Source organism: Trifolium pratense, linkage group LG5 (assembly GCF_020283565.1).
Source record: "Trifolium pratense cultivar HEN17-A07 linkage group LG5, ARS_RC_1.1, whole genome shotgun sequence".
In the NCBI taxonomy this organism is placed as follows: domain Eukaryota; kingdom Viridiplantae; phylum Streptophyta; class Magnoliopsida; order Fabales; family Fabaceae; genus Trifolium; species Trifolium pratense.
Genome location: NC_060063.1, coordinates 56,444,908 through 56,563,680, shown reverse-complemented (window position 1 = coordinate 56,563,680; position 118,773 = coordinate 56,444,908). Strand labels below are relative to the sequence as shown.

General features: G+C 32.2%; 12 protein-coding genes, 2 non-coding genes and 4 pseudogenes across 15 annotated transcripts; 11 read left to right on the top strand and 7 right to left on the bottom strand.

The window, feature by feature from the left end:
* Positions 1-7,104: 7,104 nt before the first annotated feature.
* Positions 7,105-12,525, bottom strand: LOC123885366 (transcription factor bHLH19-like). Its single transcript, XM_045934641.1, has 4 exons — positions 12,407-12,525; positions 11,735-12,202; positions 9,254-9,643; positions 7,105-7,374 (listed from the first exon to the last, which is right to left on the bottom strand). Exons 1-4 carry the CDS (start codon positions 12,440-12,442, stop codon positions 7,279-7,281), a joined length of 990 nt encoding a protein of 329 aa, XP_045790597.1. The 5' UTR covers positions 12,443-12,525; the 3' UTR covers positions 7,105-7,278.
* Positions 12,526-18,698: 6,173 nt separating this feature from the next.
* Positions 18,699-28,891, bottom strand: LOC123886951 (annotated as a pseudogene).
* Positions 28,892-28,944: 53 nt separating this feature from the next.
* LOC123885593 (hydroquinone glucosyltransferase-like) lies at positions 28,945-30,668 on the bottom strand. The gene is made up of 2 exons (XM_045934875.1): positions 29,116-30,668; positions 28,945-29,031 (listed from the first exon to the last, which is right to left on the bottom strand). Exons 1-2 carry the CDS (start codon positions 30,520-30,522, stop codon positions 29,017-29,019), a joined length of 1,422 nt encoding a protein of 473 aa, XP_045790831.1. The 5' UTR covers positions 30,523-30,668; the 3' UTR covers positions 28,945-29,016.
* A 3,220-nt stretch (positions 30,669-33,888) lies between these two features.
* Positions 33,889-37,951, top strand: LOC123885596 (1-aminocyclopropane-1-carboxylate oxidase homolog 1-like). Its single transcript, XM_045934880.1, has 4 exons — positions 33,889-34,527; positions 35,576-35,900; positions 37,035-37,355; positions 37,763-37,951. The coding sequence occupies exons 1-3, from the start codon at positions 33,986-33,988 to the stop codon at positions 37,293-37,295; spliced, it is 1,128 nt and encodes a 375-aa protein (XP_045790836.1). The 5' UTR covers positions 33,889-33,985; the 3' UTR covers positions 37,296-37,355; positions 37,763-37,951.
* Positions 37,952-39,727: 1,776 nt separating this feature from the next.
* Positions 39,728-42,724, top strand: LOC123885597 (1-aminocyclopropane-1-carboxylate oxidase homolog 1-like). Its single transcript, XM_045934881.1, has 3 exons — positions 39,728-40,425; positions 41,026-41,347; positions 42,192-42,724. Exons 1-3 carry the CDS (start codon positions 39,884-39,886, stop codon positions 42,450-42,452), a joined length of 1,125 nt encoding a protein of 374 aa, XP_045790837.1. The 5' UTR covers positions 39,728-39,883; the 3' UTR covers positions 42,453-42,724.
* A 1,011-nt stretch (positions 42,725-43,735) lies between these two features.
* LOC123885595 (1-aminocyclopropane-1-carboxylate oxidase homolog 1-like) lies at positions 43,736-50,236 on the top strand. 2 transcript variants are annotated; one of them, XM_045934879.1, is made up of 3 exons: positions 43,736-44,433; positions 44,934-45,255; positions 48,277-50,236. In XM_045934879.1, the coding sequence occupies exons 1-3, from the start codon at positions 43,892-43,894 to the stop codon at positions 48,343-48,345; spliced, it is 933 nt and encodes a 310-aa protein (XP_045790835.1). In that variant the 5' UTR covers positions 43,736-43,891; the 3' UTR covers positions 48,346-50,236. The 2 variants fall into 2 exon arrangements, with proteins under 2 accessions (XP_045790835.1, XP_045790834.1); XM_045934878.1 differs by lacking the exon at positions 48,277-50,236 and adding an exon at positions 45,606-46,037.
* On the top strand, positions 46,134-48,116 carry LOC123884264 (annotated as a pseudogene).
* LOC123885594 (hydroquinone glucosyltransferase-like) lies at positions 48,352-50,181 on the bottom strand. The gene has a single exon (XM_045934876.1). The coding sequence runs from the start codon at positions 50,179-50,181 to the stop codon at positions 48,784-48,786; it is 1,398 nt and encodes a 465-aa protein (XP_045790832.1). The 3' UTR covers positions 48,352-48,783.
* A 5,554-nt stretch (positions 50,237-55,790) lies between the features above and the next one.
* Positions 55,791-58,304, top strand: LOC123885598 (1-aminocyclopropane-1-carboxylate oxidase homolog 3-like). The gene is made up of 3 exons (XM_045934882.1): positions 55,791-56,524; positions 57,166-57,487; positions 57,888-58,304. Exons 1-3 carry the CDS (start codon positions 56,004-56,006, stop codon positions 58,137-58,139), a joined length of 1,095 nt encoding a protein of 364 aa, XP_045790838.1. The 5' UTR covers positions 55,791-56,003; the 3' UTR covers positions 58,140-58,304.
* A 443-nt stretch (positions 58,305-58,747) lies between these two features.
* On the top strand, positions 58,748-61,480 carry LOC123885592 (annotated as a pseudogene).
* A 1-nt stretch (position 61,481) lies between these two features.
* On the top strand, positions 61,482-63,988 carry LOC123885590 (annotated as a pseudogene).
* Positions 63,989-67,516: 3,528 nt separating this feature from the next.
* On the bottom strand, positions 67,517-68,853 carry LOC123885239 (E3 ubiquitin-protein ligase ATL4-like). The gene has a single exon (XM_045934511.1). It carries the CDS (start codon positions 68,701-68,703, stop codon positions 67,747-67,749), a length of 957 nt encoding a protein of 318 aa, XP_045790467.1. The 5' UTR covers positions 68,704-68,853; the 3' UTR covers positions 67,517-67,746.
* A 6,897-nt stretch (positions 68,854-75,750) lies between these two features.
* Positions 75,751-75,821, top strand: TRNAG-GCC. The gene has a single exon. It is a non-coding gene; the product is annotated as a tRNA-Gly (tRNA).
* A 4-nt stretch (positions 75,822-75,825) lies between these two features.
* Positions 75,826-75,913, top strand: LOC123887847. The gene has a single exon (XR_006801837.1). It is a non-coding gene; the product is annotated as a small nucleolar RNA snoR114 (small nucleolar RNA).
* Positions 75,914-88,802: 12,889 nt separating this feature from the next.
* Positions 88,803-91,810, bottom strand: LOC123884935. Its single transcript, XM_045934162.1, has 2 exons — positions 91,604-91,810; positions 88,803-89,514 (listed from the first exon to the last, which is right to left on the bottom strand). Exons 1-2 carry the CDS (start codon positions 91,686-91,688, stop codon positions 88,928-88,930), a joined length of 672 nt encoding a protein of 223 aa, XP_045790118.1. The 5' UTR covers positions 91,689-91,810; the 3' UTR covers positions 88,803-88,927.
* Positions 91,811-94,964: 3,154 nt separating this feature from the next.
* On the top strand, positions 94,965-98,190 carry LOC123887178 (10 kDa chaperonin 1, chloroplastic-like). Its single transcript, XM_045936461.1, has 7 exons — positions 94,965-95,188; positions 95,289-95,347; positions 95,445-95,495; positions 96,342-96,407; positions 96,527-96,574; positions 97,638-97,667; positions 97,970-98,190. Exons 1-7 carry the CDS (start codon positions 95,107-95,109, stop codon positions 98,036-98,038), a joined length of 405 nt encoding a protein of 134 aa, XP_045792417.1. The 5' UTR covers positions 94,965-95,106; the 3' UTR covers positions 98,039-98,190.
* A 2,154-nt stretch (positions 98,191-100,344) lies between these two features.
* On the bottom strand, positions 100,345-104,249 carry LOC123885764 (protein TRIGALACTOSYLDIACYLGLYCEROL 4, chloroplastic-like). Its single transcript, XM_045935083.1, has 5 exons — positions 103,877-104,249; positions 101,955-102,204; positions 101,451-101,808; positions 100,906-101,219; positions 100,345-100,763 (listed from the first exon to the last, which is right to left on the bottom strand). Exons 1-5 carry the CDS (start codon positions 104,143-104,145, stop codon positions 100,566-100,568), a joined length of 1,389 nt encoding a protein of 462 aa, XP_045791039.1. The 5' UTR covers positions 104,146-104,249; the 3' UTR covers positions 100,345-100,565.
* Positions 104,250-106,321: 2,072 nt separating this feature from the next.
* On the top strand, positions 106,322-107,217 carry LOC123885173 (putative invertase inhibitor). The gene has a single exon (XM_045934437.1). The coding sequence runs from the start codon at positions 106,372-106,374 to the stop codon at positions 106,960-106,962; it is 591 nt and encodes a 196-aa protein (XP_045790393.1). The 5' UTR covers positions 106,322-106,371; the 3' UTR covers positions 106,963-107,217.
* The last annotated feature ends 11,556 nt before the right edge of the window (positions 107,218-118,773 follow it).

Genomic DNA, 118,773 nt, shown 5'->3' with positions numbered 1-118,773 from the left:
ATTTAATGGTCTATATTTTGACTTTGTATTTTAGATGTGTCTTGTAAAGTTAGTGTATGGACCAAGACCTACACTCACAATACTCGACCCAAACAAGATTGGAACACATCAACGGTCTATCTTTCCAAAGACCACAACAGACACGAACAAACAATGTTCTTAACATCTGTCGTCGGAATCAATACCTTCTAATGTCAATCAATGCATTAAAGACCCAAATTCACTCTCCCCATTAATGACAAGTTGACGACCTTGCGACCTTGCCCTCTCATCAATGACAACATCTCACCATCAGGCCTATATATACTCCTTCAATTGCTAAAAGTTTAGGGTTTTTGGACTCGGTACGAAACTAATTATCTTCTCTTTACTTAGTCTCGCTTATATATAACTCGTTTTTTTTTTCTTCCAAAAATATAATATACAAGAATCAAACTGAGATCAACATGACACATTCCACACACACAACCAAATATGAAACTTATTTGAGTAAATACTTTTAGTTTATTTTACAATGAAAATTAAAATAAGTTTATAATTATTCACTTTTTATAGTTAAACTTGCACGTATCTATAAAGAAATCAAAGAAAAACCATTAAAACACAAATTGTTTTTTTTTTCTTCTCTCTCCCTCCCTCTCTCAATCTCTTATACTCTTTCTTTTGTTGTTTTTTTATTCATTTTTTATATGGAAGGGAAATGATATATTTCACAAGCTTGTAATATGTTATGAATGAAAGTATGATTTTTTTTTTTTAATATTCCAGATTTATTTTAATTTATCTCTTCTACTTATCTATTATATATTGTGTTTAAATATACAGATTTGAAACAAAGTAACTGAATATCATTCTCTTTGTTATTTATTTAGTTCTTCTATCATTTGTTCCGTTGTGTATGGTGTATTGAACTAATTGAAGAATAATTTTTTTAGATCAATGAAGTTTTCGATATAACAACAAAGTTTGTTTTAATATAACTCGTAACAATCGACCTGTTTTACTTGTCACCCGTGCAACCTAACATCCGAATAAATCAAAGATGTAAACTATTGAAATTAAATGCAAATTAACTGATTGTAATTTTTATTATTATTTTGGTGATTTTAGCCCGATCATCAACCCTATTTTTTATGGCCATTGCGTATTTAAGGTGTGAATTGATTGGGCAAAAGAAAAAGAAAAAACTATTGTGTGGAAATTAATTTAATTAGAAGGATGTGGTCCAAATCTGTGTTGGAAAAGGCCAATCATCATATCTGACAAGATTTTGTTCTGTCAAAAAAAAATGTGACATGATTTTGTGGTTCTTTACTCTCACTTTCTTTTCATATAACCTGATGACAAATCGTCACACTCTCTAATCCAGGTCTATTTTAGCAACATTAGATGCATTTTAGTAGGTTTTTAGCAATAAATATAAGAGAAATCTAATCATGAGCTTGATTACTTGTTTTGCAAGAAAACAGGAAAAATTGCAGGAAATGGAGGATTTTCACTACGTTGGGGGCGTAGCCCATCATGCGCCGCGTGATGGAGCTCACAGAGAGCCAAGATTTTTACTCTGATCACGCGCGGCGTGATGCCTGACCACGCGCGGCGTGATGCCTTGTTCAAGAAGAAGATTGCTCTCTGACTTGATCACGCGCCGCGTGATACCGTTATCACGCGCGGCGTAGTTGATGGATCTGCAACCACGAGCGGCGTGATAGATCTGGCGCGCGGCGTGGTTGCATTCTGTATATATAGTTTCTGCATAATTCTGTTTTCCGGTTGGAAAATTCTGCAATTTTGATCTACATTCTGGGTTTGGAAACTTCAAGATTGAGATTCAAGACTCCAGAGGATAGCTCCAAGCACATCGATAGCATGGATTCACAAGCCATGACGTTGAAGCTCGGAAGCGAACAAAGGAAGATGAGGAGCTAAGCTTCTTTGGAGGTAGGATCTAGGATAGTCTAGGATGTAGATGAATCAGTTGTAATCTGCTATATGTGTAAGAATCTACTCTTTTCATAGTGTTGATTTAATGCAATTCGATGCTTAATGCTTTATAATCCTTCATTAGTGTTGTAATGATTTCGAGTTAAGTCACGTGCGAGAGTATTGATTTAATTTCTGAACTGAATTGCATTGAGCACTCGAGTGTCTCCAGTCGAGAGATTGAGGCATAGAGTGTAGCGAACGATTGACGCGCTTTCATATCATTCGTTGTAGGTAGCTTCCGCCCGAGAGATCGGGGGAGTATCGACAACGAATAGAGTGGATTTTGACAAGAGATTGCGATTCACTAATTTGTCGATCTAGTTGTGAACACTTGAGTAGATTCCTATGATATAGTAGATTGCATGTGGTTTAGCTATAGACTAGGTGATTCCGATGATTCTACCTCGCCTTTCCATTATATCAAAGCACGTTTTCTAACAATTCATCACTCAACATACCCCCAATTTATGTGTGTTTCTTGCATAATGTTTATGAGCACTTTTCGACTAGTTTAATCACACAATCCCTGTGGATCGATATTTTTATTACTACGTGGTAATTCGTGCACTTGCGAAATAATCCATCAAGTTTTTGGCGCCGTTGCCGGGGATTGTGATTGATTCGACGAAGCGATAGTGTTCATATTTTCTGTGTTTTCTTTATTTTTCCGTCGCACAAAAGAGTTTAATGGGAATGTAATGTCGATGTAAATTAGTTTTACACCGATATTCAATGAGAACTCATCCTATTGCCACAAAAGGCCACTTTTCTCACTGTAAAACTAGTAATGCATTTCCCCTTTTCTCACTGTAAAATTTGTAAACACTTTCAGTGCATTTCTACTTTTCTCAAAATAAAACAAAATTAACAATACCAATGAATTTTCCTTGTACTAAAGTGACGGAAAAAATGGAAGCTAGATGTATTTCCTTACTTATACAAACACAAAAAGAAAGAAAGATTTTTTTTTTTAATGTATATTTGCTTCAACGGTGACAAAAATTGGTTTTTAAAAAATTGATTACTGCTAAAGATGAGTTGAAGATAAAATGATTTATATTCGGAAACATTCATGTAAAACTGAGTTAAACAAAAACTGAGACTAAAAATCAATTATACAATTAAAAAGCTCCAAACTCTAACTTGTTAGTATCACTTTTGGAGTCAAAATCAATTCTACTCAAAAGCAACCAAACATGTCAAAAACCCCAAATTCTAACTTCAAGTTAGAATCACTTTTAGAGTCAAAATCAATTCTACTCGAGAACAACCAAACATGTTAAAAACCCCAAATTCTAACTTCAAGTTAGAATCACACTTCAGTCAAAAATCAATTATAGCAACGAAACATGTTAACAACCCCAAATTCTAGCTTCAATTAAAAATCACTTTTTTTTTGTTGTCAAAATCAATTCCACATCTCTAAAATCAATATAAAATAAAGAAAAATACAAATACATAAACAAACCCAACCGTTGAAATTTGAAGTTACTACCACCTTTAACTCTCCAAACCCTTTTCTTAGCTCCTGAGTTTCCAGAAAATGCTGCTATAGCTACTTATAACTACCACTCAACTTTTCCACAAAATTTTCCTCCATTTTCCCACACTTTCTCAGCATCATCCAAACAAAAAACCCTAAATCCAACACGCATTTTGCTTCTTTAAAAAAAAAAAAAAACCAAAAAAAATAAATAATTCACACTGAGTAAGTAGAAAAACAGAAACACAATACAGAAAAACCTAAATCACACACACACATTGTGATTTTCAAGTTCAAGCAAGCAAAAATGTGAAAATCAGAAAAAATTGAGAAATGTGAGAGTGTGAAGAAGATGAAGAATCTGATTTTTAAATTTTTTTTTTTACCTTTTTTGTGATGATGAAAAATGTTACTGTGATTGATTTGATAAGTGATTTATGAAGAAGCTTGCATTACACGCACGGACGCACCTTTCTATTTTCGTGATAATTTTCTAATTTTTTAATATTTAATTTATGAGTTTTTCATTTTGTTTTGTAGTGATTTTTAGTAAAAGGGTTTTCTCATGGTTAATTTATGATTTACGGTTACACTCATAGTCATAGCATGCCATAAAATTCGCATGGACATGGGCATGAAGAGCATGGCATGTTTGTGTTTGCGGTTACATGGAAATAAGAAAGGTGAATAAATGATTTTGAAATAGAAAATAAAATTAAAATAATAAATTGTACTTATGTTTGCAAAAAGAAAATAAAATTAAAATCAATTTAAAGGTGAACATGTATTAAGATTCAAGACATAAATGATTTTGACATGTTTTAAATTTATTTTTTTTAGAATAGAGCTGATGATCGAACTCAAAACCTTTTTTTATAATTGAGTTGAGGATCGAACTCAAGACATCTAGCTACTACCTAAATACTTAAGTAAAATTGATATTGTCTCATAAATTTATTCTAGTTTAAAGTTAAGGGTAATTCAGGTGTAAATTCGTGTTTTGGATCTTCCACAAGAGTATTGGAAGCCTCGTTTGTTGTTTGAGATAGCAAATGGCATACCTTTAATTATGTTGGACGACCCGACGAGGAAGGGAGCATTTAGAAATTATGCTAAGATTCTCGTTGATATTGATCTTTCGAAGAGAATTTTTTATGAAATTATGGTTGAAAGAGACGGTTACACGTTTTATGTGAGGTGCTTTATGAGCGTCTTCCTAAATATTGCACTCACTATTTTTCCATTGGACATTTGGTAGTGAATTACCGCAAATTGCAACCATCCAATTTAAAACGCATGGCCAAGATCATTTAGAGCAATTTTAAAACTTCTTTAATCTAAACCGTCAAATCTATCATCAACGACTAAGATTTAAAACCTTCGAAAAAATGTATGATTTTCTATCGTAATAAATTGCAATCCATATTAAAACTGTAAAAATATAAATAAATATTATACTACTAAAAAAGGAAAAAGCTTGCGCCTATTAGCTAAGCTAGGCCTATTAACACAGTAAGTACTAAGGTAGTAGTACTATTAAATGAGATACAGCACATAGTAACATAGATGCCTTTGACCGATGGAGATGATGCCTTTGACCGATAATTAATGAATCAATAAAATTCTTCACGAAAATATCAATCGTCAGTTAGTTCATGGTAATGCATTGAGTTTGGAAGATAAAATTACGGTTCGATTTTCTGCAATTACGATCGAGTAAACGATTTTATTTTTCTCACTCATCATATATGGAAATAGATTTCCCACCGTTACAGCTACACCATTTAATTTTAAACTAACGGCCAAGATCAATTTTATTTAATTTTTTATATGTAATCTTAACCATTTAATTATTTTTTTAACAAATCTTAACCATTTAATTTAGGCTAAATTGTACTTTTGGCCCCTTAAGTTTCAGAAAGTTGCGATTTTGGTCCCCTATATTTCAAAATAGCACTTTTGGCCCCCTAAGTTTCAGGAAGTTGCAATTTTGACCCCCTATGTTTCAAAATAGCACTTTTGGCCCCCTAAATTTCAAAAAGTTGCTATTTTGGCCTCCTATGTTTCAAAATAGCAATTTTGGCCCCCTATGTTTACCCCTTTTGCAAAATGAAAGTTCAAGACACTTTTCTAAATGGAAGTTCAAGACACTTTTCTAAATCAAAATGACATAACAAATCAAGTCATTACATAATTAAAAAGACATAACAAAAAGCACGAAGAGTTTTCAATTTCCATTGTTTCCTATTTTTGGATTTGGAATTAGTTTTTTTTTTACGTATAGTGAAAAATCCTTTGGAATAAACGTCACGAAGTATTTGGTTAATTCTTTAGGATTTGAGATTATATATGTGTGTTAGTGAAAGAATAAATTTTATTTTATTTTTTGAACGTAGTGAAAGAATAAATTTAAAGCATGTGACTTCTTCCTTTTATTTTTTTATTCTTTTAGTTTTTTTAATTATAAGATGACAAAAAAATGTTGACGTGGCAGCTGAGTCACTTAAGTGACTTGCCACATCAACTTTGACTCGATCAAAATTGACCTTTTGCAAAAGGGGTAAAGATAGGGGCCAAAAGTGCTATTTTGAAACATAGGTGGCCAAAATCGCAACTACTGAAACTTAGGGGGTCAAAATCGCAACTTTTTGAAACTTAGGGGGCTATAAGTGCTATTTTGAAACATAAGGGGCCAAAATTGCAAGTTTCTGAAACTTATGGGGCCAAAAGTTTTAATATCAATAATTGTGATTTTTTTTCTGTAGCAAATTGTGTGGTTTTGTACTTTCGTTACACTAAACTAGTCCTCAATATATGATAGAACACCACGTAAACTATTCCACTTTTTTTTCCTTTTCGCAATAGATGTAAACTACTCCACATAGCCAAACTAATGAAGAAATGATCAAAATGCATACCCGTTCATGGGTGCTTGCTAAATCGTGATGATCATTACGATCATATAGCTAGAGAAATATCTCCAAGATACCGTTATTTCTATCATAGATTATAGCTCCTTATATTAAATTAAGGAAAATGTTAACATACCCTTAAATTAAATACATAATAATTATTCATGCTCTCTTAAACAAAGAAAGCTCTCTTCTCTCTTAATTTAAGCCTACATGGTGTCGAAATCAGTGGTGCACTAGTCTTTCATGGCAGCACCATCTTTTTACCTAGCCGAGGTCGTTTAACCTCCGTTGGTGCCACCTTCTTAGCTCGTCTTAGATTTTGATGGGTGAGTTTACTCTCTTTTAACCCATATGGGTAGTTTTAAACCACCTTCCATGGTGATTGTTGGTGCACGACTTTAATCTTTGATTCGCCGTCATAGTGTCATCGTTCTCCAATTCAGTTCAGTCTATTATGATCAAAGTTTGATTGCTAGATCATAAATGATTTTAAATTTGTTGTAACTCTCTCACTAAATATGTGGTTGGTGCGTGGATTCGTTATCGTGTTGGCCGGGCCAAATCCTTCGCACGCTTAAGACTTGTACCTATAATCTTTTGACTATGGAGAATTTGTTCACAATAGGTAGAGCATATTTTTCAACATGACTTTCTACGGTGGAATATGAGCATGACATAAGTTCCACACAAAACATCACAAGATAACCATTATATGTGGAGCTTACCAAATCTTAATTAAGATCACACATTAATCACACCATAATCTTCATCTACCTCTATCTTTCAAAATAGATTTGTCCATTCCATTACAAACAAACAAATTAATACCAATCACACAGTTTCTACAAACTTCAAAGATAACATAACAATTAATTTGAAATTTTATTTGGCCCACTAAGAAATATTATTTTGTTTGTCACGTGACTCCAAGAGATATTGCCTCAAGTTTTTAACTAGATCATCCATGCTCATGCAGAAATCATCATCCATCTGCATGATTGTCACGTCAACATCATAAGAAACAAATATTTTTAATTTTTCTTTCAATAACCACGTGGTGAAACTGAAAGAAAGAAAGTTTTTTTTAATGGCAAAGGAAAGAAAATGTAACTTTTTAAATATCTTTCTTTCACTTTTAAATTGAGATAAATGAATAATAAACTGTGCCACTAATCCTTTACGTGCCTTACTATATTCATCTTTTTTGTCTATATTTATCATTTTTGTCTTTTGCACAATATACTAGTACAATCACGTTTAGGTTTATAAATGTAGTTTTAATTAATTTCTTATATTTGGTCTGTATTTTTACTATTTCGTCAAATAATGTTTTTATATAATTATTTAATATATAAGATAATTACACACATGAGCTAGCAAAAGATAATTTGTCAGTTTAGTCTTTCTATTAAATATTTTTCCAATTTTTTTAATAGACACTTTATTTTTTTATATTCATTGAATATTTAATGTTTTAATTATAATATAACCAAATATATTAATTATTGATCAATAAATCTAAAAAGATGAATAAAAAGGACAGAAAAAGAGTATTGATTTAAAACATGTTTACGTATATGGAAATAGATTTATTGCAGTAACGGCTAGTGACCGTCCGATTAAATATTAACAATTAAGATTGATATTGTGAAATATTATTAATTAAATTATACTAGATTAATCACGGTGATATGATTATGTTTCTACACTCGAGATTATTAACTGCGTGAAATAAGTACAACAAAGAATCTTAATGCCTTATATATAACTTGTTTGAAACAACTTTTAAGAGAACCTTATAACATCACTAATTTTGTAGTTCAAAAGTATGATGAAGAGACCAAAAGTTTCAGATTTTAAAATGGAATGAACCAAATATATAAAATGATAAAAATAGAGAAATAAAATTGCAATTAATAATGTTTATAAAAAATATTAAAATCATTTTTTAATTGTTATTTATATTTTTACTTGACTTGTAAATATGGTGTTGGTAATAGGTATAGCTAATAACATTAACGTGACTCTCCAAAAAAAAAATCATCAGTTCAATTTTTGGATCTCTATCACCTATTTGAGCGACAATATGCAATCTCGTTTAAAAAGAAGATAAGGATCTCGAGGCCCTCAAGAATAGTTCCACAATGAAAGTACCTATAAAGGGCCTAGTCAATTCATGTACCCTTCACATTTATTTGTGAATAAGCTTTTGCACACATGTTAAGAATAATATAATGTTCTCTTTCATAAAAATATAGATTTTTTTTTAATATACTACACATGATTGTAAAAAATAATTCAAAATTTTGAACTAAAAAAGGAAAAGAAATACCGACTGAAGAAAAAGAAATTAAAGACAAAAAAAATTATATTATATTTATACTTATAAGAACCAAAAATTTAAACTAAATAAAAAATCTAATGCAATGAATATTTTCTATAAAATATTGACTTTCAAAATTGTTTTTGAAATTAGAATGAGACAAAAATTCATTCTTTAGATTAATTAAATAATTGTTATATTCGATTTATATTTTACTTCTTCCGTGATAAAATATAACTAAAATTTTATTTTTCAAATTCATTCTTTAGATTAATTAAATAATTGTTATATTCGATTTATATTTTACTTCTTCCGTGATAAAATATAACTAAAATTTTATTTTTCAAATTCATTACATAATTGATGTATCTGATCAAAAGTATATAAACTAAATATACATCAATTATGTAATGTACTAAAAAGTAGAATTTTATTATTATGAAAAAAGTAAATCAAAAAATATATATATATATATCACATCAGTTGTTTAATGAATTAAAAAAAAAATTATAATAAACAACAAATAAAGTATTGTTTGATTATTACCTGAGCAACGATTGTAACTTTTAGAGTGGAAGTTCCAAATGGCAATACGCTACTACTAGCAAGTGATAGATGAAGATTTTGAAGCAATGCCATTAATTTTACCAAAATATCCTTTTGTTTCTCACAATGGATTTCAATGAGAATTTCCTTCTCTATCACTCTTGCTTCAACCTTAGGTAGTTCTTGCTTGGAATAATAATATCTATGCTCATCACTATTCTCTTCACAAGAATTTCCTTTTTCCTCTATTGTGCAACCTTGATATTTCTTGATGAGTATTATTGAATCATCATTTTTCCTTTTGTTTTGATGATCCTCTAATTCTTTTACTTTTTCTTGAAGTTGTTTTACATAATTGAATGCTTCCCCAAGTATGTAGACCTTATCTGTCTATACAAAGGAAAAAAAAACTGAATTATAAACTTACATAAAGAAGAAGTGAAGGAGAGAAATACTTTTTAATATCAATTTTTTCATATTAATTTTTTTTTTACTAATAATATTGAATTTTTTTGAAAGACTTTTTAATATTAAAATGTTACACATTTTTAAGCAAAAAAAAAAATGTTACGCATTTTTTAAAAAAACACCGGATAAAAAAGTTATTAGTAATTTCAATTTTAGACATGAGATAAAACAATAAAAAAAATTACAAGTTAATTTTGTAAAATTAAGTTAGTTAGTCTCATCTCTCAACCCAAATTCTAAGATATGTGATGCTAATTTTGTTCATCTATATAGAGCAAATTTTTCATGTACACAACCCGGAATCACTTTATATTTAGGGTGTACACAAAAATATTTTTTTTTTAAAGATAAATAATAATTTTGTTGGTACAATAAAGATAAAAAATTTAATCACTTCATATAGTATTAATTAATTTTTAAAGTAATGTACATACTCCTTCCGTGATAAGAAAATAAAAATTAAGTTCATTATATATATATATATATATATATATATAAACTTAAAAAGATAAATTTTGTTTATATTTTATACGGTATCGATGTCCAACATATTAAATTTGAGGTTGTGCCTAATATCTACACTCTAGTATGAATGAGTAATGAGTTAATTCATACATATGAATGATAATTATTGATAATAGTAATTTTTTATGATAATTATTTTATTTTATTTTTGAACATTATTTTATGATAACTATTGATAATTGATAATAATGTAAAGGAATGCACATGGGCAATTGACAATTTGGCAGAATAATGGTGGAGTGGAGAGGGCCGAAAGTACATATTTGTCGAACTTTTCAGATCATGTTGTTGTTTTTTGTGTGTGCATGAAAGCAAAACAAAACATTAGATTATGTGCATTAATGGGGAATGGATTCTCTCAAGTGTAAATTACACTTGAGAGAATAAAGTGTGATTTATTACCATTGATTAAGAGAGAGAAACATATAAAAATTTAGAGAAAATGAATTTAGATGATGTTAGATTACACTTTATTCTCTCAAGTGTATCACACTTGAGAGAATCCATTCCCGCATTAATGGTAAGGTTTTCACAGACAACATCAAATTTTGTAGAGTTGTTAAACGTCTCTGTCCTGAGCCCTGCGATTAATAATCTCACAAAAATTAATTTTTATAATTATTTGTTTGTGATTAATAAATTTATTTCATACTTTCACAATTTTAGATTTTAAAGTTCTTTCAATATCTTGTCTAAATAAAGTTTCTTCCTTTTAATTAATTTTATAAACTTTAATTTTATTTTCATCATGTTGGAACTTTCTTGCTACATAGGAATGTGAACGAGGGAGTTGAATTGAGAGTACTTTTCCACTCCATTTCCCTTCATCTTAGATGCTTCCTATCTCCATTCATACTTTCTTTTTTTAGAGAGTTTTTCCACCTTCATTACTTTTTTATCAAATTTTTATAAATTATATAGTAGTAAAAAAATGAAAGTATAATCATAAAATAAATAAATAAAATAAGGCATTCGATCATATAATACAAATAAAGATTGTTTTTATCAATTTTTTGAGACGGAGTAAGATCTCGTTTTCATCCCTGTCATACGCCAATCACCGCGACAATTCCCAAATCTCTTTCGGAGGAATTTTCTCCACTATCCCCATATAATAAATTTTCCGCATTTGAGGTTCAAATAACATTGCAGTCCCATTGAATCCTCGCTTACATAGTACAAATTGATATTCATTCATGTTAGAAAAATCTCTCTTTTTGTGTCCCAAATTATAATAGAAAAATATAAACATTTATTTTTTTCAAGAATTTTTTTTTGTTTATTCTCATAAAATTAAATGTAGTAGTTTTTCTTAATAAGCGTACTTGTGTTTTATTTTTTCCCTGAGTATATAAGAAAAGTTTATAAAACTAATTAAGAGGAAGAAAAAATACTAATAGATATTGAAATAACTTAAAAAATTATATAAGAAACAAACTTTTGAACATTTATTAATGATGTTGTTAGTTGTATAAGAAATTAACTAACCTTCTTCAATCCAGGTATGATGGCAGCAAGTGCTATGAACCTCTCACTAATAATTTTTCTCCTTTTTCTTTCAGCTATGATATGTTCTTGTATTTCAGAAGAGCTTCTATGATTCTTGGTTCTTTGTTTTACCTTTGGTAATTCACTCACATTGTTATCCATGATAGATAAAAATGTTGCACTATTAGGAGAAGGTTCCACAGTTGTGTTTTCAAAAGACAAAATGAATTGAGAAGGTTCTAATTGTTTTGAATTAGTAGCATCATAATATTCTTGAGAAATGCGAGAGTTGGAACTATTACTATTATTGAGCATTTTCTCATGAATTGTGGTGGTGACACAAACATTATCAACAATGGTTGAAAATTGAGAATTATTTGCATTCTCAAAAGGGAAAGTTGGTTCTTGAACATTCTCTATGAGAAACTTGTCATCATCCATAGAGAGAGATTTGTCACCACCCATTTCCTATAATTAAACACATGGGCAAAAAAATATTATATTCTATGTAGAAATCAATCATTATTATATCATTTCCTTCCAAAAAAAAAAAATTATATCATTTTTTTTTTGCTCATCAATCATTATATCATATATATTCATGCAATAAAACAACATTGTATATAGAATAATCAAACTATCAAACTATAATTAATATTAATGTTTCATTACCAAAGAAGAAATCCAATTTTCCCACAAATCTTCCATCCAAGAAAATTTTGAGAGCACTCGCTAAGAGGTTTTGTAACTTAGTTCTGCCCAATTCAAAGATGAGTGCTCTTAGCTTTAACTAGACCAATCACACATGAGAATTCCGGACATGAAACATCCACGTAAGCTAAATATGTAACTTCAATTTCCACCGTTAGATGGAGAATGCTCCAAATATTTGCATTGGGATTCATAGTTTCATACCCACCAAATATATATTCTTGTCTATTTATGTTGTTGGGTGAAAAATTATATTTTGTAACATGCATAGGATACGGTAGAGCTGTCAAAACGGGCGGCCGGCCAGACCGGTCGGGCTTCGGGTTTTGTCGGGTCGGGCTAAAAAGTTCGGATAAAAAACGGGCTACCAAAATTAGTGCCGAGTCCGGCACGGTACGGGTAGTCGGGCTTTCGGGCCGGCCCGGTTTATTTTTTTTAATTTTTTTTTACTTCTAGTGCTCAAACTCAACCATATAAATAGCATTAATAATTCTCGCGCGTCCTATTTTTTACTCATCCGCTATATGTGTATATATATAATAATAATAATAATAATAATAATTCTCCCGCGCCGTATTTTTACTCATCCCCTATCTACGAGTTTCTCGCGCACCCTATTATTACTCATCCACTACCTACGAGTTTCTCGCGCGTCATATTTTTACTCATCCGCTACCTACAACTTTCTCGCACGTCCTATTTTTACTCATCCGCTACGTACGAGTTTCTCGAGCGCCCTATTTTTCTTCATCCACTACGTACGAGTTTCTCGCGCGCCCTATTTTTACTCATCCACTACCAACGAGTTTCTCGCGCCCTATTTTTACGCATCCGCTACTTACGAGTTTCTCGTGCGTCATATTTTTACTCATCCGCTACCTACGACTTTCTCGCGCGCCCTATTTTTACTCATCCGCTACGTATGAGTTTCTCACGCGACCTATTTTTATTCATCCACTACGTACGAGTTTCTCGTGCGTCCTATTTTTACTCATCCGCTACATACGAGTTTCTTGGGTGCCCTATTTTTACTCATCTGCTACTTAAGTAGCGGACGGTGTTTTATAATTTATATTACAAAATAATTTCAAATCATCCCAAACAAATTATTTATATTTATATTTTATTTTATTTTTTTAATTTTTATTTTTCGGGCTTGCGGGCCGCCCGCGGCCCATTCGGGCTAGCCCATATTTTAATCGGGCTCTGTCGGGCCGGGCTAAAAAGTCCGGAAATAATTCGGGCTAGGATTTTCAAAGCCCGAGCCCGGGAAAAATCGGGCTTGGCGGGCCGGCCCATTCGAGCTAGCCCATTTTGACAGCTCTAGGATACGGGCTCACTCTAGTGAATGTTTTAAATATATGGATCTGGATTTTTCGCAGTAGAGAAATCATGCAATAGACGATTTTAGTGGCTGATTTGAGATTTGACGATTCAATTTACAAATTTAAAAGATTAAATTTAAACATTTTTGGGTGTTTTAGTATGATTAAACGATCGAAAGATGTAATATGCATGTGTGAAGCAGTTACTATAAAGACATGTTTCCTAAACATCTGTAGCGGAGGTTGGCATAAACGACCTTAAGGAAATGAATTGTGTGCAATCGTGCATTCATACTATTGTAGAATCAAGCCGTTCAATTTTAACTTAATGGTCTATATTTTGACTTTGTATTTTAGATATGTCTTGTAAAGTTAGTGTATGGACCAAGACCTACACTCACAATACTCGGGCCAAACAAGATTGGAACACATCGGTCGTCTATCTTTCCAAAGACCACAACAGACACAAACAGACAATGTTCGTAACATCTGTCGTCGAAATCAATACCTTCTAATGTCAATCAATGCATTAAAGACCCAAATTCACTCTCCCCATTAATGACGAGTTGACGACCCTGCAACCTTGCCCTCTCATCAATGACAACATCTCACCATCAGGCCTATATATACTCCTTCAATTGCTAAAAGTTTAGGGTTTTTGGACTCGGTTCGAAACTAATTATCTTCTCTTTACTTAATCTCGCTTAAATATAACTCGTTTTTTTTCTTCCAAAAATATAATATACAAGAATCAAATTGAGATCAACCTGACACATTTCACACACACAAGCAAATGAAACTTATTTGAGTAAATACTTTTAGTTTATTTTACAATGAAAATTAAAATAAGTTTATAATTATTCACTTTTTATAGTTAAACTTGCACGTATCTATAAAGAAATCAAAGAAAAACCATTAAAACACAAATTGTTTTTTTTCCCTTCTCTCTCCCTCCCTCTCTCAATCTCTTATACTCTTTCTTTTGTTGTTTTTTTATTCATTTTTTATATGGAAGGGAAATGATATATTTCACAAGCTTGTAATATGTTATGAATGAAGTGTGATTTTTTTTTTAATATTCCAGATTTATTTTAATTTATCTCTTCTACTTATCTATTATATATTGTGTTTAAATATACAGATTTGAAACAAAGTAACTGAATATCATTTTCTTTGTTATTTATTTAGTTCTTCTATCATTTGTTCCGTTGTGTATGGTGTATTGAACTAATTGAAGAATATTTTTTTTAGATCAATGAAGTTTTCGATGTAACAACAAAGTTTGTTTTAATATAACCCGTAACAATCGACTCATTTTACTTGTCACCCGTGCAACCTAACATCCGAATAAATCAAAGATGTAAACTATTGAAATTATATGAAAATTAACTGATTGCAATTTTTTTTTTATCATTTTGGTGATTTTAGCCCGATCATCAACCCTATTTTTTATGGCCATTGCGTATTTAAGGTGTGAATTGATTGAGCAAAAGAAAAAACTATTGTGTGGAAATTAATTTAATTAGAAGGATGTGGTCCAAATCTATGTGTTGGAAAAGGCCAATCATCATATCTGAGAAGATTTTGTTCTGTCAAAGAAAAATGTGACATGATTTTGTGGTCGGCGTCACTTACGGTCCATTTGATTGAGTTCATGCATTGAAATATGTAATTTTCTTTTCTTTCTCTTTCTTTCCGCTCAACCAAACGGAGCATGATTCCTTTTGGTAGGATGGAAAGAAAGTGAGAGAAAGAAAATTACGCAACCTAATGAATGAACTTGAACTAAAGTTAGTCTAAATTCATATATTGGTTGCATAATTTTCTTTGCTCTCACTTTCTTTTCATATAACCAAACAGACCTTAAAGTTTAGTAGAGCTGTTTTAAAATTACGAAGTTTAAACTTGCATTTTCTTAATACAATCTAGACCCTGACATTGTGGAAACATTAACAATCTAGCTTCACTTGTACATATGTGTCAAAAAAAAAAGAAGCTTCACTTGTACAAACTATTCATTTATTTTAAGAAAAATGCTAAATAATGTTTTGAAGCAATAATTAAGAATACTAAAAGTGAAATAATAATTTTGGAACATGTACCGTCAAAATGTTTAAAATATAAATAATGTTAAACTGTGACTGATAGCCAATAGTTTTATGCAGATTTTCAGTTTAGCCATGATTTGACTGTGGCTAATATTTTCGGAAATCATTTGCAAAGTGTTATGGTTTGTAAATTTGTATTTCAGTTTTCGAAATTTTTTTCTTAAGTGACCCGGAATGCAATTTTAGCTACCGGATTATTTTTGCTTACAAAAAAATATTGCTAAATTGAAAATAACCGTGGCTAAATTGAAAATATGCAGAAAACTTCTGGCTATCAGAAATGTTTTACCAAATATTACGGTTTGTAATTTTATCTACCGAAAACTTTTGCATACCAGAATATTGTTTGTGGAGGTTAAGTCAAACTTTAAAAGGATAAAATTGAAAATTATTTTTGTTTGTAGGGGTGAAGAAGTTATAAATGTAGGGTGGGAGATTTTTTTTCGGGGAAGTAGTCTTAGTCCCTCAATGTGCAATTCCCTGTCATTTTGGTCTCTCACTGAAGAAAAACTATTGAATAGTCCCTAAATCTGCATTCCGTTAGTCAGTTTGGTCCCTGCTGTTAAAATGTCATGTCAGCTTTTTTGTTGAGTTAACGACCAAACTTAACAGCACTGACTAAACTGACTAACAGAATGCAGATTCCAGGACTATACAATATTTTTTCCTCAAGGAGGGACCAAAATGACAGCGAATTGCACATTGAGGACTAAAATGACTATTTTTTTTTCTTTCCAGATTCAGTAGCATATTTGGGCCGTATTAGGCTTGGCCCAAAATGACCTCACTTAAACACTACGTTCCTTTCCGAAGTTGCTGCGGTGACTTTCGCGATGGTTCCACGGAATTTACGGTTGCGGAGGTTGACGGAAGCTTCCGGTTAATTCTCGGTGGCTACACTTGTTGAACTTCTCTTGAAGGTACAAACACTCTAGAGATGAATATTGTTTATAATATATAATTATATTATCAACATTGTTTAGGATCATAATTTGATTATTGCTAGCTAGCTACACATTACCATTCAAAGTCATAATCATCCCAAATTTATGACTGAAATATTGGTTTTTCAGTTATTTTTAGGAACATAGAATATAGAATGAAAAAGCTTCAAAGTTTGGATAAACAACTTATTTGCAGCTTATATCATGATAAGCACTTTCAGTTATTTTTAGGAACATAGAATATAGACTGAAAAAGCTTCAAAGTTTGGATAAACAACTTATTTGCAGCTTATATCATGATAAGCACTTATGTCTAAGATTAGATAAGCTATACTAAAGAACTTACAAAAATAAGTTGAATAAAACTTATGAAAATCATCATTAGTTGTTTTCATAAGTTCTCCCAAACAATCTCGCAAAACTTATGTCAGTAGATAAACTCAAATAAGCCAATCCAAACATGCTCCAAGTCCATGAAAATTATGAAATCTTTTGGACACTAAAATTTATATATGTAGGAATAGGGCAAACAGGATTAGCAAGCTCATCGATAGCAAGTAATAGTAATGCATTGTATATCCTCAAATTCAGCTTCCACTTATGTAACCATTAATTTGTTAGCTAGTAATTAAGAATTACTTGAGATTAACTTAAGTGTGTAGTATTTGGTTATGTGGTGACAAACGTTGATTTTGAATTATTTATTTTAGTTAAAAATGAGTTAATATAAAGTGGTTTATGTTTGGATACTATTTTGTGTCAAAAACAAAAATGTTAGGATACTATTTATAGTGGTTAAAATTCTTCAGTAATAGGTACACATATCCGTAAAATTGAGTTGAACAATAAATTTGAGTGTAAAAATCATATTTGGAGTCAAAGCTACAAATTCTAGCTTCAAGTTAGATTCAATTCTTGAGGCAAAATCAATTCTACGTAGAATCAATTCTAACCTTTATAATTAATTTTGGCACCTGCAAAATGGTACACTTAAACTTGTAAGAGCTTCTCTGTCCTTGACCTACCTGTTTAGTACAGATTCTGAATGATCATCATCCCATGTTGCACCACTTTAGAATTACACAAGAATTTAAAGAAACTTATCATCTTTATGGAAGAAAAATATACAAAAGATGAAGGTGTCAGAAGGAAGAAAAGAAAATAAGAAATCAAACCCTAGAGATTGTTAGATTTTTTCGCCAAACTCACAGCAATTCGAAACAATCGTACAAAGGACCGTTAAAATCTTTTTAGAGTCTTAGATTCTTAGAATACATCTCTAGCCAATGTATGGGAATTTAGTTTTTTCCAATAGATTCAAAAACACTGATAAACTTTCATTCAAAGGATAATGAAATGCATCACCTATATAGGCTATATCCAGTTTATCAACTTTAATTACTAACATAACATTCTGCCAATTTTTAATAGAGATGACAATATTGAGATGAAAAGTCCGATTAAAAAATAAAATTAGAAGCTTATCCAACTTTTCTGATTTGTCAACTGTAGTTTGCTTAAAGCTAAAGTTACAATTAGGCAGGGAATGGCATATAAAAACAAGTTTATCAGTATTTTAGAGCAACAACCAATGTTCAACTAAATAAAGATCATCTTAGGCATCAATAATGACAAAACACTTCACAACACAAAATACATAAAAATATGCAAAAATAAACGGAAACCACCACGTTGGTATGAAAAACCAGCAACGTCTGTACATAACAAAGACCACACCAACTCAACTGTCAAATAGAAAGTCTTATAAGCATGCTTCATAATATGAGCTTAATATTGAAAATTATAATTATTTTCTTATTCCAAAGAAGAAACAAACAGAAATACTAGAATATTTAAAAAGAAAAACTTTTGGCAAAAGCATTCCTTAAAGCTAGTTTTCATGCACCAAATTTCTCCATTTCAGTGCTAATTGAGAAAGAGTCTTTGTAGACGACCCATCTTCTTTGAGTGCACTATTAGCAGCTTCTTTCAATTCCTTCATATTATTGCGCAATTTCTCACCTTCTTCCCCTTCCACGAGACACTTGATCACATGGGAAATTTCCACCCTTCCCACAATGCCATTTTCATGGACTCTTGGCCTCAGTCCCACTTTAAGGCCCTCACTCAGCAAAACCGCGTTCATTCTTTGCTCAGCAAACAGAGGCCATGTGATTAATGGCACACCATGCATTACACTCTCAAGGACTGAATTCCAGCCACAGTGACTCAAGAACCCACCAATTGATCCGTGGCTAAGGATTTGAATCTGGGGTGCCCATGATGGAATAACCATCCCTTTCTCCTTGGTTCTCTCCAAAAAACCAGATGGTAAAAACTGCAAAGGGTCAAGATCATTTTGTGCTGAAAAATATGCTGTACTAGATGAACTACTACTCGGTGCTCGCACAACCCATAAGAATCTCTGATTACTCAATTCCAAACCCAAAGCCAACTCATCAATTTGTTCTTGTGAAAGTGTACCACCACTCCCAAAAGACACATACAAAACTGAACAAGGTTGCTGTTTGTCTAGCCATGACAGACACTCTAACCCGTTAGCATCATCACAAGAACTTGTTACAGTCTGGATGATGGGTCCAACAGGATACACAGAAGGCTTTCCCTTCCTACTTTCTTCCTCTGTTAGTGCTTTTATAGGACCCATTTCCATTTCTAAGAAGCTATTAACAAGAACACCATCAGCCAACAAACTAAAACTTTTACAAAGTTGAAGTAAGTGTTTGTAAGCTTGACTTGATCTATCTCCAGCTGCAGTAAAAAGATCCCTGCCATGCAGTGGTACGCAACCTGGTATTTTGATAGGTTCTGGTAGATCTATGTACTTACATGATGTTTCCTCGTCCAACTTAGGCAAGTAGAATTTCCAAGCCAGTGTATTAGCTGCTACAGGGTAGTATATATAGGATAACATGTTGAATTCCTTAGCAAAGTCTAGTGCTTCAACAGCAAACAAATCAACTACCAAGGCCACTAGGGGAGTTCTTGAAGCGAAGGACTTCAACGCCTGATGTAAATATGGGAGAGAATGAGTCACTGTGCGCTGAATTTTCATTTGTAATGAGAGTCCTTGTGGTAGGTCATTGGGTTGCACCGGTGGAAGAAAAGTGTGGTTGATATTTGATGGAAGAGTTTGAAGGATGGTTTTTGAGGAACTTGGGGGAGAACCAAGTGTGGGAATGATACATGTGACATGAATATATGGATGATGTTGAACAAGTAACTTGGAGAATTCAAGAATAGGGACTAAGTGGCTATATCCAACACCTGGAACAACTGCAATGTGAATTGTTTTCTCCATGGAAATTCGAGGCCAAGTTCATGCAACTCACCTATCCCAATTAGACTTTATATAGATTTTAAAGCAAATTTTGAAACAATATTTTTCTAATATTATTTGAAAGTTTAGTTTTATGATTTTCTGGTATATTCTAGTATATCTATATTTCACAACTTCAATTCATGTGCCATCTCCTAACCTAACACAGTATTGAAAATTTCAGTCTAACTAATCTAACAGACGTGAAGTAACATAAGTTGTTTGGTGATGCTCCTCTCATATAATATAAACCATTTTTAGCAAATATGGGAAGTAAGAAGGTTTTGTAAAATAAAATCCTCTTAAAAAAAGAAGGGAAAATAGAAAAGTAAGTTAGTTGTTTAACTTAATACGATAATAAAACTATCAAATCCCTCCACATATTTAGCAATGAAAAGCTCCTATGTCCTATTCAGAGAGTTGGTGACTAATGCAGGACAACAAAAATACATTAATAGTAATTAATTTCAAATCTCAATAACTAGATGCTTATTGTCATTTTGTTCTTCAAGTAATTGAATAGGATATAGGGGCTGTTTCATGGTTTCTAGTACACAAAATAAGAAATGAAACTATCACAATATCAAATAACAACCTCAAGTAAAGAGAAAAGGTAATTAAAGCAAAGAGAAGTCCAACTGCAAAGCTTGATATACATAAATATTATAAATAAATCTTTTTCTACTTCTAGTGACATATTTTGTCTATAAACAAAATTCATCATATCAAATTACTTCTAGAGACGGACCACAACAACAACCTGTACAACAAATGACCAATTATTTTCAGGTTTTCGACTTCTACATTATTACCGTTTGTTGTCCAGCTTCTACGTTCTCGAGTTTATACTTTTTCAATAATTCTACCTTTGTAATTTTTACTACTCTCGTTCTGCTATTATTGATATAACTTCTCATGTCTATCTTGATAGGTGTATTAGCAGGTTCTTAGTAGACATGGACATATAATCAAGACAATGGTCGGTAGCTATATCATTGTACAAGGGAGGGCTGATGACACCATGAATCTTGATGGAATAAAGGTATCACTCTTTTAGGGAGAATGCAGAATAAGAAAACTACTAGGAATTTCAATGAATTATAGAAAGAAATGGAAAAGTAGAGGAAAATTTCTGTGTATTTCATTCTTTAATTCATGACCAGCTTCCTACTTTTAAATGGTGCAACGGAATTTACAAGAAGTGAGTATACCGTGTCACCATATATTCTTGCATACCCATCACAATTCACACCCTCACTATTTATACTACTAAGGCATAACAAACTTGCCAACGAAGCAATTTTCCCCATTCTTTATTTACCTTACATTCTTACTGCATTCTTTATTTCAATATATATCCCCCAACCCTCACTCAGGTCTCTATCAATTACTTTCATTGATGTCGACTGAATTATTAGCAAAGTCTCTGCATATAATTAGTCTTGTAAGAAGATTTCTTATGGGCAATGTGAATGCATTTAAGATTAACAGTGGCACAACTAAAGAGGAAGAGCAACAGCATAGAAAGATATAGACTAAGGATTTTTAAGTTTTCCTACACCAAATTTCTCCACTTAAGTGCTAATTGAGAAATAGTCTTTGTAGAAGACCCATCTTCTTTGACTGCATTAGAAGCAACTTCTTTTAATTCCTTCATATTATTGCGCAATTTCTCACCTTCTTTTCCTTCCATGAGACACTTGATCACCTTAGCAACCTCTACCCTTTCCACAATGTCATTTTCATTAACTCTTGGCCTCAGTCCCACTTTTATGCCTTCACTCAGCAAAACCGCGTTCATATTCTGCTCAGCAAACAGGGGCCATGTGATTAGTGGTACACCATGTACCACACTCTCAAGGCTTGAATTCCAACCACAATGTGTCAAGAACCCACCAACTGAATTGTGACTAAGGATTTGAATCTGGGGCGCCCATGATGGAATGACCAAACCTTTGCCTCTGGTTCTCTCCAAAAACCCAGAAGGTAAAAATTGCAAAGGGTCAACATCATTTTGTGTTGAAAGATATGTAGCATTGGCTGAACTATTTGGTGCTCTTACAACCCATAAGAATTTATGATTACTCAACTCCAAACCAAAAGCCAGCTCAACAATTTGTTCCTGTGAAAGTGTACCCCCACTCCCAAAAGACACATACAAAACTGAACGAGATTGTTGTTTGTCCAACCATGACAGACACTCCAACCCATTAGCATCAACAGAACTTGTTACTGTTTGGATGATGGGTCCAACAGGATAAACAGAAGGGATACCCTTGACACTTCCTTCCTCATTTAGTGCTTTTATAGGACCACTTTCCATTTCTAAGAAGCTATTAACAATAATACCATCAGCAATACTTAAAGACTTGAGAAGTTGGAGGAATTGTTTGTACTCTTGATTTGATCTATCTTGAACATTGGTAAAGAGATCTCTCCCGTGGATTGGAACACAACCTGGTAATTTGATAGGCTTTGGTAGATCTTTGTACTCACATGATGTTTCCTCATCCAACTTAGGCATATAGAAGCAGAAAGAAATTGTAGTAGCTGATAAAGGGAAGTATATGTAGGACAACATGTTGAATTCCTTAGAAAATTCTAGTGCTTTAAGTGCTAAAGGATCAACCACCAAGGCCACAAGGGGAGTCCTTAAAGTTAAGGAGTTCAAGGCCTGATGTAAATATGGGAGAGAGTGAATCAGTGTGAGGTGAATGCTTTCCATGGGAGGAGTTCCTTGTGGTAGGTCATTGGGGTTCATAGGTGGAAGAAAAGTGTAGTTGATGTTTGATGGAAGAGTTTCAAGGATGGATTTTGAGGCACTTGAGGGAGAGCCAAGTGTTGGAATGAAGCATGTGACATTAAAGTCAGGATGGAGTTGAACAAGTTGCTTGGAAAACTGAAGAATAGGTACTAAATGGCTATACCCAACACCTGGAACAACTGCTATGTGAACTTTTTTATCCATGGAAATTTGTTGCTATGTTTCCAGCTTATGAAGCAAAGTATTTTTTGTGTGGCTTGTTAAAGGAAAATAAATATACGCATTTGATGATTGGGAACTTTTGATAACGATGAATAAGAGCCACACATGTTGGTATGATGGGGTAATAATTAATACAAAAGTAGTACAGTACCTCACAAATATTAAGAAAATAGAGTCCAATAATTATTAAGAATGGTTTCACAATATCTATTTATTCAACACCTTGTCACTGAACAAGATAGTAGTGGTCCAATACTTATTTAGAATGGTTTCACAATACCTTTCTTCCTGTAAGAAAAAGCCATTTTTACCGCAACTCGCGACTTACATTCAGTTAATTCATTTTTAAAATGTATTACTAATATCGACATGTTAATATCATGTTCGGTGTTTGTGTTTGTGTCCGTGCTTTGTTTTTATTAGAATTGTGGCTGTGGCTATCCTAATAAACAAGAATCACTGTTTGGTGTCAAGTTCGTATTAACTATTAAGTCATAATCAATTATTTTCAAAGTTCATTATTTTCTGCCCTCCTATTATTTAAAATACTACAACTTCAACCTGGTATTTAGTGTTTGCTTCGATTCTCTTTGAATTGTCTTGCCACTATTTTATTGTCGAGTTCCTAAACGTAATGGAATGTAATCATGGTTTTTATGTTTTTAGGAGTCATCTCTTCCTTTTTTTTCTCCCTTTTCATGCCCAAATATTTGTTTTTCATGTGCTTATGCGCCTCCAACAACCTTCGTGTTTCTGCCCACGCGCCACTGCCATCTGCCGAGTGTACGGACACATTCGGTGTCCGTTCGACGAGTTTTTCCGCCTCCTGACTCTGTTTACTGTCCCAATTTTGTACTTGTCACAAGTTTTCGAGCCCTTATACCTATGTTTTTGACGATGTTTACTCTGTTGTGATCGCCAATCTCCTCTTCATGTTTATCTTTTGGATCTTAATTTGTTACAAGTTTAAAGTTTAGTAAATTTATGCTTCAGAAGAAGTGCTAGAATATTACAAACTATCTTATAATATCCTTAAATCTTTGGTTTTATATTAGAGTATTTTAAGTTATTTTCTAGGATTAGTTCTTAGAGTATCTTAGACAGCTAGCAGCTTGTAATGACCATAGTTTAACTATCTAAAACAGCCAGAAACAAAATCAATATACAAGGTGAATAATGTACATAGAAATTTCGATCTGATGAATCATGACATTACAATATCCAATATCCAATATCCAATAAAATTAAAAAACATATGTCTTACAAAACTAGGAGTTTACGGTTTTTTTAGCCCTATAGTTTACAATTTAAATTCGTTTTAATTTTTTTTTTTGCATTTTTATTAGGTGTCCATTGTTAATATTCAAGCAGGACCTCCAAATAGTCAAAAAGTCGGGGCCGACCCTAAATGGCGCAACAGAATTTACAAGAAGTGAGTATACCATTTCACCATATATTCTATTGTTTACTAAAAATGATTATACAATTCAACAACCAAAATATCTCTTGGTAGTGTAATCTAAATCTGTTGAAAATGATTATCATCGGCTTTATAATGACTATGGTTATTGATGGGAACCTGAAATTTAGAAACATAATTTATAAAATAGAAATAGATCAAACAATGGAAATTAGAGAGATATACACTAAGGTTTTTTAAGGTTTCCTACACCAACTTTTTCCACTTGAGTGCTAATTGAGAAATAGTCTTTGTAGAAGATCCTTCTTCTTTGGTTGCATTAGAAGCAGCTTCTTTTAACTCCTTCATTTTTTTGCGCAAATTCTCGCCTTCTTCTCCTTCCATTAGACACTTGATCACCTTAGCAACCTCTACCCTTTCCACGATGTCATTTTCATTAACTCTTGGCCTCAATCCCACTTTCATGCCTTCACTTAAAAAAACCGCATTCATTTTCTGCTCAGAAAACAAGGGCCATGTGATTAGTGGTACACCATTCATCACACTCTCGAGGGTTGAATTCCAACCACAATGAGTCAAGAACCCACCAACTGAATTGTGACTAAGGATTTCAATCTGGGGTGCCCATGATGGAATGACCAAACCTTTCTCCTTGGTTCTCTCCAAAAACCCAGAAGGTAAAAATTGCAAAGGGTCAACATCATTTTGTGCCGAAAGATATGCAGCATCGACTGAACTACTTGGTGCTCTTACTACCCATAAGAACTTATGATTACTCAACTCCAAACCCAAAGCCAGCTCAACAATTTGTTCCTGTGAAAGTGTACCCCCACTCCCAAAAGACACATACAAAACTGAACAAGATTGTTGTTTGTCCAACCATGACAGACACTGCAACCCATTAGCATCAATAGAACTTGTTGCTGTCTGGATGATGGGTCCAACAGGATAAACAGAAGGGTTTCCCTCGACACTTCCTTCCTCATTAAGTGCTTTTATAGGACCACTTTCCATTTCTAAAAAGCTATTAACAAGAATACCATCAGCATTACTTAAAGGCTTAATAAGTTGGAGGAAATGTTTGTAATCTTGACTTGATCTATCTTGAACATGGGCAAAGAGATCCCTCCCATGGAGTGGTACACAACCTGGTAATTTGATAGGATTTGGTAGGTCTTTGTACTCACATGATGTTTCCTCATCCAACTTAGGCAAATAGAAGCACACAGACAGTGTAGTAGCTGATAAAGGGAAGTATATGTAGGACAACATGTTGAATTCCTTAGCAAAGTCTAGTGCTTTAATAGCAAAAGGATCAACCACCAAGGCCACGAGGGGAGTCCTTAAAGTTAAGGAGTTCAACGCCTGATGTAAATATGGGAGAGAGTGAATCATTGTGAGGTGAATGCTTTCCGTCGGAGTCCCTTGTGGTAGGTCATTGGGGTTGACAGGTGGAAGAAAAGTGTAGTTGATGTTTGATGGAAGAGTTTCAAGGACAGATTTTGAGGCATTTGAGGGAGACTCAATTGTGGGAATGAAACATGTGACATGAATGTCTGGATGGAGTTGAACTAGTTGCTTGGAAAACTGAAGAATTGGGACTAAATGGCTATACCCAACACTTGGAACAACTGCAATGTGAACTGTTTTCTCCATGGAAATTTGTTGCTATGTTTTCAGCTTATGAGGCCATGTATTTCTTGTGTGGCTTTTTAAAGGAAAATAAATAACAGAACTCACCTACCTACCTACTTAAAATTGCAATAATATGCATATGATGATTGGGATGTTTGAAAACGATGAATAAGAGCCACTCATGTTGGTATGGTGGGGGTGATAATACAAAAGTAGTATAGTACCTCGTACAAATATTACGAAAATAGTGCTCCAATAATTATTAAGAATGGTTTTACAATACCTTTCTTCCTATAGGAAAAAGCCATTTTTATCACGACTCGCCAATTACATTCAGTTAATTCATGGTCGGTGTTTGTGTCTGTGTCGTGCTTCATATATTTGTTCTTGATTAGAATTGAGTGTATCCTAATAAATATGAATTATTGTTTGGTATCATAATCAATAATTTTCAAAGTTTGTATTATTTTCTACCCTCCTTTTATCTAAAATTCTACAACTTCAACATGGTATTTAGCGTCTGCTTTGATTCTCTTTGAACTGTCTTGCCACTATTTCGCTGTCGAGTTCCTAAAAGAATGGGAATGTAATCATGGTTTTTATGTTTTCGGAGTGATCCCTTCTTCTTTTTTTCTCCCTTTTCAAGCCCAAATATTGTTTCGCATGCACTTATGCGCCTCCAACAACCGTCGTGTTTCTGTTAATGCGCCACTGCCATCTGCCGTGCGTACTACGGACACATTCGGTGTCACAAGTTTTCATTTTCGAGCCCTTATACGTATGTTTTTGACGATGTTTACTCTGTTGTGATCGCCAATCTCCTCTTCCTGTTTATCTTTTGGATCTTAATTTTTTACTGCCCCTTTTTTGTTTGAAGTTGCAACACTTTTAAGCTTTGATTTCAGCAGCTGGAGTGAGCACTGGTCTTTGCAGTTTGATTTTTTTCTTATTGTTAAGCATTGATACTTCTGCCTAGAATGGTGAAGCTTCTGTCTTGAATGGTGAAGGCTCATCTTTTACCTCGTGCTCTTGATGATTAGGCTTTGGTAGCTTTTGCTTTATGGTGGTTCATCATTTTTCATTGGTTTGGTTTGTCATCATTGGTTAATTGTGTTAAGAAACATGGCATCCATGGGAGAAGAGAGAAAATAGCTCAAAATGTATAATATTGATGAAGGAAAAATATTACAAAATGAGAAAAGTAAGTGTAAAAGATTACATCAAAGCCTGTATATAGGCATCAAGAAACTGCTAACTAATCCTCCTAATTACTAACTAACTATATCTTTAACACCCTCCCGCAAGCTAGAAGGTGTTCACAACACTTCTAGCTTGGGATAAGCAATACAAAAGTACATCAAATCAAAAGAAAATACAATGAGAGACGACTCAAATACATCTAGTTGTGCTTAACCATCATAAGGAAGAAAACACAACCCGTCAAAGCCAACTAAGGGCAAATGCTTAACCATCAAGTAGAAACCACAACTCCAGGCTAAACTACTCGTAGGAAGCAACAAATCAACGCTTAATCACCATAGGCAGAAACGGAATCATGAAATTCGCAAAACGGAATCAAAATTGAAATCAAGAAAACGGAATTCGCAAACGGAAGATGAGAAAAGTGATTTTCTCAGATGGAAAATTAACAGTACTAGAGAATTGAATTTCTCAGGAAAAATAGAAAAGAAAGAGCGATAGAAAATGAAAGTTGAGAAAAATAAATTTTCTCGAGAAAATGCAGCGGAAAATTTTCTTCAAGGTGGATACCAAATTTGCTCTGATACCATGTTAAGAAACATGGCATCCATGGGAGAAGAGAGAAAATAGCTCAAAATGTATAATATTGATGAAGGAAAAATATTACAAAATGAGAAAAGTAAGTGTAAAAGATTACATCAAAGCCTATATATAGGCATCAAGAAACTGCTAACTAATCCTCCTAATTACTAACTAACTATATCTTTAACAAATTGTTTTGGCCTTCTTTGTTGGATTGTCCAAAAGATATATGGTTCAATTTTTTAGTTTAATAATTATGTCAGGTATAATATTTTCTCTTTTAAAGGGTAACTAATGGCATCGGGCACAACTTGTGTTATGCAATTAGTATCGCATTTCACTACATTCTTCATCGATGCAAGAGCCTAAATATCCGTTGCCGAGAGTCATTCTATACTACGTGTCAGGACACAAGAAGCACGAAAAAGTTAAAACGGCTCAATATTTGTAACAAGTTTAAAGTTTAGTAAATTTTAGCTTCAGAGTGCTAGAATATTATAAAGAATAATGCTTATGTATACGAAAAAGTCAAAACAAGAAAGGCAAGAATCAATATCCACCGTTCATTTCAAACCATTACCCCCATGATTTCTGCCAAAAACAAATATTAACTACAAGTACTACTATTTAGCACATGGCCATAGTGCAATTCTTGTGTTTCGTTTGCCAACTGCTTCGTACCAAATAGCAGGACTCTATTATAAAATATCTTTAATGAGTGTTTTAAGTTACTTCCTAGAATTAGTTTATAATCTTAGAGTATCTTAGACAGCCAGAAGCTTGTAATGACCATAGTTTAACTATCTAAAACAGCCAGAAACAAAATCAATATACAAGGTGAATAATGTACATAGAATTTAGATCTGATAAATCATGACATAACAATATCCAATAAAATTAAGAAACATATATGTCTTTTTTTTGAAGAAAGAAACATATATGTCTTACTGAGAAAGAAGTATGCAATATCATGATGATCTCTTTCCAGATCAGAAAATCTCATCTAGTAAGGTTTTCTTGATGCCAATAATTCACACTATGCCTGACTGTTATTATAAAGCAGAAAATGTAAAGTAAAATAACAGAGAAGATCATGACCAAAAGATTCTATAAAGTTTGTTTTTTCATACCAAATTTCTCCATTTGAGTGCTAATTGAGAAAGAGTCTTTGTAGAAGAACCATCTTCTTTGTGTGCACTATTAGCAGCTTCTTTCAATTCCTTCATATTATTGCGCAATTTCCCACCTACTTCCCCTTCCATGAGACTCTTGATCAACTCAGCAATTTCTACCCTTTCCACAATACCATTTTCATGAAATCTTGGCCTCAATCCCACTTTTAGCCCCTCACTCAATAAAACCGCATTCGTTCTCTGCTCAGCAAACAGAGGCCATGTGATTAGTGGCACACCATGTGCCATACTCTCAAGCGTTGAATTCCAGCCACAATGAGTCAAGAATCCACCAACTGAACTATGACTTAGGATTTGAATCTGAGGTGCCCATGATGGAACAACCATCCCTTGTTCCTTTGTTCTCTCCAAGAACCCAGATGGTAAAAACTGCAAAGGATCAACACCAGACGCCGATAGATACGCAGCATTTGCTAAACTACTTGGTGCTCTTGCAACCCATAAGAACTTATGATTACTCAATTCCAAACCTAAAGCAAGCTCATCAATTTGTTCTTGTGAAAGTGTACCACCACTTCCAAAAGACACATACAAAACTGAACTAGGTTTTTGTTTATCCAACCATGACAAACACTCCAAACTATTAGCATCATCCTTAGATGCTTCTGTTCCCTTTTGGATAATAGGTCCAACAGCATACACAAGAGGGTTACCACTTCCTTCTTCAGCCAGTGCTTCTATAGAACCTTTTTCAATTTCTAAGAAACTATTAATAAGAATCCCATCAACAAGACGAAATCTTTTAATACGTTGAAGTAAATATTTGTAAGATTCACTTGATCTATTTTGAGCTTGGTCAACAAGATCTCTACCATGAATCGGTACACAACCCGGTATTTGCATAGGTTGATTAGGAAGATCTCTGTACTCACCTGAAGTTTCTTTATCATGTTTGAACATATAGAAGTATGTAGACAAAGTGGTGGCTGCAGAAGGGAAGTAAACATAGGACAACATGTTGAAATCTTTAGCTAAATCAAGTGCTGCAATTGCAAAAGAATCAACTATCAAGGCTACAAAGGGTGTCCTTAAAGTTAAGGATTTTAAGGCCTGATGTATAGATGGTAAGGAATGAGTGAGTGTGAGTTGTAGTTGAATTTCTAAAGGAACTCCTTGTGGTAAGTCTTTGGAATCCACTGGTGGAAGAAAAGTACAGTTGATGTTTGATGGAAGATTTTGAAGGATTGTTTTTGAATCAGATGAGAGAGAACCATGTGAGGGGATGAAGCATGTGATATGAATGTATGGATGATGGTGAACAAGTAGTTTGGAGAATTGAAGAATTGGAAATAAGTGGCTATAACCAACACCTGGAACAACTGCAATATGAATTGATTTCTCCATTCACCTGGAAATTTGTTGTCAAGTTTACAGCTTCTCAGGTGAAGTGTTTTTCTGATAAATAGAAGAGATAAGATAAATGGTTTTTTTTAGGTGGGTTGTGAAAAGAAAATTTATGATGTATTGGTTTTTTTTTTTGGGTGTTTTTATGATGTATTGGTCTCAAAAGGAACCTTCATTTTAGGGCGCTGGCTAGCATGGGAAAGGGTGGTAGGTCTCCCACCATGGGAAACTACCCTTTACCCTTAGATCATGAAGGTCTACCATAAACCATAATAAAGTGTCTATACCATATTTTATCCTCTTTCACCAAAATATTTTTTGTATCATTATCAAAATCATCTTTTAATTTATATATTATTATTAAATTAACTATATGTTATTATTGATTCAAAAAAACTATATGTTATTATTAAATTAATTTTTATATACCAAAATATATTTTAATGTAATATATATTTTACTTCAAAATTTACATGTGCAATAACAAAAGTGGTAAAAAAAACCTAAAAAAATCGAAATTAAAAATAGAGAAGGTTGAGAGATGAAACACAGATAAGAGGAAGTTTCATTGTATTAAATATTTCATTTTATTAATTTAATATCTCATTTTTATACTATTATTAAATTAATTTTTATTTACTGGAATTTTATTTTCAATTTATTTTCAATTTATTTTCATTGTAGTGGTAAAATTTTGCAAAGTCCAATGTACTCTTGTGTGTATTTACTGGGCTTTTTTTTTTTGTATTCATTTTCTCTCTTCTTTTATTTTACTCTAGGTCTGTTTTGCAAGACCAAAAATTTGATTTAGGATATGTTTAGAAAGACCAATAAATTAGGTTTTAGCTTAAAAATTATAGACTCATATAACTAAGAAAGAGCAGTGTGATGACGATAATTTGACCATGAGCTTATAGCTTATTTTTTAAACGTGATTTAAATTAGCTTATCAGCTTATAGCTTATCATTGTTCACTAGTAGAAAAATAACTTTTTTAGACGGAATTTCGGACAGATTTAGGACATTGTTTGGACAGATTTGGGACAGAATTTTATTTTCAGACGGATTTGGATTTCAGACAGACTGGACCCTGTCCAAAAAAGCCTCGTGGCTAATTTTTATTTCGTCCCAAAATCCGTCCGAAACTTTTTCAGACAAATTTCGGACTAATTAAAGACAGATTCAATACTATAAATAAATGTTTAAACAAATATAATGAATTTTAATTTTGTTTTGAACTGAATTTAAATAAATTTAATAATTAAATTTTATTTGAAATAAATTGTGCAATAAACATTTTGTTAACTAAAATGAATAAGTATAAAAAAGATATATTAAATTAATAAAATGAGATATTTAGTACAATGAGACTTCCTCTTATATGTGTTTCATCTCTCGACCTTCTCTATTTTTAAGTTCAATTTTTAGATTTTTTTTTCCACCTTTGTTATTGTACATGTAAACTTTGACGTAAAATATATATTACATTAAAATAAAATTCTAGCTTATAAAAATTAATTTAATATAATAACATATAATTAATTTAATAATAATATATAAATTAAAAGATGATTTTGGTAATGATAAAAAAATATTTTAGTGAAAGACGATATAATATGATGTGGACACTTTATTATGGTTTATGGTAGACCTTCATGATCTAAGGGTAAAGGGTAGTTTCCCATGGTGGGAGACCTACCACCCTTTCCCATGCTAGCTAGCGCCTCATTTTAGTGACATCAAAGCCTGACTTGAGGCGGCTATTACTACTGTCTTTACTCCTGTCTTTAATGGTTTGTTTGGATAAGAAAGGAAAATTTAAGGAAAGAAAGTGGTAGGAATGAAAGAAAGTGGAAAATGAAGGGAAAGTGAGATGATTTTGTAGTTGTTTGTTTGAATGAAAGTAAGAAGAAATTGAAAGGAAAGATAGATGTGTATTTAATAATTGACATTACTACCCCTATATAAAATAGAAATATTATTATTATATAGAAATAAAATTATTATAATATTCTGTGAATAACAAGTGACAAATCCTTTTCTAAAAGAAATGGAAATATTCAAATGAAAAAAAAAATGAGGCATGAGGAATTGAAGAGCATTTAATTAAAAAAAATGAAAAAGTACATGACGTGTAGTAAAAAACAGTCTTATAGGGGAGGGTGTTTTTGTCTTTACGCAAGTTACATATGCATTCTATGGTTTCCAGTCCACTCTAATTTGGACGGAAAGGTTTTAGGACGTGGGGTCCACCAAAAGAGCACTTTCTTTTCTTTCTGACAAAACAACCAAACAAGGGAAGCACGTTTTTCCATAAACTTTCTATCCTTCCTTCTATCCCTCCTCTCACTTTCCCTAGAAACAAACATAGTGTAAAAGGATTGTTAAAAAATACTATGCTAAATTACATTTTTGGCCCTCTAACTTTCACAAAATTGTATTGGATTCCTAACTTTCATAATAGTACTTTTGGCCCCATTGATTTTGACAAAGTCAATGTACACGTGGACAACGACTCACATGCCACGTCAGCATGTTATGTGAGTCACACTGTCCACATGTGGTGACTTGCTGATGTGGCATGTGAGTCACATTTCATGTGAGTTACATTTATGTTAAAAAAACATATCAACATATTAGGGAGTCGGACGCAAAAGTGAAATTTAGCCAAAATACTAATGATCAATTTTAATTAATTTTCAAATATTAATAGGTTTTTTGAATTGTATTTTCTAGTAATTTTTTTTTATAACAATTGTACTTTCTAATTAATATTGTTTATGTGAAATGGTTAAATGAATCAATTCACATATTACAAAGGGAAAAAAGTTACTTAATATTATCTTTTCCTTATCCATATAAGTCCCAAATTATTTTATTTTTGAGAGGTAGAGGAAGTCCCAATTTTTCAATGGATTGTCCCAATCATGAAATTACCACTTTAACTAATCAATTAACTTTTTGTCATTTGGAAGAATTGTTCTAGCTTAAAATTGAGTTGAATGCATCCATTTAAGGGTCTAATAATTTAGAGCAATGTCTAATGGGGTCGGTTTATCTTGTCCATTCACAAATTATCAAATTTGTTGTCCAGTGTAGGCCCGTTTAGATCGGCTTATTATTTAGTTTATGCGAAATAATTTATACAAATAAATACGCTTTTATATATCATTATAAGTTTTTAAAGTAGCTTACGAGAAAACAACTTATATACAATATTTATCGGTAAAAATTTATGAATTAATCTAAAAGTTAATTTATTTGCATAAATTATTTTCATAAACTCAAAAATAAATCAAATCTAAACGGATCCCATGTATCATTATGGTGATTGTTAAAAAAAAATCTATATTTTCGATTAGAATTGTCGGTGCTACTTACAATGCTCCCATTTGTGATGATGCAGATCCATAAAGTGATTTAAGCTTGAGAAACTGCATCCACAATATTGATAAGGAAACAAATGGAAATCTCTAAAAACAGTGAAATTTCAGTGACAACAAAACATGACTATGATAGAGCAAGTGAGCTCAAAGCATTTGATGAAACAAAAGATGGTGTTAAAGGACTTGTTGATGCTTCTGTCACAAAAATTCCTCGCATGTTCCATCATAAATTCGACAAGGATTCATCTTCAACTTCAAGCAGCATCACCAAACTTGATGTTCCTACTATTGACCTTGTTGATATTCATCAAGATCCAACAAGAAGGAAAATAGTTGTTGAGCAAATTAGAGAGGCATCTGAGAAATGGGGCTTCTTTCAAATTGTTAATCATGGAATTGAAGTGAGTGTTTTGGATGAGATGAAGAATGGAGTGATTAGATTCTATGAGCAAGATTCTGAAGTGAAAAGAGAACTATACTCTCGTGAACCTTTGAGGCCTTTGGTTTATAATAGCAACTTTGATCTTTATACTTCGGCAGCTGCTTGTTGGAGGGATACCTTTTCTTGTCTAATGGCTCCAAAATCTCCTAAACCAGAAGATTTGCCATCAGTATGCAGGTATATTATAGATATAATCTTTAATTTCACCACCAGTATCCTGCCCACTGGACCACCTAATTTGGTTCGGGAGTCAGTTCTGGCATCAAGTGATTTCAGTCCCCTTTCGGTCGTAGTTGCGGGGGGATCAAACTCTTTAACTCAATCTACTACTACAGTTCTCACTCATGGACATAAGTAAAAGCTACCAGTTCCTTACTCAAAGAACTCGTAACGCTACTCTTGAGTTCACAACCCTAAAAACCTTGGATTGGAGTAGAAACTTGATCCTACTAATTACGTAGAACCATGAACCATCAAGTGAGTTCGAGGTGGTTCATGCTTTTTATATAAGTCGTTGTACGCTAAGGCAAAGGTTGTAACCATACGTCATGCGTGCCGTAAGCGGGCTCTGGTGGGGGAACCCGTAAGAAGGGGGACAACCCCGAGCTTACGACACCAGCTTACCGATCCTACGTAGGATCTCTAACCTGACTTACGTTGCTAACAATAGCCTAGGATCAGGATGATGTAAAATCAAGGAATAGTAAAAACACACCGACTTTTAATAAAAGATATATTAAATCTAAGTTGTGTCACGTTCCTTAATATTTCCGTGAAGTATGGTTAAATGTGACTGATATATTCTCTCTATTGCAGCCGCAGAGACATTAAAAACTTTGGTGTTGCGATAAAGGTTGCAGTCACAGGGTTTATTTTTCATAAAAAAATGATTTGAATTTATTTGGTTATGTCTATTATGAATTTTGTACATGCAAGAGTTATATATTTTGGCCTTACATCTCTGACCAATTGTACTTAAATCTCTGACTACAGAGCGGGGCTGCGGTACCTTTCTATTAATCAAACTTAGAGTTTACAGAGTACAACTTGTGTTTAAATATTACGGTCTTGTTTACAAAATTACCCCTGAAATATGAGCCTTGCTCGAGCAACTTGCCAATTTATCAATAAACCTCGAGTCATATCTAACAATATCATATCTTTGTAACAGATTTTGATAATAGCTGAGATTAAACACTAAGATATTATGTGCATATGGTTGCAGAGATATACTGCTGGAATACACAAAACAAGTTATGAAACTGGGAAATGTATTGTTTGAGTTATTATCAGAAGTACTTGGATTGAATCCAAACTACTTAAATGACATGATGAGATGCGATGATGGACTTGCAATTGCTTGCCATTACTATCCTTCTTGTCCTGAACCAGAATTGACTTTAGGAGCAGCCAGACATAGCGATATTGACTTTATCACTGTGCTTCTGCAAGATCATATTGGTGGCCTCCAAGTTCTTCATGAAAATAATTGGGTTGATGTATCACCTCTTCCTGGTGCTCTTGTAATCAACATTGGCGATCTTTTACAGGTAATTTTTATTGAGATTTTTTTACACCGTCAGTTAATCACAATTCTATCATTTTTATGACTTTTAAGATTAATATGATCAAAATCAAATGTTTGTAGTAATCCAACAGTTATGATCAATTGACAATATAAAATTGTTAATGCATATGAACTAAGCTCATTTTCATCTTTTGCTTGTTTTTTGTTTGGATAATTTCTTGTGATTGTATAGCTTTTAAGAGAGTGAAAGATGCAATTTTTCTTTATTCATATTTCACAGTCTTGTTTCATCATGATTCATAATATTACTTTTTAAAACATGAGTTATTGTCCGGACTTTATTTACCTCGCCGCTGAACTCAAGATTATCATATTCATTCCCTTATGAACCGGAAGGTTAATTAACACCGGTTGTGAATAGAATTAAAAACTCGCACCAATAGTACTTTGATGTGTACGTGCAGCAAAGAGAGTAGCAACCGATAACCAAGTAATGCAATAATGATCACGAACAAAAATGAGAAACACAACCAAAGAGAAGAAAAACACACAATATTGTTTACCCATTTCAATCCAACAAAGGCCTACACATGGAGGAAAGAGCAGTCTTCCGTTCTACTAATCAATTGAGTTTTGTTACACAAAGATTCACAAAGGAGTTACAAGAATTAACCTTCAATCCTAGTTCTACCATTTTCTCAAATCTCCCAAAAGCATTCAACTTTTAACCCTAAAGGTTTCCTCTTTCGATCTATCTAAGATTGCTTTCTTTGTTTTTCACTCACTCAAACATTATGTTGTTTATATATCGGCATCAATCTACTTATAATATTGCAGTGCAAGACATAACTTTATGGACTACAGCTTGCCAAACAAGATTGTTAGTCTTGCGCATTAAGAAATATTCTTGTGGCCCATATATCTTGCCAACCAATATTGTTAATCTTACACTTCAAGAGATATCCTTATGGTCCACATGTCTTGCCAACCGAGATTACTAGTCTTGCACTTCAAGAAATATCCTTGTAACCCACATATTTTGCTAAACAAGTAGCTTAATAATTGAGTCATACACAACAATACCAATAAAAAAAAAAGGAATGAATATTTACTTTTTTTTGTTGATTAACTAAATTAACAAATTTGTTGAAAACAGCTTATAACAAATGACAAATTCAAGAGTGTTGAGCACAGAGTGGTGGCAAACCATGTAGGTCCTAGAGTATCAGTTGCAAGCTTTTTTAGAAGTTTTCAGCCATCAACAAGGCTTTATGGTCCTATAAAGGAATTAGTATCAGAAGATAATCCTCCAATGTACAAGGAAACTACAGTTCAGGATTATGTTGAATTCTCCATGGCAAGAGGCTTTGATGGAATAACTTCTTCTTTGCCATATTTCAAGATTGGAAATTTCTGATGCACACACAACAAATGTGGTTTAACATGTTTTACATTATAATTAAAAGAACTTTGTAAAATGAGTCAGGATCCGTTGACACCAACTAGTTTGACACCAAATGTTACACCTCTCAATAACGTTTTAACCGATATAAATTTTATAAAATCCACCGTTGGATTGAAAGTTTACATCATATAGATCATTTGTGTAAAATTTCAGACAAATCCAAAATCATTTGATATGCTATTGAGACACATAAAGATTAACGGCATTTAAAAAAATACAAAAACCGTTAATTTTGATGTATCTCAATAACATATCAAATGATTTTGGATTTATTTGAAATTTTACACAAATGATCTATATGATGTAAACTTTCAATCCAACGGTGGATTTTATAAAATTTATATCGGTTAAAACGTTATTGAGAGGTGTAACATTTGGTGTCAAACTAGTTGGTGTCAACGGATCCTGACTCTTGTAAAATTTACTTTGCTATATTTGGTACATGCACATGCGGCATCTTTTTTTTTATTGTTCCAAACTTGGCATACATTTAGATTCTATATTTGTGTGGATGTATTAGAGTCAGAATCACCAGGTGTCAAACTTTATATTGTGACACCAAATCTAGACCGTTATTTAAGTTTAATCCGATGGCTTAGATTTATTAACTTGAAACCTCACATAATAGTTCTCTACTTTCCCAGGGGTGCGCTCGCTCTCTTGTTAGCTGCCTGGTTTGTCGGTGCATTTATCATCGATTCATCGTCTAAAGACCAGTCTTGCATGAAAAATTTGATCCTTTTGTTCGTTTCCTCTCTATAAGTTTGTTAAATATTGTTTTTAGCCATATTGGATTTTCTCCCAAATTTTTTGCCCTAAAAAGTTCTATTGCTTTATGGTAGGCACACTGATAAATCAAAGATTGCTAAAATATGATAATATGAAACACCAAAAAACCATCTTTCATATTATTAAAACAAAGAATTAATTATATTGGAGGGAAAAAAAAGCTTTTTTCCACAAACTCCATGAAGAACATGTTTTCTTCTTTTTTTTTTTTTTTTTTGAAAACCCATGAAGAACATGTTGATAACACCCACGCCATTAAAATAAGTTAAGGACAAATTTTCAAAGTAAAATAAATTAAGAGGCAAGAGGTCGAAACAAGAGGACCAAACATTGTTCTCATCTGGGAGTAAAAACGAGGAGTAATTTTGTGAGTAATGATCAAGTGGGCATAATTGAAGAATAAACATGGACCATTAGATCAATTAAAATCGATGGATAAGATTTGGTGTCAAAATTAACTTTGACACATGGTGTCAACGGATCTGACACGATGTATTATTGGTCTCAAAAGGAACATTCATTATTATTATTATTATTATTATTATGTCAAAAAAAATTAATTATTACTTATGTGAAATGGTTAAATGAATTACTTCATGTATTACAAAAGGGAAAAAATATTGTTTAATCTTATCTTTTCCTTATCCATATGGAAGTCCCAATTTTAATTTATTTTTGAGAGGTGGAGGAAGTCCCAGTTTTTCAATGGATTGTCCCAATCATGAAATTATCTCTTTGACTAATCAATTAAACTTTTGTCATTTGGAAGAATTGTTCTAGCTTAAAATTGAGAAGAATGCATCCATTTAATTTAAGGGTCTAATGGGGTCGGTTAATTTTCTCAATACACAAATTGACAATTTGTTATCCACTATATACCACCTATTATGGTGGTTCATTTTTTTTTTGGATCAGTTCTAACATTAAGTGGTTCCGGTCCCCTCTCAAATGCCCTATTATGGTGGTCCATTTTTTTTGGTTTTCATCCTCTAGTTTCTAAGAAAAGGGGTCCTAGTAGTCTAGAGTTCGAGGTCTGACATTAAGTGGTTCCGGTCCCCTACCAAATGCTCTATTATGGTGGTCCATTTTAGCAACTACTCAATTATTGTGATTTTTTTTTCTACGAAATTACTAGACATGACACTAAAGACGATATTGACATGTTAACATGATGATTTCTCTCCCAACCCCCCTCAATTCTTTTCTACCCCCCAAAAATCCAAATTTGCCCCTTGCGGTTTGAAACATTTTTGCCAAAAAACTTCGGTTCGTATTCACCGAAGCCAAATATTAGACCATTTCGGTAACTGCAAACCGAACATTAGCGTTTTCGGTACACAAAAAACGAACGTCAGTTTGTTCGGTATCTGCGAACCGAAATGTCATAGATTTCGGTACGTTGGTCGTTGGAATTAGGTCATTTTCGGTAGAAGTTTACCGAAATAATTGTTTCGGTACCTGCGAACCGAAATGTCCCAGATTTCGGTAAGTGGTTACCGAAATTTATCAGAATGTCAGCTTATTTCGGTTTATATAAACCGCAGTACCCCCCAGGGGCAAAAACGGAAATTCAGGGGGTAGAAAAGAATTGAGGGGGGTTGGGAGAGAAACCATCTGTTAACATTAGTATGTACACTGTCACATCAGAAGTATCAGTGCTACATAGTTTCAATCTTCCCACTTGATGGATGCAGGTCTATAAAGAGATTTAAACTTGAAAAACTGTATCCACAACAGGGATAAGGAAAAAAATGGAAATCTCTAAAACCAATGAAATTTCAGTGACAACAAAACATGACTATGATAGAATAAGTGAGCTCAAAGCATTTGATGACACAAAAGATGGTGTTAAAGGACTTGTTGATGCTTCTGTCACAAAAATCCCTCGCATGTTCTATCATGAATTCAACAAGGATTCATCTTCAACTTCAAGCAACATCACCAAACTTGATGTTCCTACTATTGATCTTGTTGATATTCATCAAGATCCAACCACAAGGAAAATAGTTGTCGAGAAAATTAGAGAAGCATCTGAAAAATGGGGTTTCTTTCAAATTGTTAATCATGGAATTGAAGTGAGTGTTTTGGATGAGATGAAGAATGGAGTGATTAGATTCTTTGAGCAAGATTCTGAAGTGAAACGAGAACTATACTCGCGTGAACCTTCGAGGCCTTTCATTTATACTAGCAACTTTGATCTTTATAATTCACCAGCTGCAAATTGGAGGGATACCTTTTATTGTATTATGGCTCCAAAATCTCCTAAACCAGAAGATTTGCCATCAGTGTGCAGGTATATATGTTAGATATAATCTTTAATTTTAGTAGAATATAACTTGTTGAAGCATAGTGATTATAGGGCACCAGCACTAAAAAGTTTAAGATATATTAAATCTTTGTCGTGTCACGATCCTTAACATTGCCGCGAAGTATGGTTAAATGTTATTGATACTGCCCCAATCAAGGTCACAAAGACATTAAAAACTTCGGTATCACGGTTTAGATTGCAGTCGCAGAGTTTTTTTTTTTTTTTTTTTCAAAAAAAAAATTGATTTGGATTAGCCAATTGTATTTACGTCTCTTACTCCAAACTCCAAAGCGACAATATTACAACTTGTGTTCAAATACAACGATCTAATTTACAAAATTACCCTTGAACTACGAGCCTTGCTCAGCGACTTGTCAATTTTTCACTAAACCTAGGGTCATACTTAACAATATCATATCTTTGTAACAGATTTTGATAATAACTTAGATTAAACACCAAGTTTAGGGCCAAACCAATTGCAAACATGAAATTTTAAGGCCAAACGACGTTTGACTTTTGCAAACGCGCGTTTGAAGCGTTCTAAAACCTAACGAGTACTAAGATATTATGCCCATATGATTGCAGAGATATAATACTGGAATACACAAAACAAGTTATGAAACTGGGAAATGTGCTGTTTGAGTTATTATCAGAAGCACTTGGACTGAATCCAAACTATTTAAATGAAATGAGATGCAATGAGGGACATGCAATTGTTTGCAATTACTATCCTTCTTGTCCTGAACCAGAACTGACTTTGGGATTAACCAAACATACTGATGATGACTTTATCACTATGCTTCTACAAGATCATATTGGTGGCCTCCAAGTTCTTCATGAAAATAGTTGGGTTGATGTATCACCTGTTCCTGGTGCTCTAGTCATCAACATTGGTGATCTTCTACAGGTGATTTTTATCGAGATTAATTTTGATGCATTATCGGTATAAACTTTTTTTTTTTTACATTGTCAGTTAATCACAATCACCATTTTTATGACTTTTATGATTAGTTTCTTTAGAGAATGAAAGATGCAATTTTTCTTTATCATGTAATTAAAAAAAGGGTTTAAATTGTATGTTTGGTCATGTATGTTTATTTTAGATTTTTAAGTTTGTCATTTATTTTTAAAAAGTTTAATATTGGTCCCTTATATTATGGAGTTACAATAAGTTAGTCATTTTAGTCAAACTGGGGGGACGGCTTTGTTTGCCCCAGTTTGGCGAATCTCATCCCTGCACAATGACATTCTTTGTGTGTGCGCCCGTTTAATATTGGGACAAGCCAAAACCTTCATTATTAGTACGATAGGTTGCTTTCTTGTCTTGAGGACAACTTAAAATTTTTTAAACGTAGTGAATACGTACCGAAATAACTACTTAAAACTTTTTAATATCTTTTTTTTTTCCATCATATGTATCCGGCCTACTAGACTGACTTATCTGATTCGGGGGTCAGTTATGGCATCAAGTAGTTCTAGCCTCATCTCGATCGCAGTTGCGGGGATAGATCGAACTATGATCCTCCCTACCAAGTCCACCGCCACCAACTAAGTGATTAATATCTATACACTAAGAACATAACAAGTTTTACACATGCTTTTAATTATATATCCTGTCTTGTCACATCTTGGTTTATAAATTCCTTTTTAAAACATCAATATTTACTCCTTTTTTGTCTTTTTTTGTTGATTAACTAATTAACAAATTTTCTGTCAAAAAAAGAACTAATTAACCAATCTGTTGAAAACAGCTTATAACAAATGATAAATTCAAGAGTGTTGAGCACAGAGTGGTGGCAAACCATGTAGGTCCAAGAGTATCAGTTGCAAACTTTTATAGCACAAGTTATCAGCCATCAACAAGGCTTTATGGTCCTATAAAGGAATTACTATCAGAAGATAATCCTCCAAAATACAAGGAAACTACAGTTCAGAATTTTGTTGAATTCTCCATGGGAAAAGGCCTTGATGGAACTTCTGCTTTGCCATATTTCAAGATTGGAAGTTTCTGATGCACACACAACAACTGTGGTTTAACATGCTTACAATATACTTAAAAGAACTTTGTAAAATTTACTTCTTTTGTGTTAACTTCCTTAGCAAGCAAAAGAAGTAAATGTGTGTAGAGATAGAGACTATTACTCCTGTCTTTCCTATTTGTGAAAAAGTTGTTAAAAGATACCTATTTGTGAAAAAGTTGTTAAAAAAATACTCCCTACTTCAAGTAATGTAAATCAGATTAATTAATTATTCGATGAATCTGAAAAGTCTAGTTTTTTGCGTATATTTGAAACCAAGGAGAATAATGATCAATTTTAATTAATTTTTAAAGCAATATTAATTGATTTTTGAATTGTATTTTGGGAAATTCTATGGTACATCTATCAAATTTCAATGCACCGGTACAATAGATCACTAAAGTACTAGGTAAATGAATATTTTTTTGAAAGAAATCATTTTTCTATTATTTAAAATATTATAATAACTAAATATTATTTATCAAAATTGTAAAAAAAAAATTTATATTTTTTTTTAATTTGTTATCACTCATAATAGTTATTATTGAATTTTTTTATGAGAAAATGTAAAAAAGTTAGCATAATGCTAGTGTTTTGAAAAGTTATTATTGAACTCGTGTTTTTTCTTATGAAATTATCATTTATAAAATACAATCGACAGATAGTGTTTTGATTTATAAAATAATCGTTAATATAGTAATTATTTGATCTAATATACCAGTACATTGAAATTTGATAGATGTACCGTAGAAGCTCCCTTGTATTTTCTAACAATTTTTTTTATAACAATTGTACTTTCTAAATAATATTGCTTATGTGAAATGGTTAAATGAATCACTTCACTTATTGCAAACCAGAAGAGATATTATTTAATCTTATCTTTTCCTTATCCATATGGAAGTCCCAATTTTATTTTATTTTATTTTTGAGAGGTAGAGGAAGAAGTCCCAATTTTTCAATGGATTGTCCCAATCATGAAAATCGGTCCGTTTGTTTTGTTTTGTCAAATTTGTTGAACACTAGTATGTACCAATTATTATGGTGGTCCATTTTAGCCCTCGCTCAATTATTGTGATTTTGTATCTTCAAGATATCGACCGACTATGAATGTGAAGAATGATTGTTTTATAAGAGAAATGATTCGTATGTCGCGTCTCCCTCTTTTATGATCCTGAGAGCATTTGAGCCGATCTCGAACTTCTCCGGACTCCCCAACATACACTAAACACGATACTGATGTGTTAATATATACTAATAATAAGTTGTTTAAAATTGGTATAGTTGAAGGTAAATCACATGTGCTATGTCAGACACCAGACACGTTTTCAATCAGAAGTGTCGGTGCTACATAATACATATCACATAATGGATGCAGATCCACAAAGAGATTTAAACTTGAAAAACTGTATCCACAACAGTGATAAGGAAAAAAAATGGAAATCTCTAAAAACAATGAAACTTCAGTGACAACAAAACATGACTATGATAGAGCAAGTGAGCTCAAAGCATTTGATGAAACAAAAGATGGTGTTAAAGGACTTGTTGATGCTTCTGTCACAAAAATTCCTCGCATGTTCCATCATAAATTCGATAAGGATTCATCTTCAACTTCAAGCAACATCACCAAACTTGATGTTCCATCTGTTGATCTTGTTGATATTCATCAAGATCCAACAAGAAGGAAAATAGTTGTTGAGAAAATTAGAGAAGCATCTGAGAAATGGGGTTTCTTTCAAATTGTTAATCATGGAATTGAAGTGAGTGTTTTGGATGAGATGAAGAATGGAGTGATTAGATTCTTTGAGCAAGATTCTGAAGTGAAACGGGAACTATACTCGTGTGAACATTTGAGGCCTTTGGTTTATAATAGCAACTATGATCTTTATAGTTCACCTGCTGCTTGTTGGAGGGATACCTTTTATTGTTTTATGGCTCCGAAATTTCCAAAACCAGAAGATTTGCCATCAGTATGCAGGTATGTTAGATATAATCTTCAAGTTTAAGCTTAATGACTATAATAAATCTTTGTCGTGTCACAATCCTTAATATTGCTGTGAAGTATGGTTAAATATGATTGATATAGCCTAAATTGTAGTCGCAAAGACATTAAAAACTCCGAGCCCTATTCTGGTTACAGAGTGCGGGTAGCCGACAAGTAGGTTAGCAAACAGGTGAATCAATAGGCTTTGCTCCTGCTGGAGCTTCCAGGAGAGAAAGAGTACTGGCCTGAAAAATAATTGATTAGGATTAGTCTCCGACTATAGAGCGACGACAGTACATTTCTATTATTCAAGCTTAGAGTTTACAGACTACAACTTGTGTTCAAAATTACCCCTAAACAATGAGCTCCGCTCGAGCGACTTGTCAATTTATCACCAAACCTCGAGTCATACCTAATAACAATATCGTATCTTTATAACAGATTTTGATAACAGCTGAGATTAAACCTGAGATATTATGTGCATATGGTTGCAGAGATATAATGCTGGAATACACAAAACAAGTTATGAAACTGGGAAATGTATTATTTGAGTTATTATCAGAAGCACTTGGACTGAATCCAAACTATTTAGGTGAAATGAGATGCAATGAGGGACTTGCAATTGTTTGCCATTACTATCCTTCTTGTCCTGAACCAGAACTGACTTTGGGATTAACCAAACATACTGATAATGACTTTATCACTGTCCTTCTACAAGATCATATTGGTGGCCTCCAAGTTCTTCATGAAAATAGTTGGGTTGATGTATCACCTGTTCCTGGTGCTCTAGTCATCAACATTGGTGATCTTCTACAGGTAATTTTTATCGAGATTCGTTTTGATGGATCGTCTGTGTAAAACTTTTTACATTGTTAGTTAATCACAATTCATCATTTTTTTTTTGTTTACAATGGACCTGAGGATCGAATCCAGAACCTCTAGCATATTACTCAAATCCCTCACCACTATACCAATCATCGTGGCTTCAATTCATCATTTTTATTTGGATAATTTCTTGTGATTGACCAGACTTTATTTACTTCGCGGCCGAACTCAGGATTATAAGACCCTTTCCCTTAGGAACCAGAAGGTTAACCCAGTAAAAAAAAAGCATGAATATTTACCTTTTTTGTTGATTAACTAATTAACAAATTTGTTGAAAACAGCTTATAACAAATGACAAATTCAAGAGTGTTGAGCACAGAGTGGTGGCAAACCATGTAGGTCCTAGAGTATCAGTTGCAAGCTTTTATAGCACAAGTTTTCAGCCATCAACAAGGCTTTATGGTCCTATAAAAGAATTAGTATCAGAAGATAGTCCTCCAAAGTACAAGGAAACTACAGTTCAGGATTATGTTGAATTCTCCATGGCAAGAGGCCTTGATGGAACTTCTCCTCTGCCATATTTCAAGATTGGAAATGTGGTTTAACTTGTTTACAATATAATTAAAAGAACTTTGTAAAATTTACTTTGCTATATTTGTATAAGTAATTAAGATTATAAGAACACAAACCTACTTTGCTATATTTGTATAACTTCTATTTGTACACATTTTCTATCTGCTATTATTGATAGCTTTTTCTATTTACAGCTTAAATTTGTCACTTTCTTTGTTATTTTCATTCTTTTGTGTTAACTTCCTTGGCAAGTAAAAGATGTAATGTGTGTAGAGATAGAGACTCATGCTCAAAAAATGGAAAACAAGTCAAAGCACAAAGCTGGCCTTATCCTTTCTCTTGTGGGTCAAACTGACGGGGTTAGACAGTGTAGCCTCTCCTCATATTTTGATACCATTTTATTTTTATTATCTTAGCTCTTTAATTCGTTGAATTTTCCGAACAATTTGTTTTTAAGTGAAATTCATTAACCATTTTAATAAAATCAATTGATTTTTTAAAATATTTTGTTTACTATGATATTGGTACGAAGTTTCCACCGCCGTTAACGATAACTAATCTCCATCAGAGAACTTGTGGGACACACAAGGTGGATTCTCCCACATTTACATTCACATTCAATTCACGTGTAAGTAAAATCAATTTTTTTACCGCACAACCAATCATGCACTTAATAATTGTGTTCCAAGTTTAATCCATAAAATAACTTGAAAAATCTCCTATGCATGTCTCAATTATTTTATGAATGAATCCAATAGTGTCCCAATTATATAACATATCTTCGGACAGATAACAAATCTTCCTCATTCTACTCATACTTCTAGGTCTAGTAGTACCAACAATTGATAAAACCGAAATGTCAATGACAAACATATGTACATTGATGGAACGCAAAGCATTTGATGAAACAAAAAGTGGTGTTGAAGGTCTTGTTGATGCGGGGGTTAAGAAAATCCCAAGCTTATTCCATTATCAACTTGACAAATATGACAAAGCATGCAGCAACATACACATTCCGGTCGTAGACCTAGCAGATATCGATAAAGACTCGAGCAAGCGTCGAGGAACTGTTAACAAATTGAAGGAAGCATGTGAAACATGGGATTATTTTCAGATTGTAAATCATGGCATTCCTTTGAGTGTTCTTGAGGAGATGAAAAATGGGGTGAAGAGGTTTCATGAGCTTGATACAGAAGCTAAAAAAGAGTTTTATTCTAGAGATAATAATAGATTATTTATTTATAAAAGTAATTTTGATCTTTATAGCTCACCAGCACTCACTTGGAGGGATACTTTTATGTGTTACTTGGCTCCTGATACTCCCAAGCTAGCCAGCAGATTTTCCTGCAGTGTGCAGGTATGTATACATGCATGTGTAGATAGATAGATAGATAGATAGATAGATAGATAGATAGATAGATAGATAGATAGATAGATAGATAGATAGATAGATAGATAGATAGATAGAGTATCTTAAATGAAAGCCGAGACATTGAGCTCAAGTGGTTAATGAGTTCCCCTTAGGGCGAATCGTTCGGGAGAACCTGAGTTGGATTCCTGGTGGAAACAATTATCGGCCAGACTTTACTTACCTCGCAGTCGAACTCTAAATTACCGGAACCTCTTCTTCTAGGAGCCAGATGTTTAATAAAAAGAAAAATCTTAAATTCAAGTGGAATTTCACATTTATGTTTGCCCTAATTTTTTATTTTAAGGCATACATAACACCTATATTGGATACAAATCTCAATTAAGCTGTATAGAATTTAAAATCAGTAAAACAAATGACGTATAAACATCAACTAATTCTTGTATTGCAAAGATATATACTGCTGGGATATGGAAAACACATGATGAACTTAGGGACATTACTGTTTGAGTTATTGTCAGAAGCTTTAGGTCTGAATCCAAACCATTTGAAAGATATGGGTTGTGCTGAGGGGATTATCGCTCGCGGCCAGTACTATCCACCTTGTCCGGAACCAGAATTAACTGTTGGAATAAACAAGCATTCTGATGATGATTTCCTCACAGTTGTTCTCCAAGATCATATTGGTGGACTCCAAGTTCTTCATCAAGATAAATGGGTTGATTTAACACCTATACCTGATGCTTTGGTTGTTAATATTGGTGATCTTTTGCAGGCAAGTTTTATGTATGCTTATGTGCATATTTTTATAACATAAACCAAATTACCATGAAACTTTTTACTCCCTCTGGTCTTATATAAGCAAATATTCATTTTTCAGATAATTGAATAACTGATATACTTGGTCTCTATATGGTCTATAGACCAGATACATCGATCAGTTATTCAATATGAATCTGAAAACAGAATCTTTACTTATAGATGAGACCGGAGAGAGTAAACGTTTATGTATTATTTGTATAACAACTTATGGATAAAGATATAGCTAATTATTGTATTTTGAATTATAGCTTATAACAAATGATAGATTCAAGAGTGTTGAACACAGAGTACTTGCAAAAGGAACTAAAAGGTTATGATAATTCTGTACAGGTTATGATAATTCATCCTCAAAACTCTATGGACCTATAAAGGAACTAAAAGAAAAACATAAATCATTTGATTACGCTCATAAAGAAAAACAGGGAAACAAAAACAAAAAAGAAAACATAAATCATTCTCTAAGGAAGAATGTTTCAGTCAAGTCGCTCATAAGAAGATCAACGGTGCCTTCAAGTGGAGAAGCATGAATTGAAAGATCAACATTTGATTACGCTCCAAGCTTGGCTAAGAAATCAGCACATTGGTTATCTTGTCTGAGGGTGTGGCTAAGAGTAACAATACTTTGGGAAAGCAAATCCTTTATGTCTTGGATCAACGCAATATATACATGAAACTTGACGGAGGGACATTGAATAAGGTTATGCAGAGTAATGAATCCGAGTAGCAAACCAGCTCATCAATTGCCAATTCTTTTCCTACACCAACTTTTTCCACTTGAGTGCCAATTGAGAAATAGTCTTTGTAGAGGACCCATCTTCTTTGACTGCATTAGAAGCAGCTTCTTTTAACTCCTTCATATTTTTGCGCAAATTCTCGCCTTCTTCTCCTTCCATGAGACACTTGATCACCTTAGCAACCTCGACCCTTTCCACAATGTCATTTTCATTAACTTTTGGCCTTAATCCCACTTTCATGCCTTCACTCAACAAAACCGCATTCATTTTCTGCTCAGCAAATAGAGGCCATGTGATTATTGGTACACCATGCACCACACTCTCGAGGATTGAATTCCAGCCACAATGAGTCAAGAACCCACCAATTGATCGGTGACTAAGGATTTGAATCTGGGGTGCCCATGATCGAATCACAAAACCTTTCTCCTTGTTTCTCTCCAAAAACCCGGAAGGTAAAAATTGCAAAGGGTCAATATCATTTTGTGCCGAAAGATATGCAGCATCGACTGAACTACTTGGTGCTCTTACTACCCATAAGAACTTATGATTACTCAACTCCAAACCCAAAGCCAGCTCAACAATTTGTTCCTCTGAAAGTGTACCCCCACTCCCAAAAGACACATACAAAACTGAACAAGATTGTTGTTTGTCCAACCATGACAGACACTCCAACCCTTTAGCATCAACATAACTTGTTATTGTTTGGATGATTGGTCCAACAGGATAAACAGAAGGGTTGCCCTCATTAAGTGCTTTTATAGGACCCCTTTCCATTTCTAAGAAGCTATTAACAAGAATACCATCCGCAATACGATAAAGCTTAACTATTTGAAGGAAATGTTTGTAATCTTGACTTGATCTATCTTGAAGATGGGTAGAGAGATCCCTCCCATGAAGTGGTACACAACCTGGTAATTTTATAGGCTTTGGTAGATCTTTGAACTCACATAACGTTTCCTCATCCAACTTAGGCAAATAGAAGCTCAAAGACAGTGTAGTAGCTGATACAGGGGAGTATATATAGGATAACATATTCAATTCCTTAGCAAAGACTAGTGCTTTAACAGCTAAAGGATCAACCACCAAGGCCACAAGGGGAGCCCTTATAGATAAGGAGTTCAAGGCCTGATTTAAATAAGGTAGAGAGTGAAGAATTGTGAGTTGAATGCTCTCTATGACAGAACTCCCTTGTGGTAGGTCATTGGGGTTCAAAGGTGGAAGAAAAGTGTAGTTGATGTTTGATGGAAGAGTTTGAAGGATAGATTTTGAGGCACTTGAGGGAGACCCAAGTGTGGGAATGAAACATGTGACATGAATGTCTGGATGGAGTTGAACAAGTTGCTTGGAAAAATGAAGAATAGGCACTAAATGGCTATGCCCAACACCTGGAACAACTGCAATGTGAACTGTTTTCTCCATGGAAATTTGTTGTTTAGTACAGCTTATCTTGTTAAGTGCTTTTGTGTTTTGTGTAGAACTTGTGAAAGGAAAATAAATAGAGAATGGAACTAACGTAGCAATAGTATATAGTATGTATGTATGTATGTCCTACAATGACAGCAAGCATCATTGTGTACATCATATGATTGGGAAATTTGACCAGACATGGTGGGACCAGGATTTACTACCGTTCAAAAATAACGCAGTAACAAGCAGTAATTGATCTCGTCCATTAATTTCACATCGAATGTCTATGAATACATATGCATCAAAATGATTTTGACCATTCATTTAAATCAGATGGTTGATATTGTAAATGTTTTAACGTTGATTACCAAAAATAAATAAATAAATAAAAACATTAGCTGTTTATTAATTAGCCCTTGCTAATCGCATGGTTACCAAAAATAAATAAAAAAGAAAAACGTTGTGCGTGATCTGTAGAATAAAAATCTCAATATATATTAATATTAAAGATACGTACGGAAAAAAATAATATTAGGAGGGTATCCAACGTGAACATTATTCTATAGTTTTCAAACAAAACAAAAACAGTCAAAACAATATTAATAGGCTCGGTTTGGTATTGGTTTGGTCTGATGGTATTGGCTTGAAAGTTGAGAGTGTGCTCCTCCTTAAAGTTTTAGATTCGATTCTCTTTAGTGTCAATTTAGGTGAACTTATTTAGCTTCTTAAAAAAAATGAATACTTTTTGAAAAAAAATTCCTATATCATGTAAAAATTAAGTTTATACTAGTAACTAAATATTATTTATCAAACTGGTTTACAAAATAATTTTTGAATTTTGAATTTTTTTTGTAAATAGACGAAATTACAAAGTTATCATAAACTCTCACTCACGAGTCTTATCCATGGAGTTTTATAGTAGCATTGGTGGATTGGTGGAAACTGTCACATAAGTTTTATTTTTTGACGTAAGTTAGTTCTCCTCTATACGTAATTGCGAGACTAATTCTTCGAGTCTTGTGATATTCAAATGAGTGACAATCTCTACCTAAGAGGTTTTAAGTTTTAACATTGCTGCATGTATGAACCATAGATTGAATTGAATTGTTAAGCTAGAATATCTTAGAATTGGAAGTCGGCCTAACTTAATCCTACAAACCTGACTTGTAAGGTGATGATTGTCTCTACTTTATAAACATATATTCAGGTCATCTCGCAACCGATATGAGACTTCTTAATATTTTTTTTGAACAAGCTAAAATGAAATATATTTACTGAAATAGCCTCCTCTGCACAAGACGTACCGAGGTCGACTACAAAGGCTTACAACAAGTAGTACCGAGAATCAAAAAACAAATTATACAAGGCTCAAACACAGCAAATGACTAGACCACCAGCTATGGTAGTTTGAGACTTCTTAACATTATGGTATCATAGCCGAGTTAAGGAATGAAATATGAGCATTTGCCTCAGACTCGCGCTAGGCATAGGGATGGCAACGGGCGCCCATGGGTGCGGGTTTGACACTTACCAAACCCACACCCGAAATCATCACCCAAACCCAAACCCAAACTCAAACCCAAACTCAAACCCAAAGGTTGTTCGGGTGGCAAAACAACACCCACGCCCACACCCATTGGGTTCGAGTTTTTCCACCCAAACCCAAACTCGCAGCACATTTGAAAATAATTTGCAAATTTAAGAAATTAAATTCCAACATAGACTTTGAATTAAATTACAACTAAAATTAAGGTCTTCCAAGGAAATTCAAATATAGACTTTCAAGAAATTACAACATAGACTTTCAAGAAATTAAATTACAACTAAAATTTAAGGTCTTCCAAGGAAATTGAAGGAGACTATGGGGGTAATTAGGTAATTATAAAATATTTCGGGTGGATGTATGGGTTTCGGGTGTGAGTTTGACTTATACCAAACCCACACCCATATTATCGGGTGTCACCCGAACCCAAACCCAAACCCAGTCAAATCAAGTTTCTCCCGTTGACTTGAGTTTGGGTTCGGGTGAGTCTCTCGGATTTGGGTTTTTTTGCCATCCCTAGCCTAGGCATGAGGGTGGGTAGAGAGGCTTAATTTGATATCATGAAAATGGATAGTTGGCTAAGAAGCAAAAGTCTTCATGTTTATTTTATGAATTGTACAAGTAGGTAGTGCGCTAAGGGTCTTTTTTGTTCAAGTGGATTATCTCTTGTATTTTTTTCTTTCCATTTCACATATATAATCATATTTGGTTGTTAAAAAATGTTGAGGTATTAGTTTAATGGTAAGAAAAATGACTATTTTATAATGTTATAGAGATTCAAACTCGAAATCTTGAGATTATAATGTTAAGCTCTTACCACTAAATTAACACCTCAATTTTTTTATTTCTTATCATTTTTATAATGACAAATATTTTAAATGTATAGAAAAATTTATTGAGAGAAATTAAACCCTTATATATGAATATCAGTTAAGACAAACAAAATATTTTAAAATGAGTATAATCGATTATAAGAAGAAAAAAATGGGTATGATAGTGAGGAGGTGATTGAAATTTTAGTGAAGGCAACTTCCCTTAGTTAAGTTTGATCTACAAATGTGTGCAAGTTTTAGTTAAATTTCTAGAAGAATGTTTGACCTAATTCGTTCTTATAATTTCAATTTTGTGAAGTGACGGTTTTTTGAAGGATTGATTTTGCGTTTTAAAAATGTTTAACGGCACAATTTGTTATTCGGCTACTTTTTATTTATGTGTAATTACCTTTAATATATTTATCAAAAAATTAAAAATTGATGAAGAACATTCTTTAAAAATTTATTTCTAGCCCATATTTCTTTCAATGTACAGTATTCTCAATGTCTGAATATCTTTAGCTCTTGTACCAAGATATGAATCCTTTGGGTTTATTAACAAGCAAAAATAGACTCTTTTTGAGAGTTTATATTATAAGTAACTTCAAAATAAAATTAGTTGATGTATTTGGACCAAATACCCAGTATATTTTTTTTTTAATCAAACAAACTTAATGCATTTCATTAAATATTAAATGTTCAATACATAAGGGAATAATATCAAATCTATGGAAGTTAGCTCAAGAATTGGTCACCCTAGCAAGAGTATAAGCAACCGAATTCGTTTGCCTCCTAACAAACTTAACCTCAAAGTTTAGAAAAGACGACATAAAAATAACAATATCATGAACAATTGAAAGAAACTCAGAATTGTCTCTACGCTTCATGTGAATAGCATCAACCAACACCTTCGAATCACTTTCAAATTGAACTCGATCTAGTCCTCTATGTCTAGCTTCTTTCATAGCTAAAAGTAATGCTCATGCTTCACCCTCTAAAGTTGAAATCACAGACTGCTGGCATAGCGTCATACCAGCCATGAACTGACCATTACTATCACGAAAACACAATCCCAATGAGGTTTTCCCAGAGCCAGTAACGAAAGCAACATCAACTTTGCATTTTACCCAACCTAGATTTGATTTTACCCACCGTAATAGACCTGCTTCTGTAACCATATTCACAGTGTTACGCTGTAGTTTATGAATTGAGTATCAATCTTCCAAGCATCAAAGACATGTCTTTTGATTTGGCTCGGCAGCCGGACATTGTCATTCCAAATTTTATCATTATGATTGTGCCAAATGCTCCATAGTAAAATAGCCATTCTTCCAATAGTATCACTATTTTCATTGTTGCACAAAACGAAAATACGATCCATAACAGTATTTTGCTGGTACGCAATGTTATTTAACACTGAACAAAGACCAGTTGCACACTAATTATCACGAGCTACTGAACAGTTAAAGAACATGTGTCTAACAAATTTTGCTACTTGAAAAATTAAAATAATGACTAAAAATTTGAAGAAAAAAAATTAAGCCCAAAAAATCATTTTTTTTTTAACAAGGGGGTCTAAATATTACTTTTATGAAAATATGAAGTCCAATACATTTAAACTTATTTTTATTACCAAAACAACTTAACACAATTCAAATTTGCTGCGCACATAAAATTAAGTAGAGTAGTTACATTCGAATATCATCTTTTTCTTTCAAAACTTTTGGCTTTCTGCATTTTATTTGAAGTAAAGTAGTTACATACGAAGATCATCTTTTTCTTACGTTACGCGGTTAGCCTGTCATAATTCGGTTCGTATTTTATCCTTACTCTCAATCATCGAAAGTTGGACACTTCCTCTATTTTTACTCGATGTGGCCTCCAGGAAACGACTTTCCTTCATTGTGTTGAGGAATATACATTCTCTAGAAACATTTGGCACCACATTGAATTCAATGACCGAAGTTTCTTCTCTTTAATTGACGCACATGATTGGTCAGACTGTGCTCTCAAAATATTGAAGATATGATTAAGTATATGAATGGCTTTTCTTTGTTTGAAAAGTGAAGGATTTGAGTTTGAGCGGCTAAATGGCATTAGGCGGGATAATGGTGCATGATTTGGCACCTAATTGTGATTAGCTCATGTCAAAATATTGATTTAGCCTTTTAAAATCCCTCCTTCAAGAACTTACTCTCGCAAACAAAACCTAAATTCTATTTCGTAGTTTAAAGGGGAGGGGGGTATGATGGAGGGATGGGGCTATGGGAGTAAGAAAATATATAGAAATCTTTCATTTTTTGAATTTTAGTTTTTGCATTTGCAGGGACTAATAAATAATTTTTTTTGGTAAGAGGACTAATAAATAATTGCATATTGCTTATAATTAATAATTTTTAAATGTAACCAAAAAAATAATTTAATATTTAAAGCAATATAAAGACATAAATTAGATTTGTAGAATTTATTCAAGCTTTCCAAAATCCTCCTCCCCATCACAATTTTTTTAGTGAATTTATTCAAGCAATATTAATGAGATTGTCCCACAAAAGATTTTTCAGTGATTTTATCTTTTTCCTTTTCCACGAAAGTCCCAATCATAAAATAAATCTTTTGACAATTTGACTAATCGTCATTTTTTAAAAATAAATGTTCTATCTACAAAAAAAATTGTTCTAGGTAGCTTAGATTGAGACGGATGCATCTATTTAGAGGGTAAACTTTAGATTAATGTCTAATGGGATTGGTTAACTAATCAACATTCTATACACAAATTGTGAAGTTTTTTTTTTTTTCTTAACCTTTGATTTTCAATAAAAATGTTATAATAATTTTGGCTGAAAAATATTTTCAATAAAGTTCGACCAAAAGTTATTTTAGTTAATAATCAATTTGTTTTGGTTATTAACCCTCTGGTTCTCAAGGAAAACGGGTTCGATAATTCAGAGTTCGGCCGCGAGATTAGGAAAGTCCGTTAAAAATTGTTCTCATCAGAAATCAGACTCGAATTCTCCCAAATGATCTGTTCTAGGGACCTCATTAACCATTAATTTATATATGACTTGGACACTTCAAATTTGTGTTTGACACGACAACAATACATTAATTTTAATGTCACTTTCTTTAATTATCATTGATGTTGATGCGTCAATATCAATATTGTATATGATGTTTGTGTTCGATAAGCAGAAACTCTCACTTAGATATTAGAGATGACAAAGACATGTCATTTCAAACCCTCAGTATTGTAAAAAAAAATATGTTAGTAACTCATTTTTCTACTTAAGCACTTCTAGCTCCAAAACAATTACAAACATAAGAAAAGTGAGAACTACTTTGTAGCTTAATTAATCTGAGTCCAATTAGTTGTTTATATACGTAACTCTTAGGGGTCACATGTAATAAGAATATAAAATCTTGCTTTTTCTACTAACTCTTGTAGTTACCACTTCTAGCTCTATCCAGAAACCACTTCAAACATGGGATCCACCAATACAATCAAGCATAACTTTGATTTCCTATTGAGTGAACGCAAAGCATTTGATGAAACAAAAGCAGGTGTAAAAGGACTTGTTGATGAAGGACTTAACAAGATCCCAAGCTTTTTCCATCATCAACCAGACAAATATCAGAAAGCCAACAACACAAGCCATGTTATTCCTGTCATAGACCTTGGAGATATTGATAATAAAGATTCAAGTATTCATCAAGGGATAGTTGACAAAATCAAGGAAGCATGTGAAACATGGGGTTTTTTTCAGATTGTTAATCATGGTATCCCTTTGAGTGTTCTTGAGGAGTTGAAAGATGGTGTTAAGAGGTTTTATGAGCAGGATACAGAAGTCAAAAAGGCTTTGTATTCAAGAGATGTGAATAGATCCTTTATTTATAATAGTAATTTTGATATTTATAGCTCACCAGCACTTAATTGGAGGGATACTTTTGCGTCTTACTTGGCTCCTGATACTCCTAAATCAGAGGATTTTCCTGCTGTGTGCAGGTATGTATGCATATGTATAAAATTTATGTGGTCGTTGAACTTTGGTTACTATTTTTTTTTGTTGTATTAACACTTCAGATTGATCTAATGCGTGTTTGGTGTCTGATACATGTTGGTACAAGTTTTGGACACCGCCGACTTCATATTGATTTAAGGCGTGTGTGGTGTCTAATACGTGTTGGTACAAATTTCGGACACTGACACCGTTCCTAACATATCATTATACCATTTTTAAAATTATTATTGGTGTTAACGTGTCAGTCTCAATGTATTTGGTGTCTGCGTTAATGCTCATAGGACTTTAGTTAAGGTACTCAACTTGGTCTCTTTTTGTGGAAATGTCAAATGACAATGATCGAATCTTAGTATATCACGACAACATGATCACTCCGTCATTCACAATACTTCATTGTGTATTCATACTCAAGCTTTGCCTTTTGCTTATTACATTATCTTTTTTATCTTGTATACTCCCACCATCCTTAATTATAGTCCAGATACATTAATTATGCAATGAACCTAGAAATCTGAAATTTTCTTATAAAATGTCACGGAGGGAGTAAATGGAACAAATTGCCGTAAAACTTATGAAACTGAATTTAATCTCAAACATTTTTCTAATTTGCAACATATTCTTGCAGAGATATATTGCTAGAATATGGGAAATACATGATGAATCTAGGGACTCTACTATTTGAATTGTTGTCAGAAGCTTTAGGTCTGAGCCCAAACCATTTGAAAGATATGAATTGTGCTGAAGGGCTAATTGCTCTTTGCCATTACTATCCACCATGTCCAGAACCAGAATTGACTGTGGGAACAACCAAACATTCTGACAATGATTTCCTCACAGTGCTTCTCCAAGATCATATTGGTGGCCTCCAAGTTCTTTATGAAGATAAATGGATTGATATTAAACCTGTTCCTGGAGCTTTAATTGTTAATGTTGGAGATCTTTTGCAGGCAAGTTTTCTGTATTCTTATGTGCATATTACTATTAGTAATGTTCCATTTTATTTTAAAAAACTCGGGATCCGACCCAAGGACCGACTAATCCAAATGACATCAATCCTACCATCAACTAACATTGAAATAAAGTCAAAGTTTTGCTATGAATGGACCAACCTAACACATAAAGTGATATCAGAATGATTCGAACCTGAGACCTTAAGATGAACACACTTCAAAGCAATGTTTTAAAAACTGGACCGAACCAGCCGTTTTAACCGGTTGAACTATGAATTGTCCAGTTTTTCAATTGGTTTGATCTCAATTCTCACATGTTCGATTTTTAAGATATTGATTCGAAGAAACAATAGTAGATGTAAACGTATAGCTAATTATTTGTTTGTTTACCTTGTAGCTTATAACGAATGACAAATTCAAGAGTGTTGAACACAGAGTACTTGCCAATCAAGTTGGTCCAAGAATATCTGTTGCATGCTTTTTCTGCACAGGTCATAGGTCATCCTCAAATCTCTATGGACCTATAAAGGAACTATTATCAGAAGACAATCCTCCCAAATACAGAGAAACCACAGTTGCTGATTATGTAGCTTACTTCGATGCAAAAGGACTAGATGGTACTTCAGCTCTTACACATTTCAAGATTTGAACAAGACAATGTGGTGAAGAATATGTTAACTCATAATACAAATAATTGAATAAATTTAGTGAGTTTAAAGTGGTGTAGTTATTCATAAACTTTCCACATGCAATGGATTAATTGCAATTTTAAACATTCACTTATTGAAAATAAAGATCATTTTTGCTTATGGTAGATCAGTGTTTTTCAAGTAAACTCACTTTTATTCAATGCTCTCGGACATTTTTTTCATCGTTATTTGGTATTTTACAGTCTTTTAAACATCGAGCTTGAAAGACGAAAGAGGTCTATGTTGAATTTGAGTTGATCTCTATTGTAAATCAGTATGGTACAAAAAATGTATACAAATTGAAGCAAGAACTGTTATTATTTAATGAAAAGATCATTGATCAATACATGTGTAAGTATTCGATACTCGCGATCAATATAACACACTTCATATTTATGTCCAAAATGTGTTAGTGTTTGACTGAGTACATTCAAATATTTAATTTTCTTAAATTATAACTAATGTTGGCGGTGTCAATCAATATCATATTCGGTGTTTTTGTCCGTGTCCATGTTTCATAATGCTATCAATTCTAGTATTCTACCTAAAATGTAGCTCATGCCTAACTCTTTGGTCTCATATATAATTATTGCTTCTTATAACCTCTTCTAGTTGCCATTTCTAGCTCCATAACAAAAGAAAGAAAATGGGATCCACCAATACAATCAAACCTAACCATGATTCTATATTGAGCGAACGCAAAGCATTTGATGAAACAAAAGCTGGTGTAAAAGGACTTGTTGATGCATGACTTAAGAAGATTCCAAGCTTATTCCATCATCAACCTGACAAATATGAGAAAGCTAACAACACTAGCCATGTTATTCCTGTCATAGACCTTGTAGACAAAATCAAGGAAGCATGTGAAACATGGGGTTTTTTTCAGATTGTTAATCATGGAATCCCTTTGAGTGTTCTTGAGGAGATGAAAGATGGTGTTAAGAGGTTTTATGAGCAGGATATAGAAGTCAAGAAAGATTTGTATACAAGAGATAGGAATAGATCTTTTATTTATAATAGCAATTTTGATATTTATAGCTCACCAGCACTTAATTGGAGGGATACATTTTTTTCTTACTTGGCTCCTAATACTCCCAAACCGGAAGATTTTCCGGTAGTATGCAGGTATGTAGCACGGACACCTAATTTAGAAGGCATGTCTAGTGTCTGACTCATGTCAGAGTCAGGCACCAACACAGCACCGATGTAGGTGATTATATTCATTATTATCGGTCAACGTGTGAGTATTAGTGTCATCTCTGATGTTCGTATCTATGTTAGTGTTTTACCGGACTTAAGTTAAGGTACTCTAATTTAGCTGGTTTGTATGATTGAAGTGACAACAAGGTCATTCTGCCTCATACAATACTTCTGCCTCTGATCTCATTCTAACTCACACAAAACAAATATTAGTATAAATTTGTATAAAAATCATTCTTTAGTCAAACTTTACTTATCTCTCGGACGAACTTCGTATTAAAATAGGGTTAACACCAAAACAATTATAATATCCAACTGATACAAATTATAATAGGTATAAAATTGAATTTAATCATCAAATTTTTTTCTAATTGACTGACTACTTATTCTTTCATTGCAGAGATATACTGCGAGAATATGGAAAACACATGATGAATCTAGGGATTTTACTATTTGAATTGTTGTCAAAAGCTTTAGGTCTGAATCCAAACCATCTAAAAGATATGGATTGTGCTGAAGGACTAGTTGCTCTTTGCCATTATTATCCACCATGTCCTGAACCAGAGTTAACAGTTGGAATAACCAAACATTCAGATAATGATTTCCTCACAGTGCTTCTACAAGACCATATTGGTGGCCTACAAGTTCTTTATGAAGATAAATGGATTGATATAAAACCTGTACCTGGAGCTCTCATAGTCAATGTTGGAGATCTTTTGCAGGCAAGTTTTGTGTATTCTTATGTGCATAATGAACAAAATTCAACATGGCACATATTGACCAATCAGAATGTGTTCTACACTAAGTAAAAAAGATCAAAACTACTAAAATAGGACACACCATGCAACCTAAAATGGCTAATGTAATTTATCATGGTGCTGTTTTGGTTCCTGTAATTAATCAAATCTCTTGCAATTTCAACTTGGTTCTTAGCATGTAGCATGCATTATGTTAAGAGTCCTATAGGCATGAGATAATATGGTATGAAAATGTATTTATAAGTATGAGGCATTTTTAAAGCATACAAATTCATTTCGTAGGATTGAGTTAGACCCAACTAGAATTTTAAGATAGTATTAGAGTCTATTCAGGATCTATTGGACTACCTGCTATCAGGTCACGCTCCATATGTCCAGTTTTGAGCATGAGATGGATGTGTTAATTAGGAGTCCAATATTGAATGCCATATGGTCTGAAAATGTGTTTATAAGTACGACGCATCTTTCACCATACAATTATAGACCCAATATTGCTTCAAAAAAAAGTATAGACCCAATATAAATTCTAATTTTTATCTTCAATCTTATTTTAGGTGTTATGTCTTTTGTGAGAAAAATTCTAACTGCAGAGAGGTAGAAAATAATAGATGCAAACATATTGCTAATTATTTTTTTGTTTACTTTGTAGCTTATAACCAATGATAAATTCAAGAGTGTTGAACATAGAGTACTTGCCAACCATGTTGGTCCAAGAATATCAGTTGCATGTTTTTTCTGCACAGGCCATAGGTCATCTTCAAAGCTCTATGGACCTATAAAGGAACTATTATCAGAAGACAATCCTCCCAAATATAGAGAAACCACAGTTACTGACTATGTAACCTACTATGAAGCAAAAGGACTTGATGGTAGTTCTGCTCTTACACATTACAAGATTTGAACTGGACAATGTGGAAGATGAATGAACCTACTATGATTGTGATATGAACCAGAAATATGATGTGGTTTCAATATCATTAAATGGATGAATTGTAAAGTATAAATATTCACTTATTGAAAACAAATAATTTTTTTCTTTTGGTTTTCTGGTAATCTAGAATTTGGCTGGAAAGTTAGTAAACTCTAGACAATAATTGTATCTTGATCCATCTAATACCTCTCTACAGATTTGTGTTCAACATGTGTTAGTGTTGACGGGTACATTCAAATATTATATTTTCTCAAAGTATAACTAGTGTCGATGTATTTGTGTCAGTCAGTATCATATTTGGTGTTTTTGTTTGTGTCCATGTTTAGCGCCATCAATTCTACCTAAAATGTTAGCTCATGCCTAACTCTTTGGTGTCATATATGATTATTTCTTCTTATATACACTCTTCTAATTGTCATTTCTAGCTCTGTAACAAACGAAAGAAAATGGGAACCGACGATACAGGCAAGCCTAACCTTGATTCTATACTGAGCGAACGCAAAGCATTTGATGAAACAAAAGCTGGTGTAAAAGGACTTGTTGATGAAGGACTTAAGAAGATCCCAAGCTTTTTTCATCATCAACCAGACAAATATCAGAAAGCCAACAATCCAAGCCATGTTATTCCTGTCATAGACCTTGTAGATATTGATAATAAAGATCCTAGTATTCACCAAGGGATTGTTGACAAAATCAAGGAAGCATGTGAAACATGGGGTTTTTTTCAGATTACTAATCATGGAATCCCTTTGAGTGTTCTTGAGGAGTTGAAAGATGGTGTTAAGAGGTTTTATGAGCAGGACACAGAAGTCAAAAAGGCTTTGTATTCAAGAGATAAGAATAGATCCTTTATTTATAATAGTAATTTTGATATTTATAGCTCATCTGCACTTAATTGGAGGGATACTTTTATATGTTACTTGGCTCCTGATACTCACAAACCAGAAGATTTTCCCGTAGTATGCAGGTATGTAGCACGAACACTTCAGATAGAAGACGTGTTTAGTTTCTGACTCATGTTAGAGTCGAGCACCGGACACAGCACCGGTCTAGGTGTTATACAATTTTTTGTTAATTATTACCAATGTCGACATGTGAGTATTAGTGTCATCTCCGGTGTTCTTATTTGGAGTGTTTCATACGACTTAAGTTAAGATACTCAAACTTATCTTTTTTTATGAATCTAAACGACTAGAACTGAATCTCAGTGATCTCGTCTTCTATATAAGAAAAATGATATTTTTATAGTCTGACACAGATTATAACAGGTCTGAAATTCAATTTAATCATCATTTGTTTCTTTTTCTAAATGGTTACATATTCTTACATTGCAGAGATATACTGCCAGGATATGGGAAATACATGATGGATCTAGGGACATTACTGTTTGAATTGTTGTCAGAAGCTTTAGGTCTGGAAATACATGATGGATTGTGCTGAAGGGCTAGTTGCTCTTTGCCATTATTATCCACCGTGCCCTGAACCAGAATTGACTGTGGGAACAACGAAGCATTCTGACACTGATTTTCTTACAGTGCTTCTACAAGACCATATTGGTGGCCTACAAGTTCTTTATGAAGATAAATGGCTTGATATAAAACCTGTACCTGGAGCTCTGATAGTTAATGTTGGAGATCTTTTGCAGGCAAGTTTTCTGTGTTCTTATGTGCATATTACTATTTACAAGAAACTGTTTCTACTGTACCATAATGAACAAAATTCAACATGGCACATATTGACCAATAAGAATGTGTTTAAGTAAAAAAATACCAAAGATACAAAAATAGGACACACCATGCAACCTAAATTGGTTCCTATAATTATTCAAACATCTTGCAATTTCAACTTGGTTTCAAGCATATATCAGGCATTACATTAAGTGTCCAACATTGGATATGAGATGTGCTATGAATATGTGTTTATAAGTACGAGGTGTCCTTCAACATACAATTTGATTTTGTAGGGTTGAGTTTGACTCGATTCAAATTTAAAGATGATATTCGAGCCTATTTAAGATTTATTCACCTACCTGTTATGGGGGCGCTCAGGTCACGCTCTAAATGTTCGATCCTGGGGGTGTGACCGGTTCATTAAAAGTCTAATATTGAATTAATATGGCCTAAAAATGTGTTTATAAGTAGGAGCCATGTCTCATCATTCAATCTGGTTTTATAGGGTTGAATTAGAACCAACATAAATTCTAACAACTTATCTTCCATCTTTATTTGAGGTGTTAAGTTATGTGTTTTGTGCCTACTATTGTTTCTTACTCTACAAGTAAATTGTCTAGTTCTACATACACTAGATCTCTCAAACTGATAGGAAATGGTGTCTTTATTAGTAAAAAATAGAGATATACTCTAATTACTAAGATAGGACACTGCATAACTTGCAGGGTCTGCAACTTCCTATACTAAAAGGGCCTAATTCTTTCACAAATGACTGGCTTGGTTTCCCTCTTATCAGTTCAATTTCTGGTTTGGTTTTTAAGATATTGATTGGAAGGATCAATAATAGTTGTAAACATATAGCTAATTATTCGTTTTTTTACTTTGTAGCTTATAACGAATGATAAATTCAAGAGTGTTGAACATAGAGTACTTGCCAATCATGTCGGTCCAAGAATATCAATTGCATGTTTTTTCTGCACATTTCATAGGTCATCCTCAAAGCTTTATGGACCTATAAAGGAACTATTATCAGAAAACAATCCTCCCAAATACAAAGAAACCACAGTTAATGACTATATAACCTACTTTGAAGCAAAAGGACTTGGTACTTCTGCTCTTACACATTACAAGATTTGAACTAGACAATGTGGAAGATAAAAATGTTAGCTCATATAAATAATTGAAGGAATTTGGTGAGTTGATGATGGTGTAGTTATTAATCAATTCCATATGATGTGAACTAGAAATAAAATGTGGTTTCAATATCATGCAATGGATGAATTGCAAAGTATGAACATTCATCTTTTGGTTTTCTGGTAATCTAGAATTTGACCGGAAAGTAAATAAAGTTTATAAACAATAATTACTTCGGACAATATTTAAATTTGTATTCTTTCGAATGATTCATTTTTAACTAAAAGTCAAAGATAATTTGCTTATATTAGATCAATGTTTTCCTAGTAAACTTGTTTTAAACTCAGAATGCTCTCAGGACCTTATCATCAATGGTCGGTATTCTACAATCTTTTGGACAACGAGTCTAAAGCCGAAAGTAGATATTGAAACAAAGTAGAGCTGCATTGATCGTGAGAATCGGAGGATTAATACCGAAAATATAAATAATCTTGATTCATGAAATTAGAATTGCATAATATGCAGCCTATAAAAAAAGAATTGTAGAATGTGATGTAACTTTCCTAAAACTAAGGGAAAATTGCTTTTTCTTAACATGCTAGTAGTAATGCTTCATATAATCATATCCAAATCAAATGCTTGTTTAATTCTAGTATTCAATATTTATTACTATATTTTGATCAGAATTACCTGAGTTAACATTATTTATTGGAACTTTTCAACATTAATTAATGATATATACGCATAATGATCATTTGGATCTTATTGTATTATTATAGTACTAATTAATTTCCAACAAAAAGGTATGTTTGTGATGAGGAGAAAGCAAATATGTGTACTACTTTGATGGATGAAAGTTCATTCTTTTTTAAACTTATATGATGATTGATTCTTGCATTTGATATCATTTGATGTGAGTTATGTTAGCCTTATCATCAAGTAACCCCGGATTCCTAGACAATCTAAAAGAGAAAAGAAGAAACATGTATTGGTTTTACAAGTCAGCCTAAAGCATCATAGTACAACTATAGCAGCTTGGTGATAAAAGAAAATACGAGTACATTCTTATAATCTCATACGACTAAAAAATCTCATATGACCAAAAAAAAGTTATGTTTGATAAGCGTGTTTCAAAAAGAACTTTAGAAATAAAAGGATGGAAAATGAAAATCGATATAATTAATAATTTGTTATATTTTTTTATTTTTGGACAGATAACAATAAATTTGATACTGCTTTCTTTGTCACATATAGATTCTTTTCACTAGAGGTAATCATTTTTAAAGGACCGACGAATATTAAATGTGAGTACGTACCTTTTATTTATTTTTTGTCAAGTAGCCTAGTTGCTGGAAAATCCAGCTTAAAGGTGAATGAGTGGAGTGTCCAAGATTCGAACCCCCGCTCCTGTACATATGATGCAATGTCTCTGCCAATTGAGCTAAGCTCACGGGGACAGTGTATATACCTCTTTTAAACAAAATTAGAATGTAAGTTCGCCATGTTATGAGAATCGAGTTCATTTCGCTAGACTTAACTCTATTTAATTAGTGCTCGATGGTCGCTCCATTTTATTATATCTCTATTGTATACTATACATGGTAGTTGATTTTTTTAACTCTTTAATCATTAATGTCTTTTTTCTTTTATTATAAAACAATTTAACAATCACAATCTATCAACAACAAAAAAGAAAGAGTTAACAAAATTGGAGTGATAGAAAATTTATCAAAGAAATACTAATAATAAAATTTGAAAAACAAAGTAAGGTAAAATAGGAATGGAAATATGACTAGTTAAGTAATGAATGAAACAATCCCCTTGAATATAGTATATACCTTAACGGATAGTGACATTGCAATATATACAAGAGTTAAGGCTTAAATTTGAAATTTTCTTGTTATTTACTTTAAGGGATGAAATTTTGATCATTAAATTACATGAAGGAATAAAAAAAAATGCACATGTACTATAATAAGCAAAACAAAAACAAGACTACCTGGTTACTATTTTATCAGAAAATGAATAAATTGACAAAAATAGTTTCAACTTAACATGCTACTGTAGCTAGTATTGGAAAAGGTCTCAACTCTCAACATACCAAAAAATAAAGTCTCAACATCACGTTATATGTGATCATTAAATAAGTTGTTCCCTTTCATTACTATAAACATAAATAAGCGTCACAAAAGACTTAAAATTGAAGCAGAAGTAGGACCTTTATCATTAAAAAGGTTGGTAATATACAATAAATGATCTACCATTAATTCAATTCCATACGTTCTTCACTCACCTACATGAAACCCCTATACTTTACTCTTATTTATTTCTTCATCGGAAATCACCATCAATCACCGAACAAACTTTTAATAATACAAATAAAATATGATATATATATATATATATATATATATATATATATATATATATATATATATACTAAATCAAATAGTCTACGCAGCACAAGACTCAAGACGTGCCATAAAATGTTTAAAATAGTACAAATAAAAAATAACAACCAACAATGAATTGGTCCAAGTATATATGTTCTCTTAAGCATGTCGTTAGGGGTTCGATTTCTGATAGAGAAAATTCAGTTGGGATAAGAGGATTCAACTTGTGTGCCCTACAGATTCTCCGACGTTTGTCTCAATATCATGGTAAACGTAAAAAAAAAAAAACTACTAATATGTCCCCCTAGTTATTAAGTAATCAAATATAATAAAAAATATAATTTAATTTATATACATTATCAATGTAATATTATTTTACACATACATATATTTGATACATCATGTAATGTGTTTTAAAACACATGACATGTCATATTCTTTAAATGATGTGTCAACACATTATTAAATGTATGTGTAAAATATATTATTAGATGTGTAAAATAACTTTAAAATGACGGTGCATAATAATTAAATTAATAAAAATATTATAATTTTTTTTAATACAGTAGTTTTTTTGCTTAAAAAATATTTAAGACACCAGTTAGTATGATGAACCATAAAGAAAAATTCACCAAACAAAGCATGTCATGTCTTTTCTCATTGAAAGCCAAAGATTATTACTAATGTCACTACACTACTTCATAAAGTAACTATATGTATTTCATTCGTTTGTCGCATATATGACACATTTACCCTAAAATCCAAAAATACCCTTTTATAGAAGTAGTGTAACAATATTCTAAACAAGTTAAATGGAACCAGATTTTGGTTCCTACTTCTTTGGGTGTATGAAAAATTAACAGGTTAACCAACAACAATAACATCCAAACAAATTAATAAACTTTGGACATCACATTGAGAAAAGATGTAGTATTTTGCTTGTATTAACTATGCCGACAAGGAGTCTCGTGAGCTTAGCTCAGTTGGTAGGAACATCACATTATATGTGTAACAGTCTGAATTTAAATTCGAAACACTCTACTTATTCACCTTTAAAGTGGATTTTCTAATCATTAGACTACTTAACAAAAAAAACTATACCGACAACAAAATAAGAGAACTAGTACTCTTTTTAACAACAAACAACTCTAATATACAGTTTATATTTAGATTGGATCAATTTACGAAACATAATCATATGATGAACGAAAAAATTATACTACAAACTACACTAAAAATCATCCATAATTGGTGGCCTTTTACCAATATCTTTTCATCTAATTATGATCAAATTATCATATTCATTCCTATAAAATTCATCATCAAAATCCAAAAGTTACTATGCCTCTCTGATCATTTGCACTAATTTTGTTCTTCTAAAACGATAATAATAGCAAGGAATGCTTGAAAATATTAAAAATAAAAAACTATATATCAAAATTTTAAAACATAATCTACGTGATTAATCTAATTAATTACCATCATACCCCTGAAAGCCAACGAAACATTTCACTAATCTCTTCACCAATTCTACCACCTTCCACATCATAATCAACCGGCTCAATTCTCCGACTACTTCCGCCACCACCGAAAAACCTTCCAGAGCTTCGAAACGACGCCGTTCGCGATGAAATAGTAGCCGAAAGCCTGTCCACGTAATCCTTCAACCAATGTCCACTGCCAGAAACTTCACCGGCAATAGTAACTACAGAAGAATCATCTGAAATCGGAATGTGAATTTCCTTCTGATCGGAAACACTTCTCCGGTGATCTTGTGTGAATGAAACTTCCGATGGCTCAACCACATGATAATCAAACGATCCAATAGAATACGACCTCGAGTCACCGCCACCGGCGAGTTCTGGATTAGTTGAATTAGTCCCTCGCCGGCTCACGTTTCCGATTTCAACTCGGAAACTCTCCGAGGAATTTGATCGGAGAATTTTCGCGAGGTCGGAATCGGAAGGAAAAACAGAGGAACGACATAGAGGACATGAGAGATTTGAACGAAGCCACGTGTCAATACAATCAGAGTGAAATGCATGGCAACATAGTGGAAGAGAACGGAGGAGGTCACTGTTACGGAACTTCGAGAGACAAACGGCGCAGTCAGCGGCGGTGACGGCGGAGGAGCGGCGAGAAATGGAAGAGTATGTAAACAGAGGAAGTGAATCGATAACGGAAGGAGATATTATCTCCGGCGAGATTTGGTTGTTGTGATGTGATGATTCGGTTGTTGTTGTTGTTGATGTTGGATCGGCGGCGATACGACGGCGGAGGCAGTTACAGTTGAGGTGACGTAGAAGAAAACAGATTGCGAATGAAACGATGACGGTGACGGCGAGAACGATTACAATGATGAGAATGCTGGGGCTTATGTTTTGTAACGATGACGGTGACGGTGGTGTAACTGTAACTGTAACTGTATTTGTATCCATAATACTATAGAAACTGTAGAGAATGTTGAAAATGAAAACGACGACGTTAAGAGAGAGAGTGAAACAGAATGAGGAAAAGGGTGTGTTGTGTTATTGTTGTGTTGTTGTTTTGAGAAGATAAGAGAGTGTGCACGTGAATGGCACGTGAGGATTTGGTACAGGTTACTAATGAATTGAATGTTAATGGATGGAGTTGGGGTATTGAAATTTATTTGGTGAATGTAAGGTAATGTAGAGAAGTTAATGCTTTCAGGTTTTAGTGTAGGGGAGATCAGAGATACACTGTTCTCTCTTTTTTTTAATGTATAAGTCGGATTTCGATAGGCTGTTGTAACTGCTACATGTAGTATAAAATCGAAGCCGCATAAAATAGATTAGACCGTCTTGATTTATATAATTAATTTGGTTGATTTTATATAGATTTTAATTTTGGTTATTCATTTTTAATCGGATGGTTAGAAATAGCGTCGAATTCAATTATGTATCATGTATAAGGTCTTGTTCACTGAGACACTATTAGTACTATGGATTTTTAATCGGATGGTTAGAAACTATTTTGTACACGGTCGATGATAGTTATTGGTGAATTAACGAATGAGATTAGTGTAAAATAAGAAATGTGAATGAGATACCAAGAGATGATTTGTTTATGTAGTAGTGTATGGTTACCTTGATTTTGCATCTCTTGATTTTTAGTGTGTGTTAGATTAGATAGTCCTTTTATATATAGATCACCCAAAAGAAATCCTTCTATATACACACAATTTTGTTGTTTTTATTGGCTCTAATTTCACTTGATATAATGTTCTGCTCTGTCCATGTAATTTAATTTAATATTTGGATTACGAAAATTCCAACAAGAAAAAGAAAAGGAGAATGTTAACATATGTGCACATGTTAAGGAATCAAAAATAGAAATTATACTGTACTTTAGAATTTGTATATTTTAACTTTTCAAGCATTAAGATTTTTGTATCATAAAATGTTGAATTTCTCTATTGAGATACCTTAACATGTGCCTTATATGCACATGTTAACAAGACCCAAAAGAAAATCATGTCATGTAAGTACGGTATAAATGTAAAAGGCGGTAAAAGTATTTGATATATTTAATCTATTAATTAGATTTAAGTGGTTAATAAATTCCTCCTAAGATTAATCATTTTAGAGAACACAATTTTGATTTCTTACTTCATGGTTTAATAACTCTAAATTACTAGATACTCCTTTCCATATAAATTATAGAGTTAATTCTAAAGTATTTGATATACTCATCGACATTATTTGAATCACAATTTTTCATTTCTTAACTCTTAATGGTGTCTGAGTTATAGTTTTTTTTTTTTCTTCTTGTCAACTAATCTAGAGCTATAGAAATTCCACCATTAAGATTGATAAGTGAATGTCCGGACTTCGAACTCTGGTCCTACATATAAAATATGTGATATTCCTACCGAATTAAGCTGACCGGACTAGTAGTTAGTTTTTTTCAAAAGAGAGTTTGTCATAATATTATTTTATTGTGATAATTGTTTTTTGTGATAATTAATTTTGTCTATGTCTATATATGTGTATGGGAACAATTTAAAGTATAAACATATATAATGGTAAATTCAAGCAAAATGCTGCTTTGCGCTTTTTCTTAGGCATATACAGTATAGTATAGTTTCACCATGCTTCAAAATAAATATATAGTTTCACTTTTGTTAAGGAAATCATTTGATTCATATAAATAATAAACTAGATTTTATATGAATAAAAACTACTATAAGGAAAAATAACAACCTGCTTTAATCATTCGAATTTTACCAAAGTTAAATATAGTGACGATGGTACATTCAAACTATGATTGTGAATAAGGATATATAGGAACTTTGACTCATAAACCTTGCTTGGTTATATTTAGAAACAAATAAAATGGCTGGGGACAACTTTTGGATTCAAATTGGTAAAAAAAGAAAACGGAATTAACTTTTAGGGATACCCTTAATTAACTAACAAGGGAGGAATTTCTTTAATGAATGAAAAGTCAAATTCACAAGATTGGGAAAAGTTTAAGCCAACATCATCCTATGATCGTGCAAATCATGCGATAACTTCAAGATGATTCCAATCATTATACATGTACTAACATATAAGTAATTAAAAAATTATATATCTTCATATAGAATTTTTTCCTATAAAAGTAATTTTCATACAGAACTTGAAATTGAAGTGTTTGTAAGTACAACGCAGATGATAAAAGATCACAAATATATTTAATACGATGCGACCTGAGTTCAATCTCATATCTCTCTTGTTTGCACTTGTATGTGTAAGTTTCAACGCTAGACTCATTAAATCTATAAACAAAAAATATTGAAGTGAAATACTACATCCTTATGTTGCCCATAAAAATAAGAGTATATTGTACTCGTGAGTATAATTCAGTTGATATGAATATCGTATTATATATAAGAGTCAGGATTTGAACTCAAAATTGTCTGCTTATTTATTTTAAGGGATGAATAATAGTATACAATATATGCTAATAGAATTAAACAGAATGTGGTACAGGTGTTTAGAAACGTGCAAACCCAAGAAACAAGGTAACTAATACATTCCATAATAATTCTATAATGAAACCATAATGTCGCATTATCTCTAGTTGTTCAATTATTAATTGGATGATGTTACCTTGGATTTTATGCAATGTTTCATACTTAGAATATATTATTCACATTCTCATTCACCCAAAAAAATAGTACATTATTCACATTCTTTTCTGCAATACATCATGAGCGCATGCTTCATTCTTTAGTACTATGGTTTTGCTTTCCTTATAATCTTGGCATGCTCTATAAACTACAGTATTAAATTTCTGGTTCATATACTATAAGAATCACCATGCATGTTTGATTCAACATTGACAAAAAAAAATCTTAAATTCATTTTAGATAAAAATGAGTTGCAATTAAGTGATTTATATGTGAATATATTTATATATGTGCTAAAAAAGAGTTAAATAATAAATTTCGATATAAAAATTATATTTGAAGTTAAAAGTTATAAATCATAATTTTATGTTTATTTTTTTTTAACTTAAGCTTCAAGTGAGAGAAACTTCAACTTCTCTCTAACCAAACATACTAAGTTAAAGAAGAAGAATAAACATAAAATTATGATTACCCATCTACATTTTTCTCCTCTTTTATATAAATAAGTATTATTTACATAGATTTGTTTGGTGATTTTGTCATTAAAGTATAACATAGTTTAGTTTCCCTGTATTAGTGCGGTGTAGATTAATTTTTCATCTTGTGCTTTTTTTCTTTTGAATTATTTGACTGACTTTAATCCATTACATATTTAACTAACGCTACAAATTCGAAAACTTAAGTATTTCGTTCATTTAATTTTGTCTATTTTGTAGGCATGGTTTTTAAACAATTAACTTGGTGTGGTGATTATTCAAACATGTCAAAATCAATTATATATCTTTCGATCAATTTTGGTATGATTATGGTAAATTAAACTGAATTTAGTTACCACTACATTTGCATGGTACTAAAATTTTAAAGTGAACGTCTAGTTTAACATTATAGATATTAAACATCTTACAAATATAATAAAACTAGTATTAGCTAGGCTACAAAAATATTATCATTGTATAATTTTGCTTGTTATTTTCTTAATGTAGTGTGCTCCATAATTTACTGAGCAGCGCCGTCTAACGTTGTTTTGATGTGTAATTAAGACAAACTTGGCGCGAAGAGTTTTTTAAATTACTAATAAAAAAATTTATTGAAATTTTTTATTCAAATATTTTAGTTTAGATATTTTTTAAAGTGTAACTATTAAGGACATATGGGCAACAAAGGATGATGTGAAGCCTTAGCCTGTCTTGTACCCTTATATCTAGATGTTCTTCGCTTATCGGGAAAAAAAATATCTTGTTATGTGTAACATTGTTTGTGAGAGCGATTGCTTGGAAGTTGTTGAATTGGTTAATGTTGGATGGGATACCTTGCACATTTATGCTACGGAGATCCTTCATATTATTGATCGTCTACATAGGATTGGTAGCACTATACTAGTGCATGTTCTTAGGGAACAAAATATATGAACAGATGGAAAATGAGAGATCACATTTCAGGTGCTCTGCCCACTGGAATTGCCCACTGTCCGACTTGGAATCTCTTGTTTTGAAAGAGAAGCTTGGAATTTAGTTTATGCTTATTTCTTGTTTTCTTTTTCTCTGTTACTTTGTAACACCACCAGAAAAATTTGATTTGACTCAAGTGCTTAGTATACTCCACCTACAAACTAATTATTCGAAAAAATTCGAGTTAATTTATATGTGAAACAATTGTTAGTCAAACTTTACTTATTTTTCAATTGAACTCTGAATTATCACGATCACTTCCCCTTGGAACTGAAGGCTTAACACATCGTGTGTAACATTGTAAGAACGATTGCTTGGAAGCTGTTGAATTAGTTAATGTTGGACGAGATACCTTGCACATTTATGCTACAAACATATATCCTTCATATTATCCATGGTCTGCATGGAATTAGTAGCACTATACTAGTGCATGTTCTTAGGGAACAAAATACATGCACATACTTTATGGAAAATGAGAGGTCACATTTCAGGTGCTCTGCCCACTGGAATTGTCCACTACTTGACTTGGAATCTCTTATTTTGAAAGAGAAGCTTGGAATTTAGTTTATGTTTATTTCTTGTTTTCTTTTTCTTTTAACACCACAAAAAAAAATTGATTTGACTCAACTGGTTAATATATATACTCCACCTACAAAATAATTATTCGAAAGAATTCGAGTTGATTTATATGTGAAATAATTGTTAGTCAAACTTTACTTATTTTCAATTGAATTCCGAATAATCAAGATCGCTTCCCTTGAAACTGGAGGTTTAACGCACAAAAATAAAAAATTGATGTTGTGTGTAGACATAATTACATGTAAAATTTGCTATATCTTGTAAAATTACACTCCCTCAACTTCTTTTTTTATAAGAGATATATGAGTTAGCAAAAGTAACTGTATTTGATCTATATTTTATTTTTTTTTGACGGACTTTTTATTATTTTTTGTTAAGTTATTAGTTTTTGGTAAGTTAAATAACCAAATAAAATTGGAGGCCTATATTTGGTGGAAGAAAAAACATTAGGGCCTAAAGAGCCGTCAGGTTGGGCTGGGCCTTTTTATTGAGAGGAATGCACATAGATTTGTGGACAAAGAGGTTTATTTTGCAACCCTACCACCATGACACCTTCTCGCGCGTCCTATTAATTTTTTATTTTACTCTTCCGTTATTTAAGTAGCAAACGTGTAAAAAAAAATATTTTTCTTAAATTTATATTTTTATAATGTCCGTTACTTATCTAACGGATTATAGCGGACAAAGGATATTTTAGTAATTTTGTAGGACGTGCGAGAAAATTGGTAGGATGGCAAAAAAAATTCTCAATGTGAACCAACATAAGAAAACTAAAAATTAACCAGTAGACCAAGATGAAAACACAACCAACTGGAAAAAAAAATACAAAAGTGTTCATAGTATTATTTATAAATGTTCTTTTATTATATTAAAATATTTTTTCATCTCAATAATTATGTACTGACCATATATAAAATACTAACAACACATAGCTTGTCAAATGGGATAAAAAATATTAAAATAAATTATAATTTTTTTTATTCACATTCACTTTTGTTTTCATAATTATTGTCACATTCAACAAAACTGGTGAATATTACACCTAAGACTGTGTTTCATATTCATTACATTTTTTTATAAATGCAAAAACATATAGTATTTTTTTTATTTTTATTTTTTACTATATAAACATTGAAATATTAAATAGTGTCTTTGGAATTTTTTTTTTTTGAAGAAGCCAAAATGATATATATTAACACTAACAGCCTCCCCAGCACAAGACGTACGTAGTGTCTTTGGAATATTTGTTAAGCTTATTAATAAAGAAATTATGTTTTGGAACTTGTGTATTCAACATCTTAAAACTTTAAAAAGTTATTTAACCAATATTAATCTTATCATTTATTCCATTTTTTAGTATATTTAACAAATGTATCGAGCATATATGGAGTTACTCCGAGTCTCCAATTGTAACAAAACAAAGTGTCAGAGGGCTTGCAAGCACCTCAAAAGGGATTGACCACCCATTTAGAAAAATTTATGCACAATTTATGACAAGTCCAACTAATGATTTTTATCTGATTTAACAATTGAATATCATAAGAAAAACACTGCTTGAAGGTTATTTTAGATTTAAATGCATTTTTAATCGTTTCATTTTAAAGGTTAAAAATTTTTTATTGCAAAGAGGGCTAGAAAAATCCAAGAAAAGAAACTATAAGCAGACGGGAAATTCCCTTAACATAAGCTACTAATAAGTGATTAAAATGAGACGGATATGTCACAAATAACACAATGTCCGTATCTAAAAAAACTTCATAATTTGCCAACGCATCAACGCACTAATTAGCTTCCTTCATAATTTGCCAACGCATCAACGCACTAATTAGCTTCCTCATAAAAGTGACGCACCACCACTTTCCCACTACAAATCTAATAGTCATTTAATCATAGTTATCAACTATCTTTCCATCAGACTTCTCTCTTTACCACTATTAAGCACATTTACCATATGAAGAGATTCAATTTCCACCTCTACACGATTAAAGCCCAACTGCTTAGCATACTATAAAATATATTTTTAGTTCTTATAAAATTATCAAATTTTATTCTTAGCCCCGATAAAAGAAATATGGTTTTTACTTTTCCTCTTTGATTCTCTAAATACATTTTTAAGAATTTAATAATCATGTGTAATTAAATTATGCGTATACGACTATTTGATAATTATTACATTTTACATACATAATGATAAATTATGTATAAGATAAGACATTCATACATTATAGATGGAAAGAATAAATAAAGAAATAGGAAAAACAAAGAGGATTTCAGACAGATGATTTCCGTATCTATAGCAAGAAGTGTCAAACATAAACATCAAAGCACCAGTGGTCTAGTGGTAGAATAGTACCCTGCCACGGTACAGACCCGGGTTCGATTCCCGGCTGGTGCAAAATTAGCTATGATGATATTTGTGTCAAATGTGGTAATGGGTTTATCACATTAATGTCCCCTTTGGTGGCTAAAACTGGCACATCTGAGCTTAAGTTTTTTGGTTATTAAATGAAAAACATCAATTTCTGTTTTACTTACTTCATTAACACATTTCAATATTGATCATAATTTCCGGATTATAGTTGTTAGTGTTTTGCTAGATACTAGTACCAAGTAATTCTCCACATAATCTCACCACATATTTTGTTTTCTGGGTCCTCCACTCTATCTACTAAATAACATCCATTATATATCAAGTGCTTAATTGTGAGTGTGTTGTCAAACTTTTTTTTTTGTTGAGGTAATGTGTTATCGAATTTGTCGTCTTTGAATAAAATACAAATTTTAAGTAGACTATTTTCAGATACATGGAAGTTTTATTAGTTACATAGCTCAATTAATTTCAACTGATGAAAGAAGTTAGAGGTCCTCGGTTCAAAACTAGACAAGAAGAAGAAAAAAAATACTAATCTTACAACTGATCGAAGTATCGAACACTGGCCTTCCTTGTCAAGTTTTCTCTATCCATGTTATCTTTGCCTTCACAGTTCACAGGCTTCTATAAGAATCTCACATGAATGGAAAGGAATACAAATCCTAGGAGCAAACTAGCAGTAGGTGTAACTAATAATCAAATAACATGAAATATGAACAAAAGAACATCTCAAGAATTGTCGCGTGAAGATCATGAAATCAGTATAAATTGGCCTCATTGTAGTAGTCATCCAGAGTTCTGGGAACCTGGATTTATGCCATTGTACTATGTTGGATGTGGCCACGGTGCAGTTGTTTCCCGACGCAATAGCCCATCAGAGTATATTCTTCGCAACATTGCCTCAAGAGATTGTAGGCATGTCCCAAATTGGGATGCAATGTTCCCCTTAAATCCGTGTTGATCAATGAGTCCCCTATGTCTTCTAAGTTTTGTCTCCCGATGATATTTACAGGTATCAGCAATCCAGCTTTTGCATTCTGTTGGCTGAACTCTGTGCATGTATGGGAGAAACGGGGTTGCACTATTATCGATCCAAATGATCCGAAGCAACAGTTCATGAAATTCGGAACAGCTATCTAGCATCTCAAGGGAAAATATACGCGTTGAGTATGCAGAGAACGGTTGCTGTTATTGAAGTCATTGTTGGCACTGATGTTGCAAATTGCAATAACAGCAATCAGCAAATGCAGGGCTGTACCTTCCGTTAACGCGAGATATTTCAGACAATGCCTATTTGAATCAAATGGGGAAATCTTGCTGGTTTTCCTCATTTTCCAGAAAACAATGACTATTGTGGATCATGTGGAGGTCTTTAAGCTTCAGGTTCCTAAGCTTAGATGGGTGAAAATGGAAGAACTTGAAGATAGAGCTTTGTTTGTGGAGCCTGAGTCTTGCATTTGGGTTAAAGCAAGTCAATTTGGTTGCAAAAGTAATTGTGTTTCCTTCTCTACAACCATTGTGTTTTCCCATTTCATGGTGGGCGGATCAAATGGTTGGCCCAAGGTATATTTTATTCCATTAATTTTGGATGATATTTTTTTTTTATTATTGTTTCACATAGAATGTAATTGTGTGTTTTGTTTTGTTTGACTCCTCTTCTTTTCCCATTCATTTTTCCTCCATGTTTCCTTTCATCATTCATTCGTGAGGCAAATAGTTTGAAGGTCATTTTGTTTAAAAATATACTACTGTATTGTCTAATATATTTTGATGGTTGTTTTTGCCTCAATATGAATATCTTCTTAACTCTCTCTTGATCCAACATGTACATCTAAGGTTAATAGAGCCGGGGACGGATGCAAGTATCCAATTAGGGGCACATGATCCCACTTAATCTCTTATTTTAATTAAAAGTTCTTTAGTAATTTTAGATATCACAAAATTAAGTGTTGCCGCCAAATATTACTAAAATAATTGTATTTGTAAACAAAATAAATACACGAGTGTGAGAGATAAATTATTGAATAATATTTGTTCACACACATAGAAAATTTAATAGGGTTGAAGATGGAAGAATAAAAAAAACAATAATTTCAAATTATATACTCAATAATTAGGTGTCTTTATTTTTTCCTCTAAAAAGAGATCTTTATTTTTTGGATATAAACTAACATAGTTTTTCTCTCCCATTTCTTGCTTAATAATATATTACTTATATATTGAACATGGTACATTTTTTAAGTACATGTGTGTAGAAAAAAAATGTAGTATATAATGTTGACTCCATTAAGCAAATTTTGTGTAAATAGCATCACTAATAAAATTCTTTGTAAAAAAATGTGTTACTATAACATTATTATTATTATTTGTTTTATAATTCAAACCCTCCATGTGTTGTACTAAATAGATACTATATTGTTGTAAACCAAAAAAAATTAAAATATATATATTGTTACGTAAGTCTTTTGCAATTAACATTTTTTCACAATCTTTAACTTTTAATTTAATTTTTTTAATATATTTTTTGATAATTTTAAATTTAATGATTTAATCTCTACACTCATCTATGTTATATCATTTGTCCTGTCCCGTGCATAAGAACTGGTATTGGCAAATGAGCAATGAATAATGATTGTCAGTTTCAATATTGGCAAATGATTTATGAATAATCGTTATCAGTTGATTTAATTGTGTGTGATATATACTTGATTTGGTTAGACAAAACTTTTCTCTATTTCAAGTGTATATATATTTGTCGTAAAGTGGAAATCATGTTTTATTGCATTCAATTCATATCTCACCTGTTGTAAAAATTACTCCGTGGTAGCATTAGTTTTTTTGTCTTTTTTACCTCCAATATGCAACTCAGAGGTTAATAGTTACATTTTCAAGCTTCTAATTTTTTTTTTTTAGATTATTTAGAGCTCAAATTTGGTAATGGTTTTTTACTTCAAATATATCGGTTTCCGTTTTATATCAACTGTTTTGGTGTAGTGCAGTGGTTGTCTATCTTTAATCAACTTCTTAGTTATGGGTTTCCGTCTTTAATCAACCGTTTTATATTGATTGTTTGGTTTTATTTTTTTATTTGCTTAATTATTTCTTTCTTGTTTGGTTTGTTTTTCTTTGTGAGGTTTATGTCCCCTAAACTTTTTATGTTTATTCTTGTCTCTCTTAACTATTTAATAATATTAATTAATTTGTTGTTTTGAAATGACTTATTGTTGTCTTTGAGACTAGCTACGTGTTTTTGTTTAATGTATAACAACTTAATGGCAACAATTTCTTTTAATTTAGATAATGCTCCCTCCGATTTATTATGCAAACAATTTTTATTTTTTTTAAATTCAGTGAATTATAAATACATCAACTATTAAATATGAATTTAAAAAGTGAAAAATTACTTATATTATTTTTTAAATTACTTGTAAGTGATAGTCGAAAGTTGAATTGAACTAGTATGTATGTTGTACATTTTCAAAGTGTACAAATACATGTACGTACTCACATTTTTTGTGAACGTATGTACGTATTCACATTGATCACTGCTAAGTTGGCTAACTGGATGTGGGGTATGATCTATAGGAAGATAAAATAAAAAGGAATATGTGGGCATCTGGAGCCGAGATTTTGGAGGCCTCGGAACAAATAATAAAAATAAATGCTCGATAAAAATACTTTTTAAAAAAAAAAACATAATCAATTTAAATTGTAAATAATATCAACAACATCAAAATAAACATTAATAAAAAAAAATGTAATCGTTTATTTTTTTGACGAAGAATAATCTTTTTTTAAAATGTAAATAATACCACTAATATAAAAAAATGGTCATATTATAATTATTAATAACAAAATAAACTTTCAAGCTAATATCATTAAGGAATTAATTCTTTATTTGTTGATCAGTTTCAAGCATCTATCTTTATTATTTGGTGATCAGTTTAAAATTATATGTAGCTTGATAGTGATTTTAAATTTTTAATAAAAATTACAACTTAAATTTAGAAATTAACTCTTTTTTGTTATAGAGTAGAAATTAATTCTTTATTTTCAAAGAAATAATTAAATGTAATTTTTTTAAAAAATAAAGTAGTCAAGTTATTTATAAGTTTAAATTTATTTTTTTGTCAGAGTTATAAAGTTTTTTTTATTTCTTTTTATGCAAAAGTATTTTATTTATAAAATATAAACAATAGTTGTTTAAATTCATTATAAAAGTTTTAAAATAAAAGAAAATAAAACTGTCCCATGGGAAAATCGAACTCACAAGTCACAATATTCTTTAAAGTAGTAGCATCTTTATACACCTCATAAAGTTGTTCATTCCGGCAGTGTTAGTTTTATGTTCTTAAGAGTCAGGACAATAACTTGCATCAATCTTCATATTTAAGGATTCTGCAAGTAGCTTCTTGTAAGCTTCCCTGAAAGGGGAACACACAACTGAGTTTTCCTTACTTTTAGCCCGTTCTGTCAACATGGTGACAAATAAATCTACTCAAGCAATGCAAAGAAACTTGATTTTAGCCCAACCGGTGACAAATAAATCAAACATTCAAGGGTCAAAAACTTGATTTTTTATAAACAAATTCAGAAAGTAAATTATCAGTTTATCCACTCACATGCCACACTAAAAAATCAAATACGAACCACGACAAAAGATAAAAAAAATAAAAAAAAAATAAAAAAAAAACAAAATCACCAACAAGCCAACAGGAAAATACAAAAATCAACCACAACTTGACAACCAAACAATAAATAAAACAAGAAAACAAACCTAATTTTTTTGCGTAATTGAATCAACGCTAACTCCCTAATTTTTTATTTTTTATTTTGACTAAAATTAACTCCCTAATTCAATTGATAAAGATAATCAATGAGATGATGAATCTGTAATTAAGTAATAAAATGCATACAAAGACCGATCTCTTCTGTGACTGATTCCTATATATCAAGACAAGAATGAATAATTTCAATTCAGATTTTCATGGTTGAAAGCCTGCCAAACACAAAGGGGAAAAAGAAGACAAACAGCGTAATTCATAAGGGAAAATATAAATTTAAAATCAGAGATGCGACAATTGAAAATTAAAAAACAGAACAGAAGAATCTTACAAAAAAGATATAGACAGTATCTAATCCCAAAAAGTAGGCACTAGATTTCTTATATAAATACCTCGTAAAGATATAGACAGTATTCTATAAATAGTAAATAAATACACACAAACAATTACTATGTTTCAATTTCAACTGAACCGTCTCCATCTCCATCATCTTCACGAAACTGTTCAAAGCCTGTCATTTCCAATTCTTCGCCGTTGCCGGAGACAGGCATTTTTTGGGTGACCGGCTGTTCTGGCGCATTTCCATCACCATTCATAGTTATTATTGATACGAGAGGCAGCTCGGCGGAACCATCTAAGCTTTGCTCTTTTTGACAATAAATGAAGACAGTAGCTATATAGACTGTACTCCATAAGACCAGATTGACTACAACTAAGATGGGTGGTGACATTGAAATGAAGATAACTGCTAGTGCTCCGGACGACACAGCACATGCGGTTACGTATATGAATGTGATAGGAATTAAGGTTGCAATAGTCCTCTCATTCTCATCTAATAACACGGCGTAGAAAATCATAAATAAGAAGAATACCATAATTGCCAAGATAAAAATAAGAGCATAGTAATTTTCAAAGAAATCCTTCTCTATGAACTTCATTGCTATCAAACCAATCGAAGTGAGCTTCAGTGCTATCAAGGCAATCCAAACAGGCAATGATTTTGCGCCGATATCGCCCAATTCTTTAATCAATTTTCCGTTCCCCCAACAATTCCCCATTTTCCCTGTTCTCTTTCTTCTCTTCTAGTTCTTCGGTTTCCCTTTGAAGGCAAAATATAGTATTAGTCAATGTCTGAGACTAGGAACTTTGATAAAATTTATGTAGAAGTAGAAGTGTGTGTTCTCTAGTTTATGGGGTGGCCTTTTTTTGGTTACAAGTTTATTGAGAAGTTTTGCTCTCAATATATATACTTAGTTGATTGTGGGCCAATATTTGTCTAAAGTTAGGGAAAGGTAGAGGATGGAAAGTTAGAGAATTTGTGTTTGGGATCCATTACTCATCGTGTCCATTACTCATCAAATGCAAGATGTGATTTGACTATAAATTGACGTGTTTGTCTTTTACTAAAGCAAATCAGTATACGCCATCCACAATTCTACATGTGTTATTTTTTGCACTTTTATTTATTTGCGTAATTGAATCAACGCTAACTCCCTAATTATTATTTATTTTGACTAAAATTAACTCCCTAATTCAATTGATAAAGATAATCAATGAGATGATGAATCTGTAATTAAGTAATAAAATGCATATATACAAAGACCGATCTCTTCTGTGACTGATTCCTATATATCAAGACAAGAATGAATAATTTCAATTCAGATTTTCATGGTTGAAAGCCTGCCAAATTGGCTCAAACTATGAACTTTGATAAAATTTATGTAGAAGTAGAAGTGTGTGTTCTCTAGTTTATGGGGTGGCCTTTTTTTGGTTACAAGTTTATGGGGTGGCCTGATCAGTTATATAGTTTTAGGGAGGATAAGTAAAAAATGTTAATAATCAAAATTATCAAAATTATGCATCCGCATGCGTGAAACAGTCAACTGTGTCAATCAAATTGGGACGGAGCGGGTAGTAATTATTTTTCTGAGAAATATTATATAAATTTTTTTCACTTTCTCCACATTTTTTTAGTGCCTGTTTGTTTTATTTCACCTTTAAAAATTGATTTTTTATTTGTATTTTTGAAAATATATTTTATAAAACCGTTTTAGAAAATATTACAAAATTTTTTATATTCGTTTTTTCTAAATTGAAACACTAATTTTGACATCATATAACATAAAAATACATTATTGACAATTCATAATCAAAATTGTAATTTTTTCAAAAAATTGTATTTCAAAATTGATTTTTATGAAAATTTATTTAAAATAGTTTCAAAATTAAGTGTTTTTTTAAAATTTTGATATTCAAAAAATAAATAAATAAATAAATAAAATGATGAAATACTTAAGGTGTCTGAAACATTGATAACATTGACTGTTTTCTGTGGATCCTTTGCTAAAGCCGCAAAAAGTGACTAGATCATTACAGTATGCAAAATAATGTTAGGGAGGATAAGTAAATAGAAAAAAATTGTATTTGTGGCATTGCAACTTCAGGTTGTGTACGTGTAATACTCCCCAACAACTGGAGGAAATAATGTGTAATCTCATCCCTCTATTTCTTTTAATGTAATATTAATGGCTGTGATTAAAACCTAAAGTCTAATGTCATACTATGTCATTCCACTTGTCTTCTCTTTCCTGACCTTTCTTCACTCCCACTTGTCTAATGTCGATGAATGTCATACTAATGAAGCAGGGACTTTTATTCATTTGCATATTTTTGTCAATTTGTGTCAGCTCACTAGTTCAGTCTCTGCTTTATTGAAAATATTGCCAAGAAAATTCAGAGAAATAAACCTTAACCAAGAAAAAAGAATGCATAGTAGCCAACAACAATAACATGTAGAGACTAGGAAGGAAGATTAGGTAAATTCATGTAGAAGTATAAGTGTGTGCCTGGAAAAAAAAAAAAAACTCTTCTTTCTTACGTTGATGATTAAAGATAGGCAAAATTACACCGGAGGTTCTTTATCTTATTTTTTTGTAACACTTTAGTCTTTTATTATATTTTTGTAACACTTTGGTACTTTATTTATTTTTTTTTAACACTTTGGTCCTTTATATTTTTTTTTGTAACACTTTAGTCCTTTTTTTTGTAACAATTTGGTCTTTTATCTTATTTATTTATAAAAAATAAAGGACCTATATGTTACAAATAAAAAAATATAAATGATCAAAGTGTTACAAAAAAATAAAATAAAGGACCAAAATGTTACAAAAAAAAAGATAAAGGACCAAACTGTTACAAAAAAAAGATAAAGGACCAAAGTGTTACAAAAAAATAAGATAAAGGACCTTCGGTATAATTTTGCCTTAAAGATAATAGTACTTCATTTGGTCTTGTGCCTGAGAAGGAAAAAAATAAAAAAATTTAAAAAAGAGGGCTACACGACTAATAAATAAATTTTAAAAGTAAAAAATTACTTATATATAAAATCGAAGGAAATTTATGTAAAAGTTGATGCTTAAACTTAATTGTTTAAAATCATATCTTAAATAAATATAAGTGATAGTAGAAAGTTCGGCCCGTTTGAATTAGTTTATTTTTGAGCTTATGCAAACAATTTATTCAATATAAATTAAGTTTTATGTTATTTTATAAGTTTACACTAGTGAAAATTATATTTTTATAAGGTATTTTATCATAAACTATCTTGACAAACTTATAATAATACATAAAAATTGCATAAACTGTTTGCATAAAATAAAAAATAAGCTAATTCAAATAGACTGCTAGTATGTATGTTGCACATTTTTAAAGTGTACAGTACATGTACCCACGGTGATGGGTGTAGCACTCACCCTTGATGTGAATGCTCTGTTGGCGCAATAATCGGGGGAGGGTCAAGCGAGGAGCATTCACTTTTGTGGCACTTGTTCTTTTGAGCAACACATCTTTGTGAGAGACACACCACTTGTTCACCCAAAACCTTAAGGTGATAGGTGAGTGAGTTCTCCCACTTATAAATGCTCAAGTCACCACATTCCTATCCAATGTGGGACTATTTCCACAAACTCACACTTGTTATATTTTCAACACTCCCCCTCAAGTGTGAGTCCACAATGCTCCCCTCAAGTGGAAGCTCTTTCTTCCACATACACTTTGTACCGCCGTTGACTCACTTCAACGGAACACTCTTTTACCCACATGTGGGACACTTACCCATGACCATGTGGGGTACTTTTCGATACAAGTAAGCCGGTCCCTTTCTTGAAACCAAAGGCTCATGATGACCATGTGGGGTACTTGCCATCCTTGCTTCTTCCTTCAAACTTTTCCATTTCCATTCTGATAACTATCTTTTCCCTTATTGCCTTGCCATTTTCCCTTTCCTTTCTTATTCTTGTTACCCTGTTGTACTTGTAATGCTACCTCACCATTGGATTTATCAGAATTTCTCTGATTCATCCTTTGCTCATGTGCTTCTAAAGACCCTTGCAGTTCCTCAACCTTGATAGTGTCAAGATCTTTAGACTCTTCTATTGCAGCTACCACATAGTCAAACTTAGGAGTTAAAGATCTCAGTATCTTTTCAACTCTCATTGTACCAGACACAATTTCACCACATGCTTTCATTTCATTAACTAATTTTGCAATCTTTGTAAAGAATTCACTTACAGTTTCTTTTTCTTCCATTTGTAGCTGTGCAAACTTGCTTCTTAGGGTTTGTAGCTTCACTTTCTTCACCTTATGATCTCCAGCATAAGCTGTAGCCAAAATATCCCAAGCTTGCTTGGCTGATTCACAATCTCCAACCTTTTCGAAGATATCAGGGCTTACACTTTGATGAATTATGAACAACGCCTTGTAATCTTTCTTCTTCAATTCTTTGTGTTGTGTTCTTTGAACCTCTGTTGCACCTTCTGAAAGTGGTTTCACACCACTAATCACTTGTTCCATCACATCTTGATAATTGAACAAAACTTTCATTTGTTTGCTCCAATTATCATAATTCTTTCCATCCAAAACTGGAAGATTCGCAGGGAATTGGCCATTGTTAAAGGTTGCCATGGTTAAAGCACGAACCAGGCTCTTGATGCCAGATGTTGGCGCAGCTGAAGCTTTTGGCTTCGATCACTTTGGCCTGCACAGGCCTAGCAAGCAAGCAAGGATACACGCGCGCGCTGCACTGCACTCTGGCCACGCCAATGAGCACAGTTTCTGCAGGATCTACTATCCTTGTTGCTGCAACAATGGTGAATGAATGGAAAGAATGAAGAGCACTTGATTAACAGAGGAAGAAGAAGAAGATTAGAGAAAAATAGAATCAGTTTTATTCATCCTCAATGGGGAAAAGTAGTTGGATTACAATCACTAATCATGAGCCATTTATTTATACTACTAGATCATCACATTAGTTGATGATTCTCTTAGGCCCTAACCAACTAACAACTTCCTAACTGACTCTAACACACTCTAACAACCTAGGTGAATCAAACCTAACTGATTCTAACAAACTACACTTAACAAACTAACTAACTTGCTTCTCAAGCAATTAGTTACACTTTCACTTTTGCTTAACTTGCACACCAAGTCAGCTTGCACAATATGAATTAATCATTCTAGAAACTTCTTAGAATCAACATGCTCTAATAAAATAGAAAGGAAGCAAAATCCAAATGCAAATGCTAACTGAATGTAGGGCGTGATTTATATCAAAATAAAATAAAATAAAAAGGAACATGGATCTTGATTGTTGTCAAAATTAGTAGCAATAGCTTTGTCTTATTTAGCTCCAATATGCAACTCAGAGATCAATAGTATCTTTTTTTTGAGTTGGTATCCTCTCTATTTTCCAAAAAAAATCTACTTTTTTTTTTCGTGCTTCTAATCTTTTTTTTTTAAGATTATTAGTCTTATTTTACATTCTTTGACATTCTTTAGCCATGGTCACCTGAAAAACAGAGGAAGGAAAAATAAATTTGACATTCTATGAAAAACATCAAATCCACCATTTTACCACCAGTTGCTCGCACAATAAGGACCAAAAGTTCTACACCTAAGAATATCTCATCATCATTCTCGACAAATCACCGTCGTTCACGCAACGGTTGTTAGAAGTCCTACATTTGCTAGAGATATGACATAGATAGCCTTTATAACTATAAGTGTAGTGCAAACCTCAACTCTCAAATTAGCTTTTGTGGTTGAGTATAGGCCTCTCAAATTTTAATATGGTATCGGAGCCTATCCTAGATCCATTTGTTGTTTGTTATGGAGACCTCTCATATTTGGGTCACCCGTTGTTGATTTCACGTTCCAGTTTGTTCAGTTCTGGACGTGAGGAGATGTGTTAGAAGTCTCACATTGGCTAGAGATATGATATAGATACCCTTTATAAGTGTAATGCAAACCTCAACTCTCAAACTAGCTTTTATGGTTGAGTATAGGCCTCTCAAATTCTAATAACAGTAAGATTAGCTCAACGTAAAGGACGAGGGGAATGTCTAATGCAATCTTCACCATTGCTCACACTCACACAATGGTATGAGTCCTCGACATATCCTTACAAAGTAGTAACCCAGAAAAACCCAGAAGATGATGAATATGGAGGATTGAAGATGACGAACGGAGCAAAGCCTTAAAATTTGAGAAGATTTTAGAGACTTGAGAGGTTTCACAAACAGGAAATGTTTGAAAAAGTCCCTCCATTTCCCTATTTATAATCATATGACCAACAGGCGCAACCATCATAGAGGAAACAACGCGCCCCAAATCTGAACGGTTATTTTGATTTAAGAGCCAGCCTCAATCAGCTCATACAAACTTAAAAAACTTCAGAAGCTAACTAATAAATATTTTGTTATATGATTCTAATTTTATATTCCAAATAAACACAACCTATAGTTAACTATATAAAAGTCAACTACTCCCTCCATTCATTGCTCTTTCTATTATCATTTTATATTCCATTACTTGATTACTTTAGAGTTCATTATACTTGGAGGTCACGTTTAGCTTGTTTATATCAATCAGACATGAGAGCATCTTTAATTGTTCCAATATCCCAATTCATATTTCAACTAATGGCCAACAAGTCAAATAAAAATGGACAATTGTCTTGGCGGAAGGAGGCCAGAGGCAAGAAGCCATGGCCTAATCTTCCACCACAATTACTCAGTCACATTGGTAGGCATCCAGATGTATTGGATAACATTAGTTATCCAGGCAGTATCAAGGCGCTCAGGTTGGCATCTAGACGCTGCCAGAGCAATATGAAGAACCCTCAATTGGCAGAGCTGGTAGATGTCGGGATCTCAGATTGGTCTGCTCAACGCAAAACCACCATGCGTTATATCAACATTCATAATCGTGAGGAGTACTATCGGCCTCATTGTGGTAGTCATCCAGAATTCTGGGAACCTGGATTTATGCCATTGTACTTTGTTGGATGTGGCCACGGTGCAGTTGTTTCCCGACGCAATAGCCCATCGGAGTATATTCTTCACAACATTGCCTCAAGAGATTGTAGGCATGTCCCGAATTGGGATGTTAACATTCCCCTTAAATTTGTGCTGATCAATGAGTCCCCTATGTCTTCTAAGTTTTGTCTCCCAGTGATATTTACAGGTATCAGCAATCCAGCTTTTGCATTCTGTTGGCTGAACGGCCCTGTGCATGTATGTGAGAATCGGGGCTGCACTATTATCGATCCAAATGATCCGAAGCAACAGTTCATGAAATTCGGAACAGCTATAGCATCTCAAGGGAAAATTTACGCGTTGAGTATGCAGGGAACCGTTGCTGTTATTGAAGTCATTGTTGGCACTGATGTTGCAATAACAGCAATCAGCAAATGCAGGGCTGTACCATCCGTTAACGCGAGATATTTCAGGGAATGCCTAATTGAATCAAATGGGGAAATCTTGCTGGTTTTCCTCATTTTCCAGAAAACAATGACTATTGTGGATCATGTGGAGGTCTTTAAGCTTCAAGTTCCTAAGCTTAGATGGGTGAAAATGGAAGAACTTGAAGATAGAGCTTTGTTTGTGGAGCCTGAGTCTTGCATTTGGGTTAAAGCAAGTCAATTTGGTTGCAAAAGTAATTGTGTTTCCTTCTCTACAACCATTGATGAATGGTGGACATATGATTTGAAATCTTACACAATATCATCCAGTTGGAGTAAAAATGAGTTGCATGAAGAGCAAGTAATATCAAACAATGAAGGAGCATATAGAAACATGAATTGATAATTAAAAATTGTAAAAATTTGTATAATTCAGCGACTTATCCTCTAAATGTTTAGCAACTTTGAATCAATAGTCACCTGCAATAGGGAGGGAATACATATATCCTAATAGCAGTAAGTGTAAAAGTAAACAAATAACATAAAATATGAACAAAAAAACATCGCAAGAGTTGTCACGTGAAGATCATGAAATCAGTATAAATCGATCACAAAAGTTTAAAAAGCAGAATGAATACATAACACATGAAAAATAAGTTAAAAAATGGAACACCATTTTTCTGCCCTCCACTGCATGGAGTATTGCTCCCACTATAACATCCTTTTTTCTGCTTGATTCCGGCACCGCGATTTTCAAGCACAAATGTAGAGTTAGCTTTTCCATCACTAAACAAAACGCACCAAAAGAAAGGCCCTTTTTTATGATCTCCAACAAGGCCTACTCCAACTTCACTATGTGATTTGTTTCTCAAAAGAGACAAAGATTTCTTATCTTTAATAAGAATTTGAGAAAATGCTAATGATGGTTCGAGATACTTTCTTTGACAGCCAACAATGTGTCCGGTTATGGTGCCGAAAGTTGGTAACTCTACACCGCAATTCGGAGCAAAGACTTCAACGAAATCATCTTCGGGAGGTTTGCAGTTAACAACATTGTTATCGGTGCAGTTTCCTTTGCATAATTCAACATATTGCAAGGCCATGCACCCTAGACCAGGAGTGTCATTCAAATTGTGGAGCTTTTGATCTGTTCTATTCTTGTTTATAATATCGACAATTTCGCTTGCAGGGTTTCCTGTAGGACAAAGAGAACACAAACCAGCTGGTATCACATCATATAAGAGATATATTATTGTAAATATGCATCCATATACACATAACTGAAGATTACGTTTATAGTTTAAATTTGTCCTGTTCAAGTAAAAATAGATTAATGTGTGCCTTGAAACTGAAGGATTGTCTGCAGTCACAGTATCACACATTCACACAATCAGCACATCGGTGGTCATTAAATTGAGATCGGACAATTCAAATTTTGTTTTTGTTTTTTTTTAAAAAAACAAAAAACAAAAATGCAAGGCTTTAAATTTGATGACATTATCATCATGAACACTTGCACTGTACTTACATTTTCTGCCAATTTTAATGCACAAAACAAGTTATGCTAAGAACCAAATCATCTAAATTTCAATTCATAAAAGATAATCAATCAGATGATCAGTCAGTAACTAAGTAATAAAACCCAAATACTTTGATCTCTTGTGACTGATTCCTATCAAGACAAACAATGAATTACTATGAGCCAAAATTTACTTATTGGTCTTAAGTCTTAACTGAAACAAAAGAAAGACCTTTAACTTCTAGGGAATATAACTTTTGAAAATACACAATGTAGTACATATAGACAATATAATACTATTTCTAGAGACATCTATGTTGGGACAAATCGATTTCTTGAGGTTGAAGAAATATAAAATTGAAGGATATGAATTGAAGAGAGAAAAGTGAGAGTGTACTGGAAATAAGATGTGTTGTTATTTCTTTAATAGATCAAGCTTGTATAGCCTATAATCCAAAATTTGTAACAAAAACTCATGAGCTCAAGCTGAGCCTAAGGCCAGCTTTGGCACAACTCGCGCCTATGAGCTGCCAACCTCTAACTAACTAACACTTCTAACTAACATAGTAGCTTACAAAACAAGTTACAAACCACAACTAAACATGAATTACATTAACAATCTAGACAAAGAAGATACCAAGAAAATAGATTATATTCATAATTATCAAGTACATACATACATACATACATGTGTGTGTGTGTGTGTGTGTGTGAGATAGATCACAGTTGTTAAAGAAGTCATGTTGTAGTTATAATATGGCAAATCATAATGAATATAGCTTATCAAGGAAATCTTCTTTTACTGTTGCCGAATTCTTATCAAGGAAATCAATGTTGAACGAACTTAACTAACATACATGGTCATCCAAGAAGTTCAATTATCTTGAAAGTCCAGATGAATGATAGATTGATAGTTACTCAAGAAGTTCAATTGGATTTAGTTTTTTAAACACAATAATTATTTCAAAGATAGGGTTGAGGGCCAATTTGGATTTTCAGAGTACAAATCCAGCCAAACAGACAATTTTTAGGCGCAATTTCAGCCGAAATTTATAAATGATTTTGAATGAACTAGGAAGTGCTTCATCATACAAAATCTGTTGTAGGTTAAAAGTATCTTAAGATGGAAATTGTACATAAAAGTGTTGCCCCTTTTGACTATCAAAATATGCTCCTAATTGTGGTCCTTGATCAAGCAATTCAAAAGAGTTAATAGTTTATATTTCTTAAACAAGACTTTGGTATTAGTCCATGCTTCCCATAAATTAAAATAAATAGCTGAAACCATGTCAGAACCGACCCCGAACCAGATCATGCAGTTCAGTGGGCTGGATACTTGTGGTGAAAACCGAAAAAAAAAAAAAAAAAAAAATAGCTGACACATGGGAAAAAAGGATAATGCAGAGTAGTGTTCTAAAAGTTCAATAGGACAAACATAAAAACTTTCAATTTCCAAATACAACCTATTGAGATTTAACAAATTAGGAATTTCATTTTCACTCTTAAAGCTCTTTTCTTTCTGCATACCAACAATTAATTAAAGAAACTAAATGTAACACTGAAAAAGTTTAGAGATCCAGAAAAAGATGCAAACTTTCAAAGCCTTTTCAAGAATAATATAACTCAAGACAATCAAAATTCAGAAAAACTCAAAGAATAATTAACATTAACATAAGCATACATTTCCACCTTATAACAGCAAAATAGTGAGTAAAAAACAGAAATGGTAAAAATAAAAAAAATAAAAAAAAAAGGGTAAGCTTACCATGTGTGTGGGAGAAAACAAGAGCTGGCAAGAAGAGACAAAGGAAAAAGTACAAGAAACAGCAACTGAGGTTGTTCTTCAACATGTTAACAAGAATGAGTTTTGATTTAGTAGGAATGTGATGGAAAGTGAGTGGAGAAAAGGGTTATGGTGTTTTGAAAGAAAGACAAAATCTTTGCTCAAATGGAAAGAAAAAGGGTTGATGGGTGTGAGGTCATGGATATGGGTTTACAGTATAAAAGTGTGGGACTAATGTGGTCCCTATGTAGCCGTTATCATCTCTGTCATTCATTCTAATGCTTTGTTTCTTAACATAAAAGGTTGATTAAGTTAATTAAAATAAACAAATGGGACCAATTTTCCGGGAATATTGTGGGAACATGGATAGAACTTAAAGATTTTCAGCTGGCTTAGACTAAAAAGCCAAGCTTTTTTCAAACCTCGGTATCTTAAAACACAAATTAATGGAAAGCCACCGGATTTACTTTAGGGTGCGTTTAATCCGTAAAACAGTAAGGATTGAACATAATAGTACATGACAGAACAAGATAATACAGGACAGAATAAAATTGTACCGGAGAGATATGAGGCGATAATATCTTTACATTCGAAAATAAAATGAGTATTTTCGTATTTTTTATAGTTGTACTGTGGACAAAAAGTTGTCATGTAGTTTGGTGAGGGACAAAAAATCTTGTTTTTGTCTTGTCCCTTGCTATCTGATTTGTTCGGTCCCATAACCAGTTTCAAATCAAACAGGGTACAACAAAATTTGTCCAGTTCAGTCTCCTGTTTTTTAGCCGATCAAACGCATCCTTAATGTTAAGGAGTTTAGATAGTAATATGTTAGAGATTGTAGATTTGATCTTCAACCTTATTATAAATTTAAAAAAATAAAATTAATAGTCAGTATATACTTCATCCATCACTTTTCTTTTTTTCACTTAAATATATAAAAACGTTGGGGATCGACCTCCTTTAAAGTATCACAAAATAACACAAACATCCTCTATAATTTTTTAAAAACATTCACATCTCCATAAATTAACACCGTTAACATCATTAGTGAGAATGTGAGTGAACCAAATAATCAAGTGTGATTTAAGGGAGCACAGAAGATGTTAACCAAAATGGGGAGGTATTTATCACAATGAAAATTAAGTAGGATAGGTTTGTGTTTTGTTAAAAAAATAAAGGGAATGTGAGTGATATTTTAATAAATTTCAAGAGAGATCAATGTAATTTGCTCAAAAATGTTTTAAAAATGGACAGAATCGATTGCATTAGAGGTGACATGGTCTCAACCATTGTATCTGCTAGGTAGGAGTGTCACCTAAGACACAGAGCCTAAAGAGGCGAACCATTGATCCCGGTCTTGAGTCCTAGTTAGAGGAGTCTCACGAGCATGAACATTATGTTTGGATGTCAAAGAGATAGGGAAGAGAGAAATAGTGAAAGAGAAATAAAAGAGAACGGAGATAGAAGATAAATTGGACAGAAATTTTATATGGTTTGGACGAATAGAAAAGTGGGAAGAGAAAAATTGATAGAAATGAGAAAATAACAAATTTACCATTTTTACAAGAAAATAAACCAGTTGAATGAGGGTATTGTTGTAAAATTGTTTATTTTATTTCTTGTCACACAAATCTCTAATAAGATTGAGAGATTTATTTTTGGAAGTTACTAATCATTATATTTCTCTCTTTCCTTATTTCTCTCTTCATCCAAACTATAAAAATAACTATTTTTTTTGCTATATCTCTCTTTCTTATTTATCGCTTTTGTAAATCTACCTAATCAAACAAAGTTCGCGTATAGCAGGAGGAGCCACAATAACCTATGGAGGAATATCTCGAAGGGCTCTATAACATGTTTGTCTTGTTATTGTATGAGGATGAGGATCATGTGGTACGACATATTTGAGAGGAAAATGTATGATACAAATGCCAATTTAATTATTTTTTTACTATTTATTTTCCTCTAATTTTTATAATTTTTCCCTGTTCTTAACTTACCACTGGCATATGTCAGTAATGGAAAGAAGATAATTTCTTCAGTTGGATACTCTCACTCTCAGGGTATGAGAGAAAAAGAGAAGAGATCGGTTTTCGTGTTTTTATTTCTCTTTTTTTTTTTTTTTTTTTCTATCAAACACACCCTCAATGAAAGATAGTTAAATGACACTAACACTAGAGCTGTCAAAATGGACGGCCGGGCTCGTTTTGGGCCGGCTCGGTCGGACTTCGGGCTCTGTCGAGTCGGGCTAAAAAGTCCGGATAAAAAACGTGCTATGAAAATTAGTGCCCGAGTCCGGTGCGGGTTGTCGGACTTTCGGGCCGGCCCGATTTTTATTTTTTACTTTTAGTGTTCAAACTCAACATTATAAATAATTAAAAAACTCCTACGTTGTGTTGTAGATACCAAAATTGAACATTCAAATTAACTACTACGCTATGTTAACCATTACCCTTATATTGTACATATATATATATTGGATAAAAAAATTTCGCACGTCGTATTTTTACTCATCTGCCACCTACAAGTTTCTCGCGCACCCTATTTTTACTCATCCGCTACTTATGAGTTTCTTGTGCGCCCTATTTTTACTCATCCGCTACCTAAGAGTTTCTCGCGCGCCCTATTTTTACTCATCCGCTACTTATAAGTTTCTTGTGCGCCCTATTTTTAGTCATCCGCTACCTACGAGTTTCTCGTGTGCCCTCTTTTTAATCATCCGCTACTTACGAGTTTCTCAGGCGCCCTATTTTTACCCATCCGCTACCTAAGAGTTTCTCGTGCGCCCTATTTTTAATCATCCGCTACTTATGAGTTTCTCGCACGCCCTATTTTTACTCATCCACTACCTACGAGTTTCTCTCGCGTCAATAGCTTTAACAGCTTGCCCATTTAGATTAGCTCATTTTAACAGCTTTAACTAACACAGATATAGCAAACATCACATGACAAGCTACATCGTTTAAAAATGAAAAAAAGTAGCAACTAAGTAGTACCCACTATTTAGTTCTACTATTTTCATTTTGAATAATACTATACACAACAACACTAATTATTTTTGTCATGAAAAACAACACTAATTCATCACGAATCTCGCAAAGAAAATGTGTTTTATTTTTAATGATCGATCAATAGTTGTGTAATGAATGAATAATTAGATAATAATGCATTGAGTATGAACTAATTAAATCTTAAAATAATATTTTTACTAAATTATCAGTAAGTTATCTTCATTTATTAATTTTTTTAATCAAAACTTTTTTTTTTTTGACAAATTTTTTAATCAAAACTTGGAATTACCTTCTAGTACCTTCTCACATCACACTCTCAATCTCTTTGTCTTCATTCTTGACATTTTGTGACTTTGTGGATAATAAAACCTAAAATAGGGTTTAATTAACTCATCTTCTTCTCAAACCAAATCCATTTTTTACTTCATACAATTGTTCTTGTTTCCTTCACTCTCTCATCTCTTATCCATTACCATGGCTTCCACATTTCTCACCATACCAACACCCTTCCTTCACAAAACCACCACAGCTTCTTTCTCCAACCGGAAACTCCCACGTATAATTCTTCTTCTACTCATCAAAAAGATTTATTTTTTGATAACCCATTTCTTCATTTTAACAAATTCTTAATCTTTTTTCATTTGGGTATTTTTCAGTATTGAAGAGGAACTCTTTGAAGGTTAATGCAATTGCCAATAAATGGGAACCTACTAAGGTTGTTTATAATTCTCCTTTTATTTAATAGTTTTTATGTTTTTTAAAGTTTAATTTTTGTTTTTGTATCTGAATTTTGTTGATTTTTTGGATTTCAGGTTGTGCCTCAGGCTGATAGGGTTCTTATTCGTTTGGAGGAGCTATCACAAGTATGCTACAAACTTATCCAAAAATCAAATTTTTATTTTTTTTAATTTCAATTTGGGATATTGTTTATTCTTAGTCTGTAGGAATTATGAGAAGTAGATTAAAGGACTTAAGAAATTTTTTTCTATAAATTGAGAAAAGTGGAAATTTTTATTAATTCAAGTGACATTGTCCTGACGGGATTCAAACTCAGCAACTTACTTAGTAGATTAAAGAACTTAATTATTGTTTCATTTGATGTTGTTGTTGTCGTTATTATAATTGTTGTTGTTGTTTCAATGTTTGGTGCCTGCAGTCTTGAAATAATTACTATGATAAGTTCAAACTATAGGTTGAGTTTTGGATTCGTTTGCGGGGCTTCTTTGTTTAGATAACTTTCAGTTTTATGTTGTACCGTGGCACAATTTTGATGCGATTGGTGTGCCGATTTAATAATTTGTTGCAACTACAGCAACAAAAAATCTAGCTGTATTTGTGGCGTGCCGAATTGATATATCCTCATCGAAAGTCATCAACTTGGTTTTCTGTTTTGTCAGTGAAAACAGAATCACCTATGTTCCCTTGTTAACGAGATAACTTCAATTTAAGTGCACCATTATATATTTCTTGAATTACACATGCATAATAATAGCTAGCAGAGTAGAAAAGTTATGTAATGCTGTGATGCTATATAGATGAGTTGTTATCTATGCTTTATGTGTTATTGAACTAGTTGGTGGCTTCATCTGTTTTATTATGCTTAGTTTGATTTTGTTTTACTGTCAGAATAAAGTATTCTGCAATTGTTAATTATAAATTGGATGGTGCATGATTGCGTAGCTGATTTGTGAATATATTTTTTGTTGCAGCAAACAGCTGGTGGAATTTTGCTGCCCAAGTCAGCTGTTAAATTTGAGCGATACCTTGTTGGAGAAGTAAGTATACATATTACATAGTGCTTCATGATGTTTTATATCTGAAGGTTTGTTCTTTATAAAAAAAAAACTTGAGTTTTACGATAATTTGGTCTAATTTTATTTTGTATTTGTTTCAGGTCCTAAATGTTGGTGCTGAGGCTGAAAATGTGAAGGCCGGAGCAAAGGTATGTTGTTAGTTACTGTAATGGAGGTGAAGTTAACAATAAGCCAACAATCTCGAGATTAATAGTATGCTTTGTATAGGTGACTCAAAATCTCAAAGGACCCTAAATCTACCATGGCAAACAACCTAAACATGTGACTTAAATCCTAATCCTAAGATCCAAATAACTACTGTAACTATGAACCCTGGAGTTATTTTCGATGAATGCTAAAACCTTCCGATTACAAACTCTAATTCCCAATTTACAATTGCAACAAAAGTTAACGATATTAAGAACCACTGAGCCAATCATCTCAGAACATGAAGCTTGTAAAGCACAGACACAAACATGACACTGACATGTAGACACTGGTAGTAATTATAAAAATGATTTAATCGAATGTAATCACATGTGTCAGTGTCGTGTCGGACACTATACAAACTTCCAATAAGAAGTAATTATAAAAATGAATTAATTGAATGTAATCATATGTGTCAGTGTCGTGCCGGACACTATACAAACTTCCGATTAGAAGTGTCTTTGCTTGCTTCAGAGATTGAAGCACAGGGATAGTTTATTTAACATGGCCTCTCAAATAGAAGCCCCTCGGACTTGAACCTTGGATAGTGGCCACTGTCCCATCTTTTAGGCCGACAAGGGTCAATTTTTGACTACGTTGTTCATATAGCTTTGATACCACACTTTACTATGACTAGAATAGAATGTTACAAATTGCTTGAGAGGTGTAAACCTAAGCATTGTGTTATGAATCCTCAACCAAATCAAACTTTCTGTTTCTTGTAATCAGAAAATGTAGCATGCATAATATATATAGTATTTGCTCATTAGTCAAATGACTGGAGTCTATTCTGGTTTTGTTTGATGTATCTTATTTCGATAAAATGGAGGAAGTTAGAGGTTCACTTCTTTGCCTGCCACGATAGTAGTAGTGTGCAGGGTTAACTTGGGATTACTTTTGGTTCAAATAATGAAATAATAGAATAAAGTTAGCAGTTTTTGAATCATTTGAACTTCCTGGTTTTCATTTCATAGTTTAACTATAATTATCATTATTTTTTTACAGGTTCTATTCAATGACGTAAATGCTTACGAGGTAAGTGACATTAAAATATTTGCACTTATGTACATATTTACATCCAGGTGTATTTTAAGTCGTAACATTAACATTGAACGCTAATTTTTAAAATGAATTAATCAATGACTAAAGAAATATTTATATCAAAAGAACAACTAGTATTCGAGTAAATTGTTGTGCCGATTGCCAACCATTTTTTGTTATATCTCACACATACTGCTTTATTGAGAAAAGAAATTTGATAGCATTCTAATGACATTATGAATCAGCCGTGCTTTTCATTTCATCATTAATAAATATGTTGGTCTATTGTTTTTCAGGTGGATTTGGGGACTGATGCAAAGCACGTCTTCATTAAATCAAGCGACTTATTGGCCGTGGTTGAGTAGGGTTCGGGGTACTATATGAGACAGCGAGGAACGACCTTTTTGATAATAATATATTTATGGCAAATGTATTAGGAGTAGAATGAAAAAATTTCAATGATTGGTGTTAAAATATTCTCTATGTTATTATTATTATATTATTATTATTCTAAGAACAACATTCCTTCAGAAGTTTTGGATATTGCAGATGCTATGATCACTGCTGTTTTTCAATATTGCAATGCATAATTTCAGTTTGAAATTCATTGGTTGATGACTTGATGTCCAAGGAATCAATTTTGTGGATTCCACATGATAAGGGTTAACAAGGGTCTTCATGGTTAGAGAGACCTTTGTCATGTTGATTACTTTTGCCTGTGGTGAAGATTTTTACAATTGCATGAGAGGATAAATACCTATAAGCATAGAAAGAAAGATAGACATCTTATGCAATTCTGTTAAATTTGAGTTTTTAAGAAAATATTATTGAGTAGTTCTTTCTAGAAACTCATTCTCTCTAGATATTCATTCTCTCTTGTCAGCTCCAGCTCTTTGTTGATTTTCTTGGATATGGATTTTCTCAAATATATTGAGGGCCTGTTTGTTTCAGCTTTAAAAAAAATGAATTTTTTCTTTGTATTTTTGAAAATAGATTTTCCGCAACCGATTTTCAAAATATTATAAGTTTTTTTATATTCGTTTTCTCTAAATTGAAACACTAATTTTGACATCATATAACATAAACACACATTATTGAAGATCAAAAATAGTCAAAATCACAATTTTTTCAAAAAGTTGTATTTCAAAAATGATTTTTATGAAAATCTATTTGAAATAGCTTCAAAATTAAATGATTTTTCGAAATTTTGATATTCAAAAAAAATTTCAATAAAATGATCAAGATAACTATTCAAATCAAATTTTCATTTGAACCTTTTATAAAAAGTTTTTTTGTAAATTTTTTTTTTTACATAAAATTATGTAACATTATAAGAATCTATTTTTAAAAAATCTAATAAAACAGGCGCTCAATCATACTTTCTCATGCTGCACTAATATCTGTGACCATCCGATCTTAATCAAACAACTCAGAATAATAGATTTTAATTTGTAATTTAAAAAACAGTCTTTAATTTAAAGTGTCTAATTTTGATTGAATAACTATAAATTTTCCAGTAAGTTACAACAATTCAAACTACAGAACAATAATCTATCGAAACTACAGAAAAACAATTTTATAGTAAACACATACACACAAATACAAATAGTTACAGCAACAAGAGTATGGTACAAAAGAGAAGAATGTTTGATCGACTCCACAACTTGGTATTATCATAGCGACTAGGGAGCATCCGTTTCCATTGCAATCTCTGTCAAAACCTCCAAATCAACCATTCCATTGCAATCTCTGTCAAAACCTGTCATACAAGGTAGCGGGACTTCTAGGCATTTGTCTCCGCCAATATTAAGCTTATGTTGGTTGGCGAGTTGACTCGCAAAGGATTCCAGCTGTTCCGGCGCCAAGATATTCCCGTCGCCATTGACAAGAGGCAAGTCAGAACTATAAGTAGCATCATCATCAAAGGTTTGATTTTGATAGTAAATGAAGGCAATAAGTATAAAGACTAAGAGCCATAAGGCCAAATTGAATATAGCAAAATTGGTGTTGGGTGAAATAATTCTGAATGCTGCGAACGACACAGCACATACAATTCCATATAGGGTGTAAAATATCCATCCAGAGTAAGAAGTATACCATAACCGCGGCAAGATATAGTGTTTTGTGAATAGCGTTTCTCCTATGGCAGTGAAGTTCAGTGCCACCAAGGATGCCAAAAGAGCGAACAATTTGTAAACTATGTCGCCCAAGTCTTTAATTTTATTCACTTCTCCATTGCTGTGCACACAACATTTTCCACATTTCTTCTTGGGTTACCTTGTGTGCTCGCTCGCTTCTTTTTAAAGGCAACGTTGGACTATTTCCCTGCAAATATGCTACCTTCGCCGTTGGACTGAAGGTAGCATTTCTTCTTTCTTTTAAGTCTTCTTTCCCTCAACGCCTTGTGGTCACAATTACTTTGTTCTTGCATTCGGAATATTAATAGTTGTTTGATTAAGATCAGACATCTAGATTGAAACTCACCGACTCACTATTTTTTATTACAAAATAATAAATAAATTTTGAATTTTTTTAAGAATATCCAATTAAGATCAAATGACCACCATGATTTTGAAGATCTCATTCCATTGGAGAGAATCCAGTCTTTTGGAAAATGAACAAAATTTTGATTCTTTTTGAACTTGTATGGCAGTTATAAAGAACAATAGTGTAGTTTGGTTTTGAACCTTTGATAACCACCCAACTAAACATAACTCTTAATTGATACAAAAAGAAGCCAACTAACTCTAAAATGAATTATGCATGCAACAACATACATGCAAAGAACAAAGGATAATAAACAAATGCGACTTTAACAACAACCGTGTCGCATTCTTACATTAAAAGGTGTTATTATGCATGACTTACAAAAATGATGAAGACCGACTTCAATTAAAACTCGAATAAGCGCAATTCAACCATCCCTTCTTTCCGTTTTGGTGAATACCAAGCAACGATTTTTCCGGATTCCAGAAACTCCAAAGAGTAATTCAAGCTGCAAATGAAATCTTCTATGTAGATACCATGTTTCCTTGTCAATGACTCAATTGCAATTCGAGAATCTGCTCGAAATACAACCGGTCCTGCAACCTACATATATGTTTGTGTAGCGGTCAATATCAATATTTAGAATCCTCTTACTACTCGATTAAAATTCTTAACAGTTACTTAAAACGTATTCTTGATTAAAGGACATTCAAAGATAGTTGCTCTTATAAAGGAAAATCTGTACCTGCTGTTGAAAGATTAAATTAAGCCGGGGTGAGGCTGATGATTGTTCGTTAAGATCAGCACTAGAACGCTTGAAACCATTCAGAATCTTCTTTGCAAGTCCGGAAGCTGAAGATATATCTAGACGGGCATCTACCCTGGTTAAGTCCCCGAAACGCTTCATGAATCTTCCTTGCTGAAAAGTATAGCAAACTGAACCAAACAAATCGGCATTAAATCGAGATCTCTTTCTTCTCTTTGATACGGCTTGATCTTCTCCTGAATCGATACCAGAAAAGTTCTTCCCGTTCCAAATCCAGGAAGCAAAGGAGCTACCTACATTTATAAGATAATTGCCGTAATGTCTAGTCAGCTAACAACAATCTATTCACCAATGATGAAAAAAATGTTCGTATGAAAATCAAGGGAAATTTATAAAATACACCGAAAGAAATTATTCAACTCATTCATATTGATTCCGTAAGGGAGGGACTTTGTAACTTATAAGAATTCACCTATTGATTCTCAACTCAAACAATGATGACAACATTCATCAAAAGAATTTACCTATAATTCCAGATACTGCTGCATGAGGTTCCTTAAGTCGCACATCATATGGAGTCAATTTTTTGTATTCCTTCTCAATCTCCTTGTTTTTCCAAAAGTACTTGATCTTGTCATAAGTAAAAGCAGCCTTGGCGCATAACCCTGGCAGTAGAGACAGTGGTGTATCGCTATCAGTTGAATTAATTGCCTGAGGATTACCATTGTTCTTATGTATCCCAAAACGGTATCGCAATCCAGAATCAGACACAAAGGATGACAAATCAACTGATATAGACTCGGGAACATCCCAATATCTTCCTTTGTGGTCAACAAACAATTGAGGCCATGCTGCCTCCACCGTAAGATCATGTTCAGGAAGCTGCACAAAACATTGTCTTTTACGGTTATTCATTATGCTATCAGGCATCGTAGTACAAATCTTACTTAACATTTTGAGATTATGAAGAAAGTTTCAACTGACTGCATGAGATTATGAAAAATTAAGAAAAGCAGTTAAGTTCGTGCCTCGTGAAAAAACATCACTTTTTTGCGGCGCCTTTCTTTCTCACCATGGCCCTCTAAAGCAAACAACGCAGACGTTGAAGGAGAAAAAGAAAACTGCGAGGTTAAGCCATATGAATAATGCGACTTGTCAATGAAATGCTTTGCAACACCCTTAACTGTGGAGAGATTGAATTCAGTAGCATTAGAAATCTCATTTTTTAAATCAACTATCATTTTCCTGGGACGGAATTGCCCTGTTGCTGCAAGCCACCTATATCAACCATAATAAAGCCATATATGAGTACATTAAAGAGTTGAGATTCATCATTGATATTCGAATTGAGAAGAACAAAAAAAGGGGCATACAACCATTTTGGTCCCTGAAAGTGTAATTCGTTGTCACATTAATCTCTGAAAGCATCGAAATTGCAAATACATCCTTAGCGTCTCTTTGGTTAGTAATTTTGTGGACTAAATTGACCAACAAAAAACACATTCCACGACTAAATTGACTACCTAAAAACATATTTGATGATCAAAATGGCTAATATAAAAGACATTTGTGGATGAACAAAACCAATATATGAAGCAAGTTATTGAAGCATAAAAAACATAAACTTGTGTTTGAGATAAATTAGTAGAACTAAAACTAATGAGCAAAACTTAGATGTTCTGTAATACAACAATTTAAGAACTCACTAAATGCATAAAATTAGTTACTCACTTACTGCAACATTTTAATGCCTTCGACTCACTAACAGAAGAGAGAACTAAAAGCTGAAGTATAAAACTACCCAAAAAAAGTATCCAACTGAACTGTTTACACTTAATGGCACTACAACCATATAGTTACTAGTAGGAACAATGAACAATTTGGTTTAAATCCAAATAATGAACATCCTTTTCTTTTATCGGCTACTCTATCCCTACACTCCATGAAAACAACCAATAACTCTTGATTTTTCTTCAAGAATTGGAATTATACAAACAGTGATACACTACCAGCTAGTCAATTTCGGACTAGAAACATGTACAAATTTTGTTTTCTTCTTCTTTTTGGGTTCTCATTCAATAATAAGCATACACCATCAACAACTAAAACAAACCTCATTTTCATTATTTCTTCAAAATAAAAAGAAGCTAAAACAAATAGCTTTCTCAAGTGCTTCAAAATAACCAGCGAAGCACCAACACTTCAAATGATAGGCATGTCCCACACATGTCAGTCTCCGTGTGTGAATCTACACAACACGGACCCATATGATTATATTCAATTATTTCATTTTCTCAAATTATTATCAAGTCGACATGTCAGTGTCATATATGGAGTCCGTGTTTGTGCATGTGTTTCATAGAAAATAGTTGAACTTCAAAAATAATAAATTTCTTTCTTGAGTGCTTCAAAATAACCTATGAAGCACCGACACTTCAAATTGAAGACACGTCTAACACATGTCAGTCTCAGTGTGTGTATCTACACAACAACGACACATTTGGTTATATTCAATTTTATTAATTTTTTGAAACAACCAATGTTAGTAGTAATTAGTTGTTATATTCAATTATTTCATTTTCTCAAACTATGTCGAACCGTAGTGTCATGTCTGATGTCTATGTTGTGTCATGTCTGCGTTTGTGTCTATGCTTCATAGGAAATAACAAGACCCTCACTAGTCACTATGTTTCATAGGAAATCACAAGACCCTCAAAAACAGGCTTGAAACCCCTATTGCCCCCATTTAAGACATTCAACAACCCCAAAATAAAAAATCCAATTTTTAAAGAAGCATAAACAAAAACAGACAATTTAAAGACATACACATTAAAAACACAAACAACCCATTAAAATTCAAGTCTTTGAAATTCAAATTACCATCATATTCAAATAAATTAAACTAAAATACAACAAAAAAACCAAGAAAGAAAGTATAGTGAAACATTACCAACGATTAGTAGTAAGATTAAGGAGAAGTGATTGAAGTGAAAAGGAACCAACTTCCTTAACAGAAGAAGGAGCAAAGGAAGGGATAATGCCAAAACGAGGAGAGAGTTGCTCAGAGAGTTGTTGATGACGAAAGAGTCTACTACCAACTGAAGCATCAAGAGGAAAAGGGTCACCAGGAACAGCTTTGGCCCAACCATCAATGTTTTGAGGAGATGAAATGTTTAAGTCCCAGAATGATGAATCAATGGCTGTTCTTAGCTTAGCCATTGACGATGATGATGTTTTGTGTGAGAGACCAAGAACTATGAATGAAGTGAAGGGGTTTTGTTTTTGTTGAGGTTTTACTTTCTCTGTTGCTTATCCACAAACAAAAACGTGAATTTTTGTTTTCTTGTACTGTATTGTAATTTAACTTTCACTGAATAGATTTTTCAGTAAATGAAGTGAAGAATCATTTTTTTGACAAAAATAAAAATTGCTGGACATTCTTCAAGAAAATAAAAGCATTTCATATTCTCTAAAAAAAAATTAAAATTAGATGGTTGAACTTCTTTTTTTCAAAAAAATGTTTTTTTTTTTTTTTACAATGAGATGAGGATCAAACCTAGGACCTATAACATACTACTCAAATCTCTCACCATTAGATCAAATTTAGTGGCTTTGGTTGAACTTGAATTATAAAGAAAAATAAATAAAATTGGGATAACATAATTCAGGAATTGAACAGCAACGAGTCCAAGTGATACTCGATTTTTGTCTCTTGAACAAGTGGTCATTGGTCATACATTCGATTTTCGACGCTTGTTTGTGTATGTTATAAAAGTAGTAGAATTTATCTTGTGTGTCCAAAAGGTTGAACTTTTTTTTTATGCAACCAAAAGGTTGAACTTAGGACCTCACATTGTGTGAGTTTTAATAATATTAAGAAGTTTAAAATAGTGAAGTAAATTTGTATTGAAAAAAAAAATACAATTATTTTATCAAAATATATTTGAAGATTTTGGCTCATTCTTTAAAAAAAATCATATATTTTTTCCACTAAAGTTAACCATATTAAAGAAATATCATACACTAAATATAAATACATCGCTTAATTGAAATTCGAACATTGATTCACCATATTGTGGAAGGATTTTGATTATCTTAGATGAAATTTCCTATCTGATGTTAGATAAAAGACTTCATCTAAGAGTTTGTTTTATGTCTCATAAAATGTTGGACCAACTCTAATCTCCCCCAATGATAACAACAATATCTCATAAAAGTAACTAGAGAATACTGGCCATTTATAATATAGTTTGAATTCCTCCTCAAGTACCTTAACTATGAATTGTAAGGATGGCAACAAAAATTCATTTTTCTTTTTCACATGACAGGAAATTCCAAAACACAAACATAATCAATAATTAAAATACTAAAAAGGAAAGAAATACTAGATTAGTTACAACAATAATAAATGACCATAACTTTGATGACCATAACCCTAATTAGGGGGATTATCAAGCACATGCAAGGAATGGCATATTTTAGCCAACTTAACCAAAACCTTATTTTCCTCACTGAACACATGAATTTTCTGCACCTCCCACTCCTCTCCTAGCCAAGAATTAATAGTGCTCACAATTGTTGCTATCAATTTATTCAACCCATAAGATTTGGTCTCAAACTACATATTTGAGAGGGCAAAAAACTCTTAAGGCTAAAGAGCCTCACTCAAATAAATCTCCTAAGATCTATGATTAAAGTTGACCCACATGCTCCAACTTTTTCCTTTTTCTATAGTAAATTAAATTATTTTTTGGAAACATATATTTTTTTTAAACTTTTTTTCATATTTTTTATATACAAAGTACACTAACCTTCAAACATCATGATTTTTAACAAAAAAAAAAGTAGTTTTATTAATATTGTCATAAAAAATACTAACGAGTTTACAAGAGACGAGACATGGAAGTTGGAGATTTTTTTGACAGCTCTACTAAAAAAATAATATTTTATTATGTGAACTTGTTAAAAGACAACATTTTCTCAATAAATTGCCTTTAGTTGTACTCAATATTCTTGTGTCTCTTTAAGCTTGATGGAGAAATTTTATTTTACTTGTTATCAAAACACTTAATGGACAATTTTATCAACTTTGTCACGAGGAATTCACTAACCAAAGGGCTTATAGTATCTTTATTTTAATTGGTAGAATTAATTCTTCCAATTTATCCACATAAACAAATTAATATCCTACTCAATTGTTTCTAATAGTTTGCCATATTTCTTCCACCTTTAAATCTAATGATTGCCAAATTAACTTAGCTTCTAATTCCTTCTTGTTTAATTAGACGGCAACTTACATTTATTTTCACACAAGCATTCCTTCTCCACCCCATAAAAATTGAGAAAAAGTACAATCTTTCCCATCACTACACACTCATTTCTTGCATCTATAAAGTGTTACCTTCACAATTTTCCAAACAAAGAAAACTAAGTCCTAGACACAAAATGTCTAAACAAAGAAAAATGAGTCCTTCTTCATTCCTATTGTTCTTCCTCACAATCATCTTATGTTCTTTCAATCAATTTGTTGATGCCAACCATCTCATCCAACAAACATGCAAGAATTGCTCAAAAAATGATCCCAACATAAGCTACAAATTTTGTACAACATCTTTTCAATCGGACCGTAGGAGCCAATGTGCCCAAAATCTTGAAGAATTAGGTCTCATATCTATAAAGATAACAAGGCACAATGTGACAAATACTTGTGATTACATCAAAGATCTTTTAAAGAAGAAAGATAAAGATCCATTTATCAAAGAATGTTTGAATGATTGTCTTGATGTATATTCTGATGCTATCACAACTTTTAGAGAAGCAATTAGAGATTACAAGGCAAAACGTTATGAAGATTGTAATTTTAAGCTAAGTTCTATTATTGATGCCTCAACAACTTGTGAAGATGGATTCAAGCAAAAGAATGATGTGACTTCACCATTGACAAAGAGAAACAAAAATGTTTTTCAACTTTCTGCCATAGCACTTTCAATTGTTAACATGCTCAATGTGGATAAATTAAACGATGGTACATTATGATTATTAATTTTCATGTTTGCATGGTTTAGGATATAATTATCATTATATAATATTATAATCTCTTGTAAAAAGTATTATAATTAGAGGAGTATATATTTTATTTTTTATATATATGTATGTGCTTGTATTAAGCGCTCGGATAGATTGTATTTGTGTCATGTGTGTCTATATAATGTTAGGTATATTTTAATGAGACATTATATCTTTTAGTATTTTAATAAAATTAATAAATTTTGGTTTAAGTTTTAATTTTTAGATGTTTTGAATACAAAATCATTTGTTAAATTAGTAAAATAATTTCGTTTAATATTATATTTTCAATTAATATCAAATTTCATTTATTTAATTTTTGTTGAGACAATATTAACTCTAGATATAATTTTATTAAATTTGTTTTATCATATGACAACTAGTTAGAAATAATTTTATTAATTTTGAACACTAATATCAACTAATTATCATATGACAACTAATTAGAAATAATTTTATAAATTGATTATCTTTGTGGTCTTACTCTTAGGCCCATCATGCTGACATGCATGTAGTCTAATATGTGACGACACTATAGTGTAAAAATCATTTAAGTTAATTACGATGAAAGAAAAACATTACGATTCATTTTTGAATAAAAGATTGAACCTAAAACGGTGTTAAAATTGAATATAAAATAGTACACGTGTTTAGATGCAATTGAAAAATAGTAAAAACAGTACCTATAATACTGTATTTAAGTTTTGTCCTTCTCTATTTCCTCCTTCTTTTTCTATTTTTTTAAACTTTGTTTTTTGAACTTTGTTTCTTACCTATTCTCCCTCACTGTTTTCTGGTGTAAGTTTCAAGCCCCCTATTCCCTCGTTCAATTCCTCTATTTATAGTGTGAGAATTAAGCAGCAAGAGATTTTTTCTCTTTGAAGCAAGGTGCAACTTGGGAGATACATTTAATTATGTCTTTTGCAGAGGCATGGCAAACATGGGCTAATTGTTAATGTTAGTTTCTTAATAATTAAAAATGAATTGGGTCCAAAACCCATAATAAAAGTGGACTCGCTAGAAGAAACATAATGTTTTGGATTTTTTTTAAAGAATTAAATATGTATTTGATTTCTATAAATATTTTAAATTTCGTTTTTATAATTGTTTGATTTACTTTTACTAAAATACATGGAATAAGTATGGATATGAGTACCTAGGTATCCGAGCAGGACAGGACATATGTACAGAAATTGTTACTCGCACAAGTATAAGTCTGATTATGAGTATTTTTTTAAACTGCAGATATAAGAATGAGTACTATATAGTACCTTATCTATATTAATACATTGTTTTTTTGGATACAAGAATACATTGTTTTATCACTACAAGAAAATCAACTTTTATTAGCGGTGAAGTGCTGAAAACTGCCACCAAATTTAAAGTTATTAGCAGCCAGCTCACAGAAAAAATCCGCCAACAAAACACTCATCGGTAAGTTTCTTGGCGGCCTTAAGCCCTAAATAAATCCGCCAAAAAAGTGTGAAAGAGAAACTGACAGAAACTTCTTGGCGGCCTTGCCCTCAATAAATTTGTGACACAAGTTTTAACTTCTTGGTGGCCTTAAGCTGCCAATAAAAAAATTTCCCATAAAAAAAATAAGTTGTCCATGCACGTGAGAGAAGATGTATTAACAATGAAGAAGAAGATGATCATGATGGAGGAAGAAGAAACAACAACAACAATGGCAACCTATGGTTCAACAAAGAGGTCGCATGAATGTTGAGTTTCAAGCAGCTCCACCATCATCTTCAAATGCTTCAATTAGAGAGAAAAAAAGTGAGTTATATTATTTTTATTGTTTTTTCTTCACTTTATATCAAAGTGACATAAAAAAAGATTGATTAAATAAAAACATAAAATAAAATGGGTCGGGTTGGCTCATTAGTCCACGTGGATTGGGTCGGTTTATTAATGTGTAGTCCAATAATAATTGGGTTTGGACCATCAGAACCATGCCAACTCGTTTGATAGCTCTAAATTTGATAACACGAGTAAAGATTTTTAAAAATATTTTTTGAAATGTAACAACTATTTTTTAAAAATGAGTAAAATATAATAACAAAAATTATATATTTAACTGGGTGCACCATATGCCACAACAGTTTTCCATCTAAAAAAACATAAAGACTAAATTTAGTAAGAGTAAATTATAGAGTTTTTAAAAACATATTTAACGATCGTTAGTTGGTTCAGCCCCATAAGTTCCTCATTTTTTTGGCTTAATTAATAAAATGGTCCCTTAAAGACATTTTTGGTTTCAGATTGGTCCCTTAAAGAAAAAAAGGTCCAAATAGGTCCTTTAAAGAAAAAAAAGTCCGAATAGGTCCCTTAAAGACATCTCCGTTAATCAGTTTGGTCCCTAAAAAAATGTCTAAATAGGAATAAACTGATTAACGGATATGTCTTTAAGGGACCTATTCGGACCTTTTTTTCTTTAAGGGACCAATATGAAACCAAAAATATCTTTAAGGGACCATTTTACTAATTAAGCCCATTTTTTTCTATAGTCCTATTCTCTCTCTCACTTATTTCTTGCGTAAGTTTCCAGCCCCATAAGTTCCTCATTTTTTTCTTGTGGAAACAAATGTGCAACTTGGGAGACAATTTTAATTATGTCTTTTGCAGAGACATTATACAATGGTTAAGGAAAACAAAAAAAGAAAGTTTTGAAAAAAAAAAGAACACTTTTTAAACTTTTGAGCAGTTGACTGCACAAACTCCAATGTCAAATTACTATTTTTTCATCATTTAACCAGACACTGTTTAACATTTTCCATTTTTAAATGTTAGTTTCTTAATAATTATAATTGAATTGGGTCCAAAACCCATGATAATAATGGACCCGTGAGAAGAAGTGTTTGTACTTTTTTTATTATTAATCTTTTGGTGCTCATAGGAAGGGATCTCGATAATCCAGAGTTCGGCCGTGAGGTTATGATAGTTTGACCAATAATTATTTCTAAAAAGTCAAATTCAAGTTCTACCGAATGATTCATTCTATAATGGGAGTTAATTAACCACTTGAGCTTAATATCTTGCTAATATTTGGACTCTTTTTAAATAGTGTTTTTATTTACCGATCACGTTTTTTAAGTGTAGTCTTTTTATTAAATTTTAATTCTCCATATAGTTTGGAAAATAGTCTCTATTTTGACAACTTTTTAGAAAATATGGAAATTTCTAGTTCACAAAATAGTTTCATAAAATGTAAATAAGTACAAGACGGATTCTAACATGCACAGGTGACTCAAATGGTTAAATCATGCACCACTTTCAAATATTATTATTAAAAAACCCGAAAAAAGAACCAAAAAAAATCACGAAAAAAAATATGAGTAAGGGAGACATAAATTAAACTCGTTCAACATTATTAAAATTTATGCTTAAATATAACTTCATCACCTTGATCCGTCAATTAAGTTAGTCATTTCCGTTAAATTTGATAAAAAAAAATGTTAATATTCATCATTGCTATCATCACCTTTATCACTGACTGCCAGAAAAATCCATCATCTTCATCCACAAACTCAGAAAAAATAAATTAAAACTCAAGAAACCTAATAATTCAATTTAAACTTGTTCAAATTTTCGTCACATTCAAAACTGCAACTCTAAAATTCAATGGTTGTTAATGTTGTTGTTGCTGTTTATAAAGTCATGGCTTCCCAGTATTAATTTGACGTTTAAATTTGGGGAAAAATATTGTTGCATAATTTATGGCTGCCCAATAATTCAACATTGTTAATGTTGTTGCTGATTAAATTCAATGAATGGTTGTTAATATTGTATGGCCGTAAATGTTGTTGCATAATCACATAAAGATTACAATCCACGTTGAATGAACAACATGAACATTATGGCAATCAATTAAGCTTATGAATTTGTGCTTCTTTTCGTAGAGTCATAAATTTTACCATGAATTTTGGGGTTAGGATTTTGAATTTGGGGGAAAATTTAATATTGAAGTTTAAAATGGATTATTGATTTTTTTTTTCTATTTAATTTTTTTTGGATTGATGAATGATGATGATGGTGATGAAGTTTTTTTTTTGGTTAAAAACAACGATCTTCATTTATTCGAATTTGTAAAGTATATTAATCAAATCATTATTACATATTTTTTTTTTTTTGGTCAGGTAGCCTAGTGGCTTGAAATTCCACCTTTAAAGATGGATAAGTGGAGTGTCCAGGGTTCGAACTCTGGCTCCTGCATATAAAATGCTGATGTCCCAACCAATTGAGCTAAGCTCATGGGGACTAATCATTATTACATATTTAAATTCACTAAAAACTAAAAATATGAATTTGCGAACAAGCTCACAACACTCGAGTTAATAACATTAAACAACCTAATGACAAAACCTACAATTAATATGAAAAAATTTAATTGTCTGGAATAGTCATGCCTACAAATTTGCAATGTTAAATACATTAAAGTTATCGAATCTGCACTGAATTTGAATTGAAACAACTTTGCTAATCTAAACAAAACAAACACCGTATTAAGATGGGAAATCAAAATACACAATACCAAGATGGGAAATCATGAAGGCGAAAACTTAAACGAAACCTAAAAATATGTAAATTTCACTTATTTAAATAAAAATAAATAAAAAACAATCAAGAGACTGGTGATTATAAATCAAAATCGACCATAAATCACCCTCTCTAATGGATGAACAAGAAAGTACTAAAGAAAAATTAGTTATGATGAGAGTGATAGCTAAAAATATTTTTGTATGTGCGTATAAACCACACCTATCATTGATGGTGATGAAGTTATAAATGAAGATTGATGTTTTTCATAAAATTTATTGGAAATAACTTATTTGTCGGACGAAAGTATAATTAGAAAATCAAATGTTAGTTGGTTCAGTGGTGATTGACGCTGAATTTAGTAGGGAGGACCACAATTCGATCTCCCACAACTGTATTTGGAGGAACTAGAATCACTTGATGTCAGAACTTGCATCGAATTTTGGACTACTAGGACCTCCTTCCCCTAGGAATCAGAGGGTGAAAAAAAGAAGTATAATTAGAGGATTGAAATAAAATAATTATTAAGTATGAGATCAAAATAAAAACCAACAAATAAGTTGGTTTGTCGGGAAAAAAAAAATTATGAATGTAAAATTTTTCAATCTTTCATTTCATACGTTTCTGGATTTTATAATTGACTTTGCAAGAAACTCATTGTACATTTATTTTTGAGTTTTATTCAAACAATTTTTGTAGTTAACAAAACTCTTTCTTTTAAACTAACCGTTAGTTAATTTAGTGATGATTGAAGCTAAACATGGTAGAAAAGATCATAGTTTGATCCCCATAATTATAATTAAGAGGGACTAAAATTATTTGATGTCAGAACCAGATTAAACTGGTGGTGAAAAAAATAAAAAACCCTGACTTTTAATAATTAATAATAGAGATCCAAACTGTCAAATTTTTTTGGGTAGCTAAATATACAATATACCTACCTACACATTAAAGCAAAATAAACAAAAATTTGAGGTAGCCAAAGCTACCCCCATCACTGATGGGCATCACCCTTCAAGCCTCTGCACCTACTTCTACCGATGTGACTCTCCATGACATGTTACTCTCCCAATCTTTCTGTTTTGCCTTTTTCGTTAAAATATCAACCTTTTTTTTTAATATTATTTTATAATGGTAAAATGTCACTTTCCATCTAAAAGCAAGTTATAAATATTTTAGAGAAAATAAGTATAAATAAATTATTCTTAAGCACATTCATATAAGCAAAACAAATTTTTTTTTTTAAAAAAATATTAAAGTTATATTAATTAATGTGATTATTTTATTTTATTTTTTTTATTGACATGTACATTCCTAAATCTTAAGTTTATATTTTTGTGTCTATGTAAGAATATCTCAAGATTTTATCGTAAGTTATAAAGATTTTATTTATTTATTTTTAGTATTAACTCTCTGATTTTTTAAAAAAGTAGATGATTATGTTAATTTATAGTAAGTAAAATTTAATATTTATATGAAGCATCAATTTCAATGTTTTTCACTGAAAGTATTTTAAAATTTGCAACAATTGAACTAAGTATATTATTCTTGCACGTCATGTCTAAGAAGTAAGAAATGACGAAAAATGAACTTCAAGTAAGAAAAACAAAAAATGAAATTTCCATTAAAAAAAAAAAAACCACTATTATAAGTTTGAGCATGGGAAACCCGCAGCTATGGATTCTAGCGATTATCAATTAAAAAAAATTGCCAACATTTTAGTACACATATTATGCAGATATGTATCGTTAAGTGGATGATTATAATTGATCCACAAATAGTATTTAATTAATATAAAAAGATTAATAAATACTATTTGTAAACCAATCAGAATCATCCACCTCAACAAATATACCGGTACATATTAACGTAATAATGTGTACCAAAGAATTCACCTAAAAAAATTCAGTATCCCATCATCTAACCGTACACGTGTTGTGTACCACTTGCAATCCAACGGCTGATGTTCAATTTGCATGTTTAACGAGCACGAATTAAAGAACTCAGCATGAATGAATTTATAAAGTTTTAATATTGTCATTTTTGTCGGTGTGACCCATGCTTCCGTATCAAATATTTTTATTATATTAAGCCTTCAAATTCACTCATACTCTCACACCATTCTTCTTCTCTTCATGGACAAAATCGCTTCTTCCTTTTGCAACTTCTTCTCTTTGGTTCATGTGATGTGCAATTGTGATCCGTCCTAGTGTATCATGCAATTCACAGCTCAATATATTTTCATTAATTCTAGTTTAATGATTAATGTTTTTGGGGCTATGTCATTATATATTGTCTACATTACTTCTTTTGAAATATTTTTGCTTATGTTCTTGGTTTTTTTTTTTCTTCTACAAGTTTTTAATTATGATAATTACATATGAACAAAAGGTAGACGAACAATAAGATGCGCCACTAAACCTTATTTGAATGTATAAGAAAATATCATGAGCTATCTTCACCATCGTCAATATTCTTTCTATATATCATGTACTCCATCCATCACAAAATATAAACAAAAGTTAGTCAACAAAATTGAATGTATTTGGTTAAAAATTCGTGAATGTATTTGGTCCAAATTTTTAACCAAATACATCAAGTAATTGACTCATTTTTGCTTATATTTAATCTTTGGTTGAATAAACAACTTATTTTGTAGTTGATATGACATAGGTTTTTCATATAAACGGTCTTATAAGTTAATAGATATAAACTCAAATAAGTTAATTTAAATAAGCTTTTTAACACATGTTTGTATCGACTTTTTCGAGTTTATTTTTTTAAAACAGACAATATTAGTAATTAATATTATTAGTTTTTGTTAGTTCTGATGTTATGAGAACTCATTCACTCTAATTATCAAGTCATTCTTATATATTTTTTGACTTGTTGAGCTTATAATTGACATATGTATTTCTAATACTATTGAAGAGAACTTATGAAATCAGTTTATAATATCTGTTTTTAACTTATTTTCATAAGTTCTCGAAAATAACTCATTTTTAGCTTATATATTATACAAAAACACGGAGAGCAAATCCCCTTCATTGTTTTTCTCACAACAGTTAAAATTTCATTTTTAAATTTTTAATCTAGGGTTAGAATATCACTCTCTTATCATGTGACCGGAGATAATAATTTACTTCCAAAAAATAATATCTTACTTCCAAAAACAATACCTTTAATAACAATATTGTTTTTGGAAGTAGATTATTATCTCCGATAGAGTGATATTCTAAAGGTATTGTGTTATACAAATATCTTAGCGCTTGCTTATATTACAAGAGTTTGTGCTTAAGTTGCAAAATAAATTGTTTATTTCAACAAAGTCATAGATCTATACATAAAATTAAATATCATGATATAAAATCTCAAATCCATACTCTTTCGTGTTTTTGTCACTAATTTTTATTTTATATACTTCATCCGACCCTACATGTAGTTTAATGGCCAGATTTGTGGCCTATATATGAAACTTCGTATGTCCCTTAAACAAGAAATATTTGAGCTCATACCCAGCAATGCATGATACACTAGCACGGATCACTGTTGTAGGTCATGTCAGAAATAAGTGCGGTTGTGTTGTCATTTTCTTAGAAGGTGGACAAATCAGTTTAGACCATAAAATTTCAGCTTCACAAAAAGGTACAATCGAATTATGGTTAGACAATGGTGTCAGGTAAGTGGTGACGATCTTGTAAGAATTCTGAAATATTCCCTCCAATAATATAAGTTAAATTTTATTTTTTTTAGATTTATTGAAAATCTAAAGTATTTAATATATTAAATATATGAATTTTTCTTAAAGATGATTGAAGACGATGAGAGTTATTTTAGTTCTTAACTATTATAGTTGGTGGTCTAATCTCTTATTTTGTTTGGGTCTTGTGTTATTTATTTATGATTATCTTTCTTTGACTCTTTGTAGTCTATTTCAGTAGATCTTATACTGAAGAAACTGTTTTTTATTAATATATCTCATTTTGAGTCGTTAATATGAAAAGGAAACAGAAATTGCATAAAGAGAGGGCATGATCTTCTTCTTCGTGAAACCACATCTATTCCTTAGCAAAACATCAATTTGTGTTCTTATTTATCTTCTTATTCCACAACACCACCCAATTTCATCTTCTCCAATCTCCATCAATCCCCACAACAGCCCCACCTTCATTGTTAGCTTCAAATGCTTCAATATAAAAGAAAGAGTTACGTTGTTGTGACTCCATTGTTCTTCATTGTTGTTACCTTAATTGCCTTTTTGGTTTTATTCTCCTCATTCAGTCAACAAGCGTTATCCATGAACCCACTTGGGACCTGAGAGTGCGCTCCTCTTGAGGTCTGACTTCTGAGGTTCGATTCTCTCTGATGCCAATTTAGGTGGGCTAATTTAGTTTCTTCAAAAAAAAAAAAAAAAGAGTTATCCATGTTTTGTGCTCATACAACTTGTTATTGCACACTAAAGAGTGAGATTTATAATTGATATATGCAGTGGCAAAATTTGGTGCTTCTTGAGTTGATTGTGTTTGGTAAGTTATGATTTCACGAAGAAGATGGAAGCCCCTCTTTTATGCAATTTATCTTTCTTTTTCATTTTTTGTCAAATAAATGTTTCTTTTTCATGGTTATTTATTTTTATTAATAAAACATTAATATGAAATCAAATTGGCAAAAAAGTAAAAATAAAAATGAGACTTCGACCATGCCACGTGGCTTATATTGGTTGGTCCACGTGGCACTCCGTTAATTTCAACCATTTTTGTAACGTTTGAGTAACACCAAGGACTAAAAACAAACTGTTTAGAAACTACAAGACTTAGACCCAACCAAAAAAAGTGTAGGAACTAATATCAAAAGACAATGAAACTGTAGGGACTAGTTACATATTTAAGTCAATCTAAAAAGTACAATTTATCTTATATTAAAAAAATGAAAGAGTATATTATACTCTCTTTGTCTTAAAAAGTATGTTGTTTAAGATTTTTAATAAACGTAAATTAACTTTAGATTAATAATAATTTTGTTAATTTAAATATAAAATGTTAAAAAATTACTACCTAATAAATTACTTGAAAATTAAATTAATTTTGATTGAAGTTCTCTTATTAGGGGTATTTTGCTACTTTTAAATATAATCAACTTTTCTCTCTTCTACCAATCAATACATCAAATCATCTCTATTTCTTACATATTTCTCTCTTCTTATACTCCCTCGAACATATTTCTCTCCACTTATTTTCTTTTCACAACCGAACACACCCTTAGTGCACTAGTATTATTTGATTTTTTTTCTTTCTCTTGTTGCACAGTGTGCATTTGATTCTGATTATCAACAGCTTCAATCCAATCCATTACATGTTCAATGCAATAACCTTGGAAGTTGGAGTTAACGTATACGGATCTAAAATCATAATTAGTGTATTTCAGACCTTTTAATTTCTCACATTTGTAGGTGTTTTTGTCATTTTATACTATACAAAATTTAGAAGAAAGTGTTTCTCTCTTGATAAATATTCCATCCGATCTTTATCATAAGAAGAAGTTTACTTTTTAGATTCATAGAATGTTGGATGTATCTGTCCCATATTATTGACTAGATACATTCAACATTCTATGAATCTAAAAAGTAAATTTTTTTCTATAATAAAGATCGGATGGAGTAGTGAGATACCACACTTTATTCTCTCTTATAAATTACAAATGAGCCGACCTCTTTCCATAGTTTAGCCCATGTAATGTACTGATTATATGGCCTAATTAGGCGATGGTCTTGATCGCTTAGCCTTCTTCAAGTTTGTAGGATTTATTCAAGATATGGTAAATTTAAAATTATACGACGAAATCAAATTTTATTCAAAGTTTATTGACCGTTATCAAATGAGATATGAGATGAGCAACTTTTCTACTATCTCTTTCTCTTGGTTTATTAATTAGAGAGGGGTTGTTTAGGATTAATTTTGATTCGGAATCACCCCTCTTAATAGTTTTTTATTTCTTTTTATTTAAATAAGTAATATTCACAAATTTTTTTAGGTTTTATTCGAGTTTTCTCTCTTATCATTTCTTCATCTTGTGTTGTTTTAATCCCCCTTAGTGCGGAGTATTTGTTTTTTATTTCCCGTCTTAGTACGAAGTTTGTCCCGTCTTGGTACGATATTTGTTTTTTTGGTTCAAATTTGCAGGTTTGTTTCGATCCAAATTTAATGCAGATTCAATGATTTTAGCATCATCAGCGTTGCATGTCCGAATATATGATTATTCCGGACATTTGAAGTTTGTCATACTAATTGTAGGCTTTCAAATAGACATTAAGCCGTTTTATGCTATTAACTCGGATGTTGTGAGTCTGTTTACAGATTCATCCTTATTAGTTTTTAGCGAATTAAAAATGTAATGATTTCGATTGATGTATTTCTTATTAGTTTGAATGAATGAATATTATTGTTTTTGAGTAAAAAAAAAAAAGATGAGCATATATTAAGGATAAGGTAAAGTTCATAGAGTGTTGACAAAGATTTGTGGCCAGTAACTAGAGTTGAACTCACATTTTAGGGAGTACGAGACAACTCTTTATCAAATAAACAAACATTTATTGAATACTCCCTCCTTCCTAAATTTTTGATCATTTTAGTTTATTAGTTTTGTTACAAATTTTTGGTTCTTTTAAGAAATTAATGGACAATTAATGATATTTTACCGTTTGTACCATTACAAAAATTAAAGAATTAATTAAATGAATTTTCTCTTTCTTAATAAAATAAGGGTAAAATTGACTTAACTTATCAATCTTTATTTTTTAATCCGTGTGCAAAACTCTAAGGGTCCGTTTAATCCGTAAAATATAAGTACCAGACAGAACAATACATGACAGTACAAGATAGAACATCATAAGACAAACGTTTAAGGTATTGAACAAACTTTGTGTTGTACGATGTTTCGTGAACAAAAATTTATTTTGGTATTTTAGACAACTTGTGTAGAGGACAAAAAATTGTCATGTGGTTATGTGGGGACAAGAATTTCAGTTTTTGTCCTATCCTTGGCCCCCGGTTTGTCCAGTACCAGAAATAGTTTTAAAATCAAACACAGCACAACAAAAGTTGTCTTGTCTAGTCCCTTATTTTTTAGCAGATCAAACGCACCCTAAAAGACCAAAGTTTTAGAACGGAGGGAGTAAGTAATTGAACTTAAGTGGTTTATAAATTGTCCTTAGAATGAACTGTATGAGACAATTCAAATTCAATT

What these genes read in the sequence shown, in the direction of transcription:
- LOC123885366 (XM_045934641.1), bottom strand. Translation starts at nt 12,442, where the DNA reads ATGGAAGATTTGTGGGAAAATTGGATTTCTTCTTTG. An exon ending in TCATACCTGGATTGAAGAAG is followed by an intron (nt 9,644 to 11,734) that starts GTTAGTTAATTT and finishes TCCTTTGTATAG; the next exon opens with ACAGATAAGGTCTACATACT. An exon ending in AAGTTACAATCGTTGCTCAG is followed by an intron (nt 7,375 to 9,253) that starts GTAATAATCAAA and finishes ACAATCATGCAG; the next exon opens with ATGGATGATGATTTCTGCAT.
- LOC123885593 (XM_045934875.1), bottom strand. Translation starts at nt 30,522, where the DNA reads ATGGAGAAATCAATTCATATTGCAGTTGTTCCAGGTGTTGGTTATAGC.
- LOC123885596 (XM_045934880.1), top strand. Translation starts at nt 33,986, where the DNA reads ATGGAAATCTCTAAAAACAGTGAAATTTCAGTGACAACAAAACATGAC. An exon ending in GATTTGCCATCAGTATGCAG is followed by an intron (nt 34,528 to 35,575) that starts GTATATTATAGA and finishes ATATGGTTGCAG; the next exon opens with AGATATACTGCTGGAATACA. An exon ending in ACATTGGCGATCTTTTACAG is followed by an intron (nt 35,901 to 37,034) that starts GTAATTTTTATT and finishes TGTTGAAAACAG; the next exon opens with CTTATAACAAATGACAAATT.
- LOC123885597 (XM_045934881.1), top strand. Translation starts at nt 39,884, where the DNA reads ATGGAAATCTCTAAAACCAATGAAATTTCAGTGACAACAAAACATGAC. An exon ending in GATTTGCCATCAGTGTGCAG is followed by an intron (nt 40,426 to 41,025) that starts GTATATATGTTA and finishes ATATGATTGCAG; the next exon opens with AGATATAATACTGGAATACA. An exon ending in ACATTGGTGATCTTCTACAG is followed by an intron (nt 41,348 to 42,191) that starts GTGATTTTTATC and finishes TGTTGAAAACAG; the next exon opens with CTTATAACAAATGATAAATT.
- LOC123885595 (XM_045934878.1), top strand. Translation starts at nt 43,892, where the DNA reads ATGGAAATCTCTAAAAACAATGAAACTTCAGTGACAACAAAACATGAC. An exon ending in GATTTGCCATCAGTATGCAG is followed by an intron (nt 44,434 to 44,933) that starts GTATGTTAGATA and finishes ATATGGTTGCAG; the next exon opens with AGATATAATGCTGGAATACA. An exon ending in ACATTGGTGATCTTCTACAG is followed by an intron (nt 45,256 to 45,605) that starts GTAATTTTTATC and finishes TGTTGAAAACAG; the next exon opens with CTTATAACAAATGACAAATT.
- LOC123885594 (XM_045934876.1), bottom strand. Translation starts at nt 50,181, where the DNA reads ATGGAGAAAACAGTTCACATTGCAGTTGTTCCAGGTGTTGGGCATAGC.
- LOC123885598 (XM_045934882.1), top strand. Translation starts at nt 56,004, where the DNA reads ATGGGATCCACCAATACAATCAAGCATAACTTTGATTTCCTATTGAGT. An exon ending in GATTTTCCTGCTGTGTGCAG is followed by an intron (nt 56,525 to 57,165) that starts GTATGTATGCAT and finishes ATATTCTTGCAG; the next exon opens with AGATATATTGCTAGAATATG. An exon ending in ATGTTGGAGATCTTTTGCAG is followed by an intron (nt 57,488 to 57,887) that starts GCAAGTTTTCTG and finishes TTTACCTTGTAG; the next exon opens with CTTATAACGAATGACAAATT.
- LOC123885239 (XM_045934511.1), bottom strand. Translation starts at nt 68,703, where the DNA reads ATGGATACAAATACAGTTACAGTTACAGTTACACCACCGTCACCGTCA.
- LOC123884935 (XM_045934162.1), bottom strand. Translation starts at nt 91,688, where the DNA reads ATGTTGAAGAACAACCTCAGTTGCTGTTTCTTGTACTTTTTCCTTTGT. An exon ending in TGTTTTCTCCCACACACATG is followed by an intron (nt 89,515 to 91,603) that starts GTAAGCTTACCC and finishes TTTGTCCTACAG; the next exon opens with GAAACCCTGCAAGCGAAATT.
- LOC123887178 (XM_045936461.1), top strand. Translation starts at nt 95,107, where the DNA reads ATGGCTTCCACATTTCTCACCATACCAACACCCTTCCTTCACAAAACC. An exon ending in ATGTGAAGGCCGGAGCAAAG is followed by an intron (nt 96,575 to 97,637) that starts GTATGTTGTTAG and finishes ATTTTTTTACAG; the next exon opens with GTTCTATTCAATGACGTAAA. An exon ending in ATGACGTAAATGCTTACGAG is followed by an intron (nt 97,668 to 97,969) that starts GTAAGTGACATT and finishes ATTGTTTTTCAG; the next exon opens with GTGGATTTGGGGACTGATGC.
- LOC123885764 (XM_045935083.1), bottom strand. Translation starts at nt 104,145, where the DNA reads ATGGCTAAGCTAAGAACAGCCATTGATTCATCATTCTGGGACTTAAAC. An exon ending in AAGTGATGTTTTTTCACGAG is followed by an intron (nt 101,809 to 101,954) that starts GCACGAACTTAA and finishes TGTTTTGTGCAG; the next exon opens with CTTCCTGAACATGATCTTAC. An exon ending in ATTTAATCTTTCAACAGCAG is followed by an intron (nt 100,764 to 100,905) that starts GTACAGATTTTC and finishes ACATATATGTAG; the next exon opens with GTTGCAGGACCGGTTGTATT.
- LOC123885173 (XM_045934437.1), top strand. Translation starts at nt 106,372, where the DNA reads ATGTCTAAACAAAGAAAAATGAGTCCTTCTTCATTCCTATTGTTCTTC.